The 144,179-nt window shown below is 39.6% G+C and overlaps 1 protein-coding gene across 1 annotated transcript; it reads left to right on the forward strand.

The window, feature by feature from the left end:
* The first annotated feature begins 62,494 nt into the window (after window positions 1–62,494).
* HNMT (histamine N-methyltransferase) lies at window positions 62,495–117,172 on the forward strand. Its single transcript, XM_049889252.1, has 7 exons — window positions 62,495–62,583; window positions 63,042–63,188; window positions 80,507–80,559; window positions 101,026–101,133; window positions 102,150–102,280; window positions 107,452–107,545; window positions 116,478–117,172. The coding sequence occupies exons 2-7, from the start codon at window positions 63,052–63,054 to the stop codon at window positions 116,831–116,833; spliced, it is 879 nt and encodes a 292-aa protein (XP_049745209.1). The 5' UTR covers window positions 62,495–62,583; window positions 63,042–63,051; the 3' UTR covers window positions 116,834–117,172.
* Window positions 117,173–144,179: the final 27,007 nt, after the last annotated feature.

A 144,179-nucleotide genomic window follows, 5' to 3' on the forward strand; every position in this document is an offset into this window, starting at 1 on the left:
AGTTGGAATTTGTTAAATTACTAGAGAAAGCGGGGGAAAATGATTTTGCAAAGTGCCTTCTCCAGTTACTCCTTCCATATGTAACCCCAAAATAATTACTTGACATACTTATATGTACATCTTTAGTTTAATATCTTACCTAATTGTCCAACAAACTAATTCAATGTTGTTTGCAATGTGTTAAATGAACAAAAGATAAACTGGGTAATAGAGAATGCAGAGAGCCTAGTGGTCCATGAAATCACTGGATTTGCAAAGTGATTTTCTCTTCAGTGCTGTGCACTAAGAAGAAAATCTGTTAGCAAAGCACTTTTGTGGTAACCAACAGATTAGAATATAGGGACATTAGGAATGCCACACAGGATCAAACCGATGTTCCATCCCCGCCAGGCTATTATAGAAGTAAACTGAGGTTTTTGGGGAGAAGCATGTCTGTTTGATACAGTATCCAGCGTACGTTGGAAGTACATCGCATATCTTCTTAAAATATCTCAGTAAACTGACATTTTATATAAACTCCTGGATTTTTTTTTTCAGCAGCTTTCCCTCTTTTTGTTACAAGATCCGTGTGTGTAATGCTCAATATGTGAAGAGAAAAGTAATAGTTCCCTTTCTCTACTTGCAAACTTCCAGAAATCTCCATCATTTCTCTTGTTGGCTTTTACTGACTCTTACTGATTCTTCAAACTGTCCCCTCCCACTTTGCCTTTAGCAGTGGTTCTCACTGTGTGGTCCCCAGACCAGCACTGTCAGCATCACTTGGGAACTTAGATTTACTCCAGACCTGCTGAGTCAGAAATTTTGGGGTGGGGCCCAACAATCTGTATTTTAACAAGCTCTCCAGACAATGCTGAGTCATAGTCAAGATTGCAAACTACCGCTCTGCAGTAATTCTTCCATTCACCCTCTGGCAAAAATATGTAATTACGTTTACTTTTGAGTTTGGTGATTACTTAGCTTGATAACTTTTCATTCTTTTGATGCCTCAGCTGGCAACAAAACTAACAACAAATTTAGCGTTTGATACATTGAAATACAAAACTAGAGTGTGGGAGACAATGCTGGTAGTAAAATCAACGACTGTAAAGCAGTTTGGGGCCATTTATTTCAGCAGCAGGCTCTATGCCTCGAAACCCAAATAATCATCGCTTTATGAAAGCACAGCGCCAAAGCTCATGATTTCAAGTGATGACCCTGACCTCAGGGAAATTAGCTTTCACTGTATACAAATTCCTCTAATCAAAGCACAAATTATTATGTTATTTTGGGGATGCTTTATCAAAATGGAAATAATAAGTATTTTTAAAATAATGGGGCAAAATTGAGGTATATGGAAATATTTACTTATTTGAATATCTGAAGATGCTAGAAACGTGGCTTTATATTATCTTTTTTGAAAGTTAAAACAATGTTATCCACTAGCTTTTAAGTGTGTTCCAGCTGAGGCATAGGACAAGCCTGTTTTGATCAATTTCACAAGGGCCGGTCTTAGGGGTTTGATTGTCATAGCGGCCACTCTTTACACATGAAATCTTTTTTGTCTGTTTGTTTTAAACTTAAATCCATCCAACCTCCATACCCTTTGCCTTTTTCTGCATTGTACCCCAGTACCAGTGGAAGTCCGATTTCATGTTCAGTGAGTGTTGAAGGAGAGAATGTGTACCTGTGTTCTAAGCCTTGCTGGAGTCACGTTGACGAGCAGTGTGTAAATCCCAAGCATAGTTGCCTCACCGACCGACACAATCACTGAAAGAATATCTCCCAGAACCTACATCCTTGCAGAGCCATATTATTCAATCAAGTAAGAAATTTGTGCAAAACATTGTTAAATTCAGTGGGAAAAAAGTTGTAATTTTCTCATATTCTTTGTCATCTACTGCCTGACATGTTTTTATCTACTCAGTTGCTCTTCTCTGGATCTCAAGTAGAATTTCTAATAATAAATATGAACCGATTCCATCATCAAGTTGTTCATATTCTTTACATTTCTGTCCTTAATAATTATATGTTAAAAAAACAAAACAAAACAAAAAAACAAACCTATTGCCGTCGAGTCAATTTTAACTCATAGCGACCCTACAGGACAGAGTAGAACAGTCCCATAGGGTTTCCAAGGAGTGGCTGGTGAATTCAAACTGCTGACCTTTTGGTTAGCAGCCAAGCTCTTAACCATTGCACCACCAGGGCTCCAATTATATGCTATTATATGCTATTTAAGTATTAAGATAATGCCTCTGACCCAGCATTCATAAAGCATGTATCTGAGTCATTGTATTTTGCCAGAGGAATGGCTTTGCATTAATCTCTATTCATTTTCTTGCCCAGTCTTCATGTGACCAATAGCATCATCTGTAAGACTGTCACTTGAGGATGGGTTACAATTTATACCAAAGGTAGTACTAATCAGCCAAGCTTAAAGGGCCTTGACTTGGCACCCTTAGCAACAGGGACCAGCAAAAAGGAGTAGTCGCACTGAATAGATACTTCAACTTATCTTTGGGAAAATCTCAAAAGACAAAAATGAAGACTACATAGTATGTGGCTATTAAAAAATGAGGCATGTTTAGGGAGAAGAAAATCCAACTTAAGAATATTTATATGCTGCTTTGGTACAAAGGGAGGTAGCTCTGAGAGAGCTAGAAACACTTACCTGAGATCCATGTTTATGATTAACTCAATTTTATTCTCATAGATGTTAAAATAAGGAAAATTCAATTTTATTATTATTGGTAATGTATGTTTGATATCAAAACACTCATTTACAAAAAAGTAGACCCTCTTATTTTATGGCTATTGTTTCTATGTAAATTTTAATTGTCCCCTCATTAACTTGCCAAAGTGTCCTAGCTCAGATGACAAATTATATGCTTACCCAACCTATAAACTACCCACCAGAAAGGGCTACTATTAATGTTATGGTGGATTTCCTTCAAATAGTATTATAGATGTGTGTGTGTGTAGGTATGTATATTTGCATATAGTTTTAGCTTTCATTTATTATTTTTGCAAAAATGAAATTACAGTATATATGTGGTTCTGAAACTTTTTTCACTAAATATATTTATCTTAGAATCTATTTTTTTGGATATTCAAAATAATCCTTTTTTTTTAATCTACTGTATATTCTTCCACTGAATATAGTTATTTAATCCTCTATTAAAAGCATTTGTATTGTTTTAAATTTTGCACTATTATAAATAATTTTGCCACACATTTATCTATAATTATGTGCATACCACATGCAAGTAAAATGTTGCTGAAGATCATTCAGAAGAGGCTGCAGTAGTAAATCAATGGAACTGCCAGAAATTCAAGCTGGATTCAGAAGAGGACGTGGAACCAGGGATATCATTGCTGATGTCTGATGGATCCAGGATGAAAGCAGAGAATACCAGAAAGATGTTTACTTGAGTTTTATTGAGTATGAAGAGGCGTTCGACTGTGTGTGTCATAACAAATTATGTATAACATTGCAGAGAATGGGAATTCCAAAATACTTGTGTTCATGAGGAACCTGTACATAGATCAAGAGGCAGTCATTTCAACAGAACAAGGGGATACTCTGTGGTTTGAAATCAGGAAAGGTGTGCATCAGGGTTGTATCATTTCACCATACCTATTCAATCTGTATGCTGAACAAATTATCTAAGAAGCTGGACTATATGAAGAAGAATGGGACATCCAGATTAGAGGACAATTCATTAACAGCCTGCACTATGCAGACGACACAACCTTGCTTGCTGAAAGTGAAGAGGACTTGAAGCACTTATTGATGAAGATCAAAGAGTGCAGCTTTCTGTATGGATTACACCACAAAAAAGAAAACAAAAATCTTCACAACCAGACCAATAAACAACATCATGATAAATGGAGAAAAGACTGAGGTTGTCAAGGAATTCATTTTACTTGGATCTACAATCAACAGCCATGGAAGCAGCAGTCAAGAAATCAAAAGACGCATTTTATTGGGCAAATCTGCTGCAAAAGACCTCTTTAAAGAGCTGAAAGGCAAAGACGTCACCTTGAAGACCAAGGTGTGCCTGACCCAAGCCATGGTGTTTTCTTTTTTTTTTTTTTTTTTTTTATAATAACTTTTATTAAGCTTCAAGTGAACGTTTACAAATCCAATCAGTCTGTCACATATAAGTTTACATACATCTCACTCCCTACTCCCACTTACTCTCCCCGTCTTGAGTCAGCCCTTTCAGTCTCTCCTTTCTTGACAATTTTGCCGGCTTCCCTCTCTCTCTATCCTCCCATCCCCCCTCCAGACAAGAGTTGCCAACACAATCTCAAGTGTACACCTGATATAATTAGCTCACTCTTCATCAGCGTCTCTCTCCCACCCGCTGACCAGTCCCTTTCATGTCTGATGAGTTGTCTTCAGGGATGGTTCCTGTCCTGTGTCAACAGAAGGTCTGGAGAGCATGACCGCCGGGATTCCTCCAGTCTCAGTCAGACCATTAAGTTTGGTCTTCTTATGAGAATTTGGGGTCTGCATCCCACTGCTCTCCTGCTCCCTCAGGGGTCCTCTGCTGAGCTCCCTGTCAGGGCAGTCATCGATTGTGGCCGGGCACCAACTAGTTCTTCTGGTCTCAGGATGATGTAGGTCTCTGGTTCATGTGGCCCTTTCTGTCTCTTGGGCTCTTAGTTGTCATGTGGGCTTGGTGTTCTTCATTTTCCTTTGCTCCAGGTGGGTTGAGACCAATTGCTGCATCTTAGATGGCTGCTTGTTAGCATTTAAGACCCCAGATGCCACATTTCAAAGTGGGATGCAGAATGATTTCATAATAGAATTATTTTGCCAATTGACTTAGAAGTCCCCGCAAACCATGTTCCCCAGACCCCCGCGCTTGCTCCGCTGAGCTTTGAAGCATTCATTTTATCCCGGAAACTTCTTTGCTTTTGGTCCAGTCCAATTGAGCTGACCTTCCATGTATTGAGTGTTGTCTTTCCCTTCACCTAAAGCAGTTCTTATCTACTGATTAATCAATAAAAAAACCCTCTCCCACCCTCCCTCCCTCCCCCCCTTGTAACCACAAAAGTATGTGTTCTTCTCAGGTTTACTATTTCTCAAGATCTTATAATAGTGGTCTTATACAGTATTTGTCCTTTTGCCTCTGACTCATTTCGCTCAGCATAATGCCTTCCAGGTTCCTCCATGTTATGAAATGTTTCAGAGATTCGTCACTGTTCTTTATCGATGCGTAGTATTCCATTGTGTGAATATACCACAATTTATTTACCCATTCATCCGTTGATGGACACCTTGGTTGCTTCCAACTTTTTGCTATTGTAAACAGAGCTGCAATAAACATGGGTGTGCATATATCTGTTTGTATGAAGGCTCTTGTATCTCTAGGGTATATTCCGAGGAGTGGGATTTCTGGGTTGTATGGTAGTTCTATTTCTAACTGTTTAAGATAACGCCAGATAGATTTCCAAAGTGGTTGTACCATTTTACATTCCCACCAGCAGTGTATGAGAGTTCCAATCTCTCCGCAGCCTCTCCAACATTTATTATTTTGTGTTTTTTGGATTAATGCCAGCCTTGCTGGTGTGAGATGGAATCTCATCGTAGTTTTAATTTGCATTTCTCTAATGGCTAATGATCGAGAGCATTTTCTCATGTATCTGTTGGCTGCCTGAATATCTTCTTTAGAGAAATGTGTGTTCATATCCTTTGCCCACTTCTTGATTGGGTTGTTTGTCTTTTTGTGGTTGAGTTTTGACAGAATCATGTAGATTTTAGAGATCAGGCGCTGGTCGGAGATGTCATAGCTGAAAATTCTTTCCCAATCTGTAGGTGGTCTTTTTACTCTTTTGGTGAAGTCTTTAGATGAGCATAGGTGTTTGATTTTTAGGAGCTCCCAGTTATCGGGTTTCTCTTCATCATTTTTGGTAATGTTTTGTATTCTGTTTATGCCTTGTATTAGGGCTCCTAGGGTTGTCCCAATTTTTTCTTCCATGATCTTTATCGTTTTAGTCTTTATGTTTAGGTCTTTGATCCACTTGGAGTTAGTTTTTGTGCATGGTGTGAGGTATGGGTCCTGTTTCATTTTTTTGCAAATGGATATCCAGTTATGCCAGCACCATTTGTTAAAAAGGCTGTCTTTTCCCCAGTTAATTGACACTGGTCCTTTGTCAAATATCAGCTGCTCATACGTGGATGGATCTATGTCTGGGTTCTCAATTCTGTTCCATTGGTCTATGTGTCTGTTGTTGTACCAATACCAGGCTGTTTTGACTACTGTGGCTGTATAATAGGTTCTGAAGTCAGGTAAGGTGAGGCCTCCCACTTTCTTCTTCTTTTTCAGTAGTGCTTTGCTTATCCGGGGCTTTTTTCCCTTCCATATGAAATTGGTGATTTGTTTCTCTATCCCCTTAAAATATGACATTGGAATTTGGATCGGAAGTGCGTTAAATGTATAGATGGCTTTTGGTAGAATAGACATTTTTACTATGTTAAGTCTTCCTATCCATGAGCAAGGTATGTTTTTCCACTTAAGTATGTCCTTTTGAATTTCTTGTAGTAGAGCTTTGTAGTTTTCTTTGTATAGGTCTTTTACATCCTTGGTAAGATTTATTCCTAAGTATCTTATCTTCTTGGGGGCTACCGTGAATGGTATTGATTTGGTTATTTCCTCTTCGGTGTTCTTTTTGTTGATGTAGAGGAATCCAAGTGATTTTTGTATGTTTATTTTATAACCTGAGACTCTGCCAAACTCTTCTATTAGTTTCAGTAGTTTTCTGGAGGATTCCTTAGGGTTTTCTGTGTATATAATCATGTCATCTGCAAATAGTGATAACTTTACTTCTTCCTTGCCAATCCGGATACCTTTTATTTCTTTGTCTAGCCTGATTGCCCTGGCTAAGACTTCCAACACGATGTTGAATAAGAGCGGTGATAAAGGGCATCCTTGTCTGGTTCCCGTTCTCAAGGGAAATGCTTTCAGGTTCTCTCCATTTAGAGTGATATTGGCTGTTGGCTTTGCATAGATGCCCTTTATTATGTTGAGGAATTTTCCTTCAATTCCTATTTTGGTAAGAGTTTTTATCATAAATGGGTGTTGGACTTTGTCAAATGCCTTTTCTGCATCAATTGATAAGATCATGTGGTTTTTGTCTTTTGTTTTATTTATGTGATGGATTACATTAATGGTTTTTCTGATATTAAACCAGCCTTGCATACCTGGTATAAATCCCACTTGATCAGGGTGAATTATTTTTTTGATGTGTTGTTGGATTCTATTGGCTAGAATTTTGTTGAGGATTTTTGCATCAATGTTCATGAGGGATATAGGTCTATAATTTTCTTTTTTTGTAATGTCTTTACCTGGTTTTGGTATCAGGGAGATGGTGGCTTCATAGAATGAGTTGGGTAGTATTCCGTCATTTTCTATGCTTTGGAATACCTTTAGTAGTAGTGGTGTTAACTCTTCTCTGAAAATTTGGTAGAACTCTGCAGTGAAGCCGTCCGGGCCAGGACTTTTTTTTGTTGGGAGTTTTTTGATTACCGTTTCAATCTCTTTTTTTGTTATGGGTCTATTTAGTTGTTCTGCTTCTGAATGTGTTAGTTTAGGTAGGTAGTGTTTTTCAAGGAATTCATCCATTTCTTCTAGGTTTTCAAATTTGTTAGAGTACAATTTTTCATAATAATCTGAAATGATTCTTTTAATTTCATTTGGTTCTGTTGTGATGTGGTCCTTCTCATTTCTTATTCGGGTTATTTGTTTCCTTTCCTGTATTTCTTTAGTCAGTCTAGCCAATGGTTTATCAATTTTGTTAATTTTTTCAAAGAACCAGCTTTTGGCTTTGTTAATTCTTTCAATTGTTTTTCTGTTCTCTAATTCATTTAGTTCAGCTCTAATTTTTATTATTTGTTTTCTTCTGGTGCCTGATGGATTCTTTTGTTGCTCACTTTCTATTTGTTCAAGTTGTAGGGACAGTTCTCTGATTTTGGCTCTTTCTTCTTTTTGTATGTGTGCATTTATTGATATAAATTGACCTCTGAGCACTGCTTTTGCTGTGTCCCAGAGGTTTTGATAGGAAGTATTTTCATTCTCGTTGCTGTCTATGAATTTCCTTATTCCCTCCTTGATGTCTTCTATAACCCAGTCTTTTTTCAGGAGGGTATTGTTCATTTTCCAAGTATTTGATTTCTTTTCCCTCGTTCTTCTGTTATTGATCTCTAGTTTTATTGCCTTGTGGTCTGAGAAGATGCTTTGTAATATTTCGATGTTTTGGACTCTGCAAAGGTTTGTTTTATGACCTAATATGTGGTCTATTCTAGAGAATGTTCCATGTGCGCTAGAAAAAAAAGTATATTTTGCAGCAGTTGGGTGGAGAGTTCTGTATAAGTCAATGAGGTCAAGTTGGTTGATTGTTGTAATTAGATCTTCCGTGTCTCTGTTGAGCTTCTTACTGGATGTCCTGTCCTTCTCCGAAAGGGGTGTGTTGAAGTCTCCTACTATAATTGTGGAGGTATCTATCTCGCTTTTCAGTTCTGTTAAAATTTGATTTATATATCTTGCAGCCCTGTCATTGGGTGCGTAAATATTTAATATGGTTATGTCTTCCTGATCAATTGTCCCTTTTATCATTATATAGTGTCCTTCTTTATCCTTTGTGGTGGATTTAAGTCTAAAGTCTATTTTGTCAGAAATTAATATTGCTACTCCTCTTCTTTTTTGCTTATTGTTTGCTTGATATACTTTTTTCCATCCTTTGAGTTTTAGTTTGTTTGTGTCTCTAAGTCTAAGGTGTGTCTCTTGTAGGCAGCATATAGATGGATCGTGTTTCTTTATCCAGTCTGTGACTCTCTGTCTCTTTATTGGTGCATTTAGTCCATTTACATTCAGGGTAATTATAGATAAATAAGTTTTTAGTGCTGTCATTTTGATGCCTTTTTATGTGTGTTGTTGACAATTTCATTTTTCCACATACTTTTTTGTGCTGAGGCGTTTTTCTTAGTAAATTGTGAGATCCTCACTTTCATAGTGTTTGACTTTATGTTAGTTGAGTCGTTACGTTTTTCTTGGTTTTTGTCTTGAGTTATAGAGTTGTTATACCTTTTTGTGGTTACCTCATTATATACCCCTATTTTTCTAAGTAAAAACCTAACTTGTATTGTTCTATATCGCCTTGTATCACTCTCCATATGGCAGTTCAATGCCTCCTGTATTTAGTCCCTCTTTTTGATTATTGTGATCTTTTACCTATTGACTTCCATGATTCCCTGTTATGTGTATTTTTTTTTAATTAATCTTAATTTGTTTGTTTTTGTGATTTCCCTATTTGAGTTGATATCAGGACGTTCTGTTTTGTGACCTTGTGTTGTGCTGATATCTGATATTATTGGTTCTCTGACCAAACAATATCCTTTAGTATTTCTTGTAGCTTTGGTTTGGTTTTTGCAAATTCTCTAAACTTGTGTTTGTCTGTAAATATCTTAATTTCGCCTTCATATTTCAGAGAGAGTTTTGCTGGATATATGATCCTTGGTTGGCAGTTCTTCTCCTTCAGTGTTCTGTATATGTCGTCCCATTCCCTTCTTGCCTGCATGGTTTCTGCTGAGTAGTCAGAACATATTCTTATTGATTCTCCCTTGAAGGAAACCTTTCTTTTCTCCCTGGCTGCTTTTAAAATTTTCTGTTTATCATTGGTTTTGGTGAGTTTGATGATAATATGTCTTGGTGTTTTTCTTTTTGGATCAATCTTAAATGGGGTTCGATGAGCATCTTGGATAGATATCCTTTCGTCTTTCATGATGTCAGGGAAGTTTTCTGTCAGAAGTTCTTCAACTATTTTCTCTGTGTTTTCTGTCCCCCCTCCCTGTTCTGGGACTCCAATCACCCGCAGGTTATCCTTCTTGATAGAGTCCCACATAATTCTTAGGGTTTCTTCATTTTTTTTAATTCTTTTATCTGATTTTTTTTCAGCTATGTTGGTGTTGATTCCCTGGTCCTCCAGATGTCCCAGTCTGCATTCTAATTGCTCGAGTCTGCTCCTCTGACTTCCTAGTGTGTTGTCTAATTCTGTTATTTTATTGTTAATCTTTTGGATTTCTACATGTTGTCTCTCTATGGATTCTTGCAACTTATTAATTTTTCCAGTATGTTCTTGAATAATCTTTTTGAGTTCTTCAACAGTTTTATCAGTGTGTTCCTTGGCTTTTTCTGCAGATATCCTAATTTGATTTGTGATATCATTAAGCATTCTGTAAATTAGTTTTTTATATTCTGTATCTGATAATTCCAAAATTGTATCTTCATTTGGGAAAGATTTTGATTCTTTTGTTTGGGGAGTTGGAGAAGCTGTCACGGTCTGCTTCTTTAAGTGGTTTGATATGGATTGTTGTCTCCGAGCCATCACTGGGAAACTAGTTTTTCCAGAAAATCCGCTAAAAAAAAGCTGCAGTCAGATCCCTATCAGAGTTCTCCCTCTGGCTCAGGCTATTCAGATGTTAATGAAGCCGCCTGCGTGCAGTCCAAATCCCTGTGGGACGGTTCCCCGGCTCGGGTGCTGCTCTTTCTGCTCCAAGATCAGTCACTGCCTCCCGGGGACTTCTCCTAACGGCTGCGTCCCACGCCGCCCGTGGAACCGGCTAGTCCCCCTCCCGGGGTTAGTTCAGGGGGGTGGAGCAGGTCTCTGTGCTTGTGCCGTACCTGACTGGTATGCTGGCTCCAGGCTCTGGAAACAATCGCTGCTTCCCCGTATTAGTTCGTTCTCCGTCTCTAAATCTGTGTTTGTTGTTCAGGGTTCGTAGATTGTTATGTATGTGATCGATTCATTTGTTTTTCCGTGTCTTTGTTGTAAGAGGGATCCGAGGTAGCGTCTGCCTAGTCCGCCATCTTGGCTCCGCCGGCCGCCATGGTGTTTTCAATTGCTTCATATGCATGGGAAAGCCTGACGATGAATAAGGAAGACAGAAGAAGAATTGATGCCTTTAATTTGTGATGTTGGCAAAGAATACTGAATATACCATGGACTGCCAAAAGAATAAACAAATCTGTCTTAGAAGAAGTACAGCCAGAATATTCCTTAGAAGCAAGGATGGGGAGACTAAATTTTACGTGCTTCGGACATGTTATCAGGACAGATTAGTCCCTGGAGAAAGACATCATGTTTGGTAAAGTAGAGGGTCAATGAAAATGAGGGAGACCCTGAATGAGATGGATTGATCCAGTGGCTGCAACAACGGGCTCAAGCATAACAACGATCATGAGGGTGGTTCAGGACTGGGCAGTGTTTTGTTCTGTTGTACATAGGGTGACTATGAGTTGGGACTGATTCAATGGCACCTAAAAACAACAACATAACTTTGTGCATGTCTTTTGGTATTTCTGCAGGATAAACTTTTAGAAAGGGCATCTTGACTTCAAAAAATGTAAACATTTAAAATTTTAATAGCTATTTCCAAGGAGAGACACATTTTTTAATAATAACCCTCATAGAACTTCAATTTTTTCATCAATAATATTTCCATTTTAAACTAAGAGATTTCAATTGTTTAAGGACAACAAAGATTTCAATGAGAGGGAGTACAAATGCAAAATAATTTGTTTTGCAATTGAGCTATTGCAAAATGCATTTTTGTTCTTTGGAAATTGAGAATTGGCTGAACAACAATAACACAGACGGACTGGTTGTCCACACTGTTGCTGGAGACACTCTGGGAGCCTGGACATATATCCTCTAGTCCCAGTTTAACAAAATCTCACTTTTTTTTTGTCTTTTTATAAGTTGTAGCAAACCAACAAATAAAAATTATGTTAATGGTCAAGTTTCCTAATGGATAAAACTGGAATAACGTATCAAACTATTCCATTTAACTATAAAATTAATCAGTGAAGTAAGAGGTTATAGCTTTGTCTTAGGCTGGATTCTCTAGAGAAGCAAAACCAGTAAAATATACAAATATATATGTATAGACAGAGAGAGTTATATCAAGGAAATGGCTCACAAGATTGTAGAAGCTGGAACATTCAAAGTCCGTGGATCAAGATAGAGGCCTCTCCTGATTCACATAGCTGCAGGGGCTGGCGAAACCAAGATTGTCAGGTCAGAAAACAAGAGCCAGCTGCAGAATCCAGACAGGCAAAAACCAGATTATATGCTCATATCAGGATGCAGGCCACATGCCCAAGGAAACTCCCTGTCGACTGTTTGGCTACTCACTGTGGGAGCGATCACATATAATCACTGTGGGAGTGATCACATATAAACACTGAGAATCGTGGCCCAACCAAAGTTAACACGCAGTCTTAGCCATCACAAGCTTCATACGCTGAACTAGGAGTAATCAGGGAAGCTGGTGGGAAGAAGAAGTAATAATACCCCAGAATTAGTCAGCTATGCGGCTGTACTATTGAGTGTGAGAAATGGACCAACCCTGACTCAGAGGCAGCCTTGCAGTAACATGTATGAGGGTACCTCAAAAAGTGTTGCTACTAGGGTTCCAGTTCATACATGGACTGGTTTATTCCAAACAAAACATGTTTAAACATGTTTCTGCTATCAGTGGATGGCTGCAGACAAGTTCTCTCAGTAACACACTTGTCTTAGTCAAGTGCTGTGGGAAAAAAAAAATTGAGGTAAGGGTTAATATAAAATTTTTAACAAAAGTCAAGTGAACATCTTCCCAAATCATTGATACTTTGCAACAGGTTTATGGGAATGCTACCCCACAGAAAACAACAGTTTTTAACTATATCAAGCTTTTTAAGGAAAGTTGGGAAGATCTCAAAGATGAGCTAAGAAAGGGAAGAGTACTCAGAAGGTTATGGCAACTGTTTGGGGGGGTTCAAAAGGAATAATCTTGATAGATTTTTCAAGGGACACTAGACTATCATGTAGACTTATTATGAAGAAGTTTAAGAAAATTGAAAATGGTATTGGTGAGAAAAAGGCCAAGAAATTGCACTGAGGGATTTTTTTCCATCACGATAATGCTCCTGCTCATTCTTTGAGGGTAGCAAGGGCTGTCCTAGGAGAATTTCATTAGGAAACCTTACCCCATCCACCCTACAGCCCTGATCTTTCCACTTCAGGCTTCTTTTTCTTCCCAAAACTCAAAGAACATTTTAAAAGAACACGATTTGTGTCCCTCAAGGATGCCAAAACTGCCATTTTGATGCGGTGTAAATCAAAAGAGCTCAGAATTCTTCCGGGAAGAATTAAAAAGATGGAAATACCACCTTCAGAAGTGTATAGGCCTAGGTGGAGGATATGTCAAGAAACAATAGCTTCACATTTTGATATTTTTGTTTAATAAAGGTATCTATGGTTTTGTAGCAACACTTTTTGACTTACCCTCATAAGACAAATGGACACACAGGAGCAAAATCTTTTTCTTCCTTCCTTCCTTTCTCCTTTCCTTGCTTGTTCACTTCCTTTTTTCTTTCCTCATTTTCCTATTTTCTGTTCATCTTTCCTTCTATCCCCGTATAACTCCCAACTCTTTTGCACATAATCATTGTGTACTAACAAAATGGCAAGTCCAGGCCCTGAAGACAAAGATGACTAAGTCGAAACTCCTGCCCTGGTCAAAGAGACAGACATATAAACAGATGATTAGGTAGCCTGATGGGTGCCATAATTATGCAGGTAATATCATTAACAGGATAAGAGAATTGGAGCAACTAATTTGGTGAGGAGGAATCGGGACAGCTTTGCAGAGGAGGTGGCATGTGTGATGTGTCTGGGAGGTCATTTTTTTTTTTTTTTTTAGTGTAGGAGAGGATAATTGGGGTGAATGGGCAGATGGATGCTGAACTCTGACCACATCAAATTCAGGCTGCAGCATGGAGGGCAGTTGTGGTTATTTCTGCCCTCGCCCCTACCCCAGTTTAACACGAGCAGCAGTAAGTCAAGTTATAAAACAGTGGTTTTTACTTGTACCTAAATATGTCACTAGTGAAAAAACCAGACCCATTGCAGTCAAGTTGATTCTGACTCACAGGACAGAGAACTGGCCCACACAGTTTCCAAGGCTGTAAATCTTTATGGAAGCAGGCTGCCACATCTTTCTCCCTAGGAGTGGCTGGTGGGTTCAAACTGCTGACCTTTCAATTAACAGCTGAGCACTTAACCACTGCACCACCAGGGCTCCTACATGTCACTAGTAGTCGAAGGGGAAGAATTGCCCCTGAAACAATGTCTCCAGCTTCTGCTAGTTTCCTGCCCTTCCAAAAATAAGCTTGGAATTTTGATTTCCCATCTCTAGGAGAAAAAAATCCCTAGGTGGCATAGATGGTTTGCGCCGGACTAGTAGCTCAAAGGTTGACAGTTCGAACACACCCAGCAATGCTGCAGAAGAAAAGCCCAACAATCTGCTAAGATTACACTCAATAAAACACATGGGGTCACCATAAGTTGGAATCGACTTGATGGCAATGGGTTTGGTTTTGGTTCTTCTCTAGGACAACAATATTTAAAAAATTTTTTAAATCACTTTTTTTTTTTGATGTTTATAACCATTTCTTCAATAACTGAGTCAAACACTTCAAAACCACATTTTATGCACTCTCGCCTTTGCTAAAGATAAATGCAAGGCCAATAGATTGATATCGATCATGCTGGCCAGAGAGATATAAACATGATAATCAAGTAGGCAGTAACTATAAACATCTAGGGTTGTTTAATAAAAATCACCAAACCATTTACTATGTCTGAAATAAAATCTCTTAGGCATACAGGTGTATGTGTGTGTGTGTTTTCCACAAAGTAATAGAAATCATGTTTCTCAAAGTTTTAATATTTCACAATAAATTTGGAGTTTATTTTGTATTACTTTTTCTATTTATAAAAGTTGTTATTCGGTCAACTTGACCTCAGGTTAGAGGTAACCTTGTATTAATCTGAACAGGTTATGCTATGCCATGGTAACAAGCAATCCTCAAATTTTACTGGCTTAAAACCACCAATGCTTTATTTCTGGATCGTTCCACATGGCCATTGGATGTTTGTGGGGGCTCTGCTCCATACCGACCTTACTCCAGGACCCAGGCTGATGGAAGTTTTACCATTTGGAACATTTCCAGTTGTGGCAGGGAGGGTTCTAGAACATCTCAATCATCAATTAAATGACCTGGCCTACAAATGGCATACATCATATCCAGCTATAAATCCATTGACTAGAATTAGTCACATTAAAAGGACAAACAAACAAAAACATCAAGTTGATTCCACTTATAGTGATCCAGTAGGACAGAGTAGAACTACTCCATAGGGTTTCCAAAGCTGTAATCTTTAAAGAAGCAGATTGCCACAGCTTTTTCCCATGGAGTAACTTGTGGATTGGAACCACAGACCTTTCAGTTAGCAGCTGAGCACATGACCACTGCACCACCAGGGCTCCTTATTAGTCACATAGTCACACCTAGTTTCAAAAGAAAAGTAAATTAAATATTACTAATACTAAAAGGACTCAAAAAACCCATTGCTGTCCAGTCAACTCTAACTCATAGTGACTCTGTAGAACAGAGTAGAACTGCCCCATAGGGTTTCCAAGGAGCACCTAGTGGATTTGAACTGCCGACCTCTAGAAGGAGATGTACCATAAATACTGACAAAGATAGAGCCAGCGGGATAGATTGGGTGTGGGGAGTGTGAGAAACAGAGAAATAAAGGATGACGCTGAGGTTTTAGGCTTGAGCAAATGGACGTGGAGCTGAAACTAAGATGAGGTGAGTGAAGTGTTGAAGGCAAAATCTAAGGAGGCACTCCCTCTCAGGGTCATGCAATTCCACAGGCAGCACTAGTAGGATGCTCTGAGTGCCTTATATTTTGTTCCCAAGCACCTTACTTGCCTCACTCTAGACCCAGTCCTGACTGGAAGGATGGTGTTACCATCAACTGAGTTGGGGTAGGCTGTGCAGATGCTGGTTTGGTGTGTGTGTGGGGTGGGGGGTGGATATCAGAAGTCTGTTTTGGACATGTTGAGTTTGAGATGGCCACTGAACACCCAAGTATCCAGCAGTCAGCTGAATCTCTGAGTCTGCATGTCAGGGAAAAAGTCCAAGCTAAAGTTATACATTTGGGAGTGATCATGACACTAGAAGAGCTCATGAATGAAGTGAATTTAGGTAGGTAAGAGGTTCAAGGACTGAGCCAGGACACATTTCAAGTTGTTAGGGAAAAGAAGGGGGGGGGGGGGAAACAGCAAAAGACCTTGAAAAGGAGCAACCAGTGAAAAAAGGAAAGAAAGGAATGTGGAGTCTTGGAAGATAAGAAAAGAAAATGCTTCAAGGGGTAGGGAATACCGAATTATGTTATAGTCTGCTTCAGTTGTGTTAGATGAAGACTGTGACTGAACTATTGGCATCTGCGGCATGGAGATCATTGACGATGCTGGCTAGCACAGTTTGGGTGGAGAAGTGCAAGCAAAAGCTTCAACAGAGTAAGTTCAAGAGAAAAGAGAGGACAGGAGAGGAAAGAAGTGAATAAGAACTAGATTGAACAAATACAGACAACTCTTTCAAGGGATTCTGATACAAAGGAAAAGGGAGAGATACGAGGGAGAAGCTGGAGGGGGAAGAAAAAAAAAAATTTAGAAGAGAGGCCCAGAATTTAGGGCTCTCCCAGTTTCTCCACCTTGCATCCTAACCTCATCTCTGGGTTTAGCACTGTTTCCTCCAAGGTCCTGATTTTTCTTTCCTTAGAAGGTGGGACGCAGAGCGAAGGCAGGGGTTTGAAATAACAAGTACTTTTTTCCTGATGGGTGAGAACAATTCCATAAGAGAGTGACTCCACCAAGGGGCGTGTGAAAGGAAGTGGCAACACATGGAAATTCCACCAGGATCAGCAAATTTTCTTCTGTTTAAATTCGTTGATTTGGAAATCATTTGTCTGCAACTGAATCATCATTGCTCTACCAGTCTTTCTAAAGTCTTAACATGCCGATGCTAGTTAAGAAACAATACGTTTTACTCTGTCAACTTTTGCTTACCAGCGAGGATCTGAAAATGTCTTCAAGGGTAATTTGAACAGACTCTTTCAAGACAGTGCAGGCTTTTAGTAGATCCACAGAAGAGTAAATATAACTTGATAATCATGTCAAACATTTCTTTGCATTGCAAAATTGCATAATAAAGGGCTAAAATTATGAACCACACAAGATTTGCCTGAAACTTGATTGTTCAGGCTCAGAATTCTCTGCTGAATACTCTTCTCCTTGCCTTTTGTATGTATCCATTTTCACGTGGCTCTTTATAACAGACATTTCTAAACTATTTTCATAAAAATAATTTTTTTAACTATGTCAAAGCTACTCCAATAAAAAAAAATATATAGCAACCGTCATATCACATGTATTATATAGATACTTTTTTTTACCATTGTAATTGGCATACATTTAATGAACTTGGTTCTTTGTGGATGCATTGGCAAGAGGTTTCTTTGTAGAATGTAATATTTTGTAATCTTTGGTTCCTTTATTTCTTGCAATGCTTCACCAAGCGTTTATAAAATGAGGTACTTTTTTGGTGCAAACGGAGCAATCACCAGGATAAAGGCATAAGAGAAGACGGGCATTTCCATTTCTTTCTCAAAGTTGTAAGTACATTTCAACGCCGTGGAAATTCTTGAGAAAGAACCCAGGAAGACTGAAACCATGGAATGTTATCTTTCCCTAAGGTGAAATTCTGAAACAGAATGATAAAATTACTGCTTATAAATTTTATTCTCCACCTTCTCATTCAAATTAGGGAATTAGGAAAAGGGCCGGGAGGTACCTCTGAATTTATCTAATCTGATCTCATTGTACAGGTGAGAAAGCTGAACGACAGAAAGTATTTAAAATGTTATTCTGCAACTTCACCACCTGTCTGTGAGTTTGTCATACTCTGGTGGCTTGCATGTTACTGTGATGCTGGAAGCTATGCCGCTGGTATTTCAGATACCATGGGGTTACCCGTGGTGGACAGGTTTCAGTTCTAGACTCAGACTAGGAAGAAAGGCCCGGCAATCTATTGCTAAAAATTAGGCAATGAAAATCCTATGGATCACAACAAACATTGTCCTATATAATACTGGAAGATGAACCCCCTAGGTAGAAAGGTACTCAAAACACACAATGACCACAATGATAGACTCAAGCATACTAACTATTGTGAAGATGGCACAGGACCAGGCAATGTTTTGTTCTGTTGTACATGGGGTCGCCATGAGTTGGAGCCTATTCAACGGCAACTAGAAACAACATTCTGCAAGTCACACCAACGTGATACAAAAAATAATAGAATCTAGGTTTCTGAATTACTGCCCCAGATGTCCGTCTACTACAACACATGTTTATCAAGCACCTAGTAGATACAAGAGACCATTAAAACCTGTTTGCAGGACACAAAGTTGAGAACACTCTATCCTTTAGGAGCACATAGTTCATTACAGGGTCAAAGCATAGGATAAAAATTTCAATATCTGAAATACAAGATTCAATTTGCTAAGTGCTATGAGAACAAACATAAAAGCTCAAAAAGGGAAAGATAAAGTGAATTGTGGAAGAGTTGTTTCCTTGAGGAAATCTTGTGAAGGTAAGGTTTCAATAAACAGAGATGGTAAATGTGGCTGGGAGACTCATTAGCAAAGGCAGAAAAGTACACAATAATAAAAGGAGCAAATGGTCCAATGTTACTGGATTATAATTTGCCTTCACATTTTTCTGTCATGTTGTTTCCTGCCCATAAATTACAGCTATATTGCAAAGGAACTTGAATATCAGACCAAATAGCATGTCTGAAAGAGTAACCCACTGAAGTGTCTAAGCAGAAGAGTAACCTGATCACTGTCCTTTGGGCTTTGAGTCCCTAGACATAAACAAGTTGTACATCCTTTGATTTGTTCTGAAAGGAAAGAAGAAAGGGGGGTTATGTACACTGAGCACTTGCATCGATCATTTGCTTGTTTTCGTTCTGAGCCATTTCCTCTCCTGGGAAGTTGTGATTAGAAATAAATCCCTGCCTACTATTTTTATTCCATTTTATTTAGTCATGATGGAATACATGTAACAAAAAGTTTGCCATTGTGACCATTTTATGCCTACTATTTTATTTCACAATTTACATCCTATCATTTTTAGAAAAGTTCTAAATGAATAAAATATGTTTTATTTGGAATTTGGATGAATATTTTATTCTTAGATGCAAAAAACCACCCCCCCCCCCCAAAAAAAAAGATAACTTAAAATATATTCTTTGCTGTTCAGGAAGAGTCATTGCCTGATTTATCTCTACGTAGGAACACTTCCTGCCTAAGAATTCCCATCACCCTCCTCTACTACCATCAATACCCTTTCTCTTTTCTCCAGATTTTCAAACTTTAGGAGGGTTAGATGAAATTTCAGAGTACATTACTGTTTTTTTATTTTTTAATTGTGCTTTAGGTGAAAGTTTACAAACCAAGTCAGCCTCTCATACAAAAAGTTATACACACCTTCTGTGTGCTCCTAGCTGCTCTCCTTTTAATGGGACAGCACACTCCTCCTCTCCACCATGTATTCCCCATGTCCATTCAACCAGCTCCTGTCCCTGTCTTCCTTCTAATCTTGCCACCAGACAGGAGTTGCCTACATAGTCTCAAGTGTCTACTTGAGCCAAGAAGCTCACGCCTCACCAGTATCATTGTCTATCATCTTATAGTCCAGTCCCATCCCTGTCTGTAGAGTTGGCTTCAGGAATGGTTTCAATCCTGGGCTAACAAAGGATCTGGGGACCATGACCACCAGGGCCCCTCTGGTCTCAGTCAGACCATTAAGCCTGGTCTTTTTATGAGAATTTGAGATCTGCATCCCACTATTCTCCTGTCTCATTAGGGATTCTCTGTTGTGTTCCCTGTCATGGCAGTGATCGTTGTAGCAGGGCACCATCTAGATCTTCCGGTCTCAGGCTGATGGAGTCTCTGGTTTATGTGGCCTTTTCTGTCTCTTGGGCTCATCTTTACCATATGTCTTTGGTGTTCTTCATTCTCCTTAGCTTCAGGGATTTTGAGATCAATTGATGCACCTTAGATGGTCGCTTGCTAGCGTTTAAGACCCCAGATGCCTCTCACCAAAGTGGGATGCAGAATGTTTTCTTAATACATTTTGTTATGCCAATTGACCTAGATGTCTCCTGAAACCATGGTCCCCAGATCCTCATCCCGGCTATTCTGACCTCCAAAGTGTTTGGTTGTAATCAGGAAACTTCTTTGCTTTTGCTTTAGTCCAGTTGTTCTGACCATCCCTGTGTTGTGTGTTGCCCTTCCTGTCACCTAAAAAAAATTTTGTCTACTGTCTAGTTAGTGAACATTCCTCTCCCTCCCTCTCCACCCTAGTAAGCATCAAAGGTTATTTTCTTGTTTGTTTAAACTTTATCTACATTTCTTATAATAGTGGTCTCATACAATATGTGTCCTTTTGCAATTGACTAATTTCACGTAGCATAATGCCTTCCAGATTCCTCCATGTTATGAAATGTTTCACAGATTCATCATTGTTTTAATCATTGTGTAGTATCCCATTGTGTGAATATACCATGATTTACTTATCCATTCATTCATCATTGGGCACCTTGGTTGCTTCCATCTTTTTGCTATTGTAAACAGTGCTGCAATGAACATAGGTGTTCCTGTGAAGGTTCTTATTTCTTTAGGGTATATTCCAAGGAGTGGAATTGCTGGGTCTGGAAATCCTGGTGGCATAGTGGTTAAGTGCTATGGCTGCTAACCAGGAGGTCAGCAGTTCAAATCCACCAGGCGCTCCTTGGAAACTCTAAGGGGCAGTTCTACTCTGTCCTATACGGTCGCTACAAGTCGGAATCGACTCGACAGCACTGAGTTTTGGGTTTTCATGGTAGTTATATTTCTAGCTTTTTAAGGAAGCACTAAATGGATTTCCAAAGTGGTTGTACCATTTTACATTCCCACCAGCAGGGAATAAGTGTTCCAGTCTCTCCACAACCACTCCAACATTTATTATTTTGTGTTTTCTGGATTAATTCCAGCATTGTTGGGATAAGATGGAATCTCATTGTAGTTTTGATTTGCATTGCTTTAATGGCTAATGATCGTGAGCATTTTCTCACGTATCTGTTAACTGCCTGAATGTCTTCTTTGGTGAAGTGTCTGTTCATACCCTTTGCCCATTTTTCAATTGGGTTATTTATTTTTTTGTTGTTGAATTTTTGCAGTATCGTGTAGATTTTAGAGATCAGATGCTGACTGGAAATGCCATAGCTACAAACTTTTTACCACTCTGTGGGTAATCTTTTTACTCTTTCGGTGAAGTCTTTGAATGAGCATAGGTGTTTGACTTTTAGAAGCTCCCAGTTATTTAATTTCTCTTCTGGTGTTAGTACATTGTTAGTAATGTTTTGTGTATTGTTTATGGCATGTATTAGGGCTCCTAGCATTGTCCCTATTTTTTCTTCCATGGTCTTTATCATTTTATATTTTATATTTAGGTCTCTGATCCATTTTGAGTCAGTTTTTGTGCATGGTGTAAGGTATGGGTTTTGTTTCATTTTTTTGCAGATGAATATCAAGTTATACCAGCACCATTTGTTAAAAAGACTGTATTTTCCCCATTTAACAGACTTGGGCCTTTGTCAAATATCAGCTGCTCATATGTGGATGGATTTATGTCTGGATTCTCAAGTCTGTTTCATTGGTCTATGTATCTGTTGTCGTACCAGTACCAGGTTGTTTTGACTACTGTGGTGGTATAATAGGTTCTAAAATCAGGTAGTGTGAGGCCTCCCACTTTGTTCTTCTTCTTCAGTAATGCTTTACTTCTCCAGAGACTCTTTCCCTTCCATATGAAATTGGCGATTTGTTTCTCCATCTCATTAAAAAATGTCACTGGTACTTGAATTGGGATTGCATTGTGTCTATAGATCACTTTGGGTTGAATAGACATTTTTACAATGTTGAGTCTTCCTATCCATGAGTAAGGTATGTTTTTCTGCTTACGTAGGTCTCTTTTGGTTTCTTGCAGGAGTGTCTTATAGTTTTCTTTGTATAGGTCTTTTACCACTCTGGTTAGGTTTATTCCTAACTCTTTTATCTTCTTAGGGGCTATTGCAAATGGTATTGATTTGATGATTTCCTCTTCGACACTCTCTTTGTTGGAATAGATGAATTCAACTGATTTATGTATGTTTCTGGAAACCCTGGTGGGGTAGTGGTTAAGCGCTACGGCTGCTAACCAAAAGGTTGGAAGTTTGAATCCACCAGGCGCTCCTCGGAAACCCTGTGGGGCAGTTCTACTCTGTTCTGTAGGGTCACAATGAGTCAGAATTGACTTGGCGGCAATGGTTTTGTTTTGTTTTTTGTACATTTATCTTGTATCCTGATACTCTGCTGAACTCTTCTATTAGTTTGAGTAGTATTCTTTTGGGTTTTCTGTGTATAAGATCATATCATCTGCAAATAGAGATACCTTTACTTCTTCTTTGCCAATTTGGATGCCCTTTATTTCTTTATCTAGCCTAATAACTCTGGCTAGGACCTCCAGCACAATGTTGAATACGAGTGGTGATAAAGGGCATCTTTGTCTGGTTCCTGTTCTCAAGTGGAATACTTTCAGTTTCTCTCCGTTTAGGATGATGTTGGCTGTTGGCTTTGTATAAATGTCTTTTGTTATGATGAGGAATTTTCCTTGTACTTCTATTTTGCAGAGAGTTTTTATCATGAACTGGTGTTGGATTTTGTCAAATGCCTTTTCTGTATCAATTGATAAGATTGTGTGGTTCTTGTCTTTTTTTTTTTTAATGTGATGAATTACATTGTTTTTATAGTGTTGAACCATGCCTGCATATGGTATGAATCTCACTTGGTCATGGTGAATTTTTTTTTTTTTTTTGATATGTTGTTGAATTTTATTGGCTAGAATTTTGTTGAGGATTTTTGCATATAAGTTCATGAGGGATAGTGGTCTGTAATTTTCTTTTTTTTGGTGTCTTTATCTGATTTTGTTATCAGGGATATGCTGGCTTCATAGAATGAGTTTGGGAGTATTCCATCCTTTTCTATGCTCTGAAATACCTTGAGTAGCAGTGGTGTTAACTCTTCTCTGAAAGTTTCGTAGAACTCTCCGGTGAAGCTGTCGGGGTCAGAGCTTTTTTTTTGGGGGGGGCGGTTAATTACATTTTCCATCTATTCTTTTGTTATGGGTTTACTTAGTTGTTCAACCTCTGTTTGTGTTAGTTTAGGTAGGTAAAGTGTTTCTAGAAATTCCCTTTTCCTCTAGATTTGCCAATTGTTAGTTTTTCATAGTATTCTGTTATGATTCTTTTAATTTCAGTTGGGTGTCTTGTGATATCATCCATCTCATTTCTTATTTGAGTTATTTGCTTCATCTACTGTTTTTCTTTTGTCAGTCTGGCCAATGGTTTATCCATTTTGTTAATGTTTTCAGAGAACCAACTTTTCATATTGTTAGCCTTCCCATTGTTTTTCTGTTCTCTATTTCATTTAATTCTGCTCTAATTTTCATTATTTGTTTTCTTCTGGTGCCTGAGGGTTTCTTTTTCTTTTTTTGCTCTCTTTCTATGTGTTCCAGTTGTAGGGATAATTCTTTGTTTTTGGTCCTTTCTTCTTTCTTGATGTGTGCATTTATTGCTATAAATTGACCTCTGAGCACTGCTTTAGCTGTGTCCCAAAGGTTCTGATAGCAAGTGTTTTCATTCTCATTGGATTCTATGAATGTCTTCATTCTGTTCTTAATTTCTTATATAATTCAATCATTGTTATGCAAAGTGTTGTTCAGTTTCCATGTGTTTAACTTCTTTTCACTTTTTTTTTTTAATCGACTTCTAGTTTTATGGCTTTATGGTCAGAGAAGATGCTTTGTAAAATTTCAGTGTTTCAGGTTCTGTTGAGGTTTGCTTTATGGCCTAATATGTGGTCTATTTTAGAGAATGTTCCATGTGCGTTGGAAAAGAAAGTATACTTAGATGCTATCGGGTGGAGTTTTCTGTATATGTCAGTGAGGTCAATGTGTTAAATTCTCCTACTATTAGCATGGTGTTGTATCTTGCTTTTCAATGCCCTTAGAGTTTGTTTTATCTATCTGGAATCCCTGTCATTGGGTGCATAAATACTTACTATGGTAATATCTCCCTGGTATATTGTCCCTTTAATCATTATGTAGTGCCCTTCCTTATCCTTTGTGGTAGATTTAACTTTGAAGTCTGTTTTGTCAGAAGTTAGTATTGCCACTCCTCCTTTTTTTTGAATTGTTGTTTGCTTGCTATGTTTTTTTCTATCCTTTGAGCTTTAGTTTGTTTGTGTTTTAAAGTCTAAGGTGTGTCTCTTGTAGGCAGCATATAGATGGATTTTTTTTTAATACATTCTGCAACTTTCTGTCTCTTTATGCATTTACTCCATATATGTTCAGTATGATTATAGATATGTATGAGTTTAGTTCTGTAATTTTGATGTCTTTTTTGTGTGTGTTGTTGACAGTTTCTTTTTTCCACTGAATTTTTTGTGCTGAGTAGTTTTTCTTTGTAAATTTTGTGTTCCTCTTTTTCATTGCTGTTAATTTTGTTCTTGCTGAGTCTTTATGTTTTTCTTGTACTTAATTTTGATGTATAGGATTATTAGTTTCCTTTGTGGTTACCTTAATATTTACTCCTATTTTTTCTAAGTTTAGACCTAACTTTTATCTCTCTATATCTCCTTTTTTTCCTTTCCATATAAAAGATCTATGACTACTTTATTTAGTCCGTCTTTATCGATTTAATGTTTTCAACTTTTACATAATGATTCCCTGTTTTGAGCCTTTTTTTTTCATCTTGGTTTATTTTTGTGATTTTCCTATCTTGTTTGATATCTGGTTGCCCTGTCCTGTGTTCTGATGTTGAGCCAATATCTGATATTATTGATTTTCTGACCAGAGAATTCCCTTTAGTATTTCTTGTAGCTTTGGTTTGTTTTTTTTGCAAACTGAACCTTAAACTTCTATTTATCTGGAAATGTCCTAATTTTGCCTTCATATTTGAGAGACAGTTTTGCTGATATGTGATTCTTGGCTGGCAATTTTTTTCCTTCATTGCTTTATATATGTCATCCCATTGCCTTCCTGCCTGCATGGTTTCTGCCGAGTAGTCCAAGCTTATTCTTATTGACTCTCCTTTGTAGATGACTTTTCATTTATCCCTGGCCTCTCTTAAAGTTTTCTCTTTATCTTTGGTTTTTGCAAGTTTGATTAGAATATGTCTTGGTGCTTTTCTTTTGGGATCTACCTTGTATGAGGTTAGATGAGCATCTTGGGTATATATCTTCTCATCTTCCATGATATTAGGGAAGTTTTCTGCCAACAAATCTTTAACAGCTCTGTCTGTGTTTTGTTATTCCTCCCTGTTCTGGTACTCCAGTCACTGGTAGGTTATTTCTCTTGATAAAGTCCCACAATATTCTTAGGGTTTCTTCATTTTTTTAATTTTTTTTAATTTGATTTTTCTTTGACTATATGGGTGATATTGTTGCCAAGTGTTTTATCACCAATCTTGCTAATTCTGCTTTCTTGTTCCTCAGTTTTGCTCTGCTGACTTTCTACTGAGTTGTCTAATTCAGAAATTTTCTTGTTAATCTTCTGAGTTTCTGACTGCTATCTCTCTATGGATTCTTGTAGCCTATTAAATTTTTCAATATGTTCTTGAATAACCTTCTTAATTTCCTCAGCTGCTTTATCTGTGTGCTCCTTGGCTTGTTCTGCATTTTGCCTAATCTCCTTCCTGATGTCTTGAAGAGTACTGTATATTAACCTTTTGTATTCTATATCTGGTAATTCCAGGAGTACAACTTCATTTGGAAGATTCCTTGATTCTTCATTTTGGGAGTTTGTTGAAGCAATCATGGTCTGCTTCTTTATGTGATTTAATATCGACTGCTGTTTCTGAGCCATTTATAAGTTATTGTTTTAATTTATTTTATGTTTGCTCACCATGTCCTAGCTTCTTGCTTTGTTTTGTTTTGATATACCCGAATAGGCTACTATAGTGTGCTAACTTGGTTATTGGAGCCTTTGAAATACTAATGTCCTGTCAACAGATGGCTAGAGCTGTTACTGGGTATATGAGCATAGGAGTCCTTTCGTTATTCTTGTATAGATTCAGCTCAGGTGTCCAGGTAGTTGGTCACCTAGTGTGTGGTACAGGTTCTCACCTACTATCTTAGAGGAGCAATGATGAGTGACGTTTTCGCAGGTTTCTGGTTGCAGCAAGGGGTCACACTCTGAGAAAGGCATGGGGTTGACAACCTTCCCTTGGTTGTCTGTGAGGAAGGCACGTCCTCAGTCTCTAGAGCACTCTGGTGGGTGGATCTGCAGCCCTACCATAGGCACCCAATGCTTTTAACTAAGGACTGGGAGGTACCAGTTATCTTTGGACCCCTGTAGTGGGTGGCTAGGTGGCATGAGTGGAGCCACTAGTCCTCAGACCCCTGCTGTGGGTAGGTGAAGGTCCTGTTTAATAGATAGAGAAGTATCAAACATCTTCTGCACCCTAGCTCAGCCCTGCCACAGTTGTGCCAGGGAATTGGGGCTGAGGCTGAGGTGCTCCTGTCAACTCAGCAAGTCCTCACCGCTCCTGCATGGTCTCTTCCTCCCCTGTCACTTGGTCCAATTTTTACCTTGGCCTTTGATGTTCAGGTTTCCTAGCTTGTCATATATATATAATCAATTCACTTGTTTTTTGGGGTCTTTGTTGTAAGAGGGACCAACAGAAGCGTCTGACTACTCCGCCATCTTGGCCCTATCTCCTACATTACTGTTTTGAATTGAGTTGTGTGCCAGGCAGTCTCAGTCCTCTCAAAAGGAAAGAGGAGGCTGATAAGGAATGATTGATACTCCCATATCCCTGTCCCACCCAGAGAATAATGGTTTGAATTCTTCTGATATGCTTCTAGAAGATGATGTTGCTATTTATTTTGTTTTAATTTATTTTATGTTTGCTCACCATGTCCTAGCTTCTTGCTTTGTTTCATTTTGATACACCCGAATAGGCTACTATAGTGTGCTAACTTGATTATTGGAGCCTTTGAAATACTAATGTCCTGTCAACAGTGCTCTCACGCAGTCACTTCCTACTTCTAAATTCACCTGCTTGATCATTTGTCTCAGGAATTAAATTTTCTGATTAAATCTTTGCTTTTCTCACATTAGATTGTAATTAACTTTCAAATGATTGCTCTTTGTAAGGGTAGTTTGAGTATCTAATTCCCACTGAGGTAGAGGATGCTTTGGGTTGGGGGTGCTAGATATATGTTGTCTCAGGATTCTCAGAACAGAACTAGCAAATACATATTTGCTAGTTTTGTTTCTCTCTTTCTCCATATACATATATACACATATAGAGATAGAGAGAGAGATTGATTTTAAGAAATTGGCTCATGTGATTGTGGGTGCTGGTAAATCTAAAATGTGTAGGTCAGATGACAGACCAAATTTCCTACAGTCTTGTGTTCCAAAAGTTGTAGGTCACATGGAAGGAAAAATGAAGGAGTTCTGGTAAGATGTTTATTTATAGTCTGAAGGCAGAATACACTCCAGGGAAAAGTTCTGTTTTGCTCTTAAGGCCGTCAAATGATTATTCTTATTATGGTGGGTAATCTTAAGATTAATTAAGAAGGGCCAGTCCCTGGAGAAGGACATCATGTTTGCTAATATAGAAGGTCAGCAAAAAAGAGAAAGACCCTTGGTGAGATGGATTGAAACAGTGGCTGCAACAATGGGCTCAAAGGTAGCAATGATTGTGAAGATGGCACAGGACAGAGCAGTGTTTTGTTCTGCTGTACATAAGGTCAGTATGAGTCGGAACTGACACGAGGGCACCTGACAACAACAACAACTACAACAACTACTTCATAACAGAGTCTAGACTAGTGTTTTGCCAAACATTTGGGTGCCGTAGTCTAGCCAAGCTAATACATAAAATTAACCGTTACACACGTGTGCCTTACTCCTTTAGGAGATAAAACTAATATTTAGAAAATGTAGTCTTTCAAGGGAAATGATTGTCAACTGTAGTTAACCTTTCAGACTGATTCTCCTGTATTTATTACAAAGTGAATACACGAAGTGTTTGTGGTTAAGTATTATTATTTGTGAGACACAGGATTTAGAAGGTGGAAACCACCAGTTGCCGCGGAGTTGACTCAGACTTATGGTGACCCCATGTGGTATCAGAGTAGAATTGTGCTCCGTGAAGTTTTCAGGGGCTGATTTTCTGGAAGTGGATCACCACGCCTTTCTTTCTAAGCACCTCTGGGTAGACTCGAACATCCAAACTTTTTGTTAGCAGCCGAGTACATAACCATTTATACCACCCAGAGACTCCTAGGATTCGGAGAAATATTTTGGCCCAAGTCTAGCTTTACCTGATGGGATAGGCTACTTGTCATGAAAATAAAAATATTTTGCTTTATTTGTTTTATTAAAGTTATAGCACAACTAAAGAAAACTGGGCATTATAGTTATTAGAGTTACAGCAAAACTAAAGAAAACTGACAGCTGCTTATTTTTCCTGACTAAACCCTGACTGACAGAATCACTTGTATTGTAACCACTAGCATTTTTAGTATGAATTACATTTATAAACATAAATTTTTACTATGAATTAAATTTATAAATATAAATTCACATTGCTCAAAACACACACATATATCTTACATATAGACAATTTCAATATATCCTTATTTTATAAACCAAGGTCCACACTGGTTAGATGACTTAGCCAAGGCAACGTGGTCCATATGTGTGAAAGATGGGATACGTTGAGATCTTGTTTCTCAGGGTGTTGTAACCCTTACTCCATTTTGATGAACGTAAAAGTTTTGAGACGGTGCATGGAGTTTCTGAAAGGCAAATCACCTCCTTTCCACCATAACTCAGCCCTTTAAAATCAGTGGTATGTTCAGAAGATGGTCAATTAACTGTGTATTTCTACACACTGATTTGATTGAGCTTCTCTTTTTTTGTAGCTGAATATTATATTTATTTTCAAATTCAGATGTTCTCCTGGAGATTCTGATCCTCCCCTCATTACCCTTCAAACATCTGTTGGGAAGCATAGCATTTTAAGCAAAAATCCTATGGCTGCACTCAAAATACAATTTTTATTTATAAATATTGAACCAATAGCCCCATCTTGTACATACCACATCTGAAGAATGTTACAAACGTTCTTGAACTTTGTAAATATCCCAGTTCCAGTTTTTGTTCCATTATTTATATTTGTCCCTAATTTAGCCTTGTAATGAAAGCCTATTTAGAGTAAGCCAGGTAAACACTAGGCTTACATGTTGATGTGAGGACCTTAATATTGATATGGTGCTCTTACACTTTAAAATACTTCCACATATTTCACCCTCACAGTCATTTTCTGAGGTAGAACAGATATTACTTTCCTTGTTTACAGAAAAGAAAACTGAGGCCCATAACGTGAAGTGACTGGTCTAAGGTTTCCCTCAGCTAGTTGGTTAAAAGGTGAGCTAGAACTTGAACCCAGGCCCCCTGGCTTCTAGCCTGGTACTTTTCTTGCTATTTCATGCTGTATTCTGAGATTTAAGAAGAGTAAGTCTTTGAGATTTCTCATTCTGGTCAAATCTTTTTAAAGGCTGTATAACCTTCTTTTGTCTGATTCCATGTGAACCAAGTGATCATTTAATCTGTAATTTGGTTTACCCAGAAGTGGCCGAGTGAGTACACTCTGAAGACTAGCACCAAGTTAAGCTTTTGGTGCTGAGTTGTTTGTTGCCAACTTTCATCACTATTACTTCTTTCTAAGGTTTTCTCTGCTCTTCAGAGAAGAAATTGGGAACTACATTTGTGAAATACTGCTGACCTTTTGTTTAGCAGCCAAGCTCTTAACCACTACACCACAGGGATACAGGGCAGAGGTTAATTTCCCAACGTGAGGTCCCTTGCTTGAGATTTGGAAAGCTAAAGTAAAGAAGAGGCTATCGTTTTCTAGAGGCAAGTGTAGGCATAAAAGTGACCAGACATGAGGTTCTAAGAAGCTTCTAGGTGAACCCTTGGAAGCCACTCACTTCGTTGTTGCAGACTGCGACATATGGAGAGAAATTTCCACAGGTTCACGGGTTACGGGCAAGCCTTCCAATGGTTGGGTAAGCTTCTTGATCATTGTATTAAGCCTTTTTTATTTGGATTAAGTACCCCCCGAAAAAAAAAGTTGCCATCGAGTCAATTACGACTCATAGTGACAGCTGCTTATTTTTCCTGACTAAACACTGACTGATAGAATCACTTGTATTGTAAATACTAGCATTTTTACTCTGAATTATATTCCTATTGTTTGAGCAAAATTTTCAAAAAAGTAAAATTAGGACTCTTATGCAAATATGCAATGAATACATGTCAAGAATGCTACTCAACTCATTAGTTAATGAGGGAACAAGTAAGATGTTAAAACCAATCCCAAGAATATTTAGGGGGCTAGGTATTTATAGTCAATTTAACTAGAAATGTTATCTACAAAACTGGCTAATATCTTACATGGCAATGAGTAATAACCTTTGGGGTTATATTATCCACCAGACAGAAATTATTTGCCTCTGTCCTGGATCCCTGTGGTATAATGGTCAAGAGCTTGGCTGCTAACCAAAAGGATGGCAGTTTGAATCCACCAGCCACTCCTTGGAAACCCTATGGGACTATTCTACTCTGTCCTGTAGGGTCGCTATAAGTCAGTGTGTTTGGTTTTTCTTTTGTCCTGGAAAAAAACCAGCAAACTAAAATACAACCCTGGGAACTTTATTAAGCAGGTTTAAAACTATCATCATCATCATACAATTTACTGGGCACCTGATCGGCTGTAGGCACTATACTAGTATGTTCCAAAACAATGATCCTTACAACAACCCTGTAAGGTGGATTTTATTATCCCGATTTTAAAGATTTGGAAATGAGCTCAGTGAAGATAGCTGACCTGCACAAGGTCATTGGCTGTGTTAGAGAAGCTTAAATCCAAATCTGTCTGACTCTGAGGCCTGTTCAGTTCCACTAGTGCACCAACCATGGTCTAATCAATTAAGAAGCTCCTGGTCCACCCTTAGTGAATTAATAGAATCAAGCTTGGAGAGTAACCAAGTTGAAAACCACACACAGGAACATCACTGAATACCACGTGTTATTATAAAAGGTCAAGGTAACGTTGAAAAGTAAAACCCGCATAAAATGAGCCCCATAAACCTTGGCTGGAGAAAGGAGGAAGGGCCCGAGATTGTTCGGAAAGAGAAATATCTTTGGAAAAGTTTTACCAACTTAACATTAAAAAAAAAAAAAAAAAAAACTAGTGCCATTGAAAAGTTCAAAATACCATCTCTAGCAGGTTTTTTTTTTTTTTTTAATTTTTTAATGATCTGTAATGTGCAAAGGGTAGAGGACAAAAAAAAAAAAAAAAGCAAACCAAATCAGCTGCCATAGAATCAATTCCAACTCATGGCGCCCCCATGTGTGTCAGAGGAGAACTTTGCTCCATGGGGTTTTCAATGGCTGACTTTTTGGAAATAGATAGCCAGGCCTTTCTTCTGAGGCTCCTCTGAGTGGACTCAAACTTCCAAACTTTTCATTAGCAGCTGAGCACATTAACTATTTGCACCACCCAGGGACACCAGAGGATAAAAGTAAGCATGAATTTCATGCTTCTGACTTTAAGGAGGTCTTATCTAAGCCAACATTTTCTCAAACTTAAATACTTCATGGACTTTACCCATGTGGAGCCGGGTGAGAGTTCTCTCAGACTCTGAGCCTATGTCATCTCATCACAAAATCTATAGAGCATAATTTGAGATCAATCATGAGATTCATGGTTAAAATAGGCCTGGCCACTATTGGTGTTAAAATAAAATATATTGTAAATATCTTTTAATTAACATTTTCCCAGTCTTTGCAGTATTTCTCGTCTGGTTCCCAGACAGTATAAAACATCTTATTGTAGTTAAAAAAAAATGAAAACATGGCAATAAAGATAAATTAATCAGTGTGACTAGTGGTTGAGAGCATGAGTTCTAGGGACAGAACACCTCAGTTCAAATTCTGTCTCTACCACTTCGGAGCTCTGCAATCTTGGGTCGGTCACTCAGCCTCTCTGTGCCTCAGGGTTCTCATCTATAAAATAGGGATAGTAATAATCCTACCTCAAAGATTTCTTGTGAAGATGAAATGAGCTAATACCTGTGAAATGTCTGAAAAATTACCTTGTTTAAAGCAGTCCTCTTGAAAGTACTTCTTTAATATACTTTTAAAAGAATATCTATTAAAGAAGTGTTGGCTATTCTTTTTATAAATCGATCTGGGGAGCTGACCCCAAGGATCCTTTTGCACTGAGGAAAAGTTTACATAGAGAAACCCAGCCTGCACACTTTGAGAAGGGAGATATTACACATTTGATGAGCTCTGCTTGGTCTTTGTATTAGAAAGGTAGATACTAGCTGTTGTAATAAATAAAGCCTGAAATCTCAGTGGCTTAACAACAACAACAAAAAAAAGGTTTATTTTTCACCATATAAAATCCAATCCACAGTAGGGGTGTGGGTGAGAGTGGGCTCTGTGGTCTACACAGGCTTTCAGTGACTTGGGATGAAAGGGGCCCCACCGTCTTCAAGCGGAGCTTCCGAGGCCTCCCTAAGAAGAGGAGAAAGAGGGTTGTATACATGAGACGAAGGTTCAAGACTGCAAGTACCACACTCATCACTCTGTCCATGTTCCACGGGCCAGAATCAGCCTCATGCCTTCCCCTAGCTGCAAGGGAGACTGGGAAGTGTTGTCTAGAGTGTGCTCCGGAGGGAAAGAAATAGGTTTGAACAACTGTTTAATCTCCACCAGAATCCTTAGTCCTTCTAGACATGAACAAGGGGAGGGAGGAGCAGACTTCTCCTTTGCTCTCCCAGAGTTAGTTTTCTTTCTTTTCTCAAAAATTCACTACCTGCCTCTGTCTGTGAGCAACTCAGGAAGTGCATGGGGAAGTGTTCATTATGGAAGGAGGGAGCATAAGGTCCACATACAGCTGTGTTTTAGGTCGAGGAGGAGAGAAGAGGCAATGTGTGTCAGTTAGGGATGTGTGGATAGAGAGTGGAGTCCTAGGGTGGTACAAATGGTTAATGTGCTTGGCTGCTAACCAAAAGGTTAGAGGTTTGAGTCCACCCAGGGGCACCTTGGAAGAAAGGCCTGCTGACTTGCTTCTGAAAGATCAGCCACTGAAAATCCTATGGAGCACGGCCCTACTCCCCTACTCTGACACATACGGGATCACCATGAGACCGAGTCAACCCAATGGCAAATGGTTTGGTTTGGGTAAAGTGGCAAAGAGCTTGTTGCACCTTGAGTGTCTGAGAGGTCTCAAAGCCCTTCTGTTGCACATCCAGAGCCACAGATTCATGTGTAGTATCTCTGTGTACACAAGAATAGAGAAAAAGACCCTGTGTGTGCTCCATCTTTTCCTTTATGGTGGATAGGGACAGCCACAGAGCTCAGAGAAGGCACCAGGAAAAGAAGCAGTGGCAAAGCATAAATGTCTTTCTTTCACCCCATCTATTATCTTTCCAGGTCCTGGTGGCCCAAGTGGTTTGTGCTCAGCTACTGATCAAAAGCCCCCACATGTCAGTTTCTTGTACTGTGGGGGCTTCGGTGTTGATGTGATGCTGGAAGCTATGCCACCGGTATTCAGATACCAGCAGGGTCACCCATGGGGGACAGGTTTCAGCTGAGCTTCCAGACTAAGACAGACTAGGAAAAAGGACCCAGCAGTTTACTTCTGAAAAGCATTAGCCAGTGAAAACCTCATGAAAGCAGTGGAACACTGATATACTGCTGGAAGATGAGCCCCCCCAGGTTGGAAGGTACTCAAAAGATGACTGGGGAAGAGATTCCTCCTCAAAGTAGACTCGACCTTAATGACGTGGATGGAGTAAAGCTTTTGGGACCTTCATCTACTGATGTGGCACGACTCAAAATGAGAAGAAACAGCTGCAAACATCCGTTAATAATCAGAACATGGAATGTACCAAGTATGAATCTAAGAAAATTAGAAATCATCAAAAATGAAATGGAATGCATACACATCAATATCCTAGGCATTTGTGAGCTGAAATGGACTGGTATTGGCCATTTTGAATCAGACAATCATATAGTCTACTATGCTGGGAATGACAATTTGAAGAGGAATGGTGTTGCATTCATCGTCAAAAAGAAAGTTTCAAGACCTATCCTGAAGTACAACGCTGTCAGTGATAGGATAATATCCATACGCCTACAAGCAAGACCAGTTAATGCGACTATTATTCAAATTTACGCACCAACTACTAGGGCCAAAGATGAAGAAATAGAAAATTTTTGTTAGCTGCTGAAGTCTGAAATTGATCGAACATGCAATCAAGATGCATTGATAATTATTGGCGATTGGAATGCGAAAGTTGGAAACAAAGAAGAAGGATCAGTAGTTGGAAAATATGGCCTTGGTGATAGAAACAATGCCAGAGATCGAGTGATGCAATCTTGCAAGACCAACTACTTCTTCATTGCAAATACCTTCTTTCACCAACATAAATGGCGACTATACACATGGACCTCGCCAGATGGAACACACAGAAATCAAATTGACTACATCTGTGGAAAGAGGCAATGGAAAGGCTCAATATCGTCAGTCAGAACAAAGCCAGGGGCTTACTGTGGAACAGACCATCAATTGCTCATATGCAAGTTCAAGCTGAAACTGAAGAAAATCAGAGCAAGTCCATGAGAGCCAAAATATGACCTTGAGTATATCCCACCTGAATTTAGAGACCATCTGAAGAATAGATTTGATACATTGAACACTGGTGAATGAAGACCAGATGAGTTGTGGAAGGACATCAAGGACATCAGCCATGAAGACAGCAAGAGGTCACTGAAAAGAAAGGAAAGAAAGAAAAGACCAAGATGGATGTCAGAGGAGATTCTGAAACTTGCTCTTAAGCAAAAGGAGGAACTGATGAAGTAAAAGTACTGAACAGAAGATTTCAAAGGGCATCTCAAGAAGACAAAGTAAAGTATTATAATGACATGTGCAAAGAGATAGAGATGGAAAACCAAAAGGGAAGAACACGCTTGGCATTTCTCAAGCTGAAAGAACTGAAGAAAAAATTCAATCCTCGAGTTGCAGTAGTGAAGGATTCCATGGGGAAAATATTAAACGATGCAGGAAGCATCAAAAGAAGATGGAAGGAATACACAGAGTCATTATACCAAAAAGAATTAGTCGATATTCAACCACGTCAAGTGGTGGCATATGATCAGGAACCAATGGTACTGAAAGAAGAAATCCAAGCTGCTCTGAAGGCATTGGTGAAAAACAAGGCTCCAGGAATTGATGGAATATCAACTGAGATGTTTCAACAAACAGATGCATCACTGGAGGTGCTCACTCGTCTATGACAAGAAATATGGAAGAGAGCTTCCTGGCCAACGGACTGGAAGAGATCCATATTTATGCCTATTTCCAAGAAAGGTGATCCAACTGAATGTGGAAATTATAGAACAATATCATTAATATCACACGCAAGCAAAATTTTGCTGAAGATCATTCAAAAACGGCTGCAGCAGTATATCGACAGGAAACTGCCAGAAATTCAGGCTGGTTTCAGAAGAGGATGTGGAACCAGGGATATCATTGCTGATGTCAGATGGATCCTGGCTGAAAGCAGAGACTACCAGAAGGATGTTTACCTGTGTTTTATTGACTATGCAAAGGCATTCAACTGTGTGGATCATAACAAATTATGGATAACACTGTGAAGAATGGGAATTCCAGAACACTTAATTGTGCTCATTACACAGATCTCATTACACAACCTTTACATAGATCAAGAGGCAGTTGTTCGTACAGAACAAGGGGATACTGATTGGTTTAAAGTCAGGAAAGGTGTGCATCAGGGTTGTATTCTTTCACCATACCTATTTAATCTGTATGCCGAACAAATAATCGGAGAAGCTGGACTATATGAAGAAGAATGGGGCATCAAGATTGGAGGAAAACTCACTAACAACCTCCGTTGTGCAGATGACACAACCTTGCTTGCTGAAAATGAAGAGGACTTGAAGCACTTACTAATGAAGATCAAAGACCACAGCCTTCAGTATGGATTGCACCTCAACATAAAGAAAACAAAAATCCTCACAACTGGACCAATGAGCAACATCAAGATAAATGGAGAAAAGATTGAAGTTGTTAAGGATTTCATTTTACTTGGATCCACAATCAACAGCCATGGAAGCAGTAGTCAAGAAATCAAAAGACGCATTGCATCGGGTAAATCTGCTGCAAAGGACCTCTTCGACGTGTTGAAGAGCAAAGAAGTCAACCTGAAGACTAAGGTGAGCCTGCCGTGGTATTTTCAATCACATCATACGCATGTGAAAGCTAGACGATGAATAAGGACGACTGAAGAAGAGTTGACGCCTTTGAATTGTGTTGCTGGAGAAGAATATACCATGGACTGCGAAAATAACGAACAAATCTGTCTTAAAAGAGGTACGACCAGAATGCTCCTTAGAAGCAAGGATGGCAAGACTATGTCTCACATACTTTAGACATGTTGTCAGGAAGGATTAATCCCTGGAGAAGGACATCATGCTTGGCAGAGTACAGGATCAGTGGAAAAGAGGAAGACCCTCAACGAGGTGGATTGACACAGTGGCTGCAACGATGAGCTCAAGCATAACAACGATTGTAAGGATGGCTCAGGACCCGGCAGTGTTTTGTTCTATTGTGCATAGGGTCAGTATGAGTCGGAACTAACTCGACGGCACCTAACAAAAACAACAACACTGATCGAAGGGTTGCTAGTTCGAATCACCCAGCAGTGTCACAGAAGAAAACCTGGAGATCTGCTTTCGTAAAACTTATAGCCAAGAAAAAAACCGTATAGAGCTCAATTCTACTCTGTAAGACATGGGGTCACCATGAGTCAAAATCAACAGCAATAAATTTGGTTTTCTTGGTTTCCTGTCTTTTCAAGAGACCCCATGCAAACCTTGAGCCTGCTGCAAAGCCATAGTTTAGACAGGTTTATCTCCCCAGCACCCGAACCCCATGCTACTCCCCCACATGACTGGGGCCCTCTCAGGGTACCACTCTCAGTGTAAGCTATTGGTTGGATTAGGTGTGTAGGAGACCTCCCCCATTGTAGTCAAGTCAATTATGATTCATAGAGACCCTATAGGAGAGGGTAGAACTGCCCCATAGGGTTTCCAAGGAGCAGCTGATGGATTCCAACTGCTGACATTTTGGTTAGTGGCTGTCTCAGTTATCCAGTGCTGCTATAACAGAAATACCACAGGTGAATGGCTTTAACAAAGAGAAATTTATTTTCTTACATTCCAGTAGGCTAGAAGTCCAAATTCAGGGTGTGAGCTCCAGGGTAAGGCTTTCTCTGTCAGATCTGGAGGAAGGTCCTTCTTTTTAATCTTCCCCTGTACTAGAAGCTTCTCCGGGTGGGAACCCAGGGTCCAAAGGACGCATTCTGGTCCTGGTGCTTCTTTCTTGGTGGTATGAGGTCCCCACTCTCTGCTTGCTTCCCTTTCCTTTTATCTCTGTAAGATAAAAGGTGGCGCAAGCTACACTCCAGGGAAACTCCCTTTATATTGGATCAGGGATGTGGCTTTAATAAGGGTGCTGCAATCCCACCCTAATCCTTTTTAACATAAAATCACAATCACAAAATGGAGGACAACCACACAGTATTGAAAATCATGGCCTAACCAAGTTGACACATATTTTTGGGGCACACAATTCAATCCATGACAGTGGCCTACCTCTTAACCATTGCGCCACAAGTGCCACTGAAATCGAGATATAATCCTGGTCCACCAGCCAAGGAAGCAGGCTGGCCTAGCTTGGGGATGGAGTAGGCAGTGTGTACCATTGTTACCTTTGTGATCAATTCCTAAGAACATACTTCCCTTCTCCAGCTCTGAGGAGAATTAAATTCAGCATTGTTTCCTCTTTCTAATGGGTACCAATGAAAGCCTAGTTATTTTTAGCAATCAAGACTTTGTAGTCTAAAATTTCTAATTTTGTTTCCTGAAAACGGTAAAATTCCACTGCCATTTGTGTTGTTTTCTCACACAGCCCCCTTTCCTGTGCTTTCAAAGGAAGTCTTTTTTATAACCCTGAGGTGCCTTTGTCTTTAAGTTGTCAGTAAAAACAAGTCTGCCTCTTTGACTCAGCTGGCTGGGGCCTGAGTGCACTGAATGGTGTCCAACAGGCCATTGCCAAAGTCGCTGTTTTTCAATTTCTGTTTGAGCAGGAAGTGTTGGAGGAGAATTCCACTCGTGGAGGTTGTGTAAGAGCTGACAAACAAAGCTGAGCTGGATAAAAGTATAAAGAAAATAAAGGAAGCATCACATGTGAGAGAGGCCTCAGATGCTGCAGTACAGACAGCGAGGCTGTGACAAGGGGAGAAGGGGCTGCAAATGTATTAAGTGGCTCCATCCTTTCTGAGAGCTCCCGGCCGTATCTCTTTCCCACAGGTGCAGATTTTGCCTTTAGTTTTGACAAAGATTAGAGCACGAAGGAAGCTGCTTTAAAAACAGGAAGAGAATCAGTTGCAGTATACTCTCCTGTGTTCTATCCTGTTGATCCCTGCTATGGCCCATTGTGGAGCTCTGGTGGTACAGTGGTTAAGAGCTTGGTTGCTCCGAAAGGTCGGCAGTTTGAATCCACCAGTTTGAAATCCTATGGGGCAGCTCTACTCTGTCCTAGAGGGCCACTATGAGTCGGAATCGACTCAATGGCAGTGGATTTGGGTTTTTTTTTTTTGTTGCTGCTCTTTTTTATGGCCTATTGTGAGCCTGACCCAAGCCAAGATATTTTCGATTGCTTCATAGGCACTTTTTTTCATAGGCACGCAAAAGCTGGACAGTGAATAAGGAAGACCAAAGTATTGACATCTTCGAGTTATGGTGTTGGAGAAGAATATTGAATATACCATGGACTGCCGGAAGAATGAACAAATCTGTCTTGGAAGAAGCACAGCCAGAATGCTCCTAAGAAGTAATGATGGCGAGACTTCATCTTGCATACTTTGGACACGTTATCAGGAGGACCAGTCCCTGGAGAAGGGCATCATGCTTGGTAAAGTATGGGGTCAGAGAAAAAGAGAAAGACTGTTGACCAGATGGGTTGACACAGTGGTTCAAGCTCAAACATAACAACAATCATGAAGATGATGCAGGACCAGGCAGTGTTTCTTTCTATTGTACATAGGGTTGCTATGAGTCAGACCTGACTTGATGGCACCTAACAACATGGCCTCTTATCATATTCCTACACTGTGTTGTGTATATATCATACCATACCATTTGCAGTTGAGCTGACAGTGGCTTGTGGACATATCATGTGTGTCAGAGTAGAACTGTGCTCCATAGGGTTTGCAGTGGGTAATTCATTGGAAGAAGATCACCAGGTGTTTCTTCCAAAGCACCTCTGAGCGGACTAATCCTCTAACCTTTTGTTTAGCGGCCAAGCATGTTAACCGTTTGCACCACACAGGGACTCCACTACGTATATGTTCTTGTTGTTAGCTGCATTGAGTTGTCCCCTGGCCCATAATGACCCCATTCATAACAGTATCAGGCTGTTATGATCCATAGTTTTTGTTGGCTGATTTTGGAAGTACATTGCCAGGCCTTTTTACCTACTTGGTCTTGGTCTGTTAGCAACATTGAAACCTGTTCAGTATCACAGCAAAATGCAAGCCTCCACTGACAGATGGGTGGTGTACATGCATGAGGTGCAGTGGCTGGGAATCAGAACCCAGGTCCTGTGCATGGAAGGTGAGAACTCTACCACTAAACCTCCAGTGCCCTTTACTGTGTATATAAACCAAAAAACCCACTGCTGTCGAATTGATTCTAACTCACAGCAGCAGCTGGATGTTTTGAACAACCGACTTTTGGTTAGCAGTCAATCGCTTTAACGACTGAGCCACTAGGGCTCCTTACATGTAGTAGATGACTAATAAATGTCTGTGGCATTGAATTGTTCAGCTTTGTTCTCTCCTGTCCTACTTAACTCAATAACACAAGTTGCTTGATACCTCTTGAGCAATCATTATGTTTGTGTTCTTTTTTCCAAACAGCTCCAAAGATGTAACATTAGGCGTCTAACCCAGTCACCATGGAAGCACCACTCTGTACCCATTCCCTAATTATAACAAGAGAGCCTGTTAGACCGTAGGAAGGCAGCTCTTCTTCCTGTACATCTCCCCGTAGTCCCAATAAGACTCCCTGGAGATAACAGGTACATTGCAAACCCACTATATTCACTTTCTTTCAAATACAAAGCATCATGTTTCTATATTTAGAAAAAGAAAGAAAACATGAGTTTTTAAGGGAAGACCATGAATATTGGATTCAAAATGACCTATATATTCATCTACATTTTACATCTAATTGTGAAACTGTGGATAGGTCATGTAACCTGGTCCGCCTTTCCGTATACTGGCCATTGCTGAGCTGTGACTAGCTCTGTCTATCCTTTTTGGGGTAAAACTTTGACACCCCCCCACTGGAGTCCATGGTTCTAGGCATTTGTACCTGTTCTCCAAATCCACGTCTACTTTATTCTCTTCCTCTGGCTCCAGACCTTGAGAAGGTTGCCCCAGTGCTTTCTCAACACTCCCATATCCCTTCAGTGTATATGAGAATGTTTGCTTTTCAGTCATGCCAAGTGCAGACACTGGGGAACCAGGTGTTCCGTTTCAGGCTCCTGCATTTGAACCCACGCAACAGTCTCCTCCATAGGGTTGTTTTGGTCCTACACTAGATATGGCTCTCAGCTGAAAGTAGGGTCTCTTCCAAGGGCCTGCGGCTTCATCCACAGTCTGTTCTGGAAAGTAACCTGGTGGCATAAATGATTAAGTACTTGGCTACTAACCAAAAGGTTGGCAGTTCAGGCCCACCCAACAGCTCTATAAGAGAAAGCCCTGGCAATCTGCATCCATAGAGATTACAGCCAAGGAAACCTTATGAGGCAGTTCTGTTCTGTCACATGTGGTCACTATGAGTCAAAATCAACTCAACAGTGTCCAGCAATAACAACTACCCCATACCTACGTAAGATCCTTTTTGCTCTACTTCTATCTTTTTTCTTCTTTCTTTATCCCTTAGGGCAAGAAAGGATAAACTTCTACTTCCCCTTCTAGTCTAATGGGAACTTATCCTACACCACTGGCGGTTCCTGCCTATCTTAAGACTCCAGTCTCACAGTTCAGGTCAAATAAAAGCATGAGGTCAAGGAAAGAAATAGCTAAACCCATAAGAGAACTAAGTTAGGAAGTATCTCCAAAGCCTGATGTCTGTTACAGATGGAAAACACTTGGTGCAAAGATTGGAATCTTCTATAACCACCAAACCAAAAACCAAACTCACTGCCATTGAGTTGATTCCGACTCATAGCAACCCAATGGGACAGAGTAGAACTGCCCCTCAGGGTTTCCAAGGTTGTGATCATTACGGAAGCAGACTGCCACATCTTTCTCTTGAGGAGAGGCTGGTGTGTTGGAACTGCCGACTTCCTGGTTAGCAGCTGAGTGTTTTAACCACTGTGCCACCAGGATTCCCATTCTATAACCGCAGTACTGGTAACACAGTGTCAGATAGGCATTCCTTTGCAAACTCAAGTATTACAGTTTGAATCAACAAACCTAAAACATTTCATAAGGCAGTCACGGTCTCGTTTTGCCCATTTCATCATGCCCAGGCAGAACTCTGCTAAACCTATTAGGATTAAATAAAGACACTTGCAAAGATCTTTACGATAGCTGTACCCCGAATCTCTCAAAGTTGTTAATCCCAGTGTTAACTAGCAGTTACTCTGAGGAAAGCTCTTTCTTCAAGTTAACCTGGATTCCAAAAATATATGGCAAATAGTGACAACCTCAGAGTGCCTGCTTCTCTCTTCCTGTTTATTTGTGGATGACTTTCAGTGATTAGAAAAAGAACCAAAACTGTAAATGCAGCTTGTCAACCATCACAATGTGCCTTTTCAACTTTTGGCTGATCAAGACATGCAAAGGTAATTATTTGGCTACCTTTTATATAAATATAACTGCATATTTTCACAGCTTTGCTTCAAGACTTAAGCTCCTCTAAAAAAAAAAGCTGATCGTTAATTGCTCAGGAAATGTCTGCCCAGTCTATCACACTGTCTTAATTAAGCAAATGCATTGAAATGATATGGGAGCTTAGGCCCATGGAATTCACCAGGTGTAATGAATTCTGAAGAAGGGCTAGTTACAGAATTCCCGGGGGTGTGCTAATAATACTTCCAAGCTAGAGAACAACAGAACTAAAACATTTTTTTCTCCTTTCTTCCAGTCTCCACCCTTGTTATAAGATAATGTTGCAGGTTAAACTGTGTCCTCCCAAAAGATGTGAATGTGGTCTTATTTGGGAATAGGATCTTTGCAAATGTAATAAAGTTAAGATGAGGTCATTCAAATTGGATTAGGGTGAGCCCCATCCCAATACAACTTATAAGGAGAGAAGAACACACAAAGACAGAAGCACAGGGAGAATTCCATATGACAATGAAGACAGAGGCTGGAGTGACACGTCTATAAACCAAGAAACGCCAAGCATTGCCAGAAACACCAGAAGCTGAGGGAGGCATGGAACAGGTTCTCCCCTAGAGACTTCAGATGGCTCTGCTGACACCATGATTTCAGACTTCTAGCCTCTAGAACTGTAAAAGAATAAATTTCTGTTGTTTTTAAGCCACCCAATTTGTGGTACTTTGTTGAAGACCTAGGAAACTAACACAAAGAGTAAAAACCTGTTGCTGTTGAGCCGATTCAGATTCATAGCGACCCTATAGGACAGAGTAGAGCTGCCCCAGTGGGTTTCCAAGCAGTGGCTGGCGGATTCAAACTGCCACGGTCTTTAACAACTATACCACCAAGGCTCAGACATAGATAGTAACTATTCATTATTTATGCCCCAACTTAGGTGCCATTGTTCCCAGAGGATTCCTTCATCTCTCTTTTCCTCACTCCATTGGGCTATATTAAGTGGCCCGTTTCTGCATGCCTAACAGTAACCGGTATGATTACTGTAGAACTACCCATAAATACTTGGCCATAATTCTCTGAATCTGTGTTTGTCTCTCTAGTCAGTCTATGGCCTTGCCTTGCCCATGCTTTATTTATCAAAATATCTTCAGAATTATTTAAAATTTTGGAAGACCTGGTGGTACAATGGTTAAGAACTTGGCTACTAACCAAAAGATTGGCAGTTCGAATCTACCAGGCACTCCTTGGAAACCCCATGGGGCAGTTCTACTCTTCCTGTAGGATTGCTATGAGTTGGAATTGACTCAATGGCAACAGGTTTGGTTCAGTCCATAGTGGTTTCTCAAAAAAAAAAAAAGATCACGTGGTCAAATAAAATCTACAAAACCCCCATTTTGTGCTATCCTGAGCACTTCAAAAACATAACAAGAGAAAGAGATTCTTTTCAGTTATGAACAGAGCCCTCAGTGAACACGCCTTTAGTTAATTCAGTATGTGTTTTTGTTTTTGCCAAGCTGGAAACTCAACATTTTAGATTATATTCTCTGTGGGCTCCTGCATTTCCCATAACCCATTCCTCAGAAGGCTTTCCCCAGGAGCTGGGGAAGAGCAGCCTATTGATGAAAAATGATACCCTGCAAGGCCTAGGGCATGTCTGCCATATGGATGATGAAGGAGGTGGGAAAGGGGAGCAACAGTGCCTGGGATGGCAGATTTCAGAGCCCGAGGAGATGCACTGCTTTAAAGTTACTGATCACAAGATACAGTTTTGGCAAATGGTGTACGGTACGTGCCCTTCTGTCCACACCAATTGGTAAACGCACAGAGAGAATTCTCTGTGGGTACTTGAAGCTCATAGAAATGTCAAGAGTAAAAGGGATGGTGCAGTTAGAATTCCTGTGCAATCTGAAGCTCTCATTTGAAGATGAGAGAGAAGAAGGCAAGAGTGAGCAGACTGGGGCATCAAGCAGGAGTAATAGATGGTTCAATCCTTGTTGAAAGTAAGAGAGAAGAAATAGTCACTGTCTTGGAAAAGTAAAGTACTCACCTTTCTGTGGTCACGGCCTCCCAAGAAGAGATATTTTAGCTGCAATAAATGAGCACTTTCTCTGAGAGGCTGAGGGCTTAGCTTCCTAAATCCTGAAGGAAAAAAAAAAAAGGAGCCCCTGATGTTTGTACAGGGAGCACGAAGCCTGTTCTTAGCACATCCCTGACTGCAGAGTTGTTTATAGTAATAAAATACATTAGGCAGCTCACTGATTGTCACAGAGCCCATTCTCTTCGTCTTTGAGGAGCAGGGATCCCAACGATCTATAGTGGAGGATTTGCTGGGCCAGTGGTGTAGACCCTCCAGGAATTGTCATCCTTGAGTTCATTTTGCACGTACGATAGTTTGTTTGAATTGAAATGCACATATGCCTTTATTGGTGAGTAGGAGCGAGAGAAAGCAAAACATAGAATATAGCCAATTATTTGGCCTAGTTTGTGACAGTCTCACGAAGACTTTATGGGAGATGCAGATTACATCTACCGGTTGCTGTTGATTCTGACTCATGATAACCTCATGTGTGTCAGAGTAGAACTGTGTTCCAAAGGGTCTTCAATGGCTAACTTTTCAAAAGTAGATTGCCAGGCCTTTCTTTCAAAGTGGCTCTGGCTGGACTCAAACCTCTAAACTTTTGGTTAGCTTCTGAGTGCGTTTGTTTGCAACCCCAAGAACTCCAGGTTACCTAGACATACGTAGATGTACGTACAATTGTAATGTCATTTTCTTCATAAGGTAATTACATGGATTAACCACTGAGTGGTGTCCAACTAAAATGATTAAGGAAAAGCTTTTATTGGTAGTAAGAATAGAAGACTTACAGTGGAAGGGAGTAATTTGAGGTTTGTGTTCTTCATTCCAAAGGTCCCTGAGTGGTGCACATGGTTTCTACTTGGCTACTAACCGAAAGATTAGCAGTTCAAATCCAGCCAGTGGCACCATGGAAGAAAGGCCTGGTGATCCACTTCTGTAAAATTATAGGGATAAAAAACCCTATGGAGCAAGTAAAACATATTATAGTCAAGTATGTGACCTAATTTGTGACAGTCTCATGAAGACTTGGGAGATGCAAGTCTGAAACACGTGATGTTGCCAGGAGTTGGAATTGACTCGACAGCAATGGGTTTTTTGTTATTCTTCACTCCATGGTGGTGGTCACACCTCTACATACCTCTAGATGTCAGCCTAGCTGTCAGTAGTAGTGCTGGAGGCATTGACGACATCTTAGTCATCTCCATGTCCTCTACAGTATCTAACAGTGACTGTTGCACTAGAGGTTCAGTATAGATGTGTCAAATGAAAAATGAATAAAGTTATAATTAGAAGTTCACAACAAAAAGGAGTAGCAGTGCTAATGCACAGGCAATACTGTATTCACTGAGGTCTTGTTTAGGAGCTCACAGGTTGGAAATGCTATGCTTCTGTGGTGCAACGTTAATTAATGAACAGCCAGGTGCTGAGTTCAGGAACAAGAGCAGACAATTACAGGTCTGCTGCGGTGATGCAGCCTTTCATCAATATGTGAGCCCTGCATAAAGCCTTGGAAATTTCCATTTTAATAAAAACCACCTTGGAGAATCATAGGAGACAGCTGTTCTTTATCCTTGACAGTTGGGTTGTCTCCTGAAATGAGGTTTTGCCAGCTTGCTGCAGAACCTTAGTTACAAGTTTTGTTTATATTTGCAGGCCACCTCGTAAAAAAAAAAAAAAACCCAAACCTAGTGCCGTTGAGTCGATTCCAACTCATAGCGACCCTATAGGACAGAGTAGAACTGCCCCATAGAGTTTCCAAGGAGCAGCTGGTGCATTCAAACCGCTGACCCTTTGGTTAGCAGCCGTAGCACTTAACCACTACTCCACTAGGGTTTCCGGCCACCTCCTGGTACTCTGTAAAGGAGACCAGAGAGGAGCTGTGGATATTACACTCTCACCAGGCCTCCTTTCATGCTGGTCTGAGTATGATTAGATTTTAGTCTTAGGTCAGAGAGAAATGGGTAATTGGGGCAAACTGCTATTAAGCTAAGCACTTTCTCCAATGACTTAGATTCTGAACTCAGATGAACTTGATCTGTCTTGCAGATTCTCTGCCTCTCAGATCTCTCTTGTCACTTTTGGTATCTCACCTAAGACACCAAGTGTCTCCTTCTCTCTGCACTCAGAAGCCCTCTTTCAGATCTCTTGGCCATTATTTATGTTCTCGATAGCCCAACTTATCCTTTTGCCTTTAGACTTCTGGTTTAAAAAAAAAAAAAAAAGTTGCTGTTCAGAGTCAGCTCTGACTTGTGGTCACCCTGTGTGTGTCCGAGTAGAATTGTAATCCCCTGGGTTTTCAGTGGCTGATTATCCAGAAGAATATTGCCAAGGCTTTCTTCAGGGCCACCTCCGGGTGGGCTTGAAACTCCAACTTTTCAGTTAGCAGCCAAACACACTGTTTGCACCACCTGGGGACTCCCAGGCCTCTGGCTCAGAATCGCAGTTTTCAGCAGCTTCCGTAGTCCTTTGCAACCCTACATAGGTGGGGATTAGCGAGAACTGGGTCCCAGTGATATAGCCTTTCTGACTGACATAAAGAACTTGGTCAAACATTAACGGGTGCTAATAGAAGTCATTTTTTATTTAAAAACTGTGGAGAATGCAATCAAAAGAACTAAGACTCATCTGTGTATTTGAGTGTATTTGAGACCCAAGGGGGGTAGAGGGTGGTGAAGAAGACAGCATGGAACCCTCTTAGTCCATGTGTTAATAAAAGAATCTCAGGTTTAGTGTTCCTGTCAATGCTGTGTTCATTAAGGGCTAAGGGTGGGAGAGTTAGAACAGCCAGTTTGGGGGATGATTCAATGACATTGTCCAATCCAGGAAGTCGAAGCCTATAGGGAGTTGGACTAGTCTAAACGGAGTAAGCTGTGGTGCCTCTGTGTTCTAGCAGACCAGAACCGTATTTTGTGGGAATGGCAGACTCGTAGGAATCAGAGTTTAGAACAAGAGAAGGTGGACAGGGGTAAATGTCCTAAAAACCAGAGAAGGAAATAAATTATAAATGCAATATGGTCTTTGTGTCCATTTTCTATTGTTGCTGTAACAAATTACCACAAACTTAAGGCCTTAAAACAACATAAATTTATTATCTTACAGTTCTGAAGATCAGAAGTCCAAAATGACTCTTACTGGGCTAAACTCAAAGTGTTGCACATCTGTATTCCTTTCTAGAGGCTCTAGAGGAGAATCCGTTTTCTTGCCTTTTTCAACTTTTGTGTATTCCTTGGCTCACTCAACCTTCCACCTTGAAAGTCAGCAATGTCCAGTCAAATGTTTCTCATGATGCCATTTCTCTGGTTCTGACTCTTCTGCTCCCTCTTTCACTTTTAAGGACCCTGGTGACTATATTGGGTCCTATATTGACTATTTTATTGGAATAACCCATAATAACCTTATTTTTTTTTAGCTCATTGGCAACTTTAATTCCGTCTGCAAACTTCGTACTTCATTGCCATGTAACATAACATAGCCACAGGTTTCAGGGATTAGGACATGGATAACTTTGAGGATCCATTATTCTGCCTGTTTATCTTATTTATCCTTTCAGCAACATTTGACACAAACAACCACTCTGAGAAGAAGTGTAAGAGTCCCAGAAAATATGCCTACATACTGTCAGTAAGGAGATCCTTGGGGAAAAAGCCAAACACTTGGTCAAACTCCATGATGAAATGCCCTTGTTGGCAAACTCCACTTACGCATCCTGAGACTGTCTAAGAAACTGATTACGGACTAAAGGTCCCTGGGTGTCACGTACATGCAGACCTTCACGTAAACACTGTTTTCATTCCTTAACCTTCACAGACCATGATGTCCTCTCAGCCTCCTAGGGGTTGTGGGAGAGAGGCGTTGTCTACTCTAGCAGCAGTCAACTACAAGAACGGCCAGAATACAGAATTTAAAGACACAGCATCTGATCCTAAGAAGGCCAAAGGACAATGATACTGATATGCATTTAAACATAAACAGTTACACATAGTTTTGACAGGAATGTAAGAAATTCATAAGCGTATAGTAAGGTGAACAGGGCGTGCAATCAGTGCAGAGAGGAAAGAAATGTTACCTCTGTCTGAGAAGAGTTTGGGGGGCTTTCTGTCATGGAACTTTGCAATAGGAGTTTCTGGGGGGTGGGAGGAGGGGATATAACAAGGCAGACTTTCCAAGCAGCAGAAGGCATTAAGAAATCTTAAAAGGACCTGTTGTACTTGAGATGATGAAAAAGTTCTGGGTGATGGAATGAATGTTCCCTTGAGAGAAAATCTTCATTCTCAGAATCTAGATCAGAAACAGATACAGGCCCATATCATGATGGTGCTTCAGAAAGATGCAACTGTTAACTTATTCCTTGAAATGTTTCGGGCTGCTCCTTTTTCATTCTTTCTGACTAAGACCTTGTCTGCTCACCTATCACTTTATCTTTCCTTAACAGCTGTGCCTTCCAATATCTTCCGTTACTCAGTAACTCAGGAGAGAGAAATGGGCTTAAAGTACAAAGTCAAAGAGAACAAGAGATATGAGGTTTGTTGAACCAAAAGGAAACAGAGAGGAATAATTCAAACACACGTGATGGGCTCTGTAGCTATAATCAGGATCTATTGACATCAGAAGTCTTGTTGGATTTCAACTTTGTGAGTTTCACAAGAAATGACTAGCTAGATATTTGTAGCTAGGGGATATCTATGGACTAGGCATGCGATAATGTCTCTCAAAGTTACACGGTCCTGAAGCCCTGTCCTCCAAAAATTTTGACCTTCTATTTACCAGGTCAGTGTTATTTCTAACCATTTCAACCCTACTTGTTGTTGTTAGTTGCCCTTGAGTTGATTCCAACTCATGGAGGCCCCATCTGTGCAGAGTAGAACTGTGTTCCATAAGATTTTCAAGACTGTGATCTTTCAGAAGCAGATTGGCAGACCCGGCTTCTAGGGCACCTCTGGGTGGGTTTGAATCATCAACATTTTGGCTAGAAGTCTAGCGCTTAACCATTTGTTGCACCCAGGGACTCCAGCACTCATTGTTCCTCTTTTCGTGGTGACCATACTTGAATGCTTTGCATGTGTTCTGAATGTTCATGGAAAACATTCAGCTGGATCTGTCTTTTCTGTGGGCAATGTTATTCATCCAATTTCCCTGGGTCAGGATTTTCAGTTGTACTCCCCCTTTCATTATATGAATTTTCTCACATACTTGCACTGGCTCTTTAACTACTGAGTAGGACCCAGGCTCTTCAAGTTGATAATCGAAACTCTTAACAATCTAGGCCAATCTAATTTCATATAACCACAGAATCACATGGTGTTATACACTGCAGGTACTTAATAAAATGTGTTGTCTGATAGTTCTGTATAAATTATAAATACGCAAACTTACACAAAAAGAAAATATAAGGAATATTTCCTTTCAAGCAATTTCATTGCCACTGGATCTCTCCATATACAAACAACATAATAAAAGCAAATAAGTTTTTCAAAGGCTATTTATAAAAATAATGGAATTTAATGGAAATAAAAGAAAATGTTCCCTGGCACCCAAATGTAGTTTCCAATTTTTTTTTTTTTTTTTTTTTTGTAGCTATAAAATGCTTTTTCACAAGAGTTGAGTTAATCTTGTTGAAGGTGGCAGAGAATGCGGAGAGCAGTATGCTTGGCATTAATCTGTTCTCTCCATGTTGCTCCTGAGAGTCTCACTACTCATGGCAGCTAGGCGCTACTGAAAAACAAAACAAACAGAAAATCCCCAAACCTGTTGCAGTTGATTCCGACTCATAGCAACCCTATAGGAAGAGTAGAACTGCCCCATAGAGTTTCCAAGGAGTGGCTGGTGGATTTGAACTGCCAATCTTTTGGTTAGCAGTCACAGCTCTTAACCACTGCGCCACGGGGTGGGGGTGGGGGGGTGGGGGAGGTGGGGGAAACCAGCAAATACCAAACCAGCCACTTCCACATCAGAGGGGATTCTATTTAGTTGTTCTGTGCACGCACACGCGATGCCAACGATGACGGCAGAGGCTGAGAGCTATATAACTAACAAGTGAAGTTTCCTGGTACAGAATCTGCGGGTAAGGAGGATTGACCCGGTAATAGCAGAATAGTAAGATTTCAAGAAATACAGTTTGGAAAACAACAAACACACACACACACACAAGCAAAAAACAAACACAAAAAGCATTTGTAGTACTTAAGATTCCTCTTTACAAGCCACAGAAACCAATTCTAGCTGATTGTGGCAGAAAAGTCGTTTATTTTAATCCTTTGAAGGATTTGGGTTCTCTCACAGTCTTACAAAGAGGCCTGGAGAAGCAGATCTGGAGGCTGCTCAGTCAGAAATATGTCTGAAATGAAGCCACAGAACTGGTGTGACGAGGACGGCTCTGCTGTCACTGATGCTGCTGCCAGGCCTGCTTCCACTGTTGCCCAAGAGAATGTGTTCTTGGTGTCACAGCCTTGTCAGCAGAGGGAAGTCTCTGTGGCCTCAGCTTCCAGAAATCTCCAGCTCTCATTCAGGTTCCCAGGGGTGTGTCTGATTGAAAGAGCCTCCTTCTCACACTCCCATGCTTTTCCTGAGGGTACGAGGGAGGTTGGGTAGCCTGAAAATCAACTACCTCCACCACCATTCACAAGGTAGGGAACTGCCTGAACACAGAACTTGGGCTCAGATGTTGGGCAGCCAAAAAGGGTGACCGATGTATATGACACCTTAGGTCCAGGTTACCAGCTGCCTTCCAGTCAGTTCTGACTCATGGCGACCCCAAGTATGTGAGGGTAGAACTGTGCACCATGGAGCTCCCAGTGGCTGGCTTTTCAGAAGTAGATCTCCATGCCTTTCTTCTGAGGTGCCTCTGCATGGACTTTACCCTCCAACCTTTCTGTTAATAGTGCAGCACGTTAAGTGTTTGCACCATCTAGGGTCTCCTTAGTTCAAATTAGTCATTCTTAACCCTGGCTGCACAGATGAATACCTGGGGTCTCTGAGGGAAAATAAAATAACAAAATACCACAGAGACCAATTGAATCAGAATCCCTAGAGCTGGGGCCCATGCATCCATATATTCACTCCAGTCTTACCAGGAATTATTCTAATACACAAAACCAAAAAACCAAACTTGTTGCTGTCGAGTAGATTCTGACTCATAGTGGCCCTATAAGAGAGAGTAGAATTGTCCCATAATGTTTCCAAGAAGTGGCTGGTGGATTCGAACTGCCTATCTTTTGGGTTAGCAGCCAAGTGCTTAACCTCAGCATCACCAGGGCTCCAACAGCAAGGGTTGAAAAACACTGGCCTACATAGTCTCTAAAGTGCATTCAGCTCTGCTGTTTTTAGGATTTTGTTACAACTAGTCCAGTGTTCTTCCCACTACTTTTTGCATATTTTACTTCTTAGAAAACTGAGTTTCTCACACAAAAAAGAGCAAGACCTAAGAATCATCATCCTAATTCTTCCCTTTCAGCTCCTCTGAGTTTCACAAGAGGAAATATGTTCTCCTTGTTTCCAAGGTGGAAAGAGGGTCTTCATATTCTCTCAATGCTGCTTACAGCACTGACGGGCAACCCAGGTATGAAGAATTGTCTGAAGTGAGACACTTTCTTCCTAGGCACTAGGTTTTCTTTTTTATGCGACATGAGGAATGGCAGGGAGGAAAGCAAGGCTTTCACTGGCTTTAAATGTAAAAGGATGACAGGACAATTTTCTGGAACATAGTTATAGGTGCCAGATGGCAGCAGCCCACTCCATTTATCAGTTGTCCCTCTGTAATGCTAATGGTTAACATGCTCAGCTAACCAAAAGGTTGGAGGTTCAAGTCTACCCGGAGACTCCTCAAATAAAGGCCTGGTGATCTACTTTGGAAAAATCACCCACCGAAGACACTATAGAGCAGTTGTACTCTGACACAAATGGTTGCCACAGGTCAGGGTTGAGTAGACAGCAACTGGCCCTTTTTATGGGCCAGAAACTGTGAGAGGCATTAGGGGAACATGTAGATACACCCATGGGGAAAACAAAACACATTGCTCCTTGCCCTCATGGCGTTGCAGTCTAAATCTTTCAAAATTTTGAGATGTCAATAAATGTTTTGAAAAATAATACCTCAGTTACATGGTAGAGGATAACAGGCTGCAGAGGGGCAGGAATGGGGGACCTGACTTGGTTTGGAGTAGCAGGGACCGTCCCTTTAATGAAATGGCTTTAATGCATTGCTTTTGTTAATGGAGAGGGGTTAGATCTGAGATGAAGCCACCAACTGTCTTCCATGTTTTTCTTCAAACCAAAGGCAATTTCTTCTCTATTTAAAAGAGGAGTTTAGACAACCAAATGGACATTTGCTCAACTGCTTTGCTATTTATACTTTGAAACATATTGAGGAATACTGAATCCACTGCAGAAAGCAAAACACATACCGTTTGGCAAAACCAAAGCCTCTTGAGGAAATTTCTCAGGAAGTGCTGGGGCCCATCTGTCCTGAACTGTGCTTGGTTAACAGGACTAGATCTGTCCTTTCCTACTTAGACTTTTCACGTCATTTGTGGGACAAGACATGGGATAAATGAGTAAAGATATTTCTTTCTGTTAAACCCCCTCTGCCTCACGAGGAAAAACCTGTCTGATACGCTCCTCCTTAAATTGATTGCATTTCTCTCCTTCAGCACATGAGGAGATGAGATCTTAGGCACTACTTTCTGGGTTTGGATTTTCTGCAGTATGCTGCCTGTTGTAGAAGTTGTTTTTGACTCAGAGAACACTCCCTATCCCCCAAATCTGTCTATTTCTGTGACTTTTCTAAACCAAGTTAAAAGAGTAAGAGTGAACCCAGTCTTAAGCTGGGTTCTCTAGAGGGACAAAACCAGTGAAGCATATATATATATATACACACACACACACACATATAAGTATACATATAGAGAGAGAGACTAATCTCAAGAAAAAAGTTCACACAGTTGTGGAGACCGGCAAGTCCCAGTGCAATAGGTCTGATGTCAGGCTGGAGGCTCTTCTTGACTCACATGGTTGCAGGGGCTGACGAACTCAAAATCAGCAGGTCAGTTGGAAGACTGCTGACTCACGGAGTTGTGACAGTCAGCAAATCCCAAGATCTGGAGGTCAAGTTGCAAGCTGCTGGCACATGTGTTGTTGATAGCTCATAATGAGTCCTGGTGGTGCAGTGGTTAAGAACTTGGCTGCTAACCAAAAGGTCGGCAGTTTGAATCCACCAGTCACTCCTTGGAAACCCTATGGGGCAATTCTACTGTCCTACAGGGTCTCTACAAGAAGGAATTGACTCGATAGCAATAGGTTTGACCTTTTTTTTTTTCCTTTGGTTTTGTAACTCATGATAATAAAAAGTTCAAAGAAGGGCAGTTGTTTTCAGAGTATTCCTATCACTGTTTTGGCAAATGTTCTTTTCTCTGGGTGCCAAAGGCAGGTCCTGGGGGTAGGGATATGTCGTGTTTGCAAAACTGAACAAGATCTCTTAGAAAGGCCATTTTCAACACAGAATTACAACCTCAGTACAAAATTAGAATTGCTCCTCAGTGAGAAACAGCCTTTATTAAAGCTGGTGAAAATTCTTTCAGAAGTATCCCAGGTTTGATATAACTTTTAATTAAGTTTCTCAAAAGCTGGAGCTCATTTATTCTTCCCTCTGTCAGCGTGCTAGCAACATTGTACAGGGCCCGGTGTTCACTGAGACCTTGCTTTGAATTTTCAGTCCAACTCAAGCTTTTATACATAGATTTGGCCCATTTTATGTTTTTGTTGTTGTTGTTGCTGTTGCTTCTAAAATTATTGGCTTGAATATCATCAAAATCCTCTTTACTCACCATTTTCACTATGGAAATCTCTCTGGGTATGGCTATTAAGACAGGTGAGCTATTGTCTCTCAACATTGTATTGAAGCTAGTTTTTTAAAACCAAATTAAACAAAATGAATTCTCTAAACAAATTAAATTCTGATATGTGTTTGTTTTTTTCTTGACTGAAGATGAAACACTGGTGGAATAGTCGTTTAGAGCTGCAGCTGCTAACCAAAAGGTCAGCAGCTCAAATCCATTAGGTGCTCCTTGGAAACATTATGGGGCAGTTCTACTCCGTCCTATAGGGTCTCTATGAGTCAGAACCAACTTGACGGCAATGGGTTTTTTTTTTGGAGATGAAAAGGTGACCTTAGAAAAAGTGATTTTAGCAGCATGATGGTGCAACACCTGTGAGCTTTTTGGTGCTCATCTGACTAGAGAAAAGTCTGACATCATAGGTAGTTTTAACCAACTTTGAAATTCCAACCAGCTTTTCTTTTGGCATTCAAACTAAGAACGGCCTATAAAACAGAGTAAGCGTTTGTGGCAGGTAAAAATCACCCTGAGCCTTAAAAAAAAAAAAAATTAGTGACATAGAGTTTCAGAGGCAGGATAGCCCCTAGGACAATTCAGAATTCCCAAGTAGCAAATCTTCGAGAGTTAAGGGACCAATCTCACATACCTTTACTATCTTTGACCCAGTCTTCAGTTCATTGCTGCTGCAATGGTGTCTATAAAAGTATTAATTTGGGCTAGCAAGTATACATTACACCTCTGTCTTTAATCCTGTGTTTATTTGCTGCAAACTTCACTTGACTGCACAAAATGCCTTCAGAATTGATGGCTCTGAAATGCAACAGCAATTAGGTTTAAGGGAGATCATCTTCTAGCTACTTGAACTGACACCTCCATGCAAAACATCTGATTATAGAACATACTAGAAAAGGAGTAGGTTCTTCAGGTTTTCCAGGTATTAGTTATATATAAAAACAACAACTCTTGGAGCCCTAGATAGGAAATAATAAAAATAAACATTGATATATATTTTTTGTTGTTGTTGTTTTTAATTAGGCATATTGACAAACAGATCTTAATTATTTTCAATTGCCTCAGAGCATATGGGTAATTACTACAATCCCCTTATGTTTTCCAAATGGTTAGTGCATTATGATGCCATTATTTATGCTTAAAAATACAAAATAGCTTTGACATTGTTTTGGAGAAAGAGGGGTATCAAAGCAAGAATGAGCTACAGAGTGCCAAATTTCTTAGAAATGGCATCCTGCCTCCAAACTGAGCTATTAGCTGGGTCCGGAATAACAGGTCTGGGCTCAAATAATCTTACAATTTTAGAACTGGAAGAGAGATGATAGGATCTAGTTCTTTACTTTTGAGGAAACACAAGCCCTGCTGAGTTAAATAATTTTCTCAAAGTCACACAGGCAGCTAGCAAGTAGAGTAGCAAGAAGCAGAGTCCGAGTTCTCATATACTCTCTTGACTTACTCCCTGTGAGTACTTGAGGAGAAAGGAATCTATCCACCCTGCTCATGGACATCTCAAAAAATCGAGAAGCTAAACAGTCCCAGGTGCCCAATGATGGTCTTTTCTGATGAGCTTACAAAGACCCTGAGGTTTTCCAAAAAACACTTTCCAACCAAATATGCTACTCATAAAACAAAGCCAATCTTCTGGATGACTGTAAGTAGCTAACGATCACAATCCAATCATTCCATCTCCTGACCTTATAATTTTATGAACACCAGCCTTCCTTTGACCCTGGAGATATCATAATAACCACCTTCTATTCTCACTATAGGAGGGCATTGATAGTTCAGTGGTAGAATTCTCACCTTCCGTGCAGGAGACCCAAGTTTGATTCCCGGCCACCACCTATCTGTCAGTGAAGGCTTACATGTTGCTGTGGTGCTGAACAGGCTTCAGTGGAACTTCCAGACTAAGATGGACTGGGATGAAAGGCCTGGAGATCTATTTCTGAAAATCAGCCAATGAAAACCCTCTGGATCACAATGGTCTGATCTACAACTGATCATGGGAATGGCTCAGGACTAGGCAGCATTTTGTTTCATTGTGCATGGGTTTGTCATGAGTCAGGGGCCAACTATATAGCAGCTAACAACAACACCAACATTCTCACTATTTCATTGTTATTATCTAACATTCATTAAGCATTTAATATGTTCAAGGTATTTTGATATGTGCTTTTTAAAAAATTTATCTCTCAGAACAAATTAATGTGGTAGGCACTTGTGTTGCTCATGGCCAGTTTGCTGTCAGTTTCTGGTCCTTCCCCTGCTTTGTTCAGTTCTCCAGGGAGCTGAATCTTGTGTTACACCATCCAAGCTTCTTTGCCAACTGGTTATCAGTTAGTTTTGGCAGGGACAAGAAGGCGGTGGAGGGAAGGCACAGGGTATTTCTGCTCTTTCCTTCTGTTTTAGGCAGCATCTCTAAGAGCATCTGTGTCTCCTCCATTATTCTAGCTCCTCCTGGGCACCCCAGGCTCCAGAACTTTGGAGACACCATGTTCTTTCTTTTTCCTCCTGCTTTGCAGGTGGTAGGAGCTTCCTGGTCGGTTGCCGCACCATCTCTGTTTGCGCTTTCAGCTCTTTCCCGCACCTTTATAATTAGTTTCCAATATTAATAAACTTCCCGTGGATTATCTGGCATGGATTCTGCCTTTCCGACTGGACCCTGAGTAATATAGTATTATTGTCTTCATCCTGTAAATGAAGGAATTGAAAGTTAGAGAAGCCTGTCTCACACCAGAGTTTACCACGTGGTAGGCACTAAGCTAAATGCTTTATAAATATTATTTCACTTACTCCTCACAAAAGTATTATGAGGTAGTTATTATTATCCTCATTTTGCAGATACCCAGCTCAATGTCACATTACTAAGTAACAGACCTAGTTGCTATGCTTAGATAAATCTTTCTAGATTGACCTAAGGGTATACCATTAATTAACTGATTGATTGATTGATCAGTGCTTGAATATGGTGCTGCCTCTTCCAGTGGTCTCTACATGCAATGGTTAGTCAAACTCTTTAGGAAATTCATTCTAGAGACTGGAGAAAGGAGGCCTCTGCTACATTACTACAACACAGCCCAAATTGAAAGAAGGCTCAAGTTCACCACTTTCTCTTTGCTACAGTCTTCTCTGACATGGAAACTAATCTTCATATTGGAAAGGTACAGAAGGGTAAGAGGTAGTGTGATATAATTTAAAAAAATGTTTAAATGGGCCTTGGAGTTAAAAAACATGAATTTGGATCCCGAATCTTCTCTTATGAGTTATACGAGCTTGTAAAACTTACCTGCTCTGAATATCACTTGGAGATGCCAGTAATTCATTCTCAGAGAGTTAAGAGTATTAAATGAGACAATGTATGTAAAACACTTTGACATAGCAACAGCTTAATAAATGGTAGGTACCAAGCCCAAAATAGGTAAGAACATATCTAATAATGCTAAATTAGACAATATTTTAAGGCCTAGAAAAATCACATCCTAGTGTGCTGAAATAACTTGTAAAAGCAATAACAGCACCTTTGTCAGTAACCTTTGAGAAGTCATGCAAATGGCAGGTGTGCTAAAATGTTGCCCCAGTTTTCAATAAGAGGGGAAAGAAGGATTCTTGAAACTTTCCAGCCAGCCAGCCAGATATTAGTCCCCAGGAAAATTCCAGGTGAGTTATGGATTATGAAACAGATATTCTACATGCATTTCAAAAAGACGTTATGATTACTAAAACCAGCACTTAACCAAATGCAAGTCATGCTGAAACCAATAAGATTTCCTCTTTTTTTTTTCAGGAGGCAACAACAACTAATCAGAAAAATGATACAGGCATTTCAAGAGGGCATGTGACAAACATTTCAAGAAACTTTAATATGCTAAAGTCCATTGTGGCTATCCAAAGGAAGCTATCAAATACAGCACTTTTGAAATTTATTTGACTATGGAACCCATTTTTTGCAGAGCACCTATTAACATCTTAAATAACTTGAGTTGGGCAGAATGTTGTTGGAAAACAGTAGTATAGGTCTAAAGAACCCTGGTGGCACAATGATTAACTGCTAACCAAATGGTTGGGTGTTGGAACCCACCTAGCAGCTCTGCAGGAGAGAGACCTGACAATCTATTTCCATAAAGATTAAAGCCAAGAAAATGCTATGGCACAATCCTACTCTAGCTCATGGAGTGTCTATGAGTCGGAATGGACTTAATGGCACCCAACAACAAGTTTAGACCTGAAGAGGAGTAGTCCCCACTGGTCAAGCAACTCTTGGGGTATTGTGATTATTTCCAAACATTATTTTTTAAAGGAACCCTGACAAACTCTGGTTTCCAGGGCATTATAGAAGGGACTATTATGAGAAGGGAAACCCTGGTGGCATAATGGTTAAGTGATACAACTGCTAACCAAAAGGTCGACTGTTCAAATTCACCAGGTGCTCCTTGGAAACTCTACCAGGCAGTTCTACTCTGTCCTAAAGGTTGGCTATGAGTCAGAATCAATGGCAATGAGTTTTTATTATGAGGAGAGGCTGAAGGCAGGAAAGCATAAGGATATATCCAAATAAGAAGCATAGTTTGAAGGGAATGCAATGGTAAATCTATAGGAAAATGAAACATAAGACCGGGGAATTACTTGGATCTTGGAATTAGTTTGTAGAATTGTGGGAAGACACTAAACATTTTGCAGGAGAGGAGTATCAGAGGGTTCTTGTTCTGTCTTATTAGCTAATGGAAACAAGACAGAAGCCATACCACTAGTTGCAAGGGAAACAGAAAGTGAAAATTTATTGTTTGCACAAACAAGGAGCAACATGGGGCTTAGCAGCCAAAAGACCGTGAGCTCCCTGCCCCAGGGGAGCTTGGAGCTTTTATGCCTTACAGTCCCCAAGGGGTGAGATTGGTGCCCAAAATCCAACACCTCAATCCCTCCCATGTCCACATTTGGAGATCCAGGTGCTGAGTCATGTAGCAAAGTAAAGGACCCTTTGCTTCTCAAATGGGCTCAGATGCAGCTGTGTGCCAGAGAACATCTTCCTCTCCAGTGAAGTTCAGGTCCAGGGTCAAGTTCCAGGTCACTGCTCTTAGGTCCTGTGCATGTGCCATGATCTTGGTTTGCCCATTCACAGGATTCTGGTGCCAAATTCAAATCACGGTTAGGGCCCGCAACAAGGTAGGGCTAAGCCGAAGTTAGAAACCACAGCTTGGCAGGCTGCGAGGGGGGAAACTGTGGCAGAGTAGGGGAAGCCTCGGTGGAGGCTTCAGTTAGTGCTTTGACTGCTAATCAAAAGGTCGGCAGTTCAGATTCACCAGGCGCTCCTTGGAAACTCTATGGAGCAGTTCTTCTCCGTCCTATAGGAGTGCTATAAGTCAGAATTAATGGCAACAAGTTTTTATAATGAGGAGAGGCTGAAGACAGGAAAGCATAAGGATATATCCAAATGAGCAGCATAGTTTGAAGGGAATGCAATGGTAAACCTACAGGAAAATGAAACATAAGCCTGGGCAGTTACTTGGGTCTTGAAATTAGTTTGTGGAACGGTGGGAAGACAGTAAACATTTTGGAGAAGAGGAGTAACATTGCCAAAACTTTGGTTTAAAAAAAATGAATTTAGCAGTGGCAATAAAATTGGCTAAGACCTGCACAATTCCTGAGGCAGGAAGGCCAGTATAAAAGCAACATAGCGGTACGGGTGAAAAATAAAGAGAACCTCAAGTAGGGTGGGAGCAATGGGAATGGAGAAAAAATTGACAATGAGACACATATGAAGAGCAGACTCTGTTGGAGAAGATTTGTCAGCAAGTGATAGAGGCAATGGCCTGGGAAGAAGATTCTATTTCAATCAAGGGAAGGGTTTCTTTTTTTTTTTTTTAATGTAACTTATTTTATTTTTGTTGTTGTTGTTGAGAAGGTACACAGCAGAACATACAACGATTCAACAATTTCTACATGTATAGTTCAGTGCCATGTTCCTTGAGTTGCGCAACCATTCTCACCCACCTTTTCCAAGTTTTTCCTCCCCGTTAGCATAACTCACTGCCTCCTAAACTTCCTATATAATCTTTCAAGTTGCTGTTGTCAGTGTGATCCCATGTAGATAGATCTTAAAAGAGCACAATGCTCAAGGCAGACATTCTTTACTGGTTAAGCTAACCTATTGTTTCGTTTTAAGAAGACTTCAGGTTTTTTTGTTTTGTTTAGGAGGGTTTAAGGTTAAAGATTATCTCAGGACTAATTATTTCAGGAGTTAATCCAGCCCCCATGTCTCCAGAAATTCTAGGTGGTTAAGGGAAGGTTTTAGTAGGAGCTTTTTAAGATGAGGTTAAGGATATTTCTTCTAGGCATACTAGCACACAATAGCGCCTCACTAAAATTTTTTCAATTTTAACATGAAGAAATGACTTATAAAGAGAAGAATGGAAGTTCTAAAGAGAAGAATGGAAGATGGTAATAGAAGAACCAAAAGCTTGCAAGAGTCATTTCGTGAAAGTTGGTTGGATAGAGATGGGAGCTGAGAGAGAACTAACCGAGGAGGCCTTAGCTCCAATGATGAGAGGAGGACAGGAGGAACTAGATCAGGGTTTGGCCAACCATGGCTTATGGGCCAAATCTAGCCCGCTGCCTGTTTTTGTGCAGTCCATGAGCTAAGAATGGATTTTACATTTTTCAAAGGTTAAAAAAAAAAATCAAAAGGAGAGGATATTACACAATACGTAAAAATGATATGAAATGTAGATTTCAGTGCCCACAAATAAAGCAACAACTTTTTTTTTTTTTTTTTAAACTTCAGAAGTGACCAGCCTTTACCTGAGAGGAGCAGTGATGATAAGTGAAGTACTTTGAAAATGTTACCTATATAATTCTCACTACAACCTTATAAGATAAAATTCATTATTCTGATTTTACTGTTGAGCAAACTGGAGTTTATGTTTCAGTCAATGTTACATACTTCCTGAGAGGCAGTGTGTGAAACTCTGCCCTTATCAATCTGCTTTTCTAAACTTTTCATTTCCCAGCAGGATAAAAGCAGTGGCTCTAAGTGAGACCACAAAATGCTAAAAAATCGGCTGGGGAATATTTTGCACGCTTAGAAGGCAACTTTGGAACTGAACCAGAAGGAGGGAATGATTTAGGCAAGCACATTTCTGAGGGATTTATGGGAATTAACTTCCTTAATCTATATAACTCCTCCTTGAGTTTGGTGCTATCATTAACACTCCTATGCTTAAAGAGGCCCTGGGTGGCATGAACAGTTTATGCTCAACTGCCAACCTGAAAATTGGCAGTTCGAGCCCACCCAATGGTGCTGCAGAAGAAAGGGCTGGCAATTGGCTTCCATAAAGATTAAAAACAAACAAAAAAACCAAACTCACTGCCAGTGAGTCTATTCTGACTCATACTCGTAATGACCCTATAGGACAGAGTAAAACTCTCCATAGGGTTTCCAAGGCTATAAATCACGAAGCAGACTGCCACCTTTCTCCCACAGAGCAGCTGATGGGTTTGAACCATCCACCTTTCAGTTAGCAGTTAAGTGTTTCACCACTGCACCACCAGCGCTCCTTCCGTAAAGATGACAGCCAAGAAAGCCCTATGGAGCAGATCTACCCTGTAACACATGGGATTACCATGAGTCGGAGTTGACCGGATGGCAACAGGTTTGGTTTAGTTGGATCTTGGTTAAGGGGCAAACTTCTTAAAGACCACTTCCCAGGCAAAGGGCCCAGAGTGTGCACACTAAAATTTTGGGTCTTCTGGTAGGTGACACCATTTGGTCTCCAAAGGCCCGTCCAACCCTAGGTATTTATAATCCCATGTTCAGATGCATTTTAGGGAAGGTTTCCTAGGACTAGGCTTCACCTCCATGTCCTATATTGTTACCCTTAAACTTCTCTCTCACTTCCCCCATTTTTCCCCCATTGGCTTTTGAGACCTTCTAGTGATTTCTTATGAGTTTCCTCCCTAATGTCTTATTCTAAAGGGACTTCCCAATTATAGCAAACCAACAGTTAAGGAGCTTGGTTGCTAACCAAAAGGTTACAAATTTGAATTACCCAGAGATACCTCGAAAGAAAGGCCTGGTGATCTACTTTTGAAAAATCAGCCGTTGCAAACCCTGAGGCACAGCTCTACTCTGACACACATGGAGTCACCATGAATTTGAATTCACTCAAGCAACTGGTCTCTTTCTCTCACTCAATCGGCATTTGGAGGAACACAGCAGATGAGTTTAAAGTTCAAGTACAAACCAAATCAAAACTCATTGCCATTGATTCATTCCAACTCACAGCGACTCTATAGGACAGACTAGAACTGCCCCACAGTGTTTCCAAGGAGCAGCTGGTGGATTCAAACTGCCAACCTTTTGGCTTGCTGCTGAGTTCTTAACCACCGAGCCACCAGGGCTCTCAGTTCAACCATCCCCCAGAAGGAACCCGTTGCTGTAGAGTGGATTCTGACTCAAAGAGACAGTATAGGACAGAGTAGAACCGCCCCACGTGATTTCCAAGCAACAGCCAGCCTTTTGGTTAGCAGCTGAGCTCTTAACTACTGCACCACCAAGGCTCCAAGTTCAAATATAAAGGCATGTAAACGCAGGAAACTTTCCTATAGAAAGCGCAGAGGCAGGTGAGAGTTTTATATCATGCATTTCAGCAGCTGTTGATTTCTGAATGGAATGTGTATCTGTAGCTCCCGTGTTTATTCCTGTCTTTGGCCCTTAAAGCAACCACTTGACAGCTGCTGACAAAATAGGAAGTGATTTGAATGCAGCCTTTGTTTTAATAACTTTTTAAACTCCGGATTTTTAAAACAAGTTTTATACGTGGATTGGCTACCTTGCTTTATTTACTACTGCTATTGCTTATAAAACAACTGCGTAGGGGTTAAAATATCAGTGCAAAGTCCTGTACAAATATTGACTTAAAAAGGAGCTCTGCGCACAAGGCTGGATGCTGGTTAAATTCCAAGCAAGCTTTTTTTTTTTTTTTTTTTTGCTAGAGACTGGTGGGGGTAGGGCGAGAAAAAGGGAACTGGGAAGGAAAGGAAGAGAAGTTAAACCTTCCTTTCCTCCCTGCCTTCCTCAGAAAACCCAATATGGCATCTTCCATGAGGAGCTTGTCTTCTGACCACAGCAGATACGTTGAATCTTTTCGAAGGTTTCTCGACACTTCCACCGAATACCAGTGCATGCAGGAATTTATGGACAAGAAGCTGCCAGGCATTCTAGCGAGGTAATAAAAAGGGAGGTTTTTGTCAAAAAGACAAGGCTTGGACTCCTGTGCGAGCGAAAGATGGGTCGAGGCCAGCCCGGCAGGCTGGACGCGGGGATAAGGGCGGGTTACTGATAGCAGCTCGGGCTGGGCGGCCCCTGCTCAGCCCCTGCTCGCCGCCTCTCCCGCAGCGCCCCAGTTAGACGCTGGCTTTAGCCCTTCAGAGACTCAGGTTTGTGCGGTATTTCCAGCTACACGAAGATAAGCGTTAACCATTTAGAGGCACAAATCCAAGCTCATCCGGGAAGAGATAAGATGCCCATCTTGGGACTCAGACTTTTCAGCCCTTCTCCAAATTTTATATTTCAAATCAGTCCCAAATGGAGCGTAGTATTCTTTTCAGTAGAATCAAATATAAATGATTATACTGTTTGCCTCTGTGGATTAAGTGGGTGCCCCTCCGTTCTCATTCTATCACTTTAAATTCATTTTCCTTATCTATTATTACGGTTATCACTCTCAAAAAAATTATTGTCTGTTCCTTTCAGCTTCGTATTAGCAATGTGGCCCCCAAAAAGGAGTGTTTTACCATTATCAGTGAAATTCACTAGTTGCTCTCCTTCTCAGGCTTTTTTTTTGGTGATTAATGTGTCCAATTTGTGCCAGAGCCGATAAGCATTATGAGAGTAACAGACTCCACAGGCTAAATAAAATCAAATCGCCTCTCTGGAGGTGGATTGCTGTAACTTACTCTGCATCAGGAAATAATGATGGAAAGCTGGGAAGATATGATTGACTGCAGATCCAGTTTCCAACAGCCAAGGAACCTGATATTTTATCTTTTTCTGGATTTCACTATTGTAGGCCTGAAATTCTTTTACCAGGGCAGCTCCCCTGCCTGGCATTGTTGTATGTATGTATGTGGAATCCTGGTTTTGGACTGTTTTCTATTCTTCATGCTTCAGTTTCTAAATGCTAGCTTTTTTTTTTTTTTTTTAATAGAGTGTGATAAAATATATCGGGTGGTGCAACGGGTTTGCAACAGGCTGCTAACCTGAAGGTTGGAGCTGGAACCCACCAAGCCCTTCCACAGAGGAAAAGGCCTGGTGATCTGCTTCAGTGACGATTACAGCCCAAAAAACCCTTGAAAGCAGTTCTACTCTATAACACATGGGGTCGCCATGAGTTGGGGACCAACTCTAAGGCAGCTAACATTAGTAATTAATACATATTAATACATGATAGGATAGCAATGCAGAAATCAAAGCAGACAACAAACATAGACAACTTATTATCTAGAAACTGATTATAGTTTGGGGCCCTGGTGGCAAAGCTGGGTAAGAGCTCCGCTGCTAACCACAAAGGTTGGCAGTTCAAGTCCACCAGCTGCTCCTTGGAAACCCTGTGGGGCAGTTCTACTTTGTCCTACAGGGTCGCTATGAGTCAGAATCGACCTGACAGCCATGGGTAATTATAGTTTACTTTTTTGGTTCTTTTTCTTATTTCTAAAATTAAAGGTAATGTATTAATTTCTAAGTTCTTTTTCCGGACTAGAAGTCTCTTTAGGTCTGTAGTTTATCCAGACCCTTGGTCTTCTTCAGCCATACAGTTTGCTTTGAAGAGGTGCTGTGGATAGATATAACATACTGACAAATGACCCCTCCCCAGTCTTCAAGGTATATACAAACTTACTGGAAATATTGAATGTAAAATTTGTGAAAGACTGAAGAAGTTTCAAAGGCATAATTAAGTTTTCATTATTAGAAATTATCTGGTGTCATTTATTTAAAAAAAAATCATGGTGACCCCATGTGTTTCGCAGTAGAACTGTGCTCCATAGGATTTTTTTTTTTTAATAATATTTTATTGTGTTTTGGTGAAAGTTTACACAGCAAATTAGGTTCCCTTTTAACAATTTTTATACAAATTGTTTGTTGCCATTGGTTACAGTATTACAATGTGTCAACATTCTGATTATTTCCATTCTTTTTGTTCTGTTTCCATGGATCTAGCTTCCCTTCCTCTCCTTGCCATCTCATCCTTGCTTTTGGGTAAATGTTGACCGTTTGGTCTCAAACTGTTAATTGTTTACGGGAGCACATTACTCATAGGTGATGTTGTTCATTTTGGAAGCCAATCTATTATGTGGCTGAGTGGTGACCTGCAGATGCTTCAATTCCAAGTTCAAAGGGCATATTAGGGCAATAGTCTAGGGAGTTCCTCTAGTCTCTTTTGGTCCAGTAGGTCTGGCCTTTTTTAGGAATTTGATTTTTGTTCTACATTTTTCTCCCATTCTATCTGGGACCTTCTATTGTGTCCCTGGTCAGGACAGTCCTTAGTGGCAGCAGGGCACCATCTAGTTCTTCTGGTCTCAGGTTTGGTTGGAGAGTTGTTCGTGTGGGCTGTTAGTTCTATGGACTATTCTTTGAGTCTCTGATTTCTTTCATTTCCCTTTTGCTCCATATGAGTAGAGACCAATAGGTGAACTTAGATGGCCACTTACAAACTTTTAAGACCACGGACACTACTCACCAAATTCAGATGTAGAACATTATCTTTGTGAACTACATTATGCCAGTTGATTGAGTTGTCCCCCAAGACTATGATCCAAGCCTTTTGACTCAGTAAACCAATTGCATGAGTTGTTTGGATATGTCTAGGAAGCTTCCATAACTGTGCCTCCTATGTGGTTTGTTATATATGTGGATATATATGCAGCATACACAAACCTGTGTATACATATGCTTACAGATACACCTATACATGAGTGGGCATTTCCTCACATACGCCTTCCTGTACACATATATGCATCCATAACTACCTATGTAATCACACACATATTTTTTGGTTGTTTTTCACGTTGTTGAAAGATTATGTATGTAATAACATTTACTGAAATAGTCCCTTTTTCTTATGTACTTCTCAGTATCTTTATTTACCTTAGTCAAGCTGTGCTGACTTAACCCATATTTGAGATTGCCTTTCCCATTGCCAAAAGCAACAAGTGTCCACTATCTAGAAAGTGATTCCCACTCCCTCTCCCTCCCATCCCTGGTAACCATCAAAGAACTTTGCCTTCTGTGTATATATCTATTCTTGACTTTTTTATAATAGTGGGGCTATAGAATATTTGTCTTTTTGTGATTGACTTATTTCATTCAGTATAATGTCCTTCAGATTCACCCATGTTATAAGATGTCTAGAGGACTCCTCATTATTCTTCATTTTTGCGTAGTAATCCACTGGATGTATGTACCACAGTTTGTTTATCCATTCATCTCTTGACGGGCACTTACGTTGTTTCTGTCTTTTTGCTATCACAAATAATACTGCAGTGAAGATAGGTGTGCGTGTGTCTCTTTGTGTCACTGCTATTAAATCTCTAGTATATATACCTGGAAGTGGGATCACTGGATCATAAGGTATTTCTATTTCTAGATTTTTGAGGAAGTGCCATACTGTTTTCCATAGTGGATGTACCATTTTACAACCCCACCAGCAATGTACAAGAGTTCCAATACTCTCACAACTTTGCCAGCATTTGTAGTTTTCTGTTTTTTTTATCACTGCCATTTTTGCAGGGGTGAGATGGTATCTCATTGTAGTTTTGCTTCTCTCTAATGGCTAATGATTGTGAGCACCTTTTCATGTTATTTATTGGTCACCTGAATATCCTCTTTGGTGAAGTGTCTGTTCATGTTCTTTGCCATTTTTTGATTGGATTGTCTTTTTATTATTGAGTTGTTGCCTTTTTTTGATTGGGTTGTTTGTCTTTTTGTTGCCGAGTTGTTGAAATTTTCTCTATATTTTAAAGATTAGACCCTTATTATCAGATATGTCAATCCCAAAGATTTTTTCCCAGTCTGTAGGTTCTCTTTTTAGTATTTGGTGAATTCTTTTGATGAAGTGTAAATGTTTAATTTTCAGGAGCTCCCAATTATCTAGTTTATCTTCTGGTCTTTGTGCATTGTTAGTTATGGTTTGTCTATGAGGTCAAGTTGGTTGATTATGTTATTTAGCGTTTGGATATCTGTGCAGGACTCCTGTGTCTCAGGGAGGGGGTGGTGGGCGTGACCTTGCTTGCACACTTTGGCTTCCTCCGCCTGAGTACTGGGCATACCCTAATGCAGAGGGCAGGTGGGGCGACTGCTTGTACTGGGACAGTTCCAGGGGTGGCGGCGCTGGGCTTTAGTTGTTGTCCTGTTATTCTTTGGATTGACTTTTTGCTGGATGGCTACATATAAATGGCTGGGTGCCTCCACTGAGAAACAGCCCCTGCGGTAATTCTTAGCTCCCTCCCTTCTTGCATTCACCAAGGGAGTGGAGCTCCCACCCGTTCCTCTGTTCCTCTATTCCTTCCCTTTACTCCCCTGCAAATGTGCACTCTCTGTCTACACTATCTCCTTCTCTAAGGCTCCGATGACTCTGTTTCTTTTGCTCTAGAGGCATGTTTTCATGGTTCCTGGTTTCAGAAGTATACCACTCCTGTGGTTAGTTACCCCCTTCAAGGGTGCACCATCCCTGACCATTCCTATCCACTTTGTCATTTCTTTTTGGTGTTGTTTGCACAGAATCTCTGTCACCAGCTGTGCTCTTTGCAGGTGGTTTTCTAGGTTCCTCACTCCAGGTTGTTTGATGCCATCTCAAAATGCCCACACTGCTCTGTGCCAGAAGGCAGGGCACAGTAGATCTTTGAATCTCTGTTTTTCTGCTGGTCTCATTCTGCCTCTCTTTCCATTCGGTGCTCAGTCTGTTTCTTGGACTCTCCATTTCATGTTCTGCAGCCTGAGGGAGCTTTTTGTATGTGTTTTACTTAGTTTCTTGAGTCTTTGTTGTCAGGGGGCCATTAAGGCGCATGTATCTAAGGTGGCATATTGATCGTTCTCTCGCTCCCTAGAGTTTTCAAGGCTGTGATCTATGAGAAGCAGATTGTTAGGCCTTTCTTCTAAGGTGCCTCTGGGTAGGTTTGAACCATCAACCTTTTGGTTAGTATTGGAGTGCTTAACTGATTGCACCAGGATAGTTTTTCCTAATGGTAGTGTTTAGATTGAGATTTAGCTGAGAGACCTTGAAAATTGTTACTTAAAGTTGTTTATAAGTAGGCAAGATGCCTACTTAATTTTTATGTTTTATTGAAGACATGCATGAGCTTTTAAAAAAAGTTAAGTGGTTCTAGAAAGCTTATTACAACCACAGTGACAAAAACAAAAGTAGTAGCCCCTTGCCCTACTTACTCTCACCTCCAATTCCTATTTTCCAGAAGCAACCACTTTCAATACTTTGAAATCTTTTAGTTGTTCCTTATGAAATTTTCTTTTCTAATTCTGGCTAACATGTTATCCTGCTATTTCTTAATTTCGCTGTATTAAAATAGCTGCACAGACATGCATAATTTCCTTCCCCCATAATGTCAATAAGTCAAAATTTTTCTTTAAATTATTTGGTGTTAATATCATTTTGCCTGGTGGGTAGCGGTTAAAGCACTTAGCTGTTAACCTAAAGGTGGGCGGTTGGAACCTACCAGCTGCTCCGTGGGGGAAAAATGTGGCAGTCCGATTCCATAAAGATTACAAAAAAAAAAAAAAAACCCAAACCCACTGCCACTGAGTCGATTCCGACTCATAGTGACCCTGTAGGACAGAGTAGTCCCATAAGGTTTCCAAGGTATAAATCTTGTAAAGCAGGCTGCCACATCTTTCTCCTGAGGAGCGGTTGGTGGGTTTGAACCACTGACCTTTCCGTTAGCAGCCGAGTGCTTTAACCACTGTGCCTTGGAAGCCCTATGGGGAAATTCTACTCTGTCATATGGGGTTGCTAGGAGTCAGAATGGACTTGATAGCCATGGGTTTGGTTGTTGTTATATTGTTCATAATTGAACAATGCATTATGCTATAATTACATTTCCTTTCATGTACAAATTTTTGGCTTTACTAGAGTTAGCTATTGTCTTGATTTTGTTTGCTTAATTTTCCACGTGCCTAGCAGTACTTATACCCCAAGCCGCAGTAATAAACTCTTCTCAGTATATTCAAACAGATCAAGTAATCTGTCAGCTCCCCTCCCTACACCTCCCCCCCCACCCCCATGGGAACATCTTTCCTGAAGTTTCTATACTTCTCTTCCATTCTAGGCTGATTTTACTCTTGGTGTGCTGAATAACTATTTTTTTTTAATTAATTTTTATTAAGCTTCAAGTGAACATTTACCATTCCAATCAGTCTGTCACATGTAAGTTTACATACATCTTACTACCTTCTCCCACTTGCTCTCCCCCTATTGAGTCAGCCCTTTCAGTCTCTCATTTCGTGCCAATTTTGCCGTCTTCCCTCTCTCTCTATCTTCCCATCCCCCCTCCAGTCAAGAGTTGCCAACACACTCTCCAGTGTCCACCTGATTTAATTAGCTCACTCTTCATCAGCATCTCTCTCCCCCCGCTGACCAGTCCTTATCATGTCTGATGAGTTGTCTTCGGGGATGGTTCCTGTCCTGTGCCATCAGAAGGTCTGGGGAGCATTGCCTCCGGGATTCCTCTAGTCGCAGTCATACCATTAAGTATGGTCTTTTTATGAGAATTTGGGGTCTGTATCCCATTGGTCTCCTGCTCCCTCAGGAGTTGTCTGTTGTGCTCCCTGACAGGACAGACATCGATTGTGGCCGGGCACCAACTAGTTCTTCTGGTCTCAGGATACTGTAGGTCTCTGGTTCATGTGGCCCTTTCTGTCTCTTGGGTTCTTAGTTGTCGTGTGACCTTGGTGTTCTTCCTTTGCCTTTGCTCCAGGTGGGTTGAGACCAATTGATGTATCTTAGATGGCCGCTTGTTGGCATTTAGGACCCCAGACGCCACATTTCAAAGTGGGATGCAGAATGTTTTCATAATAGAATTATTTTGCCCATTGACTTAGAAGTCCCCTCAAACCATGTTCCCCAGACCCCAGCCCCTGCTCCGCTGACCTTTGAAGCATTCATTTTATCCCGGAAACCTCTTTGCTTTTAGTCCAGTCCAATTAGGCTGACCTTCCTTGTATTGAGTGTTGTCTTTCCCTTCACCCAAAGCAGTTCTTATCTACTGATTGATCCATAAAAAACCCTCTCCCTCCCTCCCTCCCTCCCTCCCCCCTTTGTAACCACAAAAGTATGTGTTCTTCTCCGTTTTTTCTATTTCTCAAGATCTTATAATAATGGTCTTATACAATATTTGTCCTTTTGCCTCTGACTCATTTCGCTCAGCATAATGCCTTCCAGGTTCCTCCATGTTATGAAATGTTTCAGAGATTCGTCACTGTTCTTTATCGATGCATAGTATTCCATTGTGTGAATATACCACAATTTATTTACCCATTCATCCATTGACGGACATCTTGGTTGCTTCCAGCTTTTTGCTATTGTAAACAGAGCTGCAATAAACATGGGTGTGCATATATCTGTTTGTGTGAAGGCTCTTGTATCTCTAGGGTATATTCCGAGGAGTGGGATTTCTGGGTTGTATGGTAGTTCTATTTCTAACTGTTTAAGATAATGCCAGATGGATTTCCAAAGTGGTTGTACCATTTTACAATCCCACCAGCAGTGTATGAGAGTTCCAATCTCTCCACAGCCTCTCCAACATTTATTATTTTGTGTTTTTTGGATTAATGCCAGTCTAGTTGGTGTGAGATGGAATCTCATGGTAGTTTTAATTTGCATTTCTCTAATGGCTAATGATCGGGAGCATTTTCTCATGTATCTGTTGGCTGCCTGAATATCTTCCTTAGTAAAATGTGTGTTCATATCCTTTGCCCACTTCTTGATTGGGTTGTTTGTCTCTTTGTGGTTGAGTTTTGACAGAATCATGTAGGTTTTAGAGATCAGGCACTGGTCTGAGATGTCATAGCTGAAAATTCTTTCCCAGTCTGTAGGTGGTCTTTTTACTCTTTTGGTGAAGTCTTTAGATTTTTTTTAGATGAGCATAGGTGTTTGATTTTTAGGAGCTCCCAGTTATCTGGTTTCTCTTCATCATTTTTGGTAATGTTTTGTATTCTGTTTATGCCCTGTATTAGGGCTCCTAGGGTTGTCCCTATTTTTTCTTCCATGATCTTTATCGTTTTAGTCTTTATGTTTAGGTCTTTGATCCACTTGGAGTTAGTTTTTGTGCATGGTGTGAGGTATGGGTCCTGTTTCATTCTTTTGCAAATGGATATCCAGTTATGCCAGCACCATTTGTTAAAAAGACTATCATTTCCCCAATTGACTGACACTGGTCCTTTGTCGAATATCAGCTGCTCATACATGGATGGATTTATATCTGGGCTCTCAATTCTGTCCCATTGGTCTATGTGCCTGTTGTTGTACCAGTACCAGGCTGTTTTGACTACTGTAGCTGTATAATAGGTTCTGAAATCAGGTAGAGTGAGGCCTCCCACTTTCTTCTTCTTTTTCAGTAATGCTTTGCTTATCCGGGGGTTCTTTCCCTTCCATATGAAATTGGTGATTTGTTTCTCTATCCCCTTAAAATATGACATTGGAATTTGGATTGGAAGTGCATTATATGTATAGATGGCTTTTGGTAGCATAGACATTTTTCCTATGTTAAGTCTTCCTATCCATGAGCAGGGTATGTTTTTCCACTTAAGTATGTCCTTTTGAATTTCTTGTAGCAGAGCTTTGTAGTTTTCTTTGTATAGGTCTTTTACATCCTTGGTAAGATTTATTCCTAAGTATTTTATCTTCTTGGGGGCTACTGTGAATGGTATTGATTTGGTTATTTCCTCTTCGGTGTTCTTTTTGTTGATGTAGAGGAATCCAAGTGATTTTTGTATGTTTATTTTATATCCTGAGACTCTTCCAAACTCTTCTATTAGTTTCAGTAGTTTTCTGGCGGATTCATTAGGGTTTTCCATGTATACGATCATGTCATCTGCAAATAGTGATAGCTTTACTTCCTCCTTACCAATGTGGATACCCTTTATTTCTTTGTCTAGCCTAATTGCCCTGGCTAGGACTTCAAGTACGATGTTGAATACGAGCGGTGATAAAGGGCATCCTTGTCTGGTTCCCGTTCTCAAGGGAAATGCTTTCAGGTTCTCTCTATTTAGAGTGATATTGGCCATTGGCTTTGCATAGATGCCCTTTATTATGCTGAGGAATTTTCCTTCAATTCCTATTTTGGTAAGAGTTTTTACCATAAATGGGTGTTGGACTTTGTCAAATGCCTTTTCTGCATCTATTGATAAGATCATGTGGTTTTTATCTTTTGTTTTATTTATGTGGTGGATTACATTAATGGTTTTTCTGATATTAAACCAGCCTTGCATACCTGGTATAAATCCCACTTGATCAGGGTGAATTATTTTTTTGATGTGTTGTTGGATTCTATTGGCTAGAATTTTGTTGAGGATTTTTGCATCTATGTTCCTGAGGGATATGGGTCTATAATTTTCTTTTTTTGTAATGTCTTTACCTGGTTTTGGTATCAGGGAGATGGTGGCTTCATAGAATGAGTTGGGTAGTTTTCCGTCTTTTTCTATGCTTTGAAATATCTTCAGTAGTAGTGGTGTTAAGTCTTCTCTGAAGGTTTGGTAGAACTCTGCAGTGAAGCCGTCCGGGCCAGGGCTTTTTTTTGTTGGGAGTTTTTTGATTACCGTTTCAATCTCTTTTTTTGTTATGGGTCTATTTAGTTGTTCTACTTCTGAATGTGTTAGTTTAGGTAGGTAGTATTTTTCCAAGAATTTATCCATTTCTTCTAGGTTTTCAAATTTGTTAGAGTGCAATTTTTCGTAGTAATCTGAAATGATTCTTTTAATTTCATTTGGCTCTGTTGTGATGTGGTCCTTCTCGTTTCTTATTCGGGTTATTTGTTTCCTTTCCTGTATTTCTTTAGTCAGTCTAGCCAATGGTTTATCAATTTTGTTAATTTTTTCAAAGAACCAGCTTTTGGCTTTGTTAATTCTTTCAATTGTTTTTCTGTTCTCTAATTCATTTAGTTCAGCTCTAATTTTTATTATTTGTTTTCTTCTGGTGCCTGATGCGTTCTTTTGTTGCTCACTTTCTATTTGTTCAAGTTGTAGGGACAGTTCTCTGATTTTGGCTCTTTCTTCTTTTTGTATGTGTGCATTTATCGATATAAATTGGCCTCTGAGCACTGCTTTTGCTGTGTCCCAGAGGTTTTGATAGGAAGTATTTTCATTCTCGTTGCTTTCTAAGAATTCCCTTATTCCCTCCTTGATGTCTTCTATAACCCAGTCTTTTTTCAGGAGGGTATTGTTCATTTTCCAAGTATTTGATTTCTTCTCCCTAATTTTTCTGTTATTGATTTCTAGTTTCATTGCCTTGTGGTCTGAGAAGATGCTTTGTAATATTTCGATGTTTTGGATTCTGCAAAGATTTGTTTTATGACCTAATATATGGTCTATTCTAGAGAATGTTCCATGTGCACTAGAAAAAAAAGTATATTTTGCAGCAGTTGGGTGGAGAGTTCTGTATAAGTCAATGAGGTCAAGTTGGTTGATTGTTGTAAGTAGATCTTCCATGTCTCTATTGAGCTTCTTACTGGATGTCCTGTCCTTCTCCGAAAGTGGTGTGTTGAAGTCTCCTACTATAAATGTGGAGGTGTCTATCTCACTTTTCAATTCTGTTAAAATTTGATTTACCTATCTTGCAGCCCTGTCATTGGGTGCATGAATATTTAATATGGTTATGTCTTCCTGATCAATTGTCCCTTTTATCATTATATAGTGTCCTTCTTTATCCTTTGTGGCGGATTTAAGTCTAAAGTCTATTTTGTCAGAAGTTAATATTGCTACTCCTCTTCTTTTTTGCTTATTGTTTGCTTGATATATTTTTTTCCATCCTTTGAGTTTTAGTTTGTTTGTGTCTCTAAGTCTAAGGTGTGTCTCTTGTAGGCAGCATATAGATGGATCGTGTTTCTTTATCCAGTCCGTGACTCTCTATCTCTTTATTGGTACATTTAGCCCATTTACATTCAGCGTAATTATAGATAAATAAGTTTTTAGTGCTGTCATTTTGATGCCTTTTCATGTGTGTTGTTGGCCATTTCATTTTTCCACATACTTTTTTGTGCTGAGACGTTTTTCTTAGTAGATTGTGAGATCCTCATTTTCATAATGTTTAACTTTATGTTAGTTGAGTTGTTACATTTTTCTTGGCTTTTTTCTTGAGTTATGGAATTGATAATCCTTTTTGTGGTTACCTTATTATTTACCCCTATTTTTCTAAGTAGAAAAGTAACTTGTATCGTTCTATATTGCCTTGTATCACTCTCCATCTGGCAGTTCAATGCCTCCTATATTTAGTCCCTCTTTTTGATTATTGTGATCGTTTATCTATGGATTTCCATGATTCCCTGTTATGTGTATTATTTTGTTTATTTATTTATTTTTTAGAATTAATCTTAATTTGTTTGTTTTTGTGCTTTCCCTATTTGAGTTGTGTTGATATCAGGACGTTCTGTTTTGTGACCTTGTATTGTGCTGGTACCTGATATTATTGGTCATCAGGCCAAACAATCTCCTTTAGCATTTCTTGCAGTCTTGATTTAGTTTTTACAAATTCTCTAAACTTGTGTTTATCTGTAAATATCTTAATTTCTCCTTCATATTTCAGAGAGAGTTTTGCTGGATATATGATCCTTGGTTGGCAGTTTTTCTCCTTCAGTGCTCTGTATATGTCGTCCCATTCCCTTCTTGCCTGCATGGTTTCTGCTGAGTAGTCTGAACTTATTGATTCTCCCTTGAAGGAAACCTTTCTTTTCTCCCTGGCTGCTTTTAAAATTTTCTGTTTGTCTTTGGTTTTGGCAAGTTTGATGATAATATGTCTTGGTGTTTTTCTTTTTGGATCAATCTTAAATGGGGTTCGATGAGCGTCTTGGATAGATATCCTTTCGTCTTTCGTGATGTCAGGGAAGTTTTCTGTCAGGAGTTCTTCAACTATTTTCTCTGTGTTTTCTGTCCCCCCTCCCTGTTCTGGGACTCCAATCACTCGCAAGTTATCCTTCTTGATAGAGTCCCACATGATTCTTAGGGTTTCTTCATTTTTTTAAATTCTTTTATCTGATTTTTTTTCAGCTATGTTGGTGTTGATTCCCTGGTCCTCCAGATGTCCCAGTCTACATTCTAATTGCTCGAGTCTGCTCCTCTGACTTCCTATTGCATTGTCTAATTCTGTAATTTTATTGTTAATCTTTTGGATTTCTACATGCTGTCTCTCTATGGATTCTTACAACTTATTAATTTTTCCACTATGTTCTTGAATAATCTTTTTGAGTTCTTCAACAGTTTTATCAGTGTGTTCCTTGGCTTTTTCTGCAGTTAGCCTAATTTCATTTGTGATGTCTTTAAGCATTCTGTAAATTAGTTTTTTATATTCTGTATCTGATAATTCCAGGATTGTATCTTCATTTGGGAAAGATTTTGATTCTTTTGTTTGGGGGGTTGGAGAAGCTGTCAAGGTCTGCTTCTTTATGTGGTTTGATATGGACTGCTGTCTCCGAGCCATCACTGGGAAACTAGTTTTTCCAGAAAATCTGGTGCGCTGGCTCCTGGCTCTGAAAACAATCACTGTCTCCCCATATTTGTTCATTCTCCATCTCTAAATCTGTGTTTGTTGTTCAGAGTTCGTAGATTGTTATGTATGTGATCGATTCACTTGTTTTTCCGAGTCTTTGTTGCAAGAGGGATCCGCGGTAGCATCCACCTAGTCCGCCATCTTGGCCCCACCTCCGCTGACTAACTATTGATCAGGGAATTTACTTCACCTCCTGGGAGTTCTCTTTTCCTCCCTTCAATATTGAGTCCCCTGATTCTGAATGCCATACCTTTCTTTTCTTGGTTTCCTCAGCCCATTTTTCCTCTAGCTCACCCTTTAAGCGTTATCCTAGAATGGGTACATGGGAGATAAACTTTTTGAAACTCTGGTTCTTTGAAAATGCCTTCGCTCTGTACTCATCTTTGACAGTTCAGCTGGGCATAAAGCTTTCTACTAAAAATGATTTTATATAAAAAATTTAAAGGCATTTTTCCATGTCTTTGAGCTACTAGAGTTGTAGTTAAGAAATCCAATGCCATTAAATTTCTGATCTTTAGCATGTGACCTTTTTGTCATTGTTTTTTTTGTTGTTGTTGTTTTCCCTACTTGAAAGTCTTTGGAATCTTCTCTTATCGCTAGTATTCTGGTATCTGAAGAAAATGACTTAACGTGAGTGTCTTTTTTTTTTTATTTATTTGTTTAGGTGTCCCCTGGGAAGGCTGGGCCATCTACATCTGAAAATCAGCCATTGAAAACCTCATGAGTGCAGTTCCATTTTGGCACACATGGGGTCTCCATGAGTCGGAGTTGACTGGTGGTGACTGGTTTTGATTTTTAGGCTCTTTAAAATGAGATTCAGATCATTCACTTCTGGGGAGCTTCGGTATTATTTAATCATTCTTCCCCTCTGGTTTCTCTTTCTGAAACATCTTTTCATCAAACACTGGAGCTCCTGGATTGAGTCTCTATTTATATTTCCACTTTTCTAAGATTTTATCTTTCAGCCCTTTTATTAATTTTCTGCTATTGTATCTTTAATTTTGAAAAATGTTTCTTTTTTATGGCATCCTGTCCATGTTTCACAGATGCAGTATCTTCTCATTTCTATTGTGAAACTTTACTCTGCTTCCTGTACGTTCCATCTGAGTTCCCTTTTTCAGTTCCTTTTGTTTTTCTGTTTCTCGTGTTAGAGGTGTTCCAGAACTAAAGGATGAGCCTTGGTTTTCCATCCAGTCAAATAGTGGCTCTAAAAAGCAGTTTGAATGTTTATGTACGTAGGGGCAGGACTTAGCTGAGTTTGGGACTCACAGTAGTAATAGGGCATGGACTTAGCTGTTTCCTGGGCGTTCCCCAAATACCAAGATGTAAAACCTTGTTCATTATGCTATTTCATTCCCTAGGAGAGGAATTCTTCAGTCCCTTATCAGGGGATGGCAGAATTAGAGAGAATACACTATATAACAGTAAATAATAAAAGTTTTTATTTGTTACATGAAAAACATTTATATCCTTGCTTGAAATATAGTAAGAGTTCAATAATTATTAGTTATCATCATAATATATAAAAGGGATAAAAGGGCTACATATAGTATAATTATAGAGAAATTGTAGGATGAAAAGAGCTAGTTTATGTAAATCACTTAGCAGTGCTTGAAGTAATAATAACTGCTAACTTATGTTGAGTGCTTGTCATGTGTACACACACTTCTAAGAGATTTACTTGAATTAACTCATTTAATACTCACAATTCCTCCATGAGTTAGATATTATTAATAATCATATAAGGTCTATGTTATTATTACCCTACTTCATGCATAATAACACAGAGAGATTAAATAATTTGTGCAAGGTAACACAGCAACAAGGTGGAATTTGAACCTCGGTGCACTGCTCCACCCTTGCTATGCTATCTGCACATGTGAGTATTTTAGAATCAACAAAGTACATTAAGTGTATTAAGAATCATAATTATTAGTTGGAAGATAAATAAAATGAGAAAGCAACTCTTTCACAGATGTTCTTCACTCTGTGTTCTCCAGTTTTAAGAACGGTTGCTTCAACCTCTGTCTTCAATCTGCCTCTCTGTGCTGGCTGCTACACTTCAGCCTAAAAGCAGGTTTGTTTATCATCCTAAAGCCCAAACCAACAAACACCATCTTTCAGTTCATGTGACCCCTCTAGCTGTCATCCCCTTTCGTTTCTCACTCTTTCATCCTCTTGCAACAATCTCTAGGTCCACTTCCTCTTTACTAAGCTCATCTTTAATCCCACTGCCATCGGACTTCTGCTGTCAACTTTCTTTTAAAATTGCTATTATCAAAGGCATTTCTAATGCCAAATTCCAGGGAGATTTTTCTTCTTTTCTTTAATAATCCACTCTGCCACCTTTGGCACTAAAAAAAACAAAAACAACAACAACAGAAAACCCAAACCCATCCATCGAGTCAATTCCGACTCATAACAACCCTATAAGACAGAATAGAGCTGCCCCATAGGGTTTCCAAGGATCGGCTTTTGGATTCAAACTTCTGACCTTTTGGTTAGCAGCCAAGCTCTTAACCACTGGGCCACCAAGGCAACCTTTGACACTACTGATGTCTTCCCTCTTTCTCTAAGTCTCCTACCACCTCTTTGTGCTTTGTAGCTTTCCTTCTCTCTCCTTTGTGGAGTCACCTTATTTCTACATTTTATATTCCATTGCTTTTCTAACTCTTTGCAATGTGCTAAGGTCATGGAGTCTACCCTCCTAGTTTTGACCATATGTTCTATGATGACAATTCTCCAGAATACATCTTTGACCCTGGTCTCTCTCCTGCCCAGTTTTAATCTTGCATATCTGAATATCAGCTGAATTCAGATTCACCAAAAAATTTGACAAAACTTATAAACTTGCCATGAAACTATAGTCTCTGGCTTCCTTTTTGGCACCACACTTCACCCAGTCATCCAAACTGGAAACTTGGCAGTCACTGTGCACTTGTATTTCTTTCTGATCCCTTCACATCAATCTAAAAGCAAATCCTACCAGTTCACTTCCAAGTCTATCTATTCCACTGCATTCAACTTGAGAGCAAAGTAATGTCTTATTCATTTTTATATAATCAATGGCTAGGATAGACACATTCTTGCTGCACATAGTAAATGTTTAATGAACATTTTTTTTCCCCGTTGAAATAAAGGTAGGATAAAGGGAGGAAAGGAGACAGACATTTTAGAGATGATCTGAATTACCTTATCTTTTCCCCCATTTACAATGAATGGTTTATCATGTCACCTGACTCAAATGCCCAAGATTTCTGTATTTGTTCTCCAAACTACCTCTAAACAAATGGTATTTCCTACCTCTAAAATGTGTATTAGTGCTGCTTCTAAAAGTCTCCCGGATCAAGATTTTTAATGAGTGGAACCTGTATTTCTAAAGATACTTTAAAGAGTTATGTTGTTGTTGTTAGGTGCTGTCGAGTTGGTTCCAACTCATAATGACCCTATATACAACAGAACGAGATACTGCTGGGTCCTGCGCCATCCTCACAATCTTATGCTTGAGTTATTGCCATGCTCGAGCCCATCGTTGCAGCCACTGTGTAAATCCATCTTGTTGAAGGTCTTCCTCTCTTTCACTGACCCTCTTCTTTATCAAGCATTATGTCCTTCTCCAGGGAGGGTTCCCTACTGACAACATGTCCAAAGTAAGCAAGTCGAAGAAGTTTCACCATCCTCGATTCTAAGGAGCATACTGGTTGTACTTCTTCCAAGACAGATTTGTTTGTTCTTCTGGCAGTCCATGGTATATTCAATATTCTTTGCCAACACCATAATTTAAATGCGTCAATTCTTTTTCATTCTTCTTTATTTATTGTTCAGCTTTTGCATGCACAGAAGGTGATTGGTAATACCTTGGCTGTGGGTCAAGTGCACTTTAGTCCTCAAGATGATATCTTTGTTTTTGAATACTTTAAAGAGATCTTTTGCAGCAGATTTACACAATGCAATACGTCTTTTGATTTCTTGACTGCTGCTTCCGTGGGTGTTGATTAAGATCCAAGTAAAAAGAAATCCTTGACAACTTCAGTATTTTCTCCATTTATCAGGATGTTGGATATTGGTCCAGTTGTGAGGATTTTTGTTTTCTTTATATTGAGGTGTAATCCATACTGAAGGCTGTGGTCTTTGATCTTCATCAGTAAGTGCTTCAAGTCCCTTCACTTTCAGCAAGCAAGGTTGTGTCATCTGCATAACACAGGTTGTTACTGAGTCTTCCTCCAATCCTGAGGCTGCGTTCTTCATATAGTCCAGCTTTTCAAATTAGTTGCTCAGTGAACAGATTGGATAAATGTGGTGAAAGGATACAACCCTGACACATACTTTCCTGATTTTAAATCATGCAGTATCCCCTTGCTCTGTTTGAATGACTGCCTCTTGATCTATATACCAGTTCCTCATGAGCACAATTAAGTGTTCTGGAATTCCCATTCTTCACAATGTTATCCATAATTTTTTGTGATCCACACAGTCGGATGCCTTTGCATAGTCAATAAAACTCAGGTAAACATCTTTCTGGTATTCTCAGCTTTCAGCCAAGATCCATTTAACATCAGCAATGGTATCCCTTGTTCCACATCCTCTTCTGAATCTGACTTGAATTTCTAGCAGTTCCCTGTCAACGTAATAAAACCACTGAAATGATTGGGAATTTTCATGTTGGTCTAGTTTTTGTTTACTGTGTTTTCAATCTGTTGATTTTAGCTAGACATAGTAAGCAGATTTTGCAGGACAACTAGCACATTTTCCTAAACTGTGTTTTTTTTTTCTTTCTTCAGGATTGGTGACACAAAATCAGAAATTAAGATTCTAAGCATAGGCGGAGGTGCAGGTATGAGTAACATCTTTTTTAATTTGCATTTCACTCAAAACATAATACTGTTTGATAACAATATTGTCAATTCTACAGGAAAGCTATTTTCCTTTGCTTTCCAGCTTATTAAAACTAGTAAGGGCAATACTACTTCAGTTAAGATTCCTGTGCATTTACAGAAATAACACATGTCTTCCACGTTTGTTTGCCAACCACGCCCCCCCCCAGTGCTCTGTGCTAATTTTTTTGTAGCAACATTTAAAAAAAAAATTGGTACTTAGCACACTGTTACTGCTCCTATCACATGAAGGTTGGTCCTGCCTGCATAATAAAACAATAAAAAAGTTTTATCTCAAGATTTTCTCTCATGGAAAACTCCTGTATAGTATATGTTGTATTTTTAAATTTAGTCATCTGGAGGTTTAAGTTAATATATTAATATATAAAGTATATTAATAATTTTTTTGTGAATGATTATATAAACTAACTCACTACATATGTGTGAATATATGTCAAGTGTTAGTCACTTGAGTTTAAGTATAACTTTCTTGTGCCACATGTGTGAGTTGAATTTTGACCCATATTAGCACTAAAATAACTACATGTACTCAAATGGAATGGAATAGCCAGTTTTTGATGTTATTATTTATTGTTTTTTTTGTAAAATGTACTCTGATATAATGTAATCCTTAAAATCGTTTTACTTTATTTTACTATCACTTTTCACCAAGAAAATAGAAACAAATCAGAACAATAATGAAGGATATTGTCGTGAATGATATATAGTGTTTAAGTTAAAATATTCTGTTATCGATTACTGATACTTTAGGTTCAAATGATTAATAGTGATGAATTACCCAAAGTGTCCTATTAATTCATTTAACCAAGACAGTCATTTCCAGCGTGTTTTGAATATGCATTTCAGGAAACCAAGAGACAACGTGACTACCATCTGATAGTGTCACTTGTACTTGGACAAGAAGAGAAACCCTACAAGGAAAAGTAATTAAAAACAATCTCTATCTCAGCCAAGTTAATTGACCTTTTAATATAAAGTTAATTGAATCTCAAATGTAAATTTATCCAGATGCTGATAAGCTGTCGAGAGAAGGGAACATCTGGCTGGCACAGTGATTCCTTATATAAAGGTGGTGATCGGAGCTAATATAGAGAACTCATCAAAACAAAGGGAGCAACACGTGGAGTTCTTCTGAATGAGCCCTCACATTGTATTAATAACAGGCTCTGCCTTGGGGAGAATAGGTGTGCCCTTTCGGATCGCTCTTCATAAAAAATGGATCAGAAAGAGAAGAACGCCAAGAGAAATTCAAGCTATGGATACTTAGGTTTCACTGCCCAAGAAAGCTGCATAAAATCAAAAGCAATACATTTAAAATCCCTAAGTCTAGGTACTCTTGGCATGAAAGAGCAGTGTCTTTTTGCGGGGTGGGCACTGCATTTCACTTGACTTGAGTGCTCAAAAAGCAACTGGGAGATGGCGGTCTCATAGCCTGTCATTGCCTATCTGCAGGCGCCTAGCAGAAGAACAATATATAACTCAACAGCAAGGAACTTGCCATCCCTGCCTTAGTGAAATGGTCTTCCCACATGGTCTATGATCTATAATGTGCCTGAGAGTTTTGCATTATCCTGTGGCTTGAGTATTCTTCCAAATCGGTCACTGACTCCAGTACCTCACAAATGAGGCCCTTGGCCCTGTATGGTACCTTGTGCTCAGCTCCTATAATGCATCTCTTAGGCTCCGTTTTCAGACTTAGCTTACAGGCCTCACTGGCTCCTCTTCCTAGATGATCTCTTCTTGGTTCCCCAGACACCCGTAGAACATGTTCTGCAGATCTTTGATACAAATACTCATTCTCTCTGCATTCATAATAGTGCTAACGCTTCTCCCTACCATGCTGGAAAAGCACACCAAAACCAAACAAACTAACCAAAACCAACCAACCAACCAAACAAATCCACTACCATCAAGTTGATTCAACTCATAGCTACCCTATAGGGCAGCGTAGAATTGCCCCATAGGGTTTCCAAGGCTATAAATCTTTCTGGAAACAGACTGTCACATCTTTCTCCCAGGGAGCAGCTGGTGGGTTCAAACCGCCGACCTTTTGGTTAGTAGCTGAGTGTGTTAATCATTGCGCCACCAGGGCTTCTAAATGAACTAAAAACCTCTCTAAATGAAATTGCTGTTTTTATAGCACTTAATGTTTATGTGCCTCAGGGGCCTATTTGGTTTCTCTTGAGAAACAAGAGGAAGGCATGCATATATACCCTTTTCTGTCTGTCTCCCTTCTTTAGTGTGAAGAGAGATTCCACTGCTTAAAGGAGAATGAACGTAAGGTTGTTGAAAGGTGTTGGGGAGCACAAGTGAGCAGCCAAGAATTGTTAGGGCTCCAAGTAGTTCAAAAGATAGGAAATCAGTGGCCAATTTTTTTATGTAGACTTCAAATAATCTACCTCGTCAATAAAATGCAAGAGATAACAGACACTGTTATCCATAGATTATATGTTGAAATGTTAGGGAAATGTATGAAATAATATGTGATCCAAGAGATAACAACAACATCAACAACAAAAAAAAAAACAAAGAAAGGGAATCTGAGGAAAATGAATCATGAATAGAAATATAGAATATGTAGCTTTTACAGAGCCCAACCTGGGAAGTACACGTTGTGTGTGTACATCTGCACGAATCTGTCTGTATGCTTTAATGAAACACAACGCGCAACCAGGATTGCTGTATTCAGGATTTTGAAATAATCATGCCATGTTAACTTTACCAAGTGCTTTAGAGTATTGAGAGAAACTGCATTGGATTCCAAATCTCATAGAACATACTTTGGGGTCCATTTTTGACTTTTTTTTTTTTTTATTCTAGTCATTGGAGCTTCCTAAAATAAAACCACCCAGTGGAGCTCTGTTATTATTCACCTTTGAATGAGTGTTGTCTTTATGCTGGATGGTACGTGGAGAAAAGGAAGCCTGTTTCCCTTTTGGTAAAGGAGAATGATATTAATTTATAGTACATGCATTTATGCCTGGAAAATGTTACAGAAGGTAGTGATGGGCAGTGTGTTCTCCTTGCTCTCGGCTCTGCTTAAAGGAGAATCATTTTATCTGCTCCCCGGTTCAGTTCTTCTGTTCAAATACCAGCATGTTTTATAAGGATTAGACATAAATATAACTAAGATAATCTCATTTTATTCAGCTTTCTACTTATTTTAAAAATTCATCCGTTGTGTATCTAATCAATAACCATACCATATATAACATAATGTTATATATGGTATACATGTTTATACATAATTGTTTTTAATCTACTGAGACAACTCATGTATGCAAATAAAGCTGGTATAAACCTCCCTTTAGATTTTTTCACTCTTTTTTTTTTGGTTAATTCTATTGCTGGTGTATGTTGAGAGAGGGTAGGTGGTTTTCTTGTTCTGAAACAAATACACTCTAGCTTTCATAGTTTCATAGAGGTAAAAAAAAAAAAGAAAGAAAGAAAGAGAAAAGAGTTAAAGGTCATCAACACCCTAATTTTATAAGTAAGAAACCACCTGAGGGTCATCAAAGATGAACAGAACCCAGGTCTCTTGACTTCGATTCAGTCCAGCAGATTGCACCACACAGATGTAAAAGTTAATTATTGACCTAGCCACGGAGAGAGTAGGAACTTAAAAACAACCAGCTATTATTGGCGGGTTTTATTAGAAAAACTGCCAAAAGCCTTACTCCATTCATGTCATTAAGATCTACTCTGCTTTGAGGAGGCAGCTCTTCCCCAGTCATCTTCTGAGTGGGCTCATTTCTGACACTATATCAAACAACATTGGCTGCTATTCATAATTTTTTCACTGGCCTGTCTTCCCCCCTCCCCGGGCCCCCCCGAAGTAGACCACGAAGTCTTTCTTCCTAGTCTGTCTTGCTCTGGAAGCCCTGCTCAAACCTGTGGTGACTCTGCTGGTAGCGTAGCTTCTAGCATCACAGTAACACACAAGCCACCACAGTATGACAGACTGACAGATGCATGGTTCATATTGCATTGGGCAAATCTGCTGCAAAAGATCTCTTCAAAACGTTGAAAAGCAAGATGCCACTTTGATAACTAAGGTGCACTTGACCAAAGGTGTAGAATTTTCAGTCACCTCATATGCATGCAAAAGCTGGAAAATGAATAAGGAAGACTGAAGTAAGAATTCATGCCTTTGAATTCTGGTGTTGGGGAAGAATATTGAATATACTTTGGACTGCCAGAAAAACTAACAATTCTGTCTTGGAAGAAGCACAGCCATAATGCTCCTTGGAAGCAAGGATGGCCTGAGATTTTGTCTCATGTATTTTGGATATGTTATCAGGAGGGACTATTCCCTGAAGAAGGACATCATGCTTGGTAAGGTAGAGGGTCAGTGAAAAAGAGGAAAACCCTCGAAGAGATGGATTGATACAGTGGCTGCAACAAGGAGCTCAAGCATAGCAATAATTATGAGAACGACATAGGCAGTGTTTATGAGTAACCTTGCATGTAGATGCAGACATAGGATCACTAAGAGTCAGAACCAACTTGACAGCACCAAACAACAACAACAGTTTGAAAAACAAATCTTATTGGATTATTAATCTTGTCTCCTTTCAGGAGTGACATATTAAGGTGATACAGGAATTTAACCTCTAAGCTAGATGGACAGCAGTAGAAAGGTATAATTAAGGCAGGAACTGGAAGAGCCAGCATATCAGGTTTTGAATCCAGGAGATTGCAGGAAGCAGAGGTTAATGTTTTACAGTGGTCCAGAGTAAACCAACAGTCTAGGTTAGCAAGTTAGGAATGACTGGGGAAATACACTCATTTTGGGGATGATTTAAGAAAAAAAAAAAAATTGAATGCATGGATTGCCATCTTCAGATATTTCCTGTTGAACAAACTACAGAATATTTGCCCTAAAAGGTCAATGGTTGTTGAAAGTTCCAGAATGCATTTTCTTATTTCAGTATAAGAACTTCTAATGTTCAAATCTGTCCAGCAGTAGAAAGGCATAGAGTTATCTTCACTCTAGGAATATCATCATATTCTGGAAAAATATTCTTCAGATATGCTATGGAAGGGACTCAGGCACTGATTTCTTGGGTGTTTAGGCCATTAAAGGTGCTTTCAATCGTGAGAATCTATGGTTTTATGAGTAACCTTGCATGTAGACGTAGGCATTTCTCCAGAGTGGTGAGGCTATCGCCTTCTAGTGGTTGTACTGAGGAAACCTTGAAAAAGGCTGTTAGATATGCAGATGCTTTTCACTCCAGGTTGTAAGTGCTTATACTTTAAAATGAGTAAGAGCTTTTTTTACTCACATACAGCACAATACCCATTGCTGTCAAGTTGATTCCGACTCACAGAGACCCCATAGGACAGAGTAGAACTGCCCCATAGGGTTTCCAAGGAGCAGCTGGTGGATCCAAACTGCCAACATTTTGGTTAGCAGCTGAGCTCTTAACCACTGTGCCACCAGGGCTCCTTGCAGCATGATAGCAGATACTAAAAAGTTCGAGATTTTAGTGATACGTTCTTATTGTTTTTAGGTACCCTTGACTCAGCTCCAACTCATAGTAACCTTATGTATAACAGAATGAAACGTTGCCTGGTCCTGTGTGCCTGGTCCTGTGCCATCTTCACAATTGTTGCTATGTTTGAGTCTACTGTTGCAGCCACTGTGTTAGTCTATTTCATTAAGGGTCTCCCTCTTTTCTGCTGACTCTCTACGGAGCATGATGTCCTTCTCTAATAATTGGTCTCTCCTGATAACATGTATAAAGTAAGCGAGATAAAGTCTTGCCTTTTTTGCTTCTAAGGAGCATTCTGGCTGTACTTCTTCTAGGACAGATTCGTTCATTCTTATGGCAGTCCGTGGTATATTCAGTATTCTTTGCCAATACCACAATTCTTCAGTCTTCTTTTTTATTGTTTAGCTTTCACATGCGTATGAAGCAATAGAAAATATCATGATTTTGGGTGAGGCACAACTTAGTCACCAAAGTGACATCTTTGCTTTTTAACACTTTGTAAGGGCTTTTGCTGCAGATTCGCCCAATGCAACATGTCATTTGGTTTCTTGACTGCCGCTTCTGTGGGCATTGATTGTTGATCCAAGAAGAATGAAATCTGTAGGATTTAGGGCTGTTTCTATGTTAAATAAGGAAACCCTGGTGGGATAGTGGTTAAGTGCTATGGCTGCTAACCAAAGGGTCGGCAGTTTGAATCCACCAGGTGCTCCTTGGTAACTCTATGGGGCAGTTCTACTCTGTCCTATAGGGTTGCTAGAGTCGAAACCGACTCGATGGCAACAGGTTTTTTTGTTTCTGTTAAATAAGGAAAACCTGGTGGCTTAGTGGTTAAGTGCTATGACTGCTAACCAAAGGGCCAGTAGTTTGAATCCACCAGGCGCTCCTTAGAAGCTCTGTGGGGCTAATTCTACTCTGTCTGTCCTACAGGGTCTCTATGAGTCGGAATCAACTTGACAGCAATAAGTTTGGTTTTTTAGTTTATGTCAAACAACCAGTTTAGGTCCTTGCATACAAAATATTGTTAAAGGCATTCATAACTATGTAATTAAAAAATAAGCTATTCTCTATATATAATTATATCACAATAGTTTACCTCAATGTATTTTATGTAAACTTTCAGTGAACATGAAATATTGTTAAAGACAGATACGTTAGGGATTTGAAAGAACAGAACATAATGCTACAACATTAGAGTCATTGTCGTTAAAAGCAGAGTAAACAAGATTGTTCTGGCTAATGCAATAAGGCTTGAAACAGGAAAACAAGGGATAATGAGCAGAGTGAAGACAAAACTGTCATTATTTGCAGGTTAAATGACTATATCCTTAGAAAAGCAAATAAACTCAGTTTTTTAAAGCCTTTGAATTAATAAGATTGCAGTAATGGACTAATACAGGTAAAAATACATAAAAAGCAGGGTGATAGATACTTATAATTTTTTGTTGTTGACATTTCAGTGCTTTTCCTTCACAATTTTGATAATTTAGTACATAGTTGAAAGCCTGTGGCATGTTGTTTTGTGTAATTTTGCTGAGGGGGAAGTTTATATTTGCCAGTTTGGGAACCAATCTCTTCATTAGTGAATAGGCTTCTCTCCAATGTTCACTATGGAATGAAACTTTGTGATTTAATACATACACTCATGCAACCCTGGTATAGGAGGTCTGTTAGAATCCTGGGTGGCACAACCTATTTACGACTGGTCTCTAACTCAAAGGTTGGTGGGTCAAACCCACCCAGCAGCTCCGTGGAGGAAAACTCGTGGCAAACTGCTTTGGTAAAGTTTACAGCCAAGAAAACCCCATGGAGCTATTCTGCTTTGTATCACATGGGGTTGTCATGAGTTGGGGGCTGACTCGATGGCAACTAACAAGAGTAACAAACCTAATAATAAAGTCCCTAGGTGGCACAATCACACTGTGCTCAACTGCTAACCTAAAGGCCGGCAATTTGAAAGACTTGGTGATATTTCTGTGAAAATTACAGCCAGGAAAACTGTATGGGGCAGTTCTACTCTGTAACACAGGGGTCACCATGAGTTGGAATCGACCTGACGACAACTTACAACAACAAACCTAATATTATATGCTACACTGGATTTGGGGGGTTACAGGGATTGGGTCAATGCCCAGGGTCTCCTGTAGTTTCTGTTTCTATTAACAACAGCAACTAATAAAAATGATTAAAAAAAAAAAATTGATTAGGTAGCAAAGAATTTAATTGATACAAAATATAAGAAATGAATTTGAAGATAAGTTCAGATTTTTATTGAAAACAATTCGAGATTTTAAAAACCAATAATAAGCAGTACTGATTTTTACACAAATAATGCCTTCTGTTTGCCAACTACACCCCCTAAAGTATTTTCATAAGCACCGTTATGTCAATTTTTTTTTTTACATGTTGCTGTTAAAAAAAAAAAAAAATTAGCATGGTTTGCTTATGCAAATACCGCCCAGGGAGAAGGCGTGGTTGGCAAACAAACGTAGAAGATGCCTGTTTCCCTACCAGTTCAAGTGCATCTAATAGTCATTCTAGTTCAAGGAGTTAACCTGAAAAAACTAAGATTTTGCACAAAAAGCCATTGGTTCTTTGCTGGATTGCTCAGAGAAAAAATTTAAAACTAACTATGTATAAGTATTTTTTTAACTAACTCTGTATAAAAAAACACATATAAAACATAAATCATATAAGTTTTTATATATATATGTTTAATAATTAAATCCATTATTCCACTAATAAAATAATATTGTGTAGCCACTGCAAACAACACATTTAAATATATTTTGATATATTCATGGTTTAAATTTTGGTATATTCACGGGAAACAGCAGAATAATAATACATATACATAATGCTCTCACCTGGGTATACTAGTGAAAATTATTTATTCAAATGAAAAAATAAAAGATCGGGAGGAAATAAGCCAAAACTTTTAGTTTTCTCTAGCAGTGAAATGATGTTTCTTTTATTTTATGCTTTATATCTTTCTCTGTGTCTCAAGTTTTCTATGGTATTCAAGTATTATGTTTATAGCCAGGGAGAGGAAAAATAAACCCAATTAAACTGTGCGGTGATGGTAAGGATGAGACTTACTGTCTTCTCTGGACGCCTCCAGATACATGGCTAAAGCTGAAGCATTGTTCCAACAGCTGTTTTCATGACAGTTTGACTTTGGCAGATTTTGATTCCCCTGTAATAGTTTTATACCTACACAAATACTCTAAGAACAATCTCAACTATGTCGTAAATTAGCAGAGCTTTTCCTCAGAGCTCATAGATTGTCTCTGCCTGATTCAGAGTACACCTTGGCCCTGACGGTGAGAGTGAGGTTGATGTTGATGTCCTCTGTCTGTTCTTTGAGGTACTTGATGTTTTCGGTTAATCATTTCCTGCTTCTTAATCCGTGAGGACAATAGGCTCTCAGATGCTTACTCACACTAGGGGATAAATGACTGATGATTTCATCAGCAAGAATTGTGTTCTAACCACTATTAAGGTGGCAGGCCAGTGAAATAGAGCTCAGATGAGAGAAGCAAAGAGGATATCCTGGTATGAATGAGATCACACCAAACAGGCTGGTATCTTGGAATACTCCTACCGTTACCGCAATTTTACGAGTTAGAGCCACCTGCTGCAGACAGCCAATTCTTGAGATGGGTGAGGTGGGTTTTTTTTTTTTTTTTTTTTGTGAGGTGGGTAGCAAGAGCTTTATTATATATACCAGTACATGGAGACAGAGGAGAATGATCTCCTCCTAAAGCTGTCTGTCTTCAGGAGCGGCAGGCCAGCTGGGGTTTTGAAGGGAAAAGGGGCTATAGGTTTTAGGAACTTGTGGAATGTCCATTCTCTTTCTGTGTGGTTTTGGTGGTCATATTTCAAACATGTTGATCTTTTCTTGCCATTATCCCATCAACCCAGGGGGTGGCTGGCGCCATCTTTCATCCTGTTTGACAGGCTTAGACTGATATAACTTGTTTTCAGGATCCTGGTGACGGGGCGGGGGAGGGGGGGAGGCATGGAAACACTGGTAGCATAGTGGTTAAGAGCTGCGTCTGCTAACCTAAAAGGTCGGCAGTTCAAATCCACCAGGCGCTCCTTGGAAACCGTATGGGGCAGTTCTACTCTGTCCTATAGGGTCACTATGAGTTGAAATTGACTCGACGGCAAAGGGTTTGGTTTTTTTTTTAGGGAAAACATTAGTTAACGTTTAACTTTTAGGGGAGTTAACAGAAAAATCATACTTGGAGACAGAGACAGGCTAGGGAAAGGAAATATGGCACAGGTTCTGTTGAAGATATGGCTGAGCAACCAGTTCAAGTGCTTTTATCTACAAAACTTGTGAATAAAAAAGGCAGGAGAAAGTTAGCACTTCATTAAGAACCTGGGAGCAACTGATATACAACTTTTTAAATGTTGCAGCACTGTATGTATTTGGGGGTTACAGAGACTGGGTCAGTGCCCAGGGTCTGTTCTCAGCTTTCCATTCTGACAGAACTGCTTCAATACTGAGGTACCCATGGTGGGAAAGAGAGAGAGAGAGAGAGGGAAGAAAATAAAAGAAAAGGTCTTGTCAGCAATTTTCTATCTTTCACACTGCAACTGCAAATCAGATTGTTCTTACTGTGGTTGTAAACCCATAGCTGAAATTATTTTTTTATCACCAAGCAGGGAGGTATCTGGGCAATCTTTCTCCCAGGAAACAATTTTTTTTTTTGGCCTGATAGAAGGAATAGAAGGAAGATAATAATCTGAATGCAACATGTAATAGAATGCATTTTTTTTTTTTCCTGCTGATAATCTAAAGAATTCACATTTGTTTTGATATGAGAAATGAAGCAAGGCTAGACTGAAACCAAATGGCAGGAGGTATCTCCGCGGTCTTTAATCCTCCATTTTCTTGACCCGCCGATTTTTTCCAGGGAGGAAGCCCCAGGGTTCTCAAGCTGGGATTTGTGTTTCATCTTATATGGCTCTATCAGAAGAACAAATCAAACATCAGGAACACGTGATGAGCCCTCTTCTGAGTTGTTCTTTTATTACAGGGTTGTTTCTTACCAGTAACTATGGCCGCTCGTTTAAAAAAAGCACATCTCCATTCCCCTTCATTCTGGGCCTACTTCAGGCTTTTCTTGAATGTCACCTTTTCCATGAAGCTGACTGGGCCACCCAACTGAAAATTGCAAACCTCCCTCTCCATGATGTCCCCTTTACCTCTTTCTGCTTTCCTTTTCTCCATGGGTCTTTTCACCATGGGAATTTTTGTTTGTTTTATTCACTGCTGTATCTCCAGTTATTAGAACCTGACATTTAGTAGATGCTCAAAATATTTGTTGAGTTAATGTGTAATAACTTCGATTTATTGAGTCCTACAATATTTCATGAACTGTAATAAGTCATCTCTCTATAATGCCTCAAACCCTCACAATGACCCTGTAACAAACAATATTATTCCTAATTTATATTTGTAATCCTCTTTCTGAAACCCTACATATATTTTAATATTCTACTCTCAGATTTTTAAAATTCATCTTTACACACCCAACACTTTGGGTATTCACTGGCACATAATGGATCCTTAGTAAGCGTTTAGGGGGTTGGGGGAAAAGCATTATAGCATGTCAAGTTCCCAGATCAGCCCCTGGCATTGAGGAAATAATTTTTGGCACTTTCATTATGTTATCTGAAAATCTGAACAATAGTAACTATTGGGACCAAGATTGTGAGCAAATTAGCTGTGTTAGCCCGTTGTCTTATATTTATGATTGAAGGTTATTTATAAATTTGACAGAGGAAACTTAAAGAAATCTACAAACACAATTTTTAGAAATTACCTAATGGTATAAGGAGTAATTGTGAGCTAAATGTCCCCATTTTATAGGTGACGAAATGAGGTCAGGAGAGGTTAAATATCCTACTAAAGTAATGCAGAAATCTGGTAACCCCATAAGGAAAAATGAAAAGGATTGGGCCATTGACTAAGGCTGGAGAGAGCTAATTATAATCATGATGAGAATAGCGAAAATTTAGATATTCCAGCATTCATGTGATAAAGTTCTAGTCACTGTCTCTGAAGAGTATCAAACAAGAGCTATCATTTTATAAGAACAACCAGAATAGTTTAAGGTAGAAGGGACATAACATGGGAAACTCTTATATTCCCATTTTCTGCCTAAAAATACGCACAGGCAAAATGGGGTGTACGCTAGAGGCAGAGACACAAGAACCAAAAAACTTGGGGCTGAGAATTTACAAAACCACCCTTACTTCATCCTTTGGTTTTCTAGGGATCTTGAAGGGAAGACACATATATGTCTATAACTAATGCAAGTGAAAATATATGTTTACTTAAAGCCTTTGCCTGAGAGTAGGTTTTCACACTAGTAACACAAGGCCCTTGCCAAGGCTTTTGCTAGGGATTTCCTTCCAGCCTATCTTTGTATGGTTCCCTTTAAACATGCTGCTTTTGTGTCATAGCAGTTCACCCGCAAACTCTGTTTTTCCAAGTTGTGATTCTCTTTGTTATACTTTTTTTCTCCTAGACATCCAAGTAGCTATTTTGGTAGTAACCAGCACTGTATCCGTGTATCTATGCATCCATCTAATTACACACCCACCTAATCTGCTATCTACCTATCCATATTTTTAACCAAGAAAAATTTTATTCTATAGCCTTCTTTATTAGTGTGCTCACCTAGAATAGAATGTCCCCAACTCAAAAGACCAGTCCTTCGAGTCACCAGATAGGCACGTACATTATCTAAGTTACAATCGCATCTTCAATGCGCTAACATTTACTATCATGCAGCTACGCCTTATAAAATCAGATATATGCATCCGATATGTGAGAGAACAACTTCTGCATTTTAAAGGAGCCATTTATTTTAAAAAGTTTAATTAGAAGTGTAAGGGTAAAGATGGTTGTTATGGATTGAATAGTGTCTCCCAAAAATATTTGTTATAAATCCTAATCTCTACACCTGTGGCTATGATTCTACTTGGGAAATAAGTTGTCTTTGTTACGTGAATTAGGCAGGATTAGTGTAGAGTGTGTTTTGAGTCAATCTCTTTTGAGATATAAAAGAGAATAAAACAAGCAAGCCATGGAAGCAGAGTTGGGGAAAGAGAGATGCCAAACCACATGAAGATTGCCTAGGAGCAGAAGCTCAGAAGAGCCAAGGACCTTCCTCCAGAGCTGACAGAGAGAGAAACCCTTCCCTTAGAGCCGGCACCGTGAATTCAGACTTCTAGCCTGCTAAATTGTGAAAAAATAAATTTCTGTTGTTAAAGCCACCCATTTGTGGTATCTCTGTTATAATGGCACTAGCTAACTAAGATGGAGCCCTGGTGATGCAGTGGTTAAGAGCTATGGCTGACCAAAAGGTCAGCAGTTTGAATCCACCAGCCACTCCTTAGAAACCCTATAGGGCAGTTCTACTCTGTTCTAGAGTTAGTATGAGCCAGAATCAACTCAATGGCAGCGGGGTTTTTTTTTTTTTTTTTTTTTGGTTTAGATAACTAAAACAATGGCATTAGCCTTTGAAAGGTAATTGTTGTGGAGAGTTTAAATAATTATGATAACCTAAATGCCAAGTTGTTGATAATGCAAGTTGTTCCATATGTGACTATAAGTGCCTCAGGATAGTCATTTGCATACAAAACATTAAATCAAACTGTCATGGATTGAATTGTATCCCCCCAAAATATGTGTCCACTTGGTTAGGCCGTGATTCCCAGTATTGTGTTGTTGTCCTCCATTTTGTGATTATAATTTTATGTTAAAGAGGATTAGGGTGGGATTTAACACCCTTACTAAGGCACATCCCTGATCCGATGTAAAGCGAGTTTCCCTGGAGTGTGGCCTGCACCATCTTTTATTTTACAAGAGATAAAAAATAAAAGGGAAGCAAGCAGAGAATGGGGACCTCATACCACCAAGAAAACAGTGCCGGGAGCGGAGCGTGTCATTTGGACCCAGGGTTCCTGTGTGGAGAAGCTCCTAGTCCAGGGGAAGATTGAAGACAAGATCCTTCCTCCGGAGCTGACAGAAAAACCCTTCCCCTGGGGCTGACACCATGAATTTGAACTTCTATCCTACTAGACGGTGAGAGAATAAACTTCTGTTTGTTAAAGTCATCCACTTGCGTTACTTCTGTTACAGCTGCACTAGATGACTAAGACACAAACCTAAACCAAACCTATTGCCATCGAGTTGATTTCGACTCATAGCAACACTACAGGACAGAGTAGAACAGCTTCTTAGGGTTTCCAAGGAGTGGCTAGTGGGCTTGAATTGCTGCTGTTTTGGTTAGCAGCCAAACTCTTTAACTGCTACGCCACCGGAGCTCAGACCTGCACCTATATTATAGAAGAGAGGAATTTTTTTTTTTTGGGGGGGGGTGGGAGGGTGAGGGGAAGGGTTGTGTAATTGGGAGATGAAAATTTCAAAAATAATTTAAACTCTTAAAGTGACATTTGGAAGAATAGATAAACAAAAAGAGGAGAAATAAAAATAACCTCTAAATCCACCACCCAAAAATAACCAGTGATTGTAATTCAGTGCATATTTTTCTAAACACTGTATATTGAAGTGAAGCACTCTATAACCCATTGATTTAGGCTGATACGTATCTGGATTTGCCTAGCGTTGTTCAAATTCCACACACTGATCAACTGAGAAAATTAGTTACATGATTGTAGTATTCACAGGGTCCAAAACTGTTAATTTGCCTTGCTACTAAAAAAAAAAAAAGAAAGCCCTGTTGACCTAAATGATTAAGTGCTAGGCTGCTAACCAAACGGTTGGTGGTTCGAACCCACCCAGGTTCCATGGGAGAAACACCTGGCCATCTGTTCCTCTAAATATTACAGACAGGAAAACTCTATGGGGCAGTTCTATTCTGTCACATGGGGTTGCTATGAGTAGGAATCGACTCAACAGCACCTAACGACAACAACTTACAAAAAAATAGACGAGAGACAGAAGAGTGATAAATTCATTAGAAAAGAATAATTTAATCATTATTGTTTCTCTATTTGTGACAGAAAACTTTGCAGATTTTGTTCCTCTTTAGCAGGAAACATTTAATATGTCAGCTCTTAATAAGGATTTAACCCACCCACTGTCGTTGAGTTGATTCAGACTCCTAACAATCCTATAGGACAGAGTAGAACTGCCCTATAGGGTTTTCAAGGCTGCACATTTTTATAGAAGCAGATTGCCACATCTTCCTCCCATGGGGTGGCTGGTAGGTTCCAGCCGCTGGCACTTTAATTGCCAGGTGAGCACTTTAACCACTGTATCACCAGGGCTGTAGTTAACCTAAATAATTGTTTGATTGTATATATCTAAAGGTATAAGGTATCAAAAATAAATAGCTAAAACTGTCAAATTACAATCAAGTAATGACTCATGAGAAGCCATACGTGAAAAGATTCTGACTACAGAATGATCATATATTTCCGTATTCTCCTTAAATGCTTTTTTCTGGACCTCAAAGTTAAGATTTCCAGAAGGCTTTGCAATGTACAATAAAAGTAAATTGCTGATTTCCCCATTTCTTTTGGTTTATATCTGAATTTGCAAAGATTTTTCAATTATTTGATTGATTCAATTATGGTTTACTTTCTGCCATTATTTTGACATATTAGTTTGGCTGGTGTGCTCTCTGAAACCATTTATAGGAAGCTTAATGCCTGATACTGGACAACATTCATGGTATGGTATGGCTTCTTCTCAGAAAGATTTAGTTGAGAAAGAACAAATGGTGTCCGTTCTTCTTTTTTATTTGAATCTCTTACTACTGGCATATGGTACTGTGGGTTGATAACCCCTCACATGCTTTTCGTTGATTGATGATCAGATTTGCTCAGTTATTCCATCTAGCATTTTTGACTCCTTTATCTTCTTTTAACAAACTTATGGGAATCAAGCCTTTGCTAGTGAATCAAATTAATGAAGTAAAGCAATAATTTAGATCAGGGAAGACAAGTAAGTTTTGTCTGTGTTGCCAACTCCAGCCAATTGATGTGTAATGACCATCTGTAGGATTCTGAGGCTGCTTCCAGGCTCTGTGGGAAAGAACACCAAGGCGATTATTCATGTGTAGAAGAATTTAAGATGGGTAGGAGTTTTTTTTTTTTTTTGCCAGATGAACTAGGGAAGTGAGGAGAGAGTACCTCAGGCAGAGGAGAAAGTGTGGGAAGAGGACAAAAGTGCTGGAAGAACAGGGTGCATGAGGGAGGGAAGTATAAGCAATTCAGGATCCCTGGAGCTGTAAGATTCGAAATATGACATGGTGAGAGATGAGAATGTATGAGAACAGGCAGGATGTTCAGTCAAGGAACTTGGACTTGATCCAGCTGATCAAAATCATGAGAAGGTTTTAATCAGGGAAGTGATGAGCTTGCTTAGGTTGGGGTTTTCAATGTATGTTGTGGTGACAGTTTTTAGGGAGACAAGACCAGAAGTAGGCTAAACAAGGGCAATGCTAGCAGAGATAGAAAAGAGAAGTAAAGACAGATTTAGTTGGAAAACATGCGAGTGGTCAAAAATGGAGGAGGGAGGAAGTATCAAATCCTTGTGAGTGGATGGATAGTGAACAGTATAGGTGACTGTTTCAAGGAAATATTTATAACTAAATGCTAACTATTTAGACTAGACTGGTGGTGTAGTGGTTAAAAGCCACATCTGCTAACCTATATGTTAGCAGTTCAAATCCCCCAGGTGCTCTTTTGAAACTCTAAGGAGCGGTTCTACTCTGTCCTTACAGGGTTGCTATAAGTTGGAATTGACTTGACAGCAATGGGTTTGGCTTGGTTTTGGTTATAATATCATAGAAGATCTGAACTACCTATCTGTTCAGCAGAGGTTTGTATAAATCACTTTAAAAAAATGTACGTGTCCTATTTCTGAGGGATACTGAAAAGCAAATTATATAGAGTGTAAGGCCAAAGAATATATTTATCTTATGGGGACAAATTATACATACAATACAGTAAGAAATAATAGAGTCCATTATAAATAAAAATCTCACAGAAAATAAGTACTTTATACTGATGTTATTGTCCAACTCAGGAAACTTTTGAGAGTGAGAGTTGGAGGAAGACAGTAACTTAATTAAAATTATTTTAACTTTTTAAAATATTTATTTATTGAACTACAAGTTGGTTTTACTATATTGTCCAGTTTATAAAATAATTCCTTTCAAACTATTTTTAAAAAATAAAATCATAATAATATTTTGTTAAAGAATGAAAGATTGGGGATGAAAAAAATGAAACCAGATAGGACACCAGGACAACAGCAGGAACTGACCCTGGAAAACAGGAAGTATAGTTACCCTACTCATGATGTCAGGAATGGATTTTATGTGCTAACTCCTAAGTAAGTAGTTCATTATCCCCTCTTGTTGTTCATTGTTTTTGCTAGACATCCAGCAGTGAATGCAGGATGGTTCCTGTCCACACCTGGGCTCACACTCTGGAGGTTGTTATGCAAACCTGTAGTTTCCATATCTCAGGTGCAATTTTAGTATCGTGCCCTCTGTCATTGCACAGGAGGGAGGACTGCCTGGCTCTGATTGTGATAGATCATTCTGGTAGCTGGGAAAAAGATGAGATAGAAACAGGCCCCGGGGATCTAATAGTTACCTGTGCCATTTGTGCTGATCTGAAATGTCCAGGTCCCTCTTAGAGAACAAGAGCTCATCAAGCCCCAGGGGGAAAATAATTGCATTTCAACTCTTTGAATTTCAAAATGTTGGATTTAGGATCTCCACAATTGATGATTCTTTATTTAAAACACAAGGTTAGGCTGAAAAAGGCAAGCTCAGAACTTTGGTTATTTGGGGCAAGTTGGAATCTAGTTCTCATTAGCCCATGGCTATTCTTATAAGCCTTTTCCCTTGGTTGTTTCTTTTCCTCTTCAAAAATAGTGGCTGTAGAGGGAAAAAAAATTTTTTTTTTTAATGTCCCTTTACTATTTGGTTATTTTCTTGTTTTTTTAGTATGAAGTCGTCAGAAAACACATACTTTGGAGTCAGTCATACGTGCCTTATAGTTTAACCCATTGCCATCCAGTCGATTTCAACTCATACTGACCCTATAGGACAGAGTAGAACTGCCCCATAAGGCTTTCAAGGAGGAGCTGGTGGATTCGAACTGCCATCCTTTTGGTTAGCAGCCAAAAGCTGAACCACCGCGTCATCAGAGCTCTGCCTTACACTTTAGTCATATTAATATCCCCTGAGTCTCAAATTGCCTTATTCGGATGAGAATAATATCATGGAGTTTGAGGTCATATTTTAGTCAGAATTAAGTGAACTGTTCTAGGTAAAGTGCCTAGCCCACTTTTTGGCCAATAAATAGCTGCTTTTTTTAGAGTTATCAGGGAAAGAATAAAAAGTTTCACGTTAGTAGTGCTAGCTTTGAAGAAAATTGTCACATAGGCTCCTTTATCCCCCATTTCAGTTTCCTTCCTACCTGCCTCCTTCACAGACACACACCACATAAACCATCCCCTATTACCAGTAGTTGGGGCTCTCATTTTGTCATTTGGCTGCCCTTTTTCTCCTGGTCTAACATCTTCTGTTTGTGATTTATTTTTCCCATCTCCTTCCTTCCAAACCTCCCACCCTTATGACCTGTGCTTTTGCTGCCTGCCATATCTAACTTTGGAAAGGTTCTGTTAATGTCATTTATGCCAAGATGTCAAAGATTAACATCGTTTTCATATGCTAGCCCTGCCAAGAGGTATTTCCATTTTAGTGAAGGTGAACACCATAACCTAAGAGAATAAAAATACAAAACTAGTCAGAGGCATCAGCAGTAGGAAGAAAAGATATTTTTAAAGAAACGAAGTCAATGATAACAATAAAAATAATGAACAGCTAACATTTATTGGGTCCTAACTTAATTTTGTACCGTATTTTATATGCATTGCCTCATTTAAGCCTGGCAACCCATAAATTAGATACTGTTATTATCTTCATTTTTTCTAGTGAGGAAAATGAAGCTTGGAGAGGTAAAGCAACTTTGCTTAAAGTCACATACACCTAGTAAATGGTGGAGATGGGTTTAGAATTCAAGTCCATCAAACTTACCAACATCTCTTCCATCCTATCACTTACAGGCTCAATTTCCAGGAGTGCAGGTATCTACCTGCTCTTATCATCATTTGTTAGAGCCTAATGCAGTGCCTGGCACATGGTAAACAGTCAATTAATAGTTTGAATGAATGAATGAATAAATGAACACCTACTCTGCCTATATTCTCATCTCCATTTACCTCTCAGTGTTCATCTCTTGCCTGGCGGCCCTGCTTTGCACTATATTCCAAGAACTCTCAACTGCCAATTGTCCTACATATAATGCTCTACTTCCTGACTTCATGCCTCTGTCATTCTGTCTCTTCTACGTGTCCCTTCTCATTTCCCTGGAAGTTTCTCTGCTCCCATTTACCCTATAAGAGAGCTCAGGAGTGATCTCACATGGAGCTTTCCATCACCTCCCATCTTCTCCCTCACTGACTCCTTTCCTCCTCCAACCTCCTTCCAACCCAGCCAGTGTTATTTCCATGCCTACCTCTTCCACCAGACCACGGTATTTTTGAGGACAGATGTCTGAGATATTTTTGTATTCCTTTTTGTACCTGATGGTATCTTTTTTCTACCTGATGCATTTTTTGTATTCTTTTGGCTTAGCCCAGTTTATCAGCTCTCAGGTACCTATTTATTTTTTTCCCACATTTGAACATCTCTGAGCCCTGGTTGCATAGTGATTAAGAGTTTGGCTGCTAACCAAAAAGGTCAGCAGTTTGAATCCACCTGCCGCTCTTGGAAACACTATGGGGCATCTCTACCCTCTTCTGTAGGGTCGCTATGAGTTGGAATAGACTAGACAACAACAGTTTTTTATGGGAATATAGCTTCCAATTGATGAAGTCTTAGAAATTATAATTTACAGTGTTTTTTTTTCTAGCTTGTTAGCTTCCATCGAGTCAGTTCTGACTTACCACCCTATATACAACAGAATGAAACACTGCTGGGTCCTGTGCCATCATCACAATCGTTGTTATGCTTGAGCCTATTATTGTAGACACTGTGTCAATCCATCTTGCTGAGGGTCTTCCTCTTTTTTGCTGATCCTCTAGCCTACCAAGCATGATGTTCTTCTCCAGAGACTGATCCCTTTTGATAACATGTCCAAAGTATGTGAGACTTGCTGTCTTTGCTTCTAGGGAGCATTCTGATAGTACTTCTTCCAAGACAGATTTCTTCGTTCTTTTGGCAGTCTGTGGTGTATTCAATATTCTCCACCAACACCATAATTCAGAGACGTCAATTCTTCTTTGGTCTTCCTTATTTATTGTCCAGCTTTCCCATGCTATGAGGTGATTGAAAACACCATGGCTTGGATCCTGCACACCTTAGTCTTCAAGGTGACGTCTTTGCTTTTTAACATTTTAAAGTAGTCTTTTGCAAAAGACTTGCCCAAAGCAATGCATCGTTTGATTTCTTCACTGCTGCTTCCATGGGTGTTGTTTGTGGATCCAAGTAAAATGAAATCCTTGATAGCTTCAAGAACTTAGTGAACAAAAATAAGTGCCAATTGTCTCCTACAACCAATGACATCTTAGATTTAATGAAATATAGTACTAGATATTAAATAAAGATTGTATGAATGAATAAAATTAAGAAATGAATGAATGGCATTCATAGCTCTCCTCGAATCACATTATTATTCTTACTTAAAGGCTAGCTGTTCTGCACTGCCAGTATTATGGCAGGCAAGAGTTGAACATTATTTTTTATTCTGGGATTCTATTGTAAAAGTAAGACAAATGGTAAACCAGCTCAAACTGGTTTCTTCCTCCAGTGACTTGACTTGTTTCATACGGTTGTTTTCTAGGTGAAATTGACCTTCAAATTCTCTCCAAAGTGCAAACTAAATATCCAGGAATTCATATCAACAATGAAGTTGTTGAACCAAACGCTGAACAAATTGCCAAGTACAAAGGTATCTGTAACTCATGGTGCTACATGCCAAATCCTATCCCAAAAGGCTTTTCATTCCAAATTTGCCCCTTGAATCATTGATAGCATAGTCTATTGTCATGTGCTCTTTGTAAGCTTGTTGGGAGAAGAAACTAATTAAATTGTTTTCTTGGCAGGTGCGACTAAGCACCTCAAAAATGAACAGTAAGTAATTAGACTCTTTTTTAACTCCCTATCTATCCCCCAGTAATACATACATACATATCTATCTATATAGAGAGAGATAGATATAGATATTTATTCTTAAGGACAGAGTCATTGCTTTATTCAGAAATATTTAAACAGAGTCCCAGCCCTTAAAGAGCTTATGTTTAATGGGTTACACAAAGAATTGACAAATTTTTTTTTTTAAGGGTTGGATAGTAAATATTTTGGACTTAACAGACTTCATGGTCGCTGTCACCACTACTCAACCTGTGTAGGAACACAAATGCAGCCATAGACAATACAGAAACTAATGAATGAGGCTTAGTTTCCAATAAAACTTTATTTATGGAAAGCAAAATTTGGATATCATATAATTTTCACATATCTTAAAATATTATTCTTCTTTTGATTTTTTTTATCCATTTAAAAGCCTGAAAAATGGTCTTAGCTTAATGACCATATAAAACAGATGGACCTGTAGGCAGTGGTTTGCTGACGTCTGGGTTACACAGTCATGTCACCTGTTTCCTATCAACTTGCCATTGATAAACATTACCGGTAGTTTCCCCATTAAGACGAAGATCGTGTGACCTATGTCTGACTAGGATTCTCATTATTACTTCTAATTGACTCTTTTTAATCTCTAATTTCATTGAATTCTGGAAAAAAGATTGAGATGAACTCTGTGGTCCCTCAGAGCTGCATAAAAAAGAAAAACGTGCTTTATATCTGTTATGTATATAACATTGATTGCATTAAAATTCTAAATGGAAATGGGTTACACATTTGCAATTAAAATTGATGGTGTGCCACCTTTTCTCTGTATTTTAGAGCTTGTAGCCAAGACATCAAACCTTGAGAACATAAAGTTTGCTTGGCATAAGGAGACATCGTCTGAATATCAAAATAGAATGATGGAGAAAAATGAGCTTCAAAAATGGGACTTTATTCATATGATTCAGGTAAGAAATATTTACTATAATATGCTTCCAGAAAGGAGACTTTTTAGAAATATGTATGAAAAGTGCCTAACATTCTAACTTTTAAAAGAAAAATGAAAATCTTCTGATTTATAATTTTATAAGTTAAGCCTTATCTGTCCAAATTTAAGGTAAAGATTTTGTTAATACTAATAGATTTTCTTTAACATTCAAAGGGCCAGTTTTCTCTGCTCAACATAAGTCCACACTCAACAATTATTTCAATGTTGGCTTAATTAATTTTTCTAGGATTAATTCTAAGATTGAAAGCTCATGGATAGATTTGAGAACATTAGAGTGATATCATATCCTAGCACAGTTCTCTAATAGCATGAATGGTCCAGAGTTCCTCTGAATCCCCTTGCTTTTGCCTTTGCTAGGTGGCCTGGCTAGTGTACATGTGGCAGAAGAGGCGAGTTAGATGACTCCTCAGGTCAATAAGTTTTATTGCTATCAGGCAGGCATCTGGTAGGTATGCGTTTCCATGGTTCAGCACCGACCAGCTAGCTAGTGCATTCTTTGGAAAGGGGGGTGACTACTGACTACAGGCATACCTTGGAGACACTACAGGTTTGGTTCCAGACCACTGCAACAAAGCGAATATCACAATAAAGCAAGTCACATGGATTTTTTGGTTTCCCAGTGCATATAAAAGTTATGTTTACACTATACTATAGTCTATTAAGTGTGCAATAGCATTAAGCCTAAAAAAAAGTACATACCTTAATTAAAAAATACTTTATTGCTAAAAAATGCTAACCATCATTTGAGTCTTCAGTGAGTCTTAATCTTTTTCCTGGTGGAGGGCCGTGCCCCAATATTGATGTCTGCTGACTGATCAGGTAGTGGTTGCTGAAGGTTGGGGTAGCTATGTCAATCTCTTAACATAAGACAACAATGAAGTTTGGTGCATCTTTTGCCTCTTCCTTTCACAAAAGATTTCTCTGAAGCATGCAATTCTGTTTGATAGCATTTTACCCACAGTAGAGCTTCTTTCAAAATTGGAGTCAGTCCTCTCAAACCCAGCCGCTGCTTTATCAACTAAGTTTACATAATATTCTAAATTCTTTGTTGTCATTTCAACAATGTTCACATCATCTTTACCAGGAGTAGAATGCATCTCAAGAAACCACTTTCTTTGCTCATCCATAAGAAGCAACTCTTCATCCGTTAAAGTTTTATCATGAGATCGAAGCAATTCAGTCACATCTTCTAGCTCCATTTCTAATGCTAGTTCTCTTGCTATTTCCACAACATCTACAGTTATTTCCTCCACTGAAACCTTGAACCCCTCAAAGCCATCCATGAGGGCTGGAATCAACTTCTTCCAAACTCCCGTTAATGTTGATATTTTGAATTTACTTTGCCCAGATCAATCAGAGGAATCACTATCTATGGTAGCTATAGCCTTTTGAAATTTATTTCTTAAATAATAAAACTTGAAAGTCAAAATTACTCCTTGATCTAAGGGCTGTAGAATGTATGTTGCATTAGCAGCACGAAAAAACAAAAAAAAAACAACATTAATCTCCTTGTACATCTCCATCAGAGTTCTTGGGTGACCGGGTGCATTATCAATGAGCATTGTCAATATTTTGAAAGGGATTTTTTTTTTTACTGAGCAGTATGTCTCAACAGTGGGCTTAAAATATTCAGGAAACCATGTTATGAACAGATGTGCCGTCATCCAGGCATTGTTGTTCCATTCATAGAACACAGGCAGAGTAGATTTAGCATAATTCTTAAAGACCCTAGAATTTTCAAAACAGCAAAGGGGCATTGGCTTCAACTTAAAGTCACCAGCTACATTAGTCCCTAAGAAGAGGGTTCCACCTGTCCTTTGAAGCCTTGAAGTCAGGCGTTGACTTCTCCTTTCTAGCTATGGAAGTCCTGGATGGTATCTTCTTCCAATATAAGGCTGTTTCATCTAAATTGAAAATCTGTTGTTTAGTGTAGCCACCTTCATCGATTATCTTAGATCTTCTGAATAACTTGCTGCAGCTTCTATTTCAGCACTTCCTGTTTCACCTTGCGTTTTATGTTATGGAGATGCCTTCTTTCCTCAAACCTTATGAACCAACCTCTGCTAGCTTCAAACTTTTCTTCTGCAGATTGTTCACCTCTCTCAGCCTTCATAGAATTGAAGAGAGTTAGGGCCTTGCTCTGGATTAGGCTTTGACTTAAGGGAATGTTGTGGCTGGTTTGGTCTTCTATCCAGACCACTAAACCTTTCTCCATATCAGCAATTAGGCTGTTTTGCTTTCTTATCATTTGTGTGTTAGCCATAATAAAAAAATATATATATATATTTTTATTTATTTATTTATTTTAGCACTTTTAATTTCCTTCAATAGCCTTTCCTTTGCATTCACGACTTGGCTGTTTGGTGCAAGAGGTCTAGCTTTTGGCCTGTTTCAGCTGTTCACATGCCTTCCTCAGAAAGCTTAATCATTTCTAGCTTTTTCTTCTTTTAATTCTCAATCTCAATAATTTTATTAAGATATATTTCACATACCATAAAATTAACCCATTTAAAGTGTACAATTCAATGGCTTTTAGTATACTCACTGAGTTGTGCAACCATCATCATTATCTAATTTTGGAACATTTTCAACACCCGCAAAAGAAAGTCCATACCCTTTAGCAGTCACTCCTCACCCCGACTCTCTACCCTTACACCCACCCAAATTCCAGGTGGCCACTAATCTACTTCCTGTCTCTATGGATTTGTCTATTTTGAACATTTCATATAAATAGAATTACATAATATGTGGTCTTTTATAACTGGCTTCTTTAGCTTAGCATAATGTTTTCAAGATTTATCTATCTTGTAGTATTTTGATTTAAATTGAGAGACGTGTGACTCTTCCTTTCACTTTAACACTTAGAGGCAATCGGAGGGTTATTAATTGGCCTAATTTCAATGTTGTCATGTCTCAGGGAATAGGAACACCCAAAGAGAGGGAGAGAAGTGGGGGAACAGCCGGTTGGTGGAGCCTTCAGAACATACACAACATTTATCGATTAAGTTTGCCATCTTATATGCGCACAGTTTGTGGCACCCCAAAACAATTACAGTAGTAACCTCACTGATCACAGATCACCATAACAGATATAATAATAATGAAAAAGTTTGAAATATTGGGAGAATTATGGAAATTTGACATAGAGACATGAAGTGAGCACACGCTGTTGGGAAAATGGTGCTGATAGACTTGTTCAACACAGGGTTGCCACAAACCTTCTATTTGTAAAAAACGCAATATCTGCAAAACACGATGAAGTGAATCACATTAAAAAGAGGTATGCCTGTAGATGGTATGGAGCCATATTTCCAAGGACCACTGATATTTCTGGATATTTTATGGGAAGTACAGGTTTAATTGTCAGCTACCATCAGAAGGTATGCATGATTAGAAATACCACTTGATTAACAATAAGACGCTCCTTCCTTCCTCTAGTCTGTAACTACAGTCACGCCCAAAGGAATAAACTTACAAGAAATCAAAGGAAGAAATGGCTGCAAGATTGATATATCCAGACAATCCTACATCACAGCTGCCTTAGCTGGCAAAATCTTTTACCTGTAAGGGAGTACTTCACATTGCCCAGCAATCCTACGATGCTTCCCTATTAAGCTTGTTTTCCCACTTCCTCAGATAACTGTTTCATACCTCTCTTCTCTCCCTACACCTCCTGCAACCCCTCCCCAACCACTCAATCCCAATTGATGATTTCATTTTATATCATACAGTGAAAACAGAAAATATCAGACAAAAACTCTGCTTTCACCCTCCAAACTTACAAACATAGTTGTACCTATACCTACCAACTCCTTTGATCTTATTGCAAAAGCCTCTCACCAATAGCCAGTCTCTTCACTTAGGCTCTGGATCCCATTCTTCTCCCCATTATAAAACGTTGCACCTTCAAGGTTCTGCTCCTTTCTCCTACTTCTCTCAAAACATCCTTTTTCTTTCTTACGGCAACTCCACTTCCCTCTGTATTATTACTCTATTCTTTTCTCTCTCTTCTATTCTACAATTTTTCTGTGCCATGTGTCTGCCCCTTTGTTGCTCCTAATACTCTCATGACGTCCTTTCAAATTAATATTTACTGTCAACAGTGGAGAATCTCACTGTCTTTTAGATCAAATTTCAGTTGTCTGTCATGAGTCGCCTCCTCTTTTTTAACCAGTGTCTTAGATTATTGGCTATCTTACTGATGAGCTGCATTGGGGTAATTATCTATGGTCCCCACAGTGGACAGCATGGAGGGAGATGGTAGTAAATATGGTACTGAAGCAGAATGGGCCACAGGCAGGTAATTTTATTTTATTCATTCAAGTGAGGGGGGCATAACTTATTTTCCCTTTATGCAATGACTACTCTGTTTTAGACATGCTACACGTAATACTGAATTCTTGTCCAAGAGAGATGAAGATGATATCTAAGAAGTAAGTGTCTGTGAGGATGGATTCCAAAGATTCAAACCCTTAGGAAAATTTCCCACTTCCAAGGCATCATTCCAAGCTCTGTCTGTGTTGGCCTTTTTCCATACTTCACTAGGGATTGGTTCAGAGTTATTAACAATGGATGGGCTGACCTCTAGTACTCAGTGACCAAGTGCTCATGCTCATCCAGTCCAGTTTCCTGGAGAATCTGTCAACAACAGAGCCTGCCACATTTCCTAGGATTTAAAAAAAAGTATCTGTGAACGTACGGTGATGTTGGTCCAAAGGGTTTAATTTTAAAGCAACATTCCATGAAATGGAGTCTGTTTGTATGATGCCGGCGCCATTTTCTCCCGGAAGAACTACAATTCTCAAAATATAGAGTAGGCATAGAATCAATGCCCTCATGTGGAGTGGAGACAAAGTGTCCCCGGCTGTAAATGTCTGTGTTAGTGAAGCCAGAAAGAGTAAATCTAAAGCTGTTTGGCTCTAGCTAAGCAAATACCACAGTTTTCTCTTTCCCCAAATATTTTCTTACATCATTTTCTATCTAAGATCATTAATTTTTAAATTTCTTACAAGCTTTGTTGAGTAAAAGTCCTCTTGACTTGAAAATCAAACTTTCTAGTGAGTACTTCATCTAAGCATCAAAGACATAAACATACGGAAGTTTCTTATTTCTCTTTTCTATCATTTCTAGGTGCTGTATTATGTAAAAGACATCCCGGCTACCCTCAAATTCTTCCATAGTCTCTTAGCTACCAATGCTATGATCCTAATTGTTGTTGTGTCAGGTAAGTTATTCTCATTCAAGTCTGAATTTTGAAAAAGCAATAGTGCACGTGTACATGGATTCATGTGTTTGAAGACAGGTGGTATATCTTGTCTTCAATATGAAATCCTTGACCTCTGGTCATATCAATTGATTTTCACAGTTTTAGGAAATTCATTCACACCAAGTCTCAATTTAGGGGTCTGGTGAAATTACAAGTCTATTTACGTCTTTCTCTTGGGAATATATGTCTTTGTCTTCTAGATATTAATCCTTTATGTATAGCTTAGAACAAATATAACAAATGTAACATTTTCATTTATTTTGTTTTATTTTCTAAAGAAGGCATTTAACCATGTTATATTGCTTCCAGTGGCATAGGTAACATCACACAGAGAACGTGAGTAAATAGTGTTAGAAAATGAAACATTGGAATTACTGAGTTCTTTCATTCATTCCTTCTTTCATTCAGCAATCTTTACTGATTGTCTGATTAGTTCCTGATATAAAAAAAACCAAACCAAACCCACTGCTGTCGAGTCAATTCTGACTCATAGCGACCCTATAGGAAGAAAAACTTGGTTCCTGATATACAACCATGTTTTTCTTCCTATGCTTGTATTAGACCTTATACTCAAAAACCTAATATCCCAAAATTCATTTGTTTATAAATTCGAGAAAGAGGTTTAACGGTGGCCAGCATGGTTGTTGCTTGTGGTTCTCAGGTTGGACTCATGTGACAGTTTGGCAGTATAGACCTCTGATATACAACCTCCTCTCCAAGGGAACATTTTGATATATTATTTTTATCTCTATTTAGTTAAAAATCTTATTCATATGCGAGAGGTCTGACTTTGTGAACTGGATCCTTCTTACTAAGCTTTCTCTAAAGAAAAACTGTTAGGGTAAAGCACCTTACACTGCATTTAGGAATACAAAAAATAAACTTAGTTATCAACACTATAGGCAGTCTATTTTTAACTTTTATTTATTTTTTTGGAGGATACTTTTTTCTTTCTTCTGTTTTTATTGTACTTTAGATGAAGGTTTACAGAAAAACTAGTTTCTCTTTAAACAGTTGGTACACATATTGTTTTATCACATTGGTTAACAAGCCCATGACATGTCAACAGTTTCCCTTCTCAACCTTGGGCTCCCTATTACCAGCTTTTCTGTCCCTTCCTGACTTCTAGTCCTTGACCCAGGGCTAGTGTGCCCCTTTAGTTTTGTTTTGTTTTATAGGCCTGTCCACTCTTTGGCTGAAGGGTGAACCTCACAAGTGACCTCATTTCTGAGCTGTAAGAGTGTCTCGTGGCCGTACTCTCAGGGTTTCTCCAGACTCTGTCAGGCCAACAAATCTGGTCTTTCTTTTGGAGTTAGAATTTTGTTCTACATTTTTCTCCAGCTCTGGGACCCTCTATTGTGATCCCTGTCAAAGCAGTCAGTGGTAGTAGCTGGGCACCATCTAGTTGTACTGGACTCAGCCTGGCGGAGACCATGGTAGATGTGGTCCATTTGTCCTTTGGACTAATTTAACCTTGTGTCTTTAGTTTTCTTCATTCCTGCTTGCTCCTGAAGGGGTGAGACCAGTGGAGTATCCTAGATGGCCACTCCCAGGCTTTTAAGACCCCAGACGCTACTCACCAAAGTAGAATGTAGAATATTTTCTTTATGAACTGTGTTATGCCAATTGAGCTACATGTTCTCTGAGACCATAGTCCCCACAGCCCTCAACCCAGCATTTCAGTCCCTCAGGGAGTTTGGATCTGTCTGTGGAACTTCTATGACCTTAGCTTGTGCAAGTTGTGCTGGCTTCCCCAGGATTGTGTACTGTCTTACCCTTCACCAAAGTTACCACTTACCTATTATCTATTTAGTGTTTTTCTGTCCCCACGCCTCCCCTCCCTTATAACCATCAAAGATTGTTTCTTTTTGTATGTAAACCTTTTCATGAGTTTTTACAGTAGTGGTCTCATACAATGTTTGTCCTTTTGTGATTGACTCATTTCACTCAACATAGTGCCCTCCGGATTCTCCCATGTTATGAGATGCTTCACAGATTCATTGTTGTTCTTTACTTTTGCGTAATACTCCATTGTGTGTATGTACCACAGTTTGATTAGCCATTCATCTGTTGATGGGCATCTAGGTTGTTTCCATCTTTTTGCTATTATGAACAATGCTGCAGTGAACATGGGTGTCATATGTCTATTCATGTGACAACTCTTATTTCTCTAGGATATATTCCTAGGAGTGGGATTGCTGAATCATATGGTATTTCTATTTCCAGTTTTCTAAGGAAGCTCCATATTGTTTTCCAAAATGGTTGTATCATTTTGCATTCCCACCAGCAGTGCATAAGAGTTCTGATCTCCCCACAGCCTCTCCAACACTTGTTTTTTCCTGTTTTTTTTTTTTTTTGATTGATAACAGTAATGCTGGGGTGAGATGGTATCTCTTTGTGGTTTTGATTTGCATTTCTTTGATGGCTGGTGATCACAAGCATTTCCTCATGTGCCTCTTGGCCACTTGAAATTAGACAATCTATTCTTGATTATCTGCATCAATAACACAGAAAAAGTGTTGGTTACTGTCGCAAGTTGGTGTAACCTGAATGCCCCCAGGTACCCCAGTCTATGAGCTCATGTTTAACTTCAAAAAATCCAAAGTAAATAACTTAGGGTCCTCATCCCAAATAACTTAGGTAGTCCACGTCCTCCACATCACTTCTGAGGATTCCTGCAGGTCAGGTTTACATGCTTCTATTCTTGCCAACTACTGTTTGCTCCAAATTTCTGCCCCCAGTTCAACTTTTCATTCCCTCTCTCCAAACCTGGCATGTGCTGTAGCCATTGTTTCTCTTGCTGCAAGAATGGGCATAGCCCTACCTCCTTTATTCCCCAAAGTACCATTTGTTGCTTTGGGAAAACGTTGAGGCCTGTGAAGAGGAAGAACAGCAGAGAACAGAACTTAGTGGCAATATCCCATAGCCACTGTCTTTCTGACATTTCTCTTGTTTGGTCTGAGCCCACTTCCCGTGGATCTATAATCACAACTTCTTCTCAAACCTCCACCATAACCTCTTAAGTCAGTGCTTTTTCAAAGATGCCAACTTATCCACTTTGTTACAGCCAGTTAATAAAATCAGTTGCCATTGGATCGCCACCAACTCAAGGCATACCATGTGTGTCAGAGTAGAACTGTACTACATAGGGTTTTCAATGGTTGATTTTTTTAAAAGTAGATCGGCAGGCTTTCCTTCCAAGGCACCCCTGGGTGGACTCAACCCTCCAACCTTCACTTTGTTGTATAACCAAAAACCAAACTGCTGCCATTGAGTCGATTCCAACTTATAGCAAGCCTATAGCATACAGTTGAGCTGCCCCATAGTACTTCCAAGGCTGTAAATCTTTATGGAAGCAGACTGCCACATCTTTCTCCTACAGAGTTCCTGGTGGGTTCAAACCACAGGCCTTTTGGTTAGCAGCCGAGCACTTTAACCACTGTGCCACCAAGAATCACTTTGTTATATTAAAAAACCTGTTGCCGTCCAGTCGATTCCAACTCCTAGAAACCCTATATGACAGAGTAGAACTGCCCCATAGGGTTTCCAAGAAGCCGCTGGCAGATTCAAACTGCTGACCTTTTGGTTAGCAGCTGAGCTCTTAACCACTTTGCCACCAGGGTTTCCCTTTATATAGAACAGTTTAATTGTCTTTTGCTCTAGTTTCACCTCAATAAACCTGTCTTCTCAAACAATAACACGTTTCCTGAGATTAATCCTGTTGGCCCCTCAGTGTATGCAAGTGGCTGCAGTGTCCTTTTTAAAAAATAGCAATAATTGCTTTGTTGCATTAATGAAGCCAATACAAATATATGAGCAACTTTTAGAAAAAATAGGTCAAACTTAGGTTTCAACTCTAGAAACATATTTAATCACAAGAAATCTTCAGAGTTTTTTTTTTCATATCAAGGTCAATCAACATGTATAGGAATGATCCACATTTTTATTAATTGTTTTTGTCATTTGATGGGGTAGCTTCAAATCCCTGTTTGTCAGACTAATCTGTGCATAGCAAATGAGCTTGAGAAAGCTCCCCAGGTCATTCTGAGGTGTTCCATCCACTTCCATTCTCACCTCTATTTAAGAAGCATTGCCCTAGCTTGCCTCTTCAGCCCAAATGCCAAACTGAAATATTTCTTAAATTGAATATTGCCCCCAAACTTGGAACATCTACACCAAAATGGCTCATACTATGCTCTGTTTTTATTGTTTCTTGCAGTCACCTTCTACAAGGAATTCGCTTTATAATTACCTAAAAGTGAAGAAGCTTCTTTGTGTATTTCCTTTGTTCAGGATAATATTTTCTTCTCTAGCTGAGTGCTCATTGCAGGCGTATTCAGAATAGCCTAGAACTATTCATGAAATTAGAGTTCCTGGGTGGCGCAAATGGTTAAGTGCTTGGCTGCTAACCGAAAGGGTGAGTCCATCTATAGGCTCCTCAGAAGGAAGGTCTGAAGATCTACTTCCAGAAAGATCAGCCATTGAAAACCTTATGGAGTCCAGTTCTACCCTGACTACAGGGGTTCGCCGTGAATCAGATTCAACTTGATGGCAACTGTTTTATTCATGAAATTGAATTTCTAAGAGCAGTCAACTAGCCAACATCTCACCTAGGTAGAGTCCAGCAGTATGTCTGGTTCAACATCTTGCCCCAAAGGACCATCTTAAATATGCCGTGTAGCTCTTGCCTGCCCGTCTCAGTCAGATACTGACCTATTACCAAAGCGACAAGTTATCTCTTGGAATGGAGTGAATTGCTCAGTTATTTGAACATCATATGTGCACTCATTTCTGAAATTTATTAGATTATAAGATAATGACATATGGAGTCAGCTTCTAGATGTAATTATGCCAGTACCTAATTTGGCCACAGTATCATCGATATTCAGCCATATTTAAAACATAGCCTGTACTCCCAGACCCATGCTGGCTGCATAGAGTAGCCCTTACATAGATTTGGTTCATTCGCCCATTACTGCTAGGCTCTGAAAGTTGCAAAAGTGAATATTAACTTTTCCCCTGCCTTTGAAAGGCTCCTTGAGGATTCAGACTTATAAATGAACACTTGCAGCAATGTGCTCAGTTTCTTATCAAAGGTATCCAGGGAGTTTAAGCAGAGTTGCTTGATGGAGGGAACTCTGCCTTTTATCTCTCTTGGCAAATCTTTGTAAAGACACTCAGTAAATGTGTTTTATTTGAAACGAATTGTTTATTTATAAAATCAGAACTACAACTAGTTCTTAAAATCCATCCAAAAAGAGACCATGGCTACATGATAAACATGAAATCAGAGAATACAGAAAGTTTTAGAGATTTGCAAATGGGTTTAATAAAGAGGAAGAAAGAGCTTGATAATGAAGGCACACGTATTCTGCCTCTCTCTCTCTCTGTGTCCCTATCTCAGACACAAACACATGCACAGACACACACCACTGCACATAGAAATAGCCAGTCAAAAAACGATGCAGGATGAGCAAGTAAAATTTGTTAGAAAAAGAAAGGGAAATTAAAATCAGAATTAAATGACAACTCTTCCTGGTCAGCCTGTTAGAATACACATCCCTTGAAAGCAAAGAGCCTTTTCTCTGTGTGCCTAAGTATCCATTACAGAACTAGTCCAGCCCAGTAAATACTCATTTAATGATAATTAGCAGAGAAATTCCTGACTTTGAATGTAAGAGAGATTTGATTTGAGAATAAAAAAAGAGAGAACAATAGAGATGGAGTTTTTTGTTTTGTTTTTAATGAGAAGTATCCCACACTAAAACGATGTTGGCAGCGTATTTTTCTACAAATGTAGCAGCCAGGCATTAGCCGGAAGAGTTGTTTATTAAATTGCAATCCCTCAGTTAAGGGAGATTAGTCAGAAGGAAATTACTGACGTTTTCTGTCCTTCCCTCCCCTTACCTGACTAAGAAAGGAGGCAAATAATGGTGTGTTATTTTTAATTCGGTGGGAAAACAAGAATCTTGTGTATAGCAGGTTGAAAACAAAAGTCACACCATATGTTGTGCCCACTGAGAGCCATTATGATAATGCATCAGTCAGAGGGGATAGAATTGCTTAGCTAAGAAATGACACCTAGTCACAGAACACTAACACCAGCAAATCTTTTGCAATTAGTGTTTGGTTCTTTGTTCTCTGCCAGGTTAAAAAAATAATAAAACAGCCTCTCCTCAACCACTGAAATGTTTATTTTCTTGTAGAGTCTTGTTTATAGAACTTATCTGGGAAGACAATCGCTTGTCTGGAATAAAAGATTTTTTTTTAATATATGCTCAGGAGCTTCGTTTTTTTCATTGAACTGAGGTTTTATTTTTTCCTTTTTCAGTCCAGTTCCACCTTCTCCTGGAGCATAGCCTGCAGTTATCATCCCCCTTCTGAAATCTTAGAACATTCATTGTTCAGGCTATTTATTATTTGCCAGCTGCTGCCTGGGCAGGTTCTTGTGTTAAGTTAAATCAGGGGACTTTATCCATAGATAGGGGTCAGGGTTCTTTGAGGCTCCTTTAACTGTGCACAAAACTGTGTGGGTATGTATTACATGTGTACTTTTCTGGGCGAGTCAAACACTTTCATTAGATCACAAAAGAGGTTTGGGAACCAAAAAAGCTCAAGCCTTGAAGTCTTCACTATTAATCCTGGAAGCACGTAGAAAATATAGGCTCACTCTTGTATCACTTTGCCCAAGTCCAGCTTAATTTCCTTACACTTAAACAGTGTTTGTTATGTGCCTGTTAATCCTTGCAGCAAGGCAATGAGTAGATTCTACCCTCAATTCTGTTTACACGTGATAAAACTGGGGCCCATGTTCATAAATCTAGTAATAGGGAAAGCCAGGCTTTATACTCAGGAGGCAGTCTGGCTTTAGAGACCATATTCTTAATGGTTACACTGTACTGACTGTATGTAACAGCCCAGGGTTACACCCATGCTTTAGAAGGTCCATAAGTAGATGTTCATTTGTTTTGATTTGTTATTATTATAGATTTCTGAACAGCAGGTTTGCTTTTACAGTCTCCAGATTACAACCAATGGAAATATATTAGCAAATGAATTCCATATGTTAATTTATTTTGTAAACACTTATTATGCATCTGCCACGTGCTTAGCATTGTGCAATGATGCACTTGAATTATCTTACTTAATGTCTGCAGTTGCATTTGAGGTAAGTATGGTTATTCCCATGTTGTTATTATTGTTATTAGATGCTGTCTAGTCGATTTCGTCTCATAGCAACTTTTCATGACAGAGTAGAACTACCCTGTAGGGTTTTCTAGGCTGTGATCTTTAAGGGAGCCTCTGGATAGGTTCAACCTCCAACCTTTCAGTTAGCAGCCGTGTGCTTAACCATTGCGCCACCAGGGCTCCTTATTCCCATTCTACAGATGAGAAAACAGATTCTGAGAGACTAAATGGCAAGACATTCACCTAGTATCAGAAGCAGAGTTCAGCCATTTTTCTGTCTCCCTCAGATGCTGGGTTTCTTAGCAACTATACTGAGTTTTCAAGTAAATACAACAGTCATTGCTAAAACATCTTCAGTGTCAGGTAAAGTTGGGGACAGACTCTTTTAGGAATCAACCTAGTTATTGGCAGTCCAAGGCAGCATTTTGTAAGCGGTGTATAGGCATGAGGGTTTACCTCCTCCACACTTATTGTCTTGAGTCAATGGTCATTGTATTTGCTGTGCTCTTTCTTTCCATTTCAGTTTCCACTTAGCTCCTCTCCTTTGAACTCCAGACTAATATAGACAACTGTTTATATTGCATTACCATTTGAATGTCCAATGGGAATCACAAATGTACATTTCAAAGACCAGATGCCTGATGATCCCTTCAAAACTGTTCAGCCCCCATTCTTCTCATCTTTGCTAATGGCCATTCTTTCTTTCCAGGCACTGAAGAAAAATCCTTGGCGTCATTGCTAACTGTTTTCTTTCTCTCATGCCCTACATCCAAGTTATTGGCAAATTCCATTGGATATAGGACCATAATATGTAAAAAGTCCAAACACTTCTCAGTACCAAGCTCACTGATCCAAATTACTGTCATATATCACCCAGATTATTCAAGTAGCCTGCTCACTGTTCTTCCTGTTTCTGCCCTTATCCTGTATAGTCTATTCTCATCTGTGCGGCCAAAGAGACCCTAATAAAATACGTCAGGTTATGTCACTCTAATGCTGTGTTGTCCAATAAAAAGACACATGTGGCTATTTAAATTTAAATTAATTAAAATGAAATAAAATAATGTAGTTCCTCAGTCACACTAGCCACATTTCATTTGCTCCATGGCCAAATGACTAGTGGCTATTATATTGGACAACACAGATATAGAACGTTTCCATCAGTCCAGCAAGTTCTATTGCACAGCACTACATTGGCTTCCTATCTCGCCCCACATGGTCTGGCACCCCATTCACTCCCCTATCACCCACCCACCTTATCTCCTTTCACTCTCCCTGTTGCTCACTCAATTCCAGCCTCACTGGCTTCCTGGCTAGTTCTTAAACATGGCGCACATGTTCCTGCCTCAAGTCCTCTACAGTTGCTCTTCTCCCTGCCTGACATGCTCTTCTCTTTGTTATCTGCATGGTTTGCTTTCGGGCCTCAGCTCAAATGCCATCCTATATAAAACAGCAACCCATCCACAACCCCGGGCACTCCTATCCCACTTAACCCTGATTTGTTTTTCATTAGCACTTATTACCATCTGATATATGATATATTCACTTGGTTCTTTGTTTTTCTCTCTCCCCCAAGTCCTTGAGTTGAGCTCCACAGGGGTATTGTTTTGTTCATTGCTGTATTCCAAGCATCCAGTGTTTTGTCTGTCTGGTAAATGAAGGAAAGAATATGTGAAACTATGAACTTTGTTCTATTGCACAGGAGCCAGCGGTTGGGCTAAGCTGTGGAAAAAGTATGGCTTCCGCTTACCCAGTGATGACCTCTGCCTGTATGTCACGTCATCCGACCTCACTCAGATGCTGGACAACTTGGGGATTAAGTACAAGTGTTACGACCTTCCGTCCACCATGGATATATCTGACTGTTTTATCGATGGCAATGAAAATGGAGACTTGCTTTTAGATTTTTTGACAGAAACCTGCAACTTTAACACAACGGCACCCCCTGCTCTCAAAGCAGAAATTTTGAAAGATCTACAAGAGCCTGAATTCAGTGTAAAGAAAGAGGGAAAGGTTTTTTTTAACAATAATCTGAGTTTCATAGTGGTTGAGGCATAAGTATCAATCAGAAGAGTTTATTCAAAAATTGAATTTTGAAGAATGCTGATCAGCCATTTATTTCCATATTAAAATTGCAAATATATCCTGTAACATTGTAAGTAGAGCATTGTCTCATATATGTGAAAATCTAGAAATTTCTTGGACTCCTGTATGGAATTGCATTTGACACTGCTGGTCTTATCACTCCTTCAAGTAAAGACAGCACATGCAGTCTAAATCGCCATGGAAGTTGGAAGAATGAGACAACTGTCACTGGTTTATTGATGGTTAAACCCTTTCATTTGCTGATTGTACTGGAACCTCCTTGAATACTAATAAAGTGTATGCCTACTGATACTTTGAATACTAAGGAAGGAAGTGTATGTTTATTAATTTTCATCTTTTGTGAAGAAGTATTTGTCTTTGTATGTCATTCTGTTTGATTTCCATCTTATTTTTACTGATCATTAAAAGTAAGCACTTTTAGCATATCACAGAATTAACCCTTCTCATGCATGGCCATTGCCTACCATTTTGTTTTCTCTTCTAAGTTTACCTATGACTTCATCTTGCTTTGTTTATTTGATATACCAAAATTTTTCTATTCTGTTCAGTCAAATATTGTTTTTTCCTTTTTTAATTTCTGAGTTCCTAACATATTTTAAAAGGCCTTAGAAAACCAAGATTTTAAAATACCAATAAATTTAATCATAATAATTTTATGGTTTCACTTTAAAGAAATCTCTGATATGCTCAACATTTAAAATGAGTACAAAGAATGAAATTGAGAACAAGTTTTATTTTTTCCAAATTCATAGCCAATTGTATCGACATTATTTACTGAAACAAAATACACTGACTTAAAATACTCCTTTTAACATTTACTTAATTTCTAGAAAAACTTTATTTTGATACTCTACATGGTCCATTATGTTGGCCTGTCTATCTATTTCTACTTCAAGACCAAGAATTATCTTTGAGCAGTAGAACTTCAGGTGATAATTGAAAACATATTTGATGTTCTTTATTTTTTTAAGGTAATAAATATCCATCATTCTGATTAGGGCAGTGGTGGTTCAGAATTCTTGCCTTCCATGTAGGAGACCGAGCTTCAACTCCCAGCCAACACACCTAATGCGCAGCCATTGCCCATCTGTCAGGGGAAGCTTGCGTGTTGCTCTGATCCTGAACAGGTTTCAGTGACACTTCCAGACTAAGACAGACTAGGAAGAAAGGCCTGGCAATCTATTTCCAAAAAAACCCAGCCAGTGAAAACCCTGTGGATCACATTGGTTGGACCCATTGTATACGGAGCCACCATGAGTTGGGGGCTAACTTGAAGGCAGCAAACAATAATATTTTTATAAGAAAATGTTGTTGTTGTTGTTAGGTGCGGTCGAGGTGATTTCGATTCATAGCAACCCGATGTGACAGTGTAAAACTGCCCCATAGGGTTTTCTGTTTTCTGGGCTGTAATCTTTATGGGAGCAGATTGCCAGGTCTTTTCTCTCTTGGAGCCACTGAACTGTTGTGACACCAGGGCTTCTTTTTTAAGAAAGTACAAAAAAAACCCATTGAGTAGATTCTGACTCATAGTGACTCTATAGGACAGAGTAGAACTACCTCATAGGGAACTGCTGACCTTTCCATTAGCAGCCGAGAGCTTTTAACCACTAAGGCACCAGGGCTCCTTTATAAGAAAGCACATCTCTTTAAAGAAGTAAATAATTCTTTAAATCTGTTTAATAATTAATAATTTTTTTAAATACATACATAATTATTACTACCTGTTAGAACAAAAGTGTAGTGTTTACCAAATAGATCATGAGTCCTGATTCTCCTGTTGATGAAGCTTCCAACACAAGCACAGTACAATATTGACTCTTTCACATCACAGGGCTACCACCCAATTAAAAAAAAAAAAAATTTATGCTGCAGTATAATCACTTAAAGACTTAATGCCCCTTTCTAATCCCCTAGATGATCCCTAGGGAGTGCACCAGAGTACAGAGCCTATTTATGCTAACAAATTACCAAGCTTTGTTGCTCATACTAAGTGAAACTGGCTTGCACTGGTCTCTTTTGTTGGACAACTTCATCAATGTTTTTTGAATTATAAGTTCCAACAAATGTAATGACAGTTATCCAATCGTATTCCTGAATATGAACCCTGAACCATTCATCATACTGATATGTACTACTGACAACGAGAATCTGTGAAGCACGCATGATGGATGGATAGGGGGCTGTGATGACCTTGAACAACTTCACAAAAAGGATGGAAAGCAAAGCCCTGCAGAGCAAATTATGGCCTTTTGAAAAAGCACATGTGCAAAACAAAAATAGAACTAACATGCTACTTAATAATAGAAATGAACAGCAATTCATAAATTGGTAATCTTACAAAAACAGCCGTTTTCTCATTGATGGAAATCTCTAGTGTAAAAGACAAGGATAAATAAATCTCACCTGCTTCTACTTAATGTAATGGGAATAGAGAAGCCTTTTGTAAAGGGAAAGTACCTGCAAATACCTACCAGTTAGTGGTGGGAAGATATATAGGTATGAGAGACAGAACTATTGGCTTCTGACTGTGCTACAAATAACTACAAAGGATTTGGGGTAGTCACCTATTGACTTTTTGAGCCAGCATGAATTTGGAATGTTGTCTTATACATCACTGTACATCTCGCAGTGTTTAACATGGTCTCTTGTATATGGCATATGCTAAGAGTGCTAAATGAATTCTTTCTTTCTCAAGCATCTGTCTTCTACCTTATGTGTTTATATTCTTACTGTAAACACAGTTTGAGAAAACCAGCCTTTGCCCTTAGCACTTTTGTACCCTTAACTTATTTGGAAGAGTTTGTAGCACAATTTTTGCATTTGTTTTCAGGAAGCACTGCCAAAATCCAAACAGAAAACATGAAGTGGAGCACAGTATTGAAAACTCTGCCAATCTGGACAGATATAAGTAAATAAACATGAAATTTTGAGTACACATTCATAAAAACAGAAGCAAAGGACATAGAGAATATTAGATTTTAAGTCTGTGAAAATGCACAGACAAATATATATTAAATGTATACTTAATAAGAATTACATTATATTCTACCATTTTAAAAGCATATTTTTATGTATTTGCCCCATCAGAATGTTATTTCCCGAAAAAGACTTCTTGCTAAGACTTGTAGTCAAATAAATGGATACAAGAACCTTGTTAGATAGAGGTGTAGTACCAGACTCAACCAGTCAACCAGTGCTGTGAAGCTGATTCCGACTCACGGCAACGCGATGTGTGTGTCAGAGTAAAACTGTGTTCATTTCCTAAGGTTTTCAAAAGCTGCTTTTTTGGAACTAGATTACCAGCCTTTCTTCTAAGGCACCTCTGGGTAGACTCAAACAGCCAACCTTTTGGTTAGCAGCTGAGCACCACCCAGGAACTCAGTACCAGACTATCTGTGTTCAAATCCTGAGCCTGTCAGTTACCCTCTGTGATCTCAGGCAACTTATTTTCCCTCCATTCTCACATTTCCTCATCTTCAAAACGGAGACAATCATTGTACTTACGTCAAGGGATAGTTGCAAAGATTCCAGGACTTAAGCAACATAATTGTGCTCAGAAACTGCAGGGAACACTCAAAAATACCAGCTACGATTATTATTAAGTAACCATAAAAATTAAGTGTAAAGTACAGAGCATATGAAAAATTTAAGATTAAGTACAGCTATGTCTAAGGCAAAGGGTTAGTACCCGGAAAAAAGCCAGCTTCATTTCTGACCTTCAGATTCCTAGCGAAGGGTATATGGCCTCTCTCTACCAAAGCTGAGCTGGTAATTCATGATGCCCAAGGTGCCATCAGGGCCGGGCCACTCAAGCCCCACCTTAGGAGATCTGCCTTCCTTATCCCCTGGTGCTCTAAGTGCCTGTGCTATGTACTATGTAAAAAGCCCCACCTCAATCCTTTCCGCTTAGACAAGAGTTGGGCGCCTGACACAGGAACGGCAACTCATAGGTGGGCCTGAAGCTGATTGAAGTGGTCTCTCTCGAAAAATATGAAATGGATCCATTAAACTCTTCCCTTAGAAATTTCGAATTACACATAAGGGGCAATTGGGCATTGTTTCACTAACTCATGAAATACACATTCAAGTAATAATTACTGAGTACCTGCTATGTGCAAATTATTACAGTGAAACCTGTGAGAGCCAGAACAGGGCAGGACTGCCTCGTTTTTCCCAGTCTCGCAGGTTTTCCTTCTTTGACAGGGTGTAGTCACCACATTTCTATCGATGTCTATTTAGTAAAAAGTATTTGAGCTTTCCTTCTCTGATAGGTTTCTGCTTTACAGAGGTTCTGGCTTTTGCAGGTTTTACTGTATTATAATTAAGGAAAATAAAGTTCCTGACCTCACTGACCTGACTTCTACTGGGCAAGACAGACAAAAAGTAAGTATATGTCAGATAGCAACAGACACTAGGAAGAAAATAAAAGCAGTTTGCTGTTAGGTGCTGTCTAGTCAGTTTTGACTCATAGTGACCCTGTACACAGCAGAATGAAACACTGCCCAGTCCTGCACCATCCTCACAATCGTTGTTATGCTTAAGCCCATCCTTGAGGCCAGCGTGTCCGTCTCGTTGAAGGTCTTCCTCTCTTTCACTGACACTCTATTTTACCACACATGATGTCCTTCCCCACTGGTCCCAACTGATAATATGCCCAAAGTACATGAGACAAAGTCTCACCATCCTCACTTCTAAGGAGCATTTTGGCTGTACCTCTTCTAAGACAGATTTGTTTGTTCTTCTGGCAGTCCATGGTATATTCAACATTTTTCACCAACACTATAATTCAAAGGTATCAATTCTTCTTCCGTTTTCCTTATATGAGGAGATAGAAAATACCTCAGGCGCACCTTACACCTCAAAGTGACATCTTTGCTTTTTAACACTATTTAAAGAGGTCTTTTGCAGCAAATTTGCCTCAAAGCAATACATCATTTGATTTCTTGACTGCTGTTTCCATGGGCATTGATTGTGGATCCAAGTAAAGTGAAATCATTGACAACTTCAATATTTTCTTCATTTCTCATGATGTTGCTTGGTCCAGCTGTGAGGATTTTTGTTTTCTTTATGTTGAGGTGTAATCCAAACTGAAGGCTGCAGTCTTTGATCTTCATCAGTAAGTGCTTCGAGTCTTCTTCATTTTCAGCAAGGAAGGTTGTGTCATCTGCATATCTCAGGTTGTTAATGAGTCTTCCTCCAATAGTCCAGCTTCTTGGATTATTTGCTCAGCATACAGATCAAATAACCCTGACTCACACCTTTCCTGATTTTGAACCACACAGTATCCCCTTGTTCTGTTCAAACGACTACCTCTTGGTCTATGTACAGGTTCCACAAGAGCACAATTAAGTGTTCTGGAATTTCCGTTCTTCACAATGTTATCCATAATTTGTTATGATTCACACAGTTGAATGTCTTTGCATAGTCAGTAAAACACAGTAAACATCTTTCTGATATTCCCTACTTTCAGCCAGGATCCATTTCTATAGGAGCTGAGGTGACAGGTCATGAAGTAGATTCAAGTCCAGGATGGCCAATGGGGGCCATACATAGGATGGCGTCACCAGCATGCTGCAGTTAGAAGGTGAGGAATAGAACCTACTTGTATAGAGGAACGATGGCAGTGCCATAAGACACAACATTCTTTGAACAGGAGATGAGCTTTGGCTGTTTCATGTAACGGCTCCATGCTATTTCTGATCTATATCTATGTATCCTGAAAACAAATACTCTTACCTGGAGGTATCCTTGTGAGTACCTGCCTCTTGCCTCCTAAATGTCCTGTGTAGAAATACATATAAGATTTCATTTGATTTTTACTTAATGAGTTGGAAAGGTTAGTTATTATTATCTCTATTTTATAGATGAGAAAACTGAAATAGTGCTAAGTTAAATGGCCTAGCCAAGCTCTCAGAGTAAGTTTGTGACAGGAACTAAGCTAGGCTCTATACCTTCTGACTTAACACTGTGCGTGTATATATTGGGCCAATTATATTTGTAATCCTCTCATCTTAGAGTAAGAATTCATAGAACTAGATCTCCGTTACCCCAGATATCCCTCTGCAAACTGAAGGGTATCTGATTACAGAAAGAAAGAAGAAGCAATCAGAGAGTTGAAGGGTAATATAAAAAAATTACCTCCTTGAATGATGAAATGGCATTCTTTCAAACACTTACTGCTGTTGTTGCTGTTGTTAGTTGCTTTTGAATCAGTTCCCAACTCAAAGTGACCCCGTGCACAACAGAACTGAATGCTGTCTGTTCTGGCAGCATCCACATGATTGGTTGTGGATCAACTCATTGTGATCCATAGAGATTTCATGGGCTGGTATTTGGAAATAGATCACCAGGCCTTTCTTCCTAGTCCATCTTAGTCTTAGCTTTTCTGCAACCTGTTCACCATCATAGCCACAAACAAGCCTCTGCTGACCAATGGGTGGTGGCTGTGCCTGTGGTGCATTGGCTGGGAATCGAACTCAGGTCTCCTGAGTGAAAGGTGAGAATTCTACCACTGAACCACCAAAATTCCTCACTGTAAACACTAGAATTCACCAATAAGTTTTTTTTTTTTTTTTTTTTTCCTTTAAACTAGTTGCAAATATCTGGCTGTTCCCACCCAGTTGCCTTGACTTTTGCCTTTATTTCTCTCCCTCTATTCCCATCAAGTCCCAGGTATCACCAATTTTATGTTTAAATTTTCTGTCGACCACATTCTAGCTCCCATATGATTCATACACATCCACAGTACGGGATCAACTAATGCAGGGTAGGCAGAGCTGTGGATCATGCAATCCATTTCTCAATGTGATCTACACCGTGAAAACGCAACGGCAGTAAAAGGGGGGTGATTTAAGAGGCTCCCTGAGCAACGACAGTCACAATTTCCAAATGTGCCAAAAATTCATTAGTGTTCCATGTCAAATTGCCTTAATCTCAGTAGCAATGGATTAATAAATACTGTAGTATGCTGTTCCAGAGGCCGCAATGACACATTGTGGATATTCTGTATAAGCAGGGTCTTCCCATGATCATTTTCTCCCCTTGAAGAATTAGCTGTGTTTCCTGATTTGTCTTAATGATACTTGAAGGACTTTGCAAACAACCTGCCGAGGGCAGAAAATATTGAAATAAATCACAAGAGCCATCAACTACAGTACAACCCTGGTGAGTTCTTCAAAGGTATTTGATACAGAAGGCCCAGGCAAATGTCAGTCCCTCTATTTATGTCCTACAGGTAACTAATTTTATGCTAATTTCATTTCTATACTGTGGTTCTTTTTTCTACATTACTGATGTATTGGTTTCATGAGTTAGTTCGCTGGTTTTCGAGGCAGGCAGACTGGACATAAATCCCAGGCTTTTGTAGATGAGGCTGCTGTTCCATGCTACTTATTATCAGCACAAGCACATTGCATCCTTGGCTTGTTTATCAAGATATTGCTGCTGTCCTGCACATTTTCCAAGAGCCTTAATCTGCACCACAATAGCTTTTAATAGGCGGTGCTTAATAGTCCTTGTGGTTCATTATTATTTTTATTAGTATTTTTTTTTCCAGAACTAATTGGAAGAAGAGTTTATAGTTTTGTCTCATTGTATAAAAGTTACCCAGAAAATGGGACAAGGAAATTAGCCAGGGCTTACTTGCTTCAGGAGAAGCCTCATGGGATAGATTTGGTTGGGCAAGGTTGGCAAGCCATGGCTTTTCCATCTGTGTGTCCTTAGGAATGGTGGAGTAAATGCTGACTCCAAGGCTTAGCTGTTTTCCTTGGTTTCTGTAATGTATAGATTTCCAAACCAAAAAACTACTAATCATGGAGGAAAATTCTTTGCTAAATAAAACAGACTTCAAAGAATTAAAAAAAAAAACTCTACATTAACTAAAATTTATTTACTGCTAACTATATGCAGAGAGGGTCAGCGAAAAAGAGGAAGACTTTCAAGGAGATGGATTGACACAGTGGCTGCAACAATGCGCTCAAACATAGTAACAATCATGAGGATGGCAGGTGCCTGGGCAACTTTTCATTCTGTTGTACATAGGGTCACTATGAGTCTGAACCAACCTGGCAGCACTTAACAACAACAGCTATGTGTCAGGGACTATGTTGTGTTTATATATATTATTTAATCCTCATAACAAGCTTATGAGTTAGTTACTATTTTTATGCCAATTTCACAAAGAAGGAAACTAAGGTCTAAATTGACTATATGACTTCTTCATGTTCTCACATCTGGTGGAGCCGTAATTCCACCCCACGCAGATTAACCCTGGAGACTACATTCTTTCACTACTTCACTTTGTTGCCTTTAATGTTGACCCTAATTGAGCCTCTGTCCTTTCTCTCCTAACTTTTCAATTTTGGCATAGTAATTACCTCCTAGCTTCCGAATTCTCATTCTGTATCCTGGGAACCGATCTCACTGGTGACTCCATTTTGAAGAGACCACTCGCTTGACTTCATAAACTTTGGTCCAACAATTTATTATGTTCAAAAGGTAACTCCTGTATGACTGTGGTGTAGCCTCTTGAATATGTTAAGGACAATCTTAATGAAGTAATCTATTATTTTGGTTTTGTGTAGACACCTCACAAGTTATTGAGTATATCTAAAAATGAGAATTCTTAAAGGTAAATCATAAAATCAGTGTAGCTCCAGCTAGCCAGAGTATTGAGAGGTCATGTGGCAGAGCCTGCTGCTGTCTCCCAGCAGCAATTCTCCCCCTTTTCAATAGTAGCAAAATGTCTAATTTTTAACTAGGTACATGGCTGCCCAGATGAAGATTACATTTCCCAGACTCCCTTGGAGAGAGATATAGTCATGTGACTAAGTTCTAGCCAAGGGATATGAGAAGAAGTAACACAACTGTGGAACATACTGACAAAGGAATAGGTAAGATCTCCTCTTCCATCTTTCCTTCTTCTGAACAGCTGGAATGTGAGTGTGTTAATGGGCTATCTCAAACTATTTATGGTTTGGCAATACCCTAGGAAATGTAGAGCCATAAAATAGAAGGAGCTGGGTCCCTAGATGAACTAATGAAGCAGAGTTGTCATATCAGTCATAGACTATCTACCCTCTGATTATTACATGAGAGAAAAGTAACATTCTACCTTGTATATACAAAAGTTAATTTATTTGGAGCAACAGCAGCTTAACCCATGCCCTAATCTGACCCAAGTCTACTCCATGTTTCTCAAGATCTTCTTTTTAGTCTATAAAGGAGGGCAAAAGGAACATGTGAAAATGATGTGATAAATTTTGAAAAATAAAACACAGGTTGCATCAGTTCTTGGAGAGTGGGTGACTATTTTTGAGGAAAAAAAAATTATTTTTCAATAGGGTCAGAATACCAAGATGAGATGTGTACCATTTTATCAATCACCTGAGTTCTAGATGTTTAATCTGTGTGATGCCAAATAGTCAATTACCAGATGACACAGTAATTAATCAAGGTACTTAGTTCTATTTGAACAAACTACCAGGACATAAACATCAACACATTCCATAAATTGTGCCCAAGCACTGCTTTTTAAATTTCTCGGTGTAGAAGAATCACCTGAGAGGCTTGTTGAAAGTGCAAACTTCTGGGTTCCACCCCAGGTCTGAATCATAGATGAAGCCCAGGAATCTTTCTTTTTCAAATCAACCAGATGATCCTCCTTCTTTTTTATTTATTTTCGTTATCGTTGTCGTTGAGAATATACATAGCAGAACATATACCAACTCAAAAATTTCTACATGTACAATTCAATGACATTGATTATGTTCTTCGAGTTGTGTAACCATTCTCACCCTCCTCTTCCGAGTTGTTCCTTCCCATTAACATGAGCTCACATCCCCCTAAGGTTCCTATCTAATCTTTCAAGTTGCTGTTATCAGTTTGATCCCATAGAGATAGATCTTAAAGAGTACAATGTTTAAAGCCAACCATGTGACTCTTTTTTTTTTTTTAAATTGTATATTAGATGGTTTACAGAACAAACTAGCTTCTCATTAAGCAGCTAGTACACATTGTTTTGTGACATTGGTTACCAACTCCACGACACGGCAACACTCTCCTCTTCCTGAACTTGGGTTCCCCATTACCAGCTTTCCTGTCCCCTTCTGTCTTCCAGTCCTTGAGGCTGGCTGGTGTGCCCCTTTATTCTCATTTTGTTTTATGGGTCTGTCTGATCTTTGGTTGAAAGGTGAACCTCAGGAGTGACTTCATTTCTGAGATAAAAGGGTGTCCAGGGGCCATACTATCGGGGTTTCTCCAGTCTCCAGTAAGTCTGATCTTTTTTTTTTCTTGTGAGTTAGAATTTTGTTTTACATTTTTCTCCAGCTCTGTTCAGAACCCTCTATTGTGATCACTGTCAGAGCAGTTGGTGGTGGTAACCAGGCAACATTTAGTAGTGCAGGACTCAGTTTGGTGGAGGCTGAGGTAGTTGTGATCCACTAGTCCTTTGGACTAATCTTTTCCTTGTGTCCTTGGTTTTCTTCATTCTCCCTTGCTCCAGACAGGCTGCAACTGATAGAATATCTTAGATGGCAGCTCACAAGCTTTTAAGACCCCAGATGCTACTCACCAAAGTAGACTGTAGAACATTTTCTTTGTAAACTATGTTATGTCAATTGAGATAGATGTCCCTGGAGACCATGGTCCCCAGCCCTCAGACCAGTAATTCGGCCCCTGGAGGAGTTTAAAAGTGTCTATGCAGCTTCCATAACCTTGTCTTGGACGAATTGTGCTGGCTTCCCCAGTATTGTGTACCATCTTACCCCTCACCAAAGTTACCACTTATCTATTGTCTACTTAGTGTTTTTCTATCCCCACCCCTCCCCTCTCTCATAACCATCAAAGATTGTTTCCTTTTGTATGTAAATCTTTTCAAGAGTTTTTAGTTATGGTCTCATGAAGTATTGTGATTTGTGATTGACTTACTCACTCAGCATAATGCCCTCCAGATTCATCCATGTTGTGAGATGCTTCACAGATTTATCATTGTTCTTTATCTTTGCATAGTGCTCCTTTGTGTGTGTGTACCATAGTTTATCTGTTCTTCTGTTGATGAGCATCTAGATTGTTTCCATCTTTTTGCCATTGTGAACAATGCTGCAATGAACATGGGTGTGCATATGTCTATTTATGTGACGGTTCTTATTTCTCTGGAATATGTTCCTAGGAGTGGGATTGCTGAATCATACGGTATTTCTATTTCTAGCTTTCTAAGAAAGCGCCATATTGTTTTCCAAAATGATTGCACCATTTTGCATTCCCACCAGCAGTGTATAAGAGTTCCAATCTCCCCACAGCTTCTTCAACATTTGTTATTTTCTGTTTTTTTGATTTGTGCCAGTAATGCTGGGTGAGATGCTATTTCATTGTGGTTTTGATTTGCATTTCTCTAATGACTAGGGATCATGTGTCCCTCCACCACTTGAATGTCTTCTTTGGTGAAGTCTCTGTTCATTTCCTTTGCCCCTTTTTTAATTGGATTAATTTGTCTTTTTATTGTAGAGGTATTGGGTTTTCCTGGAGATTTTAGAGATTAGACTTTTGTCAGATTTGTCATAGCCAAAATTATTTTTCCCAGTCTGTAGGTTCTCTGTTTACTGTTTTGGTGAAGTCTTTTGATGAGCATAAGTGTTCAATTTTTAGAAGATCCCAGTTATCTAGTTTATCTTCTGGAGTTTTTGTGTTGTAGTTATGGTTTGTATCCTTTAATGCCATGTACTAGGGCCTCTAGCATTGATCCTAGTTTTCCTTTTATGATCTTTACAGTTTTGGGTTTTATATTTAGGTCTTTGATCCATTTTAAATAAGTTTTTGTGTACGGTGTGAGGCATAGGTCTTGTTTCTTTTTTGCAAATGGGCATCCCATTTTCCTAGCCATTTGTTAAAAAGACTATCTTTTCCCCATTTGATGGACTTTGGGTCCTTGTCAAAGATCAGGTGATTGTAGGTGAATTGATTTACACCTGGGTTCTCAATTCTGTTCCATTGGTCAACGTACCTGTTGTTGTACCAGTACCAGGCTGTTCTATCGTAGCTGCATAGTAGGTTCTAAGGTAAGGTAGCATGAGTCCTCCTGCTTTATTCTTTTTCAGTGGTGCTTTACTTGTCTGGGGCCTCTTCCCTTTCTGTTGTGGATTGAATTGTCTTCCCCAAAAACATCTGTCCACTTTGCTAAGTCATGACTCCCAATAGTGTATGATTGGCTACCATTTTGTCATCTGATGTGATTTCCCTATGTCTTGTAAATCCTATCACTACGATGTTAATAAAATGGACTAGCAGCAGTTATGTTGATGAGATTACAAGATTAGACAGTGTCTGAAGCCAATGTCTTTCAAGATATAAAAGAGAGAATCAAGCAAAGAGACACAGAGACCTCATACCACCAAGAAAGCAGTGATGGGAGCAGGGTGTGTCCTTTGAATCTGAGGTTCCTGCACAAAGAAGCTCCTAGACCAAGGGAAGATTGATGACACTGACCTTCCTCCAGAGCCAACAGAGAAAGCCTTCTCCTGGAGCCGATGCCATGATTTTGGAATTCTAGTCTGTTGGGCTGTGAGAGAATAAATTTCTCTTTGTTAAAGCCATCCACTTGTGGTATATCTGTGATAGCAGCATTAGATAACTGAGACAGAATTTGGTACCAAGAGTGGGGTGCTGCTCTAACAGATACCTAAAATGTGAAAGCAGTTTTGAAACTGTGAATAGATAGAGGACTGGCAGTGGCATAGAAGCAGCAGTGGCAGAGAACCAGTAGGAGCAGAACCAGGAGACCAGCACAGACAGTGCTGGAGACAACCCCAGGAGGCTTCCTGGTGGAGTGGGTGCCTCCTGGCACTTATCTGTAGAGCTAGGCTTGAGAACCCACAGAGCGAGAGAGCTGAATGCCTTCTGGCCAAAGTTTACTGGCAGAGTGGGGTGCCTCCAGGCACTTAACAGTGGAGCTAAAGAGCTTTGGAACACTTGCCCTTGTGGGGCAGACGTGGCATGAGGCCCAAGGGCTGAGAGGTCAAAGAACACAGGAAGCCAAGCTGCCTCAGTCTTGAAAGGTATAGCCACAACCTCTGGGGTTTCAAAGGGTGGAGCTGTAGCCTCTGGTGTCTCTAAGGGTGGAGTCAATGCTCAGATGGACTAGGAGAATTGTGCCTCTAAAGCCAAGGGAGCAGAGTTGATGTCCCAGTGGTCCTGGAAGGCAGAACTGAAGCCCAGGGCCAAGGTGTTTCCGCACAGAATCCAGAGAGTGTTGCCAATACTTAGATGCTGGAGGGCAGGGCCATTGTGTAAATGGTCTCAGAGGACAGAGGATTATTTTCAAGGCCTTAAGGGCTTTTTTTTTTTAAGGGCTAGTATGATGTGTTCTGCTGATTTTCCCTGTAATTTCTTTAATTTTTAGTGAAAATGTCTAGCTTGTGCCTGCCTGTTGCACCCTTGTACTTTTGGAAGCAGGTAACTTGCATTCTAGAGGAATTTTTTGGATTTTGGACTTGGAGTTGAATAATTTTATGATATAATGGGAAACCCTGGTGGCGTAGTGGTGAAGTGCTACAGCTGCTAACCAAAGGGTCAGCAGTTTGAATCTACCAGGCACTCCTTGGGAACTCTATGGGGCAGTTCTACTCAGTCCCATAAGGTTGCTATGAGTCGGAATTTACTCAACGGCACTGGGTTTGGTTTGGTTTTCTGTGATATAATAAATGTGCTTTACATGTGGCAGGGACATGAATATTTGGGGGCCAAAGGGTGGAACGTTATGGATTGAATTGTGTCCCCCCAAAGATATCCGTCAACTTGGCTAAGCCACGATTCCCAGTATTGTATGATTGTCTACCATTTTGTCATCTGATGATTTCCCTATATGTTGTAAATCCTGTCACTATGATGTTAACAAGGTGGATTAGTAGCAGTTATATCGATGAGATCTACAAGATTAGATAGCTTCTTAAGCAAATCTCTTTTGAGATATAAAAGAGAGAAGCAAGCAGAGAGACATGGGGACCTCATACCATCAAGAAAGATGTGTTGGCAGCAGTGTGTGTCCTTTGGACCTGAGGTTCCTGCATGGAGAAGCTCCTAGACCAAGAGAAGATTGATAAAACTGACCTTCCTCCAGAGCCAACAGAGAAAACCTTCTCCTGGAGCTGATGCCCTGAATTTGAACTTCTAACCTACTAGACTGTGAGAGAATAAATTTCTTTTTGTTAAAACCACCCACTTTCTGTATTTCTGTTATAGCAGCACTTGATAACTATGACACTTTCCATACAAAGTTAAGGATTGGTTTTGCCATCTCTTTAAAGAATGCTGTTGGTATTTAGATGTGGATTGCATTGTATTTGTAGATTGCTTTGAGTAGAATCGACATTTTCACCATGTTGACATTACCTATCCATGAGCATGGTATGTTCTCCCATTTATGTAGATCTCTTTTGGTTTCTTGCAGTAGTGTTTGGTAGTTTTCTTTGTATTGGTCTTTTACATCCCACTAACTAGGTGACTCTTGAGACCCACCAGAGCCTAAAAAACCTAGTAGACATTGAGGCTTATAGGGAATATTGCCAATAATGATAGTAGTAATAATTGTAGAGATATTACATCTTTTACTGACCCATCTAGGTCAGTTTTTCTTTAAATGCTGCAAATAATGATAACAATATCTAGTGTCTATCTAGAATGAATTGAGCACTTAGTACGTGGCAGGCACTTTATAAAACTCTGGACATGGTATTTCAATTACTTTATAAGACAAAAATTGTTGTTGTTATGTTAAGTGCTGTTGAGTTAGTTCCAACTCATAGTGATCCTATACACAACAGAATGAAAGGCTGCCCAGTCCTGTGCCACCCTCATAATCATTGTTATGTTTGAATCCATTGTTACAGTCACTGTGCCAATCCATCTTGTTGAGGGGCTTCCTTTTTTTCACGATCTTCTACTTTACCAAGCATGAGGTCCTTCTCCAGGGACTGGTCCCTCCTGATAACGTGTCCAAAGTACGTGAGCTGAAGCCTCACCACCCTCCCTTCTAAGGAGCATTCTGGCTGTACTTCTTCCGACACAGATTTGTTCATTCTTCTGGCAGTCCATGGCATATTAAAAAATTAGTCTTTATCAATTATTCCAATTTTCCAGATGAAAACACTGAGGCTTAGATAAGTTTAGATAGACTTTCACACAGTGTAAGCTAAGGAGTAGCAGAGTTGGTTCTCTTCTGGATTTGTTTCCTACAAAAGTCCAGGTGCTTACATTTTAGACCCAAAGACCTCTCATTGATTCTGAGAGTTATGGTCATTCAGGGAGAAAAACTACAGTTCAAAGGTGTTATGGATTGAATTATGTCCCCCTAAAAATGTGTATATTAACTTGGTTAGGCCGTGTGTGTCTGTCCTCCATTTTGTGATTTTAATTTTATGTTGAGAGGACTAGGGTAGGATTGTAACACCTCCCTTATTCAGATCACCTCCCTGATACAAAGTAAAGGGACTTTCCCTGGGGTGTGGCCTGCAACACCTTTTATCTCTCAAGAGATAAAATGAAAAGGAAGCAGGCAGAGAGTTGGGGACATTATACCACCAAGAAACCAGTGCTTGGAGCAGAACATGTCCTTTGGCCTTGGTCCCTGCTCAGAGAAGTCCCTAGTCTGGGGGAAGATTAATAAGAGGGTCGACAGAGAGTGAAAACGTTCCCCTGGAGCTGACACCCTGAATTTGGACTTTTAGCCTACTTTACTGTGAGAAAATAAACTTCTCTTTGCTAAAGCCATCCATTTGTGGTATTTCTGTTATAGCAGCACTAGATGACTAAAACAGAATTTGGTACCAAGAGAGTGGGGGTTGCTGTACCAGATACTTAAAAAGGTTTTGAAAAGGTGAATGGATAGAGTTGTGACAACGGCAGAGGACCAGCACTACAGAGAACCTGCAGCGGCAGAGAAGTGGCAACAGCAGAGAACCAGCAGCAGCAGAACCAGGAGACCAGCACTAGATGGCACTGGAGCCGACCCACAGAGCGAAGGAGCTGAGTGTCTGTGCACAGGAGGCTTCCTTGCAGAGTGAGGCACCTCCAGGAACTTATTGGTGGAGCTATTGAGCTTTGGAACACTTGCCCCAGCAGGGCAGATGTAGGTGTGAGGCCTGAGGAGCCAAGAGGAAGAGACAAAGAACACTAGAAGCTGAGCTGCCTCAGTCTCAAAATGTATGGCCATGACCTCAGGGGTTTCAAAGGGTGGAGCCATGGCCTCTGGTGTTTCTAAGGGTGGAATGGCCACTCAGATGGACTAGAAGAATGGTACGCCTAAAGCTGAGGGAGCAGAGTTGCTGTCCCATTGGGCCTGAAAGGCAGAGCTGAAGCCCAGCGCCAAGGGGCCTCCACTCAGAATCTGGAGAATGTGAGGGCAGGGCTGTTGTATAAAAGGTCTCAGAGAACAGAGGGTTGTTTTCAAGCCTTTAGGGCTAATGTAATGTGTTCCTCTGACTTGCTTGGTGCCTGTTATGGCTTCTTTCCCTCCAGTATCTCCCATTTGTTGTGGAAATGCCTAGCTTGTGCCTGTTCTGCCCTTGTACCTTTGGAAGAAGATAAGTTGTATTCTAGATTTTGCCCATGGAAGAAATTTTTGGATTTTGGACTTGGAGTTAAGACTTTTGATGTGATATGATGAGATGATATGTTTTGCATGTTGCAAGAATGTGATTTTTGGGGGGTAAAAGGGTGGAATGTCTTGGATTGAATTATGTCCCTCCCAAAATGTGTGTATTAATTTGGTTAAGCCATGTGTGGGTGTCCTCCATTTTGTGATTTTAATTTTTTGTTGAGAGGATTAATTAGGGTGGAATTGTAACACCTCCCTTACTCAGGTCACCTCCCTAATCCATTGTAAAGGGAGTTTCCCTGGGGTGTGGCCTGCAGCACCTTTCATCTCTTAAGAGATAAAAGGAAAGAAAAGCAAGCAGAGAGTTGGAAACCTCATACCACCAAAATAGCAGTGCCAGGAGCAGAGAGCATCCTTTGGACTCAGGGTCCCTGCTCAGAGAAGCTCCTAGTCTGGCAGAAGGTTGATAAGAAGGCTGACAGAGAGAGAGAAAACATTCCCCTGGAGCTGACACCCTGAATTTGGACTTTTAGCCAACTTTACTGTGAGAAAAGAAGCTTCTCTTTGTTAAAGCCATTCACTTGTGGTATTTCTGTTATAGCAGCACTAGATGACTAAGACAAAAGGTTGTTCAAGTAAGGACAGTAGTGAGTGCATAGGTGTTCATTACATCCCTATTTGCCATTTGTAAGATATATAACCTGTTGCCATTGAGTCAATTCCAACTCATAGTGACCTTATAGGACAGAGTAGAACTGCCCAATAGGGTTTCCAAGGAGCAGCTGGTGTATTTGAACTGCTGACCTTTTTGTTAGCAGCCAAGCTCTTAACCACTGCACCGCCAGGACTTTGTAAGATATATGTAGTTGTGTTGTTATGTGCCATCGGGTTGATAGTGACCCTATAGCCTATTAAAAAATGAATTCAGGGACTAGAAGAAAAAAGAAAAGGATTAAAAACATGTTTTCTGAGTTTAAAGACCTAGTTTTTTGTAAGTCATCCTACTTGTTTTCACACACAGACACTCACATACGCACATATTTTATAGCCGTAAAAATGTTTTCAGTGGGTTCCCAACACCGTGCCTGCTCTATTTTCAAAAATTTAAATTCATTATAATTTAACTCACAATCTTCTGGTGAATTGTTTCATTTTGGTAGTTGAATTTTAATTGGAGGTATATTTTTGTCTGCACTTGGCTACACTGTGTTTAGCATTTTTCAGTTTTAACAAATGGGTACATAGGTATATATGCTACGTGTGTGTATGTGAGTGGGTGTCCATGCCATATATCATTTTTACATACACATCTACATTTATATTACAGCTCTGAATCTATAGTGAGAGGAAGCACGATGAGGATGACAAATCCATCTTAATTTAACATGAACACTTGTAGGTTTTCTTAATTTAAAATAATAGTTACATAAAGAAGACACCAGTATATATCAAATCTTAACTGGGTGTTTAATTACAGCAGGAAGTTAAGCAAAGAAATTAACATACAAGATGTTACATTTAACTGAAAAACATCAATATATCTCTCGCTTTTGTTTTATAGTAGGATTTTTTACTCGCCAGTACTATTCAGGAGAGAAAAAAGTCTCCATTTTCACTAAATATAAAAATGCTAGAATTAAATAGATTAATATCTAATTTTATACCTTCATTTATATTATGTGCAAAATTATCTTAAATATTTATTATGGACAAAGAGGCTTTCTGCCAAATTGGGCCTTTTCATAGCGGAAAATGTTAACATAAATTGTCGCATAAATCACTGCCTTGTAGAATACCAGAAGGCGCGTATAAAAACCCATATCTTTACTGTGCATATTTCCCATTAACCATAATCTATTAGTAATTGAAGTTCATTACAAATTCTTGTAGACTTTATTGCTATCATGCTGCATGACATAGCGAACCTGGCTTGCATAACAAGAAGTCCTTGCTGGGAAATATCCTATTAACAATGACAGTGCATTTGTCATTGTGATAATAAACCCAAGAGCCGCCTGTAGACTCTAAATTATCAAGGCGCCATTTGTGCTGCCCTGGCTTGAAGGTTTGTCAGTGCTTCCATTTTCAACCCTGATTTTCAGTGAGTTGTAACTCAACTATTAGAATCTGCAGTGAGCTGCAACTTTGCGTCCAAGGACTCAGCTCGAGATTCTTTTTAAAATAATTTCTTACTATGATTTACATTTTCCAATCAGAAAGAGCAGAGGTCTGCTAGCTTGCACACAATTGTATTGAAGGGATCTCAGAGACATAATCATTTTCCACTGAGAAAAAATATGTTTAGAACTGGCCCAGAATACTTATGGCTATTTCTAAATCAAAGTTTATAATGGTTCTAGTTTTGTGCCTTAAAAGAACATTATTTAATTTTTAGAAGGGTAACAACTAAACTCAAATGTCAGGCATCTAAGGCAACTACATATGACAAGTGATTTTTCTTTTCATGTAAAAGACCCACTCACACCCCTGCTTCAGATCAATAATTTGAAAATGAGAAGAATTTACATGAAGCAGTGAGAAGCATAAGCATTACTATGAAGAAATACAAGCACTTGAGAAGGAAATATAAATTTGAAACAAAATAGTCACAACTGTATAAACACATATGCCTTGGCTTGGAGGTGATCTTTACCAGCGTGTGATATTTCTTAGTCCAGGCGCTAGTAGGCAGGAGGGCCGGAAAGGGCTTTCTGGATTTCCTGATTGGCTGGTCCAACAGTCCTTAATCTTTTTTACGTACCACAAAAAGGGGTGTAAAATAATTATTGCTACTTGAAAAATCTCCCCTACCCCCAAATTAAGGACATTCATTTCCATGGATATCAGTAACCAAAACTCTCAAGTCTCAGGGTTCAGTAGAGGGTGATTGATTGATAGAGGATATCCTTGATTCTGGAGCCCTGGTGGTGCAGCGGTTAAAACCTACGGTGAGCTACAGCTGCTAATCAAAATGTCAGCAGTTTGAATCCACCAGCTGCTCCTTGGAAACCCTATGGGGCAGTTCTATTCTGTCCTGTAGAGTCACTATGAGTTGGAATCAACTCAACAGCAATGGGTTTGGTTTTTTGGTATCCTTGGTTGAGTAGTCCCTGCGTGGCGCAAATAGTTAATGCACTCAGCTTCGAGCTTGGTGGTTGGAGTGCACACAGAGGAAGAAAATCCTGTAGCCTAGTTCCAAAAAATCAGCCCTGAAAACCCCAGGGAGCTCTGTTCTACTCTGACACACCCAGGGTCGCCGTGAGTTGGAGTTGGCTGGACAGCAACTGGTAAGCCATGGTTCTATTCGTGTGCTAGATTGAACGCGGGGTATGATGGAAAAGGAAACAGTGGAGAAGACTTGTTCTAGCTCTTACAATGCTTATTGAATCTAAGGGAGACTGACAAGGAAGAAAATAAATTTAATACAAGGCTAAATGAGACGTAAGTACAAAATTGAACTGTATAAACTAGCTGAGGGAACGTAAAGCAATTACTTCTGACTGGTGGATTAAGGAAACAGAATTCATGTAGAGGACACCTTTGGAGCAGGATCTTGTCAAAGTCCATCATGTCTTTAGAGGCTCCCCTTCCCTCAAGAACATAATGTCCTTTTCCGAGATAGCTCATAACATGTTATTGTCGTTGAGTGCCATCAACAAAGATTCCGACTCAAAGATCCCATGTAACAGGACAGAACTGCCCCTGTAGGGTTTTCTTGGCTGTAATCTTTACAGAAGCAGATCGCCAGGTCTTTCTCCCGCAGAATTGCTGGGTGGGTTCAGACCACGGAACTTTTGGTTAGAAGCCCAGTGCTCAACCATTTCAGCACCAGAGCTTCTTTGCCTCACAACGCAAGAAGAATGATAGATTTGTATTTCCGGAACTACCAGTAACTTGCAGTGGAGTGAAATAATTTATACTTGCCCAACTTCTAACCATGACTGGTACAAAATTATAGCCAGAATGCACCTACTGCTCATAATGTAGCCTGAAAGAATAAATCTACTTTTATTTCAGGTAAACTCTTAGAACCAGGTCCTTCGAGGCACCTAGTTCATTAAGTGGGAGAAAATTGAGTACATGTGCCCTTTTAGTGAACATATTCCCAAAATTGAAAGAAAGGGGTAATAATTTAGGGGTTATCTGTCTAATCCTTTGCACAGTAAATTTACTGGGAGCAGATAGATACCAAATCTTAAATATATACCCTCAAACACTACGCTAGGCAATTTAGTAAGTACTTCATTTCGATCCTGCAGATCATGAGTAGGTTTTCATATTTCCATTTTACAGATGAAGAAACTGATACTTAGGTAAGTTCTGAAACCTAAGATGGGTTTAAAAAAACAAACCCGTTGGCATGGAGTCGGTTCCAACTGATTGGAGATTGAACGTTTGTGGAGTAGAACTGCTCCACAGGGATTTCTTGGCTGTAATCTTTATGGAAGCAGATTGCCAGGCTTTTTCTGCAATGCCACTGGCTGAGTTCGAACCACTAACCTTTATGTCAGTAGCCAAGTGCAAACTGTTTGCATCACCTGGGAAACTTAAGACAGGTTAAGACTTGCATAGCAATAAACAGCGCTTAAGTGCACAGTTGGGATTCTGAGGCACAGGCTGTGCCATGCTTTCTAACCTCCATAAAACCAAAACCAAACTGTCGTCACTGAGTCAATTCCAACTCATAGAGACCCTACAGGACAGGGTAGAACTGCCCCAAGGCCGTAATCTTTAGGAAAGCAAACTGCCTCATCTTTCTCCAGTGGAGCAGCTGGTGAGTTTGAACTGCCAACCTTTGGGTTAGCAGCAGCTTAGCGCTTAACCACTATGCCACCAGGGCTCCACAAACCCATTGCCATCAAATCCATTCCAACTCATAGCAGCCCTGTAGGACAGAGAAGAACTCCCCATAGGGTTTCCAAAGCTGTAATTTTTATGAAACCAGAGTGCCAACAGAGGTGTAACTAAGGTATAGCAGGTAGAGCTGAACCCTGGGCACTGTGCGCATGACCTGGGTACCGCTTGAGGCTGGGTGCCAATGAGCAGTTTCTATTGGCCATCACAGTTTCCATGGCCAGCTGTGACATATCGTTCAGCAATTTAACAATGCATGCCCTAGGTGCTATCCTCTGTATACGGGCTCCTGCCAACCCATCTTTCTCTCATGGAATGGCTGGTGTATTCGAACTGCTGACCTTTTGGTTAGTGACCAAGCACTTACCCACTGGCCACCAGGGTTCCTTTCTACCCTCTATTCAGTCCTATTATTTTCTCTTTATTTAGGCCAAGTACTAAACCAGAGCACTGAGAGCGTCATTCCCCACCCTCCAAAACTGAGTTCATATCCCAATGAATTATGCTTCAGAACACATTTCTTGTTTTCTTTTTAGATCTAAGTAATCTAATCAATGCTCTTCGGACATGTATCATTTTTGTTTTAATTTCATTCTCAAGCGCTATTACAAAATGAAATAATTTGATGTTTAACTTAAAGCAAAAAAATGAATAAATGAAAGTAAACTGTTATTTTCTCATAAAGAGGGTTGGTTCTGTCAAAATGAACACACTAATCTCTTTCACTTATTTAGAACAAAATCTATAATTCAAGACCCACTTTTCATTTGAAAATGTTTCTAGCTTCTACAGCAATCAAACATGTAGTGTGTGCTTAGACCTAGCTGAAAGCTCTGCTTTCTTGACTTCAAAGTCCACAGTGTACTCGGCTTCCCTTCTCCCTCTGTTAACATCTTTGCCATTTGGTGATGGATCTCTGTTCCTTCTGTTGCTTTCTTCTCAAACTCCATCCTCACGCTCTAATAAATCACAGATTTTCTTTTTCCTTTCAAGTTTTATGTCCTTTTATAATGGTGAACATGACTTGCACAGCACACAGCACGCTGAGATAGTCTGAACAAACTGAGTAAGATTCATTTTGATTCCAAATATTTGCCTGGACAATCATTTGCCATTTGGAACCAATGTGGAAGCCAAAGAAGGCATGATGAGCCATCTGTTCATTCTATCACTCTTATTCTCAAGAATTTACAACAATTAGTCTCATTCCTATAGCACCTTTCTTTTGAAGAGTTTGTCAGGTATATTATTTTATTTATCAACTGAAGCTTTTCACTAAAATAAAAATAGATACTTTGGGAAAAAATAAAAACTGACCATATGTCTTACCCAGTGATATCTTCCAAGATTTTTCTCTCATGCAGAACCAAAGAACAAGGACGTTAAATGCCTTACCCCAGAGAAGTTTTTGTTAGTTGTCATCACGTCGGCTGCGACTCATGGAGACCTTATATATAATAGAAAGAAATGTTGCCTGATCCTGTGCCATCTCCATGATCATTGGTATGTCTGAGTCTATTGGGGGCTCATCTTTCAGCACTATATCAAACAGTATTCTGTTGTATCCATAAGGTTTTCATTGACTAATTTTCAGAAGTAGCTCACCAGGTCCTACTTCCTAGTCTATCTTTGTCTGGAAGCTCCACTGAGACCTGTTTACCATGGTGACCCTGCTGGTATTTAGGATACCACTGGCTTATCTTCCAGCATCATAGCAATACACAAGCCACCACAGTTTGACAGACAGATGGGTGGTGGACTCACAGGATAAAGCATATGAATTCAGTGATGTTTCCTTTTCCCTGCCCTACCAGCTTTCCATGTCTATATGAGCTAAAGATGGTTTGAGCTCAGAATCTGGAGGAGGGTTTTTGGAAAAACAAGCATGTTAGACATAAGAGATAATGTTTGTTTGTTACCGGGGCTGGGGTGAAGGACACAGACACTCAAGTCTATGCCAAATATGTGGGTAGCACACACAAAAATGCATTTTAAATTTGAGAATCTGAAAGTAGTACATATCTGGCTCTTTCATTCTGGATGAAACCCAGGGAGAGAGCACACTTCATGGCGAAAGCTTTGTGCAATCATGTGCAGCTACCACAGAGTAAGACTGTCACTTCTAATATAGCATGGCTAAGCTTATAAGCAGGAGCCCTGGTGGTGCAGTGGTTAAAATACTCGGCCTCTGTCTCTGTAAAGATTATATAGCCTTGGAAACATTATGGGGCAATTCTACTCTCTCTTATAGGGTCACTATGAGTCAGAATTGACTTGACAGCAATGAGTTTGTTTTTTTTTTTTTGGTTTAAGTTTGTAAGGAAGGAGTCCTGGTGACACAGTAGTTAAAGTGCTCAGCTGCTAAGTGAAAAGTTGGCAGTTCAAACCCACCAGTGGCTCCGTAGGAGAAAAGACTTAGCTATCTGCTCCAGTAAACATTACAGCCTAGGAAACACTATGGGGCAGTTCTGCTCTGTCCTGTAGAGTTGCTATGAATGAGAAGAAATAAGACTCCCTGTAATTAGGCCGTCATAGTCAGTTGTTAAGGAAAGTTAAAGTGTCACCAAAAGAAAGCCACAAAAGAAGTCTCTCATTGCCTAGACTCAAACCCCATGAGGTCCTTTTCTGATCACATCTTCTGACTCTCCTAACTTCTGAAACTCTTTCACTATGGGTTCTAAAACTCTTGATCTGTCGCAGTTAAAGTCATTGATATTCTCAATTTCTTTACCTTCTAGAATGTGCTCTCTTGAGGAACACAACTTCCCATGTAGCCTTTTCAAATGATAGCTTTCAGCTCTTCTGTACTGGGCTGGTAAAAGAGGAGTGTCTTCTTTCCTCCTCATTGCTACTTTCAGCCTATTTTCTCTCCTTTCTGCATAAAAACACCTAGCTTTGAATCTCAGGTCATGAGGCTATTTCACACACTAGCCCTCCTTGTTGCAGCTATCTACCCACATTTGGTTCTCTTACACTCAATTTTTGAAGACTTTTTGATCCTGGCTCACTGTCACTCTCTTTTATACTGTATGTTCTATCTGTCTACCTGCACTGCACACGCAGACAGGCTGTGCCTCAAACTTTCAGGAAGCCATTAGACTGCTAGGAATGAGGCACATACATCCATGGCATCAACCATTCTATGGGTGCTACGTTCATCTGTGATGGAGCCAAACTCATGAGGCACTTACTTACACAGTGTTGGTAAAGTAAAAGCCATTATTTCCAGAGAGCAAACAGCAAATGGCAACAGTAGATTCTCAAAGGGAGAACTCTTACCCTTCCTCTAATTACCCATATGTGATTCATTACACCACATATACTACCTCTGCTTTTTGGTGATTTCAACATCCAAAGAAAAATCCTTCTAATACTCTTCCTATGATCCTCTTCTCTGCAGTTTCTCGGTCGTTTACTCTCACAATTATGCCATAACCATCATTTGTCTTACATTCCCACCATATTCTGTTTTAAGCATTGTGTTCTCAGGCCTCCACCTATTGTCTTTCCAGATCACTCCTTCTTGTACCCCCTCTCCAACCCTCCTTTGACCCAGCAGGACTTACAATCTATCAATGCTATCTATGTTTCACTTTTCATGAACCTTCTTGGATTATTCTTTTTCTTACCCAGCCTAAGGGAGCCCTGGTGGCACAGTGGTTAAAGAGCTCCACTGTTAACCAAAAGGTCAGCAGTTGGAATTCACCATCTGCTCCTTGAAAACCCTACGGAGCAGATCTAGTCTGTCCTGTAGGGTTGCTATGAGTTGGAATTGACTTGACAGCAATAGGCTTGTTGGTTTTATCCAGACTAAATTCTATGACCAATAATTATAATCACTCCTTTGCATATATCCATGACTGTTTTGTCCTTCTCTAGTTTCATCATAGCTAAACCCACCAAAAACCAAACCAAACTTGCTGCCATCGAGTCAATTCCGACTCATAACGACCCTATAAGACAGAGTTAGAGCTGCCCCAAAGGGTTTCTAAGGTTAAATTCAACTCCTGTCTACCCCATGCCTAAAACTATGCAACTGAACATGACTGAAGAAAACCATGAAATCATGATCAATGGTCCCACTTTAAATTCATGACCACTAATCTCAAGTGGGCTCTTAATGCTAACTGGAAATTAATTATATTTCCATATCCATTTCCTTCTCACTCTACCAGTGGACTATTTTACCTTTCAGTTTATTCTTGAAAATTTCAATGTCTCTTCCCAGATTTTGCTTCTCAGCTTCATATTTTAATGAGAAAATAAAAACAGCCAGAAGAGAACTTCTGCAAACTCCCAGGACATCTATTTACCTACTTGCATCTGTGCCCATACTCTGCCTTTGTCCTGGTACTCTACATGCACTGTTCGTGTTCCTAGCTAATGCCAGCCCCTGCACTTGTGCCTATTCCTCCAGTCTGCTCAAAGACATTGTGACAAGTATTCCCTTTTCCTCAAAACATCATTTTTCTTCCGTAGTAGATCTTTCCCATCAGCATAATAATTTACTATTTTTCCTCCTAGCTTAAGAATATTCTCTCTTTACCCTGCTTCCTTCTGCAGTTACCATTTATTTCTCTTTCCTTTTGCAAGAAAACTCCTGGAAAGTATTCTGTATATTCACCGTCATTAATTTTTCTCCTCTCAGCCTCCCTTGAGCCCACTCTATGTTTTATCCACCCAACTTCCTGATACTGCTCTTGTCGGGATCATCAGTGAACTCCAGATGGCTAAACCCAACTGTAAGCCTTCAATTCTCACCTTATTCCATTTATTAGCAGCATCTGACACATTCTATCTTGAAATCTCTGTCTTCATTTGATTTTCAGGACACCCCACTCTCCTGTTTTGTGTCACATCACGTTTGCCACTATTTCTAAGGCTTCCTTTCTAGATCTTCTCCATCTCCCTGACCATTTAATGTTTAAGTGTCAAGGACTCAGTCTTGGCCTCTTCTTTTCCTACCTATGCTCACTGTCACATCCTTAGGGCTTTGAATAGTTTTTAAATACTGCTGACATGCTGACAAATCCAGGATCTCTCCCCAAATTCTAGACTCAAAGAAGCAACTGCCTATGTGACATCTCCTCTTAAAAGTCTAATAGGCTTATCAAAGTTAATATGTTTAAATATTAAGCTCCTGGCTTCCCTGACTCTACCCCAAGCAAACCTTCTGCAGCCACTGTTTGCCCTGTTTCAAATAAGAATTCTGTCCCTTCAGAGCCTCTGGCCAGAAGCTTGAATTCCCCTTTGAGTCCACTCTACTTCTCATATCCTACTCAGTTATGATGGAATAAGTCCTTTCTATCTCTCATCCTGAATGTTCTTTACCCAAAAGGCACTTGGCTTTCTCTGTCACACCCTTCAAGTCTTTACTTAGATATCACGCTAAGTGAGGGCTTCCCTGACCTTCCCTCTGCTCCCAACCCTTACTACTCATGTCTCTGCATTATTTTTATCTAGAGCATCCATCACTATTTACATATAAAATACATTACTTATTTTGTGTGACCCACTTCCCTGTGACCCACCCCCCATGTTATAAACTCCATGAATACAGGATATTTTTGTTCACCCAGAGCTCTTTCTTCAGCACCTAAAATAGCATGGCACATAGTAGGCACAGCATATCCTTAATGTTTTACTGAAAAGTTACTGTGACCCTGTCAAATGTATATTAGAAATATCCCTTCGAGTAACCATTTTGAAGTTTGTCACCTCAACCCCAGGCCATCTGAGGATCAGGAGGTCTCCTCTCCTCTACCTGCCTCTCTGCTAACACTGAAGCAGTTTTCAGGGGAAGGTCCAATGCTGTATTCTGGCATAAGAATACAAAGCCTGTGGTTTTGATGGGTTAAG

This window comes from Elephas maximus, chromosome 6, assembly GCF_024166365.1.
Source record: "Elephas maximus indicus isolate mEleMax1 chromosome 6, mEleMax1 primary haplotype, whole genome shotgun sequence".
NCBI classification, from domain to species: Eukaryota; Metazoa; Chordata; class Mammalia; order Proboscidea; family Elephantidae; genus Elephas; species Elephas maximus.

Bases quoted from the DNA above. Each gene is read 5' to 3' on its own strand.
- HNMT (XM_049889252.1), top strand. From the start codon at position 63,052: ATGGCATCTTCCATGAGGAGCTTGTCTTCTGACCACAGCAGATACGTT. The intron at 102,281-107,451 runs GTAAGAAATATT...TATCATTTCTAG, and splicing joins ACTTTATTCATATGATTCAG to GTGCTGTATTATGTAAAAGA. The intron at 107,546-116,477 runs GTAAGTTATTCT...TCTATTGCACAG, and splicing joins CCTAATTGTTGTTGTGTCAG to GAGCCAGCGGTTGGGCTAAG.